Below are 139,042 nucleotides of genomic sequence, written 5' to 3' on the forward strand. Positions count from 1 at the left end.
TTTTTTTCCCCATAAACTATATGGACACAGAGCGTCCAGCAACAGGAAATTCAAATCAACACATTGTTTTGGCCATGTCAAGAGCAGCTAACCGAGTAGCCATCACCGGGTGGCTCGGGGATATGAGTTGTCAAAACGGTGGCCCTGCGAACCGCTTCAACTAATCTAATCTTGCTGATCTCTCCCTGTATGTCTCCTAATGCACGTCTGACCTCATTCTGTTCGGAGGGATACGTCGGAGGGAGGAGAGGAAAAATCCGGGTAAACAAGTCTAATTCGCCGAGTCAATCCGAGAAGATGTGTGAGAAGCTGCCTTAACGGGTGGCGACGTGGTGGCAGCGTTTGCCACTTGCATGCCAGCCTTGTCCTGAGGGGGGAACAGTAGCTGTTACACATACAGAGAGGGCAAGGAAATACTGGCATCACAATAGAATGTGGGGCATTAAGTAATCATGTTTTGGGTGATATTTGCTTACATTGTTCTGTTAAATCTGATACCACTAAATCAGGGTTATACTACATTTAATTAAAGGGAAAATGACCTAGGTAGGATGATGTTGTAAATGTCTTTTTCAGGTATTCATGTCTGAGGTGGTACTGAATATCATCAAAGTCAGACCAAAAGAGGCCAGACATTCCTCCATTATAACAATGTGTTATTTGCTGTACTGTGATTTTAACTGTCTACCTTGAACCAAAATGGCAGTTACAGTATGTTGCCGCTGTTGTCTTTTTCAAAGTTTTGCTTGAGAAGTAGAGGGGGATGTCGCTCATACCTGCTTAACAGACCCTACTGTGCCTGTAATGGTTGGACAGTTGGCCAAAGACAGACTGCTGTGCCAGACAGGTAGACGTTGGTGATAAGGAGATTACAGAGCCACATATGACTGAGTGGCAAAGCAGTTTGGAGGATATCCAGCTGAGGACAGTTAATAACTGATGGAGAGAAGTGATAGAGATTGCCATCTTATATCTCTCCTCTGACTTACCTTCGGTCCCTCCCACCCCAAATTGATCCTAAATTCTATGTGAATGAAAAAACGGTTTGTGGCTCATAAGCTTTATACGCTGATCATACACAGCATGCCAATTCTACTCAGACGCTTATACTGTTTTTACACAAAGGTCATTGTATTTCTATAATTGACAAGTGAATAACTACCTGTTGTCAAACTGCAAGTAAGTCACGTTTTAGATAATACTGATGCCTATGACACAGTAACCATTCATTTTAAACTGCACACAGCTTCTCTCAATAGATTTCTACTCATAATAGTCCATTGGTGCAACAAGGTGAGTAGGACGGAGCCAGGCGCAGGAGGTGGGTTTATTTGGCCAATACAGCAGTCCGCTGCAATGCGTAAACCAAATACAGTGCGACTTGTATTTGTATTTATTAAGGATTCCCATTAGCTGCTGCCAAGGCAGCAGCTACTCTTCCTGGGGTCCTGCAACATTAAGCCAGTTATATACAATTTAAAAAATTACATTACATTATATTTCAAAACACTTTACCCAATACATTTAGTGTGTTCCTTCAGGCCACTACTCCACTATCACCTATTTACAATACAACATCCATGTGTACGTGTGTGTAGAGTGAGTGTCTATATGTATGTGTGTATGTACCTGTGTGTGTGTCTCTTCACAGTCCCCGCTGTTCCACAAGGTGTATTTTTACCTGTTTTTTAAATCTGATTACACTGCTTGCATCAGTTACCTGATGTGGAATAGAGTTCCATGTAGTCATGGCTCGATGTAGTACTGTGGCCTCCCATAGTCCGTACTGGACTTGGGGACTGTGAAGAGACCTCTGGTGGTATGTCTTGTGGGGTATGCATGGGTGTCCGAGCTATGTGCCAGTATTCCAAACAGACAGCTCGGTACATTCAGCTCGTCGACACCTCTTAAATGCGTACTGGGAAAACAAAACACACGGGTGAATATCCTGGCGATAAAAGTAACATAATGCTCAACACGAGCTAGCGACACCTCCACATGGAACAATAACACACAAAGACATGGAGGAGCAGAGGGAATAATTATACAGAGACTGATGAGGGGATATGTACCAGGTGTGTGTGAAAAACAAGACAAAACAAATGGAATGATGAAAAGAGGAGCGGCAGTGGCTAGAAGGCCGGTGACGACGAACACCGAAGCCTGCCCGAACAAGGAGATGAGGCAACTTTGTGGGGATGGTGTGTGTATCTCCTTGGAAACGTTCACCCTTTGGTCAAGGCCCCGCCCCCATCAGACCAGGTTCACAGTCCCTCTTGACAGCAGTGACACGCAAGCAGGTGGGCCAAGGATAGAGATGGTGAATGTGGGCACAGGAGTGTGCCCCATTATACCCCCAGAGTGCAGCCTCCTTGACCAAGTGATCGTAACATGGGGGTTATTCACTGTAGGGGGAGGACGTGTTCTCTTGGGTTGCCCGGGAAGGGTAAATAATGGCAGGGGTGGTGGACACAGGGTCACTCAAAGACTCAAATGATAGGAAATTAAGTTTGGCTTGATAGTGTGATGCTAGGCGAATAAAATAAATCACCCTGAAAACGTTTCAATTCACTATAAATCAAACAGTATACTGTAGTTGCCCTGATTTTGAGTGATCCTGTTTTAGTTTTTTTTTTTTACATTCCCTTCAGGTTTACAGAACTTATCTGGCACAGCAACATCTGAGAGGTCGTGCTTCTGAAACAACATGGATGTTACCTGGGTATCAGCAACAAGAACAGACACTTAAGTATGGAAAGTCATGATCATAGAAGGAACTGAGTAGGTATAGCAAGCCAAACAACCATTTTTGTCGAACAAACCCAATCTTTAGTTTTCTTGGCAACAATATGTCAATTTAATCTGGACAACTTTTTGGAGACCAAATGTGTGTAAAGTAAAAGACAGATCCACACCCACATACCCATCAATCTGCTCTGTCTCCCATAGTGACTTATTTTTCTCTCTACGGGGCTAGTAACAAAAGTGTCTTGTATTGTACTAAAACAGTCTCAGTTCTAGCAATTCCAACACCCGAGTAGTCAGAACAGGCTTTTCCTCCAGGGGGTAAAATGCCCAAGCCTCACATGCCGTCCTCCTGCATGCAAACATCTGCCAGGATACTCAAGGGACCTCCCTCCACAATGTTCCTTGTTAACAGATACTCACCACGCGCCGTACCACTATAATCACATGCACAGCAAGCGTGACAGTCAAGGGACATTGGGAAAAAAAAGCTGCAAATTGGATAGAAATAGCGTCACTGTAGTTTTCTTAAACACAGCATTGTTAAAATTATCTTTGTTTTCCATGTCTGTCTCAAAATCTCAATTTTGACTTATCGCCACATGGGTTATAGCCTAATACTATGTATATTCCTTTTACTAATCTTCTTGTCGTTATGACCAATGATCTTAAGGAGCTACATGCAGGTGAAAACAAAATGCAAGATGGCCAAGGTAACTATTGCATTACCTAATTAATTTTTTTATTTCATTGGTCACTAATGAAAGTTAACGAGGAACGGTCCACAATTGTTGAAAACCATTGGGACACTGCTGTTCTCTCTCGGTTCTCCCTCTTGGCTTTGTTCACAGAGCCGTTCCCCACAAATCCACTGTTCTTCAGTCTCAGTGAGTTTAAACACCTGCTTCTCCTCTCCTTTGATAATTACAAACGGAGCACTTCTTAATCCGCTCTAATAGTGTTCAAGCTGAGTTGGTTCGCAGCTACTAATTATACTCACCAGCATGGGGGGTTTTGGTCGTCTCTGGGTAGTACGAGTTTGATTCAATACCTTTCGGGAATAAACACAGTCCCTGAGCTGCAGTAGCAGAGTTGGGTTCTTTTCCCAACTCATGTTTCTTCGATTCTTTGCGTCCTCTCTCCTCACCTCCTTCAAACGCATTGGAGGAGAAGGTCCAAGGGGGCGGATCTTGGGTGTTCTCCTCCAATGCAGTTTGAGAAAGAGGGAAGGAGATGGGACCTGAGAATTGAGGAAAGACAACTTGAGAAAAAGCCAAGTTATGTAGATGGTCTAGGGTCCAGATTCAACTCCAGAATCGGCCATGTTGTTGAATATGACACTTAACATAGATGCTGTGGTACTGTACTGTGTTTCATAACTAGCTTAAGCTCAAAGGAAATGCAAAGGAAGATTGTTGTGATGAAAATATTCGCAAACACAATGAACTCTTAACAAGAATATCTTCAGACAGTTAGCAAAACACATTTCCGTTTTTGCTTTTTAAAACTAACCTTAAAATGCCTTATTTTAGGGAACACAAACCTAAATGTATTTTGACATGAAAGTTTAAGTGTATCCATTTTCCTGTGGAAGCCGTAGTGAACATATGTGTGTCATGCAATGTTTACGTAAGATATCTTGACGGCCATATGTGCACCCAATTACCGTCCCACCAAAGGAAGAAATTCTCTCAGACTCTGAAGAATGCACACAGGCAAGTCACTCCCAGAGACCACCATAGGGACTCATCATCTATAGCTTTCTTCCTGACGTCAGTTAGCGCAATCATATCATCATTACCGCTGGAGCTTCGTTTTCTTAGATCAAATTATGTTTTCCGACTTCCAGAGAAAAGTCTGCTAGTTTTACTGTAACTCCTGAGCTTTTGCCCGGGGCTTTATAAACATAGGGGGACTTCGATCTGTGCTCATCAAAAGCTCACTTACAGGGAAGAAAGATAAAACACAATTTAAATGGTGAGTAATCAAAATGTATTGCTGTTGGTTTGAAAACCAAAGACGTGCAGTCGTACATACTCGATGAGGTGAGAAGGATTCAGAAGTAGTTGTTTATTTAAATTGCACACACAATCGACACAGGGAGTGAAAGACAGAAGCCTGGGAAGAGGAGGATGAGAGGGTGAGGAGAGAGGGAAAGCTAGGAGCAGGTCGGGATGAAGCCCAAAAAAAGGTGGAAGGAGTGTGAGATATTCGGAACTGAAGGTGGTCTAAGACAAAGGGGGAGGAATGAGAAATGAGATGGGGTGATATAGGAGTAAAGAGAAGATGGGATCAGAGCAATGGAAAGAAAGAAACAATGTATTATGGAGATGAGGATGAAAGAGAATGCAGAATGTGTCTTCTGTCTAAGCGAAGCCAAAATAATGAATGCCTTCCTGTACTTGTGTGTTCAGCTGAAATAGAGAGTGGGAGACAACAGAATGTTCACTGGCCACTGTGTCCAGGCCACTGAGGTATGGAAGGTACTCAGCCTGTACCTTTCAGTTCAACTGAAACAGAGAGCATGGGGGAATATTCAGTGTACTTCAGGACCTGCCTGTGTGCTGATATAGGTTCAATCACCACAGAGCTATGTTAGGACATACAGTACAAGCTACATCAGACATCCAAGAAAAACTACAAGCTAGGCTACATCAAAAGGAGTGTTCAGGTTCAGGCCACTGCAGGCCAAGCCTCAAGCTTCAAGCCTCATGTCCTCACTGTGTCCTTCCCCACGCCCCTGAAGTCGCCCATCACTCACGCTGTGTCCGTGAACTCCAGATGCTCCCATCCGGGAGAATAGAGTCGGCTAACGCTCATCCCTCTTCATTCCTGCTAACAATTTGGTAATGAAATATAGATTTTTAGTTAGATTCATATTGATGCTATTAGCTTTGCATTGATAAATCACGCTGGCCGGGGGCTCGGCCGTGACTGCGGCTGGCTACAATAGAGTTGGGGGGAGATAACAATCAAGTCGTCAATGTGTTAATTTGATTGATACATCTTATTTCTCTTCTGTGTCTCTTAGCTGGCTCACTCTGTCTCTCTCTCCATCTCTCTTAGTCTCGGAACACAGTTTCATAACAATGGCTCAGTACAAATCGCATTTGTGCAGTATTTATTGCTGTCCATTACCTATCTCAACCCTCAGTCTCTCTCTCTTTCTCTCCCCCCCCCCTCCAACAAATTCAACACAATTGTTTCCTGGTACCAAGCGTTTTGCTCAATTACTATTATCAAGAGCATATCATAACATTGGCAATAATGGATATGCTTTTCACACTGCCCTACCATACAGTTGTTTATAATCTCAAGTTCAGCAGTTCAGCAGTCCCAAATCCCAGATCCATTATTTTTACCTGCTCTGTATCTGCATGATTTAGTTTAGCGCACGTATCATGAAAGTCCCAAGCCATTGCATGTATCCGGGTTATATTCATTAGGGCACGCAAAGGAAACATTTTACAGCATTTTGCAATGGAACACGTTTCTTATTGAACAAGTACAAGTAGTCCCTCTCTGTTTGAGCCTGTTTGCTTACTTTCACCATGTCATTGGATTTAGGCTAAAAGTTGGGTGAAACAAAATGAAATTCCCTTACGTTGATTACTTTTTTCAAATCCAATCAGTTTCCCACGTTGATTCAACGTCATCACATTGAATCTTTGGGTTGAAATGACTTGTAAAGAACGTTTATTCAACCAGTTTTTGCCCGTGGGATGCTTCTTCCTGCTTTTTATATGTTACAAACCCATAACAATACAGTCCGTGGAACAAACATGTACAGTAAATGTAAACATATAAACCAAACCACATACCTCGTGGGTTTGAAGTGAGTTCTTTCAAAGAGTTAAATGGTCTGCTGTTGTAGATGCAAACCTTAATGGTTCAATATTTAATGCAGTGCTGATATGAGTATGGCTTCAGTAATATGTTTAAGAGTGATGTATGTTGGTTGTTTAGCGACAAAACCGACACGTGTGCAACTATGAGGCAAAACAGACAGGGTTGGCTTAGATTGTTGATGTAAACTATATTTCGTCTCCAATGTTTATTGAAAACATAAATAAAGTTGCACAATGAGCACTTGTCTCTCAATAAATTGTTACAGTTGCTGGTTAGCTAGCTAGTTAGTAACTTTTAGCTATATTAGCATAGACGTGACATCAGTCAAAACACCTCAAAACAATACATGGTGTCAAGAACAAGATCCAACACATTGAAACAAGCCACTTACGATTCACCACATGGCAGTTTCTTGTCATTGTTGCTAGCTATCTGGCCATCAAGAAACGAAACAACACACAGCCTTCCCCCCTTTGAAGCGCACGTATTGGTTTCGTGATGTTGTCAGCTAACTCTTCTTCGTGTCAAAGTATATGATCTGAGTAGACTAAGAGTTACAGTAAGCAGACGTCACTAGGGAGGAGACAGGCTGAAAAGATGGAGTGTTCTCCTCACGCGGTGTGGTGATGGCCGACACTGGGATCTTTATCAGGAGAGTAATAGTGCTGCACTGCTAACCAGGAGACTCTACATCTGCATTGTTTGCTGTTTGGGGTTTTAGGCTGGGTTTCTGTACAGCACTTTGTGACATCTGCTGATGTAAAAAGGACTTTATAAATGCAATTTTATTGAATGATTTGATTGAGACCCAAAGCTGTTAGTTTTCCTCTAACAAGGTGAGTTTTTTCTTTTTCTTTCTCTTCTCTCTCCTTCCCTCTATTTCCTTCTCCTGGAAAAGTTGGAGAAGCTGACCAGTTACAAGGGGGTCAAAATTGATGCCACTGCTCTGGGGTAACACATCAATCAATCAATCAATCAATTTTATTTTATATAGCCCTTCTTACATCAGCTAATATCTCGAAGTGCTGTACAGAAACCCAGCCTAAAACCCCAAACAGCTAGTAATGCAGGTGTAGAAGCACGGTGGCTAGGAAAAACTCCCTAGAAAGGCGAAAGCCTAGGAAGAAACCTAGAGAGGAACCAGGCTATGAGGGGTGGCCAGTCCTCTTCTGGCTGTGCCGGGTGGAGATTATAACAGAACCATGCCAAGATGTTCAAAAATGTTCATAAGTGACAAGCATGGTCAAATAATAATCAGGAATAAATCTCAGTTGGCTTTTCATAGCCGATCATTAAGAGTTGAAAACAGCAGGTCTGGGACAGGTAGGGGTTCCATAACCGCAGGCAGAACAGTTGAAACTGGAATAGCAGCAAGGCCAGGCGGACTGGGGACAGCAAGGAGTCACCACGGACGGTAGTCCCGACGTATGGTCCTAGGGCTCAGGTCTCTCAGTTGGCTTTTCATAGCCGATCATTAAAGAGTTGAAAACAGCAGGTCTGGGACAGGTAGGGGTTTCGTAGCCGCAGGCAGAACAGTTGAAACTGGAATAGCAGCAAGGCCAGGCGGACTGGGGACAGCAAGGTGTCATCATGCCCGGTAGTCCTGACGTATGGTCCTAGGGCTCAGGTTCTCAGAGAGAAAGAGAGAACGAGAGAATTAGAGAGAGCATACTTAAATTCACACAGGACACTGGATAAGACAGGAGAAGTACTCCAGGTATAACCAACTAACCCCAGCCCCCCGACACATAAACTACTGCAGCATAAATACTGGAGGCTGAGACAGGAGCGGTCCGGAGACACTGTGGCCCCATCCGAAGAAACCCCCGGACAGGGCCAAACAGGAAGGATATAACCCCACCCACTCCGCCAAAGCACAGCCCCCGCACCACTAGAGGGATATCCCCAACCACCAACTTACAATCCTGAGACAAGGCCGAGTATAGCCCACAGAGGTCTCCACCACAGCACAAACCAAGGGGGGCGCCAACCCAGACAGGAAGATCACGTCAGTAACTCAACCCACTCAAGTGACGCACCCCCTCCCAGGGACGGCATGAAAGAGCACCAGCAAGCCAGTGACTCAGCCCCTGCAACAGGGTTAGAGGCAGAGAACCCCAGTGGAGAGGGGAACCGGCCCGGCAGAGACAGCAAGGGCTGTTCGTTGCTCCAGCCTTTCCGTTCACCTTCACACTCCTGGGCCAGACTACACTCAATCATATGACCTACTGAAGAGATAAGTCTTCAGTAAAGACTTAAAGGTTGAGACCGAGTCTGCGTCTCTCACATGGGTAGGCAGACTGTTCCATAAAAATGGAGATCTATAGGAGAAAGCCCTGCCTCCCGCTGTTTGCTTAGAAATTCTAGGGACAATTAGGAGGCCTGCGTCTTGTGACCGTAGCGTACGTATTGGTATGTACGGCAGGACCAACTCGGAAAGATAGGTAGGAGCAAGCCCATGTAACGCTTTATAGGTTAACAGTAAAACCTTGAAATCAGCCCTTGCCTTAACAGGAAGCCAGTGTAGGGAAGCTAGCACTGGAGTAATATGATCAAATTTCTTGGTTCTAGTCAGGATTCTAGCAGCCGTATTTAGCACTAACTGAAGTTTATTTAGTGCTTTATCCGGGTAGCCGGAAAATAGAGCATTGCAGTAGTCTAACCTAGAAGTAACAAATGCATGGATTAATTTTTCTGCATCATTTTTGGACAGAAAATTTCTGATTTTTGCAATGTTACGTAGATGGAAAAAAGCTGTCCTTGAAACAGTCTTGATATGTTCGTCAAAAGAGAGATCAGGGTCAAGAGTAACACCGAGGTCCTTCACAGTTTTATTTGAGACGACTTTACAACCATCTAGATGAATTGTCAGATTTAACAGAAGATCTCTTTGTTTCTTGGGACCTAGAACAAGCATCTCTGTTTTGTCCGAGTTTAAAAGTAAAAAGTTTTCAGCCATCCACTTCCTTATGTCTGAAACACAGGCTTCTAGCGAGGGCAATTTTGGGGCTTCACCATGTTTCATTGAAATGTACAGCTGTGTGTCATCCGCATAGCAGTGAAAGTTAACATTATGTTTTCGAATAACATCCCCAAGAGGTAAAATATATAGTGAAAACAATAGTGGTCCTAAATAGTGGTCCTAAAACATCACAGCATAGAACAGGGTCAGGCACACAATGAAAAATGTTTTTAAATGTTTGACAGTGTTTCTATCTTTTTGTCTCCCGTTTTGAGCCTAATGAACAGAGCCCAGTAGTTTTTTCTGAAGTGCCAACTATTTTGACGGGATTGATGGTTCGACTTCACACAGGTCATAGGAGCTGAAATGTCTTGAAACTAGATGAGGGAAAAACATTAGATCACTATGCTGTCAAACGTTTTCCATTGCATGCACTAATGAACATGACCCAGGTGTACATGTGATTCTACATAGACGTCTGTCACGTCCCTGAACCCACTTATCATAGGATGTCAAACAGCGGTCAGCGACAGTGAGGGAGGGGGAGGAAGAGTGCTCTAAAGAGGGGTCAGGAGGGTAAGAGGGCTTTCAGGGGTCCTCTAATCACCCTGTCCCCGTCAATCGGTTGCCAATACCAACTGCCGCCGATGGCCATCCTTCACCCCAGCTGGGCTATAGTAATGGCTCCCTCATTAGCAGTGCGATCACCGAGCGCTTGAGCCAGAGTGAGATCCATCACTCGGCCCAGAGGTAGCGCTGCAACTGCCGCGATTGTGCCTTGTAATGGCTGCCACTCCGATTGTCGCCCAGGTGTGACAAGGTCTCCCTGATAGAGAACAGAGAACAGGGCAATGCAGTCATCGGGGGTAGAGGGGATGGAAAGGGAGGAAGAAAGGGAGGAGAGGAGAATAGGATATAGGAGATACAAGAGATATCTCTATGAGAAAGAGAGGAGGAAAAGAAGGAAGGGTGATGATATAGGGAGGATGATTGAGAGAGGAGGGGTGAAGGTGTTGAAGAAGCGACGGGAGCAGCTCAAACATTTCAGGCACGACGCCCCGGTGCCACTGGGTAATGAGGCATCACAGCAGAATATACCCAGACTGCCGTTTGATAAAGGTGAGCTGACACCGGAGCGTGGATAGGTGCTTTTGTAATGCAGACACATGTCCATCTATCACTTCTCTTCACTCCTGAGGGGGAGGTGTGTGTGTGTGTGTGTGTGTGTGTGTGCGTGTCTGCTTGTGTGCATGTGTGCGTGTGTGAGAGAGCGAGAGAGAGAGAGAGAGAGCGAGAGAGATAGGGAGTGTCTAGGGACTGAAATGGTCTAGGAATGGCCACAAACAGCTTCTGGCGGACTGGACATTACAGGGAAAACAAATGTGATGCATTTTTTGAAAGGGGTTTCAAATGAGACATTACACCCAGGGCGGGCAAAGACATCAGCGGCAACACTTCACTTAAATGGTAAGTCATAAAGCCTTTACAACTGTGACATGAATCATTCATGACCGGTCTTCTCCATGAATGTAAAACAAGCCAAGATACAAAGTCCCCACAATTATTTTCCTTTTCACTGTCCATCTAACACAACTGCAGTGGTTACATTGCAAACTCTATTTTACATGCATGACATTTGCCAGAAGGATTCATACTCTTTGCATGATGCATATGTAATATCTGTATTGAGTTACTATGTTTCTACAAACAACTACACAGCATAATGATGGGACCCTTAGAGAGAACAAAAAATATATAAAGAAACAACCGAATGGAATCAAACTAGTCTAGAACACAATGATAAAGGTGAGGCCCTGCTGTACAGTGCTCTTCAATCCTGGCCCTAGAGACCCACGGGTATGCAGCCCCAAGACCTGGGTCATGTTCAGTAGGGCACACCGTAACAAAATGTATTATAACATGTTAAACAGAAAATAAAACAAACAAACCAATAGCTGGACGGTGCGGCCACAATCAGGGTTTGGTCCATTTCAGTTGGATTGGATTTGTTTCATGAATTAACAACCCTTATGGAAACCAAAGTGGCTCATTCTTAAATGTTTTTTTTTTTTTTTTTTTATCAAATCAAATCAAATTGTATTGGTCACATACACATATTTAGCAGATGTTATTGCGGGTGTAGCGAAATGCTTGTGTTCCTAGCTCCAACAGTGCAGTAGTCTCTAACAATTCACAACGCACAAATCTAAAAGTAAAATAATGGAATTATTAATATATAGATATTAGGACGAGCAATGTCGGAGAGGCATTGACTAGAATACAGTAGAGTACAGTATATACATATGAAATGAGTAAAACAGTATGAAAAAATAGGGCAGCAGCCTCTAAGGTTCAGGGTTGAGTAACTGGGTTGTAGCTGTCTAGTGATGGTGTTTAACAGTCTGATGGCCTTGAGATAGAAGCTGTTTATCAGTCTTTCGGTCCCAGCTTTGATGCACCTGTACTGACCTCGCCTTCTGGATGATAGCGGGGTGAACAGGTCGTGGCTCAGGTGGTTGATGTCCCTGATGATCTTTTTGGCCTTCCTTTGACTTCGGGTGCTGAAACGTCGAGTTGAGGTGGAACTGATCTCTGCCTTGCCTCAAGTTCAAATTCAGGGTGTATCTAATGCTCTCTAAAGCATGCATGGACTGACTAGTTCTCCTCTGAATAGAGGTACAGTATGTTAAGTCTTTGTTGAGGTAACTGGGGGTTCTTCTAGTGTGTCTGCACATTGTGTGTGAAATAGGCAAGAATTTGTTGTGAATTCTCCGGCTCTAAAATTAGCTAGCCACACACACACGCACACACACAATGAAGCGTAGCTTTCCAGAAAAATAGGAGGAGACTTTTACACCCCAAAATTGGATGCTATACTAACTGTACACATCCATAAAGCCAGAACACAATCCCCACCCCCAGCAGACACAAACAAAGGCCCACTTAGTTCCATTGTTCTCTACATATTGTTCCTCGCCTTCCACAGTTGTTTGTTGAACAATAGGTACGCAGTACTGTTCACACAAAGAAGACACATCATTCTGGAAATTATCTATTGACTTTAGCTTCCATTTATAACCCATTGCCACCTGTTTCTATTTCAAAAGGCGACCGATACATAACACGACATGGAATTGACTGAATTCATTTTCAATTAGATTTCTATCCAGAGTGACTTACAAAATGTGCATTCAACTTATGATGATGGTGAAACAACTGCATATCACTTTCATCGCGCGTAAAACCTTCAAGCGTCAATTTTCACCACTCTATTATAGAGTAGTCTTGTATTGCTGCTGCTGTTTTGTTCTTTGTCACGGGGGAATAAACTGCTTACACGCTCGATAACATGGGGGACCCTGCCTTGAATAGGAGCTTGATTTTCACACCGCTTGTTGTCTTACTTCCCACATAATCTCATCAATGTGTTGTTGGTTCAGCATCTGTTATTGTCAAGATGGCCACCTGTCTCCATTGCTCTCCTGAGATGAGAGACAGGACAGACAATTTACACATGCCAGAACATAACCAGTCATAATGTACAGTAAAGCTATACAGCTTCTATGTTTGAATTTTTATTTTACCCTTATTTTCAAGGTAAATTGACTGAGAACACATTCTCATTTACAGCAACGACCTGGGGAATAGTTACAGGGGAGAGGAGGGGGGATTAGTGAGCCAATTGGAAGCTGGGGATGATTAGGTGGCCATTTTTTAATTTTTTAATTTGTACCTTTTTTTAACTAGGCAAGTCAGTTAAGAACAAATTCTTAATTACAATGACGGCCTACACCGGCCAAACCCGGACGACGCTGGGCCAATTGTGCGCCGCCCTATGGGACTCCCAATCACGGCCGGTTGTGATACAGCCTGGAATCGAACCAGGGGGTCTGTAGTGACGCCTCAAGCACTGAGATGCAGTGCCTTAGACCGCTGCGCCACTCGGGAGCCCAATGATGGTATGAGGGCCAGATATGTCCATATTAGGCCAGCCTCAGACTGTGAGGCAGCCTGCCACTTTCTCTGAGTCTGTCCTAATACGGAAACTGCATTCTGCGACTACAGTACGTTATCCTGTTGCTGGTCACAAAACATGACATACTACAGGTCATTTTTCCCACTCAAATGTGGATTCATATTGGAACCGCCAATACCAATTCAAAAATTAAAAGGCCCTGGTTGAAAATTAAATGGCAATTTAATAGCAAAGATTTTATAAGGACCCTGCACGTTAGAGGCACAAGGCTATTGGTCGTTATCAGCTGGAATTTGAGTGGGAGCTGCTACTGGCAGACCCCTGTACGTCTGAGCAGCCGTTTTTAGGAAACACACTGCTAGAAAAGGTGACCTAAACATTGCCCACTCTAACTCTCCTGAATAGGCTACCGCACCTATCAGGACATTCCATTTCAGCGGTCGAAACCTAAATAAGAAGAAATATGTCCCCTTATGACTTGCAAAATGGAACATAAGGACTCTCTTGGACTTGAGCTATGGCGCCTACAGGCCCGAACGAAGAACTGCACTCATTGCAGCAGGTGAAGCGATATAACATCGACATCGCTGCTCTCAGTGAGACCAGACTCCTGGGTGAAGGGTCGCTCAGAGAGGAAGGAGAGTGCTATACCTTCTTCTGGAAGGGATACCAACCAGAAGGGCAACGTCTGCATGGTATGGGCATTGCCATGAAGAACTGCCTCCTGTCAAATCCCACAGAAATACCAACTGGCATTAGCGAAAGGCTAATGTCACTCCGCATTCCCCTCATTGAAAAGCAGCATGCCACTCTCTTCAGTGCTTATGCACCATCAGAAGATGATACAAAAGACCGCTTTTACGAAATGCTGGACAAGGCCCTCCACAGAGTACCCCAAAATGTACCCAACGCAAGAGTGGGGAGAGATTGTGAGATATGGAGTGGAGTGATAGGACAGCACGGCGTTGGTCATGCCAATACAAAACCTCCTGGATAAACCCACGATCAAAACACTGGCACCTCATAGAATACATGATGTCAGGCGCTCTGATTTCAGGGATGTCCTCATTACGCGAGCCATGAGAAGATCGGAGTGCTGGACAGATCATCGGATGATCTTAACCAAGCTCAGAATGAAGGTTAGCCTAGCCATCCGCCTCAAGAAGTCCACTAAAAAAGGCTGCACTGTGCTCGACTTCAAGAAACAGAGGCATGTAACAACCTACGTCGCTCTCTAGCAGAAAAAATAGAGAACATTGAGACTCTCCTGAATCCGGACTGTGCGATTGACGACAAATTGTCATCCCTAAGCACATCACTCTATGAGTCAGCAGCCCACTCCATCAGCTACACCAGCAAAAAACATCAGGACTGGTTTGACGAAAGCTAAACAACCCCACTTCTGAGGCCCTCAAAAAGCAATGGCAAGAGGAGTGAAAGGGGGCACAGAGTGCTCTACGACATCTACAAAATGAGTGGTGGATCTCCAAAGCATAAGAAATCCAATCTTGTGCGGACAGATATGACTTGCACAACTTTTATGATGCACTGAAATACCACCCAGGAAATTGCTCTCTCTGTCTCCTCAGCAGTGCAGATGGGTCCACTCTCATAAAAGACCAAACTATGATAGTCCAGAGGTGGGATTAACACTTTGAAGCCCTCTTTAACCAGCCGACCCAGTTGACTACTCAGTACTGGAAGAGCTCCCAACCCTGCCCAACATCCAGAGCCTTAATCTCCCACCCACTTTCTTTGAGGTCTGCGGTGCCATCAGGTCACTGAAGAACAACCAAACTCCTGGACCTGACTCCATCTCTGCTGGGATCCAAAGGAGTTCACCTGTTCATTTCTGAGATATGGAGACAAGAGAGCATCCCCCATCAATGGAGGGATGCAAACATTGTCACCATATACAATAACAAGTGAGGCAAATCCATCTGCGGCAACAGCAGTGGCATATCCCTCCATGCAGTTGCTGGCAAAGTCCTGGCAAAGGTCATGCTCTGCAGACTCATCAACACCATCACTGAAGACCTGCTACTGGAGTCCCAGTGCGGCTTAAGAAAGAACAGAAGCACGGTGGACATGATCTTCAGTGCACGACAACTGTTCATGGCCTTTGTGGACCTCTCCAAAGCCTTCGACACTGTACACCGTGAACTCCTTTGGAAGGTCTTCCTGCAGTATGGCTGCCCTGGGAAATTTGTGAACATCCTGTGTCAGTTTCATGAGGGGATGGTGGCCAGAGTAACAATTGGCGGTAAGGAGTTTGAACCCTTTGGAGTTGGCACTGGTGTGAGGCAAGGGTGTGTGCTTGGTCCAGGAAGGAGTCAGGTCCAGGAGTTTGATTGTGTATCTACACTCCTTTATGGATGTGAAACGGAGACAGTACAGGTGCATCAAAGCTGGGACCGAGAGACGGAAAAACAGTTTCTGTCTCCATGCCATCAGACTGTTAAATAGTCGCCATTAAGCATTTCGCTGCACCTGCGATAACATCTGCAAAATATGTGTACGTGACCCGATAAAATTTAATTTGAACATGGACAGTCCACAGCCGACACTTAAAATGCCTCCAACGCATTTTGAAAATGACCTGGCAGGACCATGTTCCGCACTCAGAGATCCTACAGAGAACCAACAGCAGGAGCATTGAGGCGTCCATCACACACCACCAGCTTAGATGGCTCGGCAACGCCATCCGGAAGCCAGAGGATCGCCTGTCACGAAACATGGTATACAGACAGCTACAACTGGGCCGTCGCTCTGCAGCTGGGCAGAGAAAGCGGCTAAAGGACCAACTGAAGACATCACTAAAGAAGTGTGGGATGAACCCTGCCTCCCTCGAGACTGTTGCTGAGGACTGCTCCACCTGGCGCGGCCTCTGCCTTCAAGGAGTGCAGTTTGTTCGTGGAAAAAAGGACTGAACGTCGCCAGGCGAAGCTACAGAGAAGACATATGACCATGCCTGCACCGGCCTCAACAGGACAGGCCTTTGTGTGCTCTGTCTGTGGCAGACAGTGTGCATCCCGCATCGGATTATACAATCATCAGCGAACCCACAAGCAGTAGTGGAAGTCATCATTGGATAAGATAGACTACCTTAATGGTGTGTGTGTGTGTGTGTGTGTGTGTGTGTGTGGCCTCCAGATTGCGGGCCTGACAAAATCTAGGGCAAAGCAATTGGCTAGGTACTGCTCTGTCGTAGGCAGCCTAGCTGTTTAGAGAAGGAGGTGCTTTCTGAACCCTTGAGTGCCATGCATACAGGGACCTTTGAAATGTTTGGATCCTTTATTTGTAAATTTGATTGGTGGATTCAAATAAAGTATTTAATATGTGTGTGTGTGTGTGTGTGTGTGAGAGAGAGATATTACCTCCCACAGTAGATGGTTCATCTCTGCAGTAATCGAGCAGTGTGCATATGACCCTAACACACACACACACACACACACACACACACACAGAGAGAGAGATCCACCTCACAAGGATCGACAGGACAGGAGAAGCCTGTCACTCCAATCAGCCACCAGTCCGTCTCTCCTCTTGCCTGCAAAGGGGTGAACTAAAGCGAGGCAGTTTCCTGTCAAAGAACATATGCCAACCCATCTCCTTCTCCCTCTCCCAGCCAGACTGGTGACATGATCTACTCTCGGGCCCTATGGCCAACATGACTCTCACTGGTCCTCTGCTCGTGGCTCTAGCCATGATCTGTGTATTTTAGGCCGATGACTGACACTGTCACCACGCCAAGAGATGTTGCGGTCCCATTGACAAACAGGATGTGATAGGTACACGCTGCTATGGCAGTGTGTGTGTGTGTGTGTGTATGTGTGTGTGTGTGTGTGTCTGTTCAAAGGGCATCGGACGAAGGAGTTCACAGAGTGGATGCAAGAGGAAGCGACGGAACAGAAAGGATGTAAGGATTCGAGGCATAGACGGAAACCGTTGATTTATGATGTTTTGTGCTCAGTAAACCAAAATTGTTTTACCTGATTATTCACACCTGAGTGTGGCTGGGGGGCCAGTTTACCTCAGCTTGAACCCAATCTCAATCATTTTGGATGAAAGAACAAAACTGATCAGTGCTTAGCTGCCCAATTTATGCCCATTGTTTAAACGGCTGGCTATACAGAGGGTTGTTGTTTATGTCTTTTGACAATACACACTTAACAATCTGTACTTTTATTAACATTGCTATGGCATTTATATTCCTTGTATTATGTATGTGGTGTGGTGACGTTATCTACATTTTGTCTATAAATGAGCCATGTGTCATTATTTATCCTAAATGGACAGTAATAGTATTTTATGTGTTTCATCCTTTGCAGCTGAACTCTTCTCCACCCAATTCTTGGTATTGTGCGCCATCTCCTGATAGAAATTGAACTTACACCATGTCAATAAGTTTTCAACCCCTTTGTTATGGCAAGCCTAAATAACTTCAGAGTAAACATTTGCTTAACAAGACAGCTAATAAGTTGCATGGACTAACTCTGTGTGCAGCAATGGTGTTTAACATGATTTTTGAATGACTACCCCATCTCTGTACCACACACATACAATTATCTGTAAGGTCCTCAGTCGAGCAGTGCATTTCAAGCACAGATTCAACGACAAAGGCCAGTGAGGTTTTCCAATGCCTCGCAAAGAAGGCCAGCTATTGGTAGTTATTATTATTATTTTTAAATCATTGAATATCCCTTTGAGCAATGAGAAGTCATTAATTCCACTTTGGATGGTCTATCAATACACCCGGTCACTACAAAGATACAGGCGTCCTTCCTAACTCAGTTGCCGGAGAGGAAGGAAAACGCTCAGGGATTTCACCATGAGGCCAATGGTGATTGTAAACCAGTTAAAGAGTGATGGGAGAAAACTGAGGATGGATCAACAACATTGTAGGTACAATATTAACCTAAATGACAGAGTGAAAAAAGGAAGCCTATACAGAATAAAAATATTCCAAAACATGCATCCTGTTTGCACTAAAGTAATACTGCAAAAAATGTGGCAAAGAAATTAACACAAAGCATTGTGTTTGGGGGAAATCCAACAAAACACATCACTGAGTAAGCACAGGCAAAGTCCTGGAGGAAAACCTGGTTCAGACTGCTTTCCAACAGACACTGGGAGACAAATCCACCATTCATCAGGACAATAACCTGAAACGCAAGGCCAAATATACACTGGAGTTACTTACCAAGACAACAGTGAATGTTCCTGAGTGGTCAAGCTACAGTTTTGACTTAAAAATCTATAGCAAGACTTGAAAATGGCTGTCTAGCAATGATCAAAAACCAACTTGACAGAGCTTGAATATCTTTTAAGAATAATGGGTAAATATGATACAATCCAGGTTTGCAAAGCACTTGGATAATTACCCAGAAAGACTCACAGCTGTAATCACTGCCAAAGATGATTGTAACATGTATTGACTCAGGGGGTTGAATACTTATCTAATCAAAAAAAAATTCAAGCTCAACAGTTTCCAATGTGTATCAAGAATGGTCCACCACCCAAAGGACATCTAGCCAACATGGGCCAGCATCCCTGTGGAACACTTTTGACACCTTGTAGAGTCCATGCCCTGACGAACTGAGGCTGTTCTGAGGGCAAAAGGAAGGTGTTCCTAATGTTTTGTACATCTGAATTTTCCTCTCAGAAAATGAATGTCAAATTCCTTCCATATTGCTTTGTAACACCTTTTCCTTTCTAATAAAACCGCTACATTAGCAATAATAGGTGTAAGGGCTTTACTAAGCACTGTTAAACAATTATGAGAGATAAATAAGCCTATTGCAACTACATGTAATTGTATTAACTTTTCATGTTACATAATCACAATCATGTGTGTTATTGTCATAAACATATCACTTCAAAGGCTGATGAAAGAGCCTCTGTGTCACGTTCGTTCAAGGACGGGTCAGACCAAGGCGCAGCGTGATATGCGTACGACCACATACTCTCCGCCTCCCTGTTGCGCCCCTGGTCTGGTCTGGTCCTCGGCGCGCTGCTTCCCCTCTCCTTCCTCCCACGAAGTACTAAGCCCTGTCTGGACCCTGGTGTGGGAGACCCCGAACCTGGAGAGTGGCTTACGTCTGGGTCTGGACTGGAGCCGCTGACCGGAGCTGGACTAGGCACCGGTGGAGCGGACTGCTCTGACTCCGGACTGGAGCAGCTGACCGGAGCTGGACTGGACCCCGGTGGAGCGGACTGCTCTGGCTCCGGAGTGGAGCAGCTGACCGGATCTGGATCAGGCACCGGTGGAGCGGACTGCTCTGGCTCCGGAGTGGAGCAGCTGACCGGAGCTGGATCAGGCACCGGTGGAGCGGACTGCTCTGGCTCCGGAGTGGAGCAGCTGACCGGTGCCGGACCAGGCACCGGTGGAACAGGCACAGGCCGTGCCGGACTGGACCCATGCACCCCTGGCTTGGTGCAAGGAGCAGGAACGGGCCGGGCCGGACTAGGAACACGCACCACTGGCTTGGTGCGAGGAGCAGGAACGGGCCGGGCCGGACTGGCGACGCGCACCACTGGCTTGGTGCGAGGAGCAGGAACAGGCCGGGCCGGGAACACGCACCACTAGCTTGGTGCGAGGAGCAGGAACGGGCCGGGCCGGACTGGGAACACGCACCACTGGCCTGGTTGCTCCTCTCCTGCCTGGGCTTCGCCCAGGGTCCTTTACCCGCAAATATCTCCTCCCATGACCAAATCTTCCCCACCTGTGTCCAGGGTGTTCGGTCCTCCTGGGCACACTGCTTGATCCGTGTTTGGTGGGATCTTCTGTCACGTTCGTTCAAGGACGGGTCAGACCAAGGCGCAGCGTGATATGCGTACATGTTTATTTAACTTATAAACACACGACAAAACAACAAACAAAACGTGAAGTCCAAAGGTAGAAACCACAACATACCTTACACGGAACAAGATCCCACAACTAAACAGTGCCAATAGGCTGCCTAAGTATGATCCCCAATCAGAAACAACGAGCGACAGCTGCCTCTGATTGGGAACCACACCGGCCAACATAGAACTACACATACTAGATATACACAACATAGAATAAACACACCCTGACTCAACATATAAGAGTCCCCTGAGTCAGGGCGTGACACTCTGGGATAACAAAATGACCAAAAGCATGCCCATGTAAATATATCAAATTTTATTTGTACTAACAGGTATTATGCAATATAAATACTTTGAAAATACAACCCCATCATCTAAAGTCCTAAAAGAATATCTGAGCACTTGCCATTAGCGAACATAGCTAGTCTTCATTAAGCATTCTGAGAAATACATGTCCCTCTAAGCCACAACCTTTTCTTATTACAAAAGTGTACCGTTTTATAATCTATATAATTCTGACTTAAATTAATAAAAACAAACTTTTTAGTGTTTTTTTTTTCACATACGACAATCGATCAAGGTGGATAACTATCATATACAATTCAATAAATAACCTAGTAATAACATCAGATTGGTACTGTTTAACATGGATGGCTTTCTTTCCTTGTGCGCAGCTAAAATAACTAGAAAAAACTGCAGAAGCCATTTGTAAGACAGAGATACCCAGTGATTCAGCAAAACACAAAAATAAAACACTGCAAAAAGGAACTAAAGAACATTGTTTCGAAACAGACAATTCAAGACCGACCCACAATCCTCCTCAATGAAGAGTAGTCATTTTCATAGAGTCAAACTGCACATCTACCTTCTAAAGGGACATTTTCTGTTCTCAAACCTCAAAAGTGGCCTTCTGTTCAAGTTCACATCGCCATTGGTTGTGTAGATCCAACTATATGCATGAAGCACTGCAAATCTGTAAGTTACATTGTGCTTTTCTTTTCCATTCATTTGTTTTGGATTCATTTTCAGTTCCATCTGGATCAGATGGCCTGGGAAGTGGAATTATCTCAACAGAAGACAACTTTCTGAGGTCTGAGAAACATCTCACAACTTTTGAAATGTTCCACATGGTCAGAGTGCTCCCTAGCGATGGAATCTCTTTCAGTTCAACACAGAGAAGCCAGTCTTTCAATGCTGCGATATCAACTTAAGTGGACATACAGACATAACGCAACAGCACAAAAATAGAACATACATACTCCATCTAGGTGCTATAGTCAGCAGCTGTGATGTAGTGGTAAAAAAAAGGTCGGTAAACTATAAACTCGTGGGCGATCAAGATAAGACGAACAACCATCTATATAAACTAAAACGTATGACATTTTTATAACTGTATTGTTTGCATTTTGATGACATTTTAATGTAGGCCTATAGGGAAGGTAGGACATGGGGAGATATTGAACAATATGTTTACGTTTTTACATTTGTTTAATAAGATTTGTACAGATTTTCTCAGGGGACCCCACATAGGGCCCCGACCCCAAGTTTGGGAAACACTGTACTAACCTCTCTCTCTGCTTGCTTCCTCTGTTAGTGGCCCAACAGTCTAACCTCGAGGCTACCAGCCGAGACTACCTGCCGACGGTTACGTGCATTTACCCTCCACTACATCCCTGGACAGCAGATTCTAGAATACTTGTTGTTCATGTAAACATGGCTGGAGATGGCTCGTAAGTCACAAACAGCTGCTTCATTATTGTTACTTAAAGATGGAATCCTCAGTGGGGGAAACCGCGCCACTGTCCGCCCCACAGCCGTTGTTATTGTTTTCGTTTTTTGGGACGAAGCAGAGCTGGGGAGCGTCGCGCATCAAGGTAAAAAAAAAAAGCACTACATATGCTGCTGTTCTGTCGCGCGTGCAATGATGTCTGAGGGAAAAAAGTGTTTGTTGTTTGCAATAACTTCTTTGTTGTTGTAATATCACAAACAGACATGGCTGTTTCACCATTAAGGATTCCAGCTTTAAAAGGTAGATGATAACTTTGCTTGTGTGAGCTGGCTGACCTGACCAATCCAAACCGTTTCCAAATAAGACAAGAAAGCGTCAAAAGCTAAAATAAACAGATGACTAAAAAACTAACACACATTCACAGTAAATACACAAACGAATCCGATTACTTCACCATTTTCTTTCAATTCTCTGGAGGGCTATAATATGAACATTTCAGTCTTTGCTTCAGTCTTTTTTCTCTGACATGGATTTAAAGGGTTTAAAGGTTACATAAAATATCCTGGGGGATCCTGGTTTCCTGCCCGTTAACAACTGATTTAGGATCAGTTATCTAACCCAATCTTACCTCAATCATCACAAACTAAACAGCACCATCTCTACATCAGTATACTTTCACCACAGAAACATCTAAGCCAGTGGAGGCTGCTGAGGGGAGGACGGCTCATAATAATGACTGGAACGGAGCGAACGGAATGGCATCAAACACATGGAAATCATGTGTTTGATACCATTCCACTGATTCTGCTCCAGCCATTACCACAAACCAGTCCTCCCCAATTAAGGTGCCACAAACCTCCTGTGATCTAAGCCCAGAGTGTGATGTAGCAGATGGTTAAGTGCATCGCTATTGCCTTCCTGAGAAGTTCTGTCGCTCTGGAGTCAGAAATGCCTTGGCCTTTCTGGGTCTGCGGTATTGACGGTGCTTGTTGAGTTACAGTGCAGAGGGTTGTGAGTTCACACCCCAGTTGGGGAAGAATTTCCACTCCGTCACGTCCACATGTAATGGTAACTTCTTTAGTCCGGGGGGTTTAGTTAGTTAGTGTCCCTTGATACAATTGGGCCCCTAAAGTGTAGAGCTCCTGTAGTCATGGCTTGGTTCCTGTGAGGGACTGCAGGCCTCTCGTCTTGCAACAGTGCATTTTGGGTTTTCAGTGCATGTGGCATGTGGAGTTTTCATGTCCCCTTCCTGAGAGAGGCTGTTGAAGCAGCGGAACGGCCGATCACCTGCAGAGGACAGGGACAAGGGGCAAAATGGAGTCAGATCACAGATCATACCAAGACACGTTAGTGTGTGTTTGTGTGTGTGCGTGCGTGTTGCTCAGTGTCAGTTGTCTTTCTAGGAGTGTATTTGTGTGTGTGCAAGTATACTTCCGACTGTGTGTTTCTGAATGTGCAAAAATGTCAGTTTGTGTGAGAGTGTGTGAGTTCATCTTTCGGTGTGTGTCAGTGTGTCCTCACGTCTCACGCATTACAAAGGCAACAGAAGAAGAAGAACATACAAAGAGAACAGACAGGCAGGTAGAGAGTGTCCAGGAGGGCCTGCGTGTGGTCATGATTGGCAGGATGTTGACATGCCATATGGAGACGCACGACTGTTTACCCCAAGGGGGACGTCAAAACGTTTTTATTTTTTGTTTTCCTGTCAGCTCATCGTACCAAGCAGAGAAAGAGCCGTCTGACACAGACGCCCAAGTATCACTGCCTCGCCTTTAGTGCTTCAAACACAGATTTATCTTTTGGATTCTCATAGCTGGGAGCAGAAAAGGGATTTTTCTTAAAGGTCTAGTATTTTGTTATTGACAGGTTAGGGGGGATGCAAAGAGGGAGATATACATTTAAAAGGTGCACAGACAGTCAAGATACTGATTCTATTTCTATGCATTTAATCTTATCCGATAGCCGAAATCCAGATCGATAAATTGGGCCAGGGGGCATATAGGGGGGCATTACCACACGACCAGACTCTGGCACAGGTGAGGAATTAAGGGGGAGAACTGTCACGGCAAAACAAAACCCAAACAACGAAAGTACCATACTTGTTTGGAGGCCTCTGTGGAGGAATGGACTTCATTTTCAAAATGTCCATTGTACTGCAGTATCCCTGTAGAAACAAGAGACAGAGCAACACTTTAGAATCCCAAGACTTTCACAACCAAGAGTTACAAGTAAAAAACAGAACCTAATAATATCACAGTAAGTTACGGTATCTGTTGTATTTTTAGGGCAATATTCAGATTGGATTTCAGGGTAATATTGCCTTGGAGTGACATGCAGGGAAGAAATCGATGGCATTTCTGCTTGTTCTAGTTTTTTGTCTTCCATTGAATTGTGGTCAAATTATAATATATATAATTATAATATGTATGCCATTTAGCAGACACGTTTATCCAAAGCGACTTACAGTCATGTGTGCATACATTTTAAGTATGGGTGCTCCCGGGAATCAAACCCACTAACCTGGCTTTGCAAGCACCATGCTCTACCAATTGAGCTACAGAGGACCAATGGTCACTGTGCTGGTGGCCAGGCATCTCATTAGCATGCACACACACACCAATTACATCCCCATAACTGACATCTGATTAATAATGTATAAAACATTTCACAGGTCAGTGTCACAAGCAAATGTGTTTGTTCAAAGTTGAAGGACTGCTATCCAAGGACAAAAGCATATACACAGGCAGACTGGCATGCACACACACAAAAAACACACTTCCTTTTTTGATGGTTTTTCATCATTAGCGTGTGTGTGTGTGTGTGTGTGTGTGTGTGTGTGTGTGTGTGTGTGTGTGTGTGTGTGTGTGTGTGTGTGTGTGTGTGTGTGTGTAAATCTGTGCTTGCATTTGGAATTTGGGGGAGTGAATGAGTATAGACCAAATCAGAATGTTTCTAAACAAAGCCGTCTGGTAGTTCAACACCACTCTCTTGCCTCTATGTTTCTAAGCTGGTAGCTAGCTAGATAATTTGCTTCATTTATGGAGGAAATGCTAGCTAGCTAGCTAGCTAGCTGACCTACATTGCAGCTGACCTACTTCAGTATGTTACAGTTAGTGAGCCAGCAAGCTCTAATTGCAGTGTTGGATAGGTAGCTAACCTGTTCCATTCATGAAAATTGCGACAATTATCTCACGCTATTTTAACTTATCCAATCTTTACCCACCGGCACTGTGCAGCAGGCATGTATTATGCAAAAACAGTAGCTAGCTCATTGGGTTTTTCTTCCAGGTTTGTATTGAACAGAATAAAGTCATAGTGTGATAGTGTGGAAAGAATAGGAGTCAGTGTCAAGGGGCTGTGGGTCAGATTTGAACCCACACAGACACAGGTATACACGTGTTAGAGGCGGCGACGCTAACCACTAGACCACCTAAGCCACAAAGTATGGGGCTCATTAGTATATCGTGCCATTAAGATGGGGGGGGGCTTCCTTCAGGGCAAGGCGACTTTCGTACCGAATCGTGGTGGCGTGCATCCGACAGCCCTGACACACCCCCTGGCTGCCTGGGAAGTAGCGCATAAATTACTGCATATTAAATTGCCGGGCCTCTGTGATGTGCCCTTGGCCAGCGCTCCCGTGTCACATGTCAGGTGTGCTCCTCTCACTCTTTTTCTCTCTCTATGTCTAAATATCCCTCTCACTAGGTCACTCTTTCTCTGCCTCTTGTTTCTCTCTCTCTTTCCCTGTACTTGCTCGCTGAGCTTTCCCCCGCTGTCACCCCGATTGTGTCAGGTCTCTCTGGTGTTCTGGCCGTGGAATTGACTGTGTGTGTGTGGACTCCATGCCACCTTCATCATTCTCCCTTTCTCTCTCTCAGACACAAACACACACACACCCTTATCCTTGTCACAGTACTGGGTGCCCACTGCCCATCTGTGTCACTGTGATCCATGCACGCACATACTGACACATACACACCACCACAGGACCTACACACAGGTCGACACTAGACTGAGACCTATTCCTTGACTGGTCCTATCACCGGCAGAAACATGTCCTTCGGTCGGCCTTGGTAAACATGTTTCCCCAAACTATTAGCATTCATGCCAAAACCCTCGTAGAAAAAGAGAAAAGGTGGAGGACAAATATATACAGTACCTGTCAAAAGTTTGGACACGCCTACTCATTCAAGGGTTTTTCTTTATTTTTACTATTTTTTACATTGTAGAATAATAGTGAAGACATCAAAACTATGAAATAATACATATGGAATCATGTAGTAACCAAAAAAGTGTGAAACAAATAAAAATATATTTGAGATTTGAGATTCTTCAAATAGCCACCCTTTGCCTTGATGACAGCTTTGCACACTCTTGGCATTCTCTCAACCAGCTTCATGAGATAGTCACCTGGAATGGTTTTCAATTAACAGGTGTGCCTTCCTAAAAGTTAATTTGTGGACTTTCTTTCCTTCTTAATGCGTTTGAGCCAATCAGTTGTGTTGTGACAAGGTAGGGGGGTATACAGAAGATAGCCCTATTTGGTAAAAGACCAAGTCCATATTATGGCAAGAACAGCTCAAATAAGCAAAGAGAAACAACAGTCCATCATTACTTTAAGACATGAAGGTCAGTCAATACGGAACATTTCAAGAACTTCAAAAGTTTCTTCAAGTGCAATCGCAAAAACCATCAAGCGCTATGATGAAACTGGCTCTCATGAGGACCGCCACAGGAATGGAAGACCCAGAGTTAGCCTCAGAAATTGCACCCCAAATAAATGCTTCACAGAGTTCAAGTCACAGACATATCTCAACATCAACTGTTCAGAGGGGACTGTGTGAATCAGGCCTTCATGATCGAATTGCTGCAAAGAAACCACTACTAAAGGACACCAATAAGAAAAAGAGACCTGCTTGGGCCAAGATACACGAGCAATGGACATTAGACCGGTGGAAATTTGTCCTTTGGTCTGGAGTCCAAATTTGAGATTTTTGGTTCCAACCGCCGTGTCTTTGTAAGACACAGTGTGGGTGAACGGATGATCTCCACATTTGTATTTCCCACTGTAAAGCATGGAGGAGGTGGTGTTATGATATGGGGGTGCTTTGCGGGTGACACGGTTTGTGATTTATTCAATTCAAGGCACACTTAACCAGCATGGCCACCACAGCATTCTGCAGCGATACGCCATCCCATCTGGTTTGGGCTTAGTGGGACTATAATTTGGTTTTCAACAGGACAATGACCCAACACACCTCCAGGCTGTGTAAGGGCTATTTTACCAAGAAGGAGAGTGATGGAGTGCTGTATCAGATGACCTGGCCTCCACAATCCCCCGACCTCAACCCAATTGAGATGGTTTGGGATGAGTCGGACCGCAGAGTGAAGGAAAAGCAGCCAACAAGTGCTCAGCATATGTGTGAACTCCTTCAAGACTGTTGGAAAAGCATTCCAGGTGAAGCTGGTTGAGAGAATGCCAAGAATGTGGAAAGCTGTCATCAAGGCAAAGGGTGGCCATTTGAAGAATGGTTACTACATGATTCCATATGTGTTATTTCATAGTTACAATGTAGAAAATATTACAAATATAGAAAAACCCTAGAATGAGTAGGTGTGTCCAAACTTTGGACTGGTACTGTATATATATATATATATTTTTAAAGGTCACGTTATTAAATGTGACTCAAAGGGCTAAAGAGGACGATGATGATATCTACGACGACAAGCTGCAGGTTTGACCTTAGTGTACATTGTACAGTACATGGTCAGTTTTGTGAATGTCTGTCTATCCTTCTCTCCCTCTCTGTGTACATGCTGAATTATGTAGGGCTGTGGTGAACATTATAAAACTATTTTCACTGCCAATTTCATTAATGGACTACATTACCCAACACTCAATCTCCCCCTTACCTTGTGGGTCAAGCCTGGGATCTACAAAGCCCCAGTGCTGGTAGAGAGCTGCCAGGTCGTGAGGGTTGTAGTTCTTCAACAGACCCAGGATGCCCATGTCCATCGGGGTGTCTCTGCTGTCTCCAGCAGTCGACTCCCTCTTCCCGTGGCCGAGGGTGGTGGTGGGTGCCAGGTACCCACTGCTGCCCTGCGCCCCAAACATGTTTGTGACTGACCAAAGGTATTGACCTTTCGGGGATGCAGGTGGATCCCGTGGATGGCTGTGGGGGTGTGGATGGGGCTGGGGGTGGAGGTGAGTTCTGTCTAGGGTAAGATGGGTCGCATGGTCGGCCCTGCCATGGTTCCTAGCGAGAATAAAGCCGAGGCCCTCTTGCGTAAGCAGGCTTCCCTCGGCAGCCGCCTGATAATGGCTTCCGGATTTGGGGCTGCTTGTCGATTGCTGGGAGAAGCCTTGAATGCTGGTTGAGGCGGTGGTGGTGGTGGCAGGAGCTTTGGGGTGGGCTTTCGTTTTAGATCGAACACTCTTATTTGCCACCTCCCCCATATGGGTTGGGCGGCTCGACTTCTTCTTTTGAGGTAGGAGTGACTTCCCACCACCAGGGGGCGACCTTGTGGAGGTACACGACCCTGTCACCATGGCCTGGCTGGTGTTGGACTGGGAAGTAGTAGTTGTAGTGCTTGTGTGGGTCTTTGGCCTCTTGGTGCCTCCATCTGATGGTTGTGTGGTGGTGGAACCTGGGGCTTGTGTGCGCTGGGCCTGGGGGACTGGGATCGCCGGGCAGTCTTTGCCCTCCAGGAAGGGTGGGGGCCCCGTGCGCCGTCCAGCAGCCTTGGGGCCCTTGAAGCCGGTGACATAGGGGGCCCACTTGGGGGCCAGGGAGCTGCCACTATCCACCCTGTGGGCCACACGCTGGTGGATCCACAGCACCTCCAGGTAATGGGTTGTGTGGGTGCAGAACGGACACTGGTGTCTGACCAACTTACCCTCAGACGCTGCTGCCATAAGGTTCACACCACCATCCTCCTCCTGGCCCTCGGGCAGGGCAGACAGGTTGAGGAGGCTGGCGTTGATGATGGCATCCTGAGAGGATTGCCCTTTGACCTTTAGGCTCCTTGACTTCTCCGACTGGCAGCTCGATGCCGCCCTCTCCTGGCCAGGAGGACAGACGTAGGGATTCGGGTAGGGCTGGCCGAGCAGTGTGCTCTTCAGCTGAAGATATTCCATATAACCTGAGACCTTGGGAGCGCCGTGGCTCGGGTCTTCCATAAAAGCTCCCAGTTTGTGATGATGTGCATCCCTGATGTCCTTGTGCTGCTTGTGCATGTGGGATGTGAAGGAAGAGGGGTCGCTGGTGTGGAAGTCACAGTTCTCACAGAAGTATGGCTTGGTATCTGTGGATTGCAGAGTACAGGTAGACTAAGCTCATATTGAAAAACTGACATTTTAAGAAAATGAGCTTCAGCAAGGTGTGAATATTTAATAAGCGGTAACATGATTGAACAAACATGTGGATAAGAAAGGAGGACATTGTCATGCTACTTTTCATTAGTAATGTTTCAGTCATTTATCCTAACAACTCAGCTATTTACCATTTAAGCTAAATTCAACTGTGTTCACGTCCAACATAACTTTTAAGGTTTAAGGAAGCCATCATGAACCCTTTATAAGGCATATAGAATATTCCAGAAAACATTAATAAACAAATGTCAAGATATATGAATGGTACAGAAAGGGTTATGCCTCATTTAGCAAAGTACCAGATGTAAAGGCCTTTCATATTGGCTTCCAGTATGAAAATGTATGCACTCACTAACTGTAAGTCGCTCTGGATAAGAGTGTCTGCTAAAAGACTAAAATGTAAATATTCCTTTATGTAGGATTAAGGGTGTAATTGGCAATCCATACCACACGATGGCGCCATAAAGCCATATCATTTGCAGTGGCAACTGCTGAACACACATTTTACCTATATGAGTACTGCTCCATGGCAACTGAACACCAGCTTTTAACTGGAAAACTGAACTAAGACACCCACTTCCATACTACTTCAAATGTGAGAAAAGTGCTACAGAATTCATAATTATATCTATCACTTTTGCATGTCAATGTCATGAGTGCAATTTCAAACATTAAAAGCCTATTACAAACTTGTGAGTTGCTAGTTATGGGCATATTTACCATGTAACCATGTCCTTATGGTTCTTGGTTAATACTGTTATCAAAAGGACTTGGAAGGGAACAATTTATTATCCTATCACAGAGTTTAACAGTCAAAGCAGCATCACTTTTCAGACTGTCTTGTCTACAATAATCAGTTGATGTACAAGAATACAGACAAGTAAACCATAACATAAGAACAGGTCCCTGTTTGACACACTAAGGCTCAATCTGCAGTCTACTATGCTAAGTATGCTACATACTTCAGCAGCTTGTGAGAGAGATGTGCCCACATACACTGAGGCGTTTAGTTATGCTAAGATGTGTAATTTGATCAACACATTAGGTCTCCCTTTACCATGGGAAGATATTAGATTGACCATAACTCAGGACTGAGTAGCAACAGAAACCAAACCAACCATGACTGAATCACTCTGAAAACTCTGATTTACTTCAGTTAATATGGTATGGGAGTGGAATTTTGTATGGTAATGTCTGAATTTTGGGGGGAATTATTTCATTATTATTACTGTAGTAGTAAGCAAAATGTGTGAATACGACAAGATGCCTTTTGTCATGTAATTTAAAGAAAATCTAATTATTGTAGCTAATCTAGGTGTGGTTTTGTCTTACCTTCATAGGTTGGGTCCCTGATACTATTCCTCTTTATGGAAGAGGCAGACAGAGAATCTTCTTGTCTTGGTGTGCTGGGCTGACTGGCAGAGTTTAATTTAGTGGCTTGCTTGCTGGACTGATGACCATCTTTCACCTTCTTTTTCTGCAATATCCCAAACGTCTCTGGGCTGAGCCCATTCAACAAGGTATGGCTATTTCTACTGTCACCCTTCTGGTGGGAGAGCCCACCGCTGCCACCATTAATGACAACATCCTGGGCCCCTTTCTTCTTCTTGCTTTGGGAGGAGTCCAGCTGCCTCTTCCGCTTCTCTTGTTTCAAAGGCACATACTCGCCCTTCTCCTGGGCAAACGCCACCTCGGCATCCGCCAGCCTCTCCTCCCAGCCTAGACTTTTATCTGTCACCTCTACCACACGCCCTCTGGTGACCAACTGCCAGGCCTGGTAACTGCATACTGGGTCCAGCTCAGGGATCCGTCTTCCAAGACTCCCCTCTCCAGCCCCGGTTGCCCTGAGGTTAAGGCATTCCAAGTAGCGCCTCTTGGCGGCGGGTGATGACGAGCCGTTGTCGGGGTCTTGCTGCGGCGGCTTGCTGGGGGTGTGGCTCTGCTTGTGGACCCTCTCGTGCAACCGGAGGGTCTTGCGGTCGTAGAAGAAGTTGCCGCAGCCGGCACACAGCTCGTAGAGACAGTTATCGTTCACCAGGGACGCCGGCTCCCGGGAGACCCCATTGAGGGTGGCCTGGGACTCGCTGCTGTCGCAACCCCCACACCGCAGCTGGCTTTTTGCCCGATGAATCCGCATGTGGCTCTGGAGGAACCAGGCCTGGCGGAAGCGCCGTCCGCAGATGCGGCAACCGTGGTCCAGGGAGCCGCGGTGCTTCTTCATGTGGGCCTTGAGGAGCAAGGCCTGGGGGAAGACCTGGCTGCAAGAGCCGCAGGGAAAGGAGCCCGCACTGGCTTCCTCTTCCCCGTTGTCCACCCAGTTGGTCCCTCCCGGAAGTGAGTTGTCCTCAGTCGTGGTTTGTGGCTCGTCCTCCTTGCCGTTATCCTGGACGACTGAGTCTTCGCCTTTCTTCTTGGAGCTTTTTTTTCCCGTCTTGCCGTTGACTTTGTGCTTCTTGGCCAAGGTGCCATTGGCGAGGTTGTCGGCGGGACTATTCAGTTGCTTAGGGTCCCCCTGTGTTTGTCCTTGCTCCCCAACCCCCTCCTCCCCTTCCTTCTTGCCCAGTCTCCGGCTGAGCAGGCCCAGCTTATGGCTGCGGATGTGGGCTTTCAGGCTGCCCTTCTGGGCCGCCCGGTGTTCACAGTAGGGACACTTGTAGGGCTTCTCCCCAGTGTGCCTGCGCATGTGCTGGGACAGCGAGCTCAGGAGAGGGAAGCTCCGTCCGCAGAGACCACAGGTGTGGCCAGAGGCCGTTGCATTTTCCTCCTCCTGGTCACTCTTGACAGCGTCGGCCTTGCTTTGGTCCGCCTGCTCCTGCTTCGACACCACCTCCATTTCCAGCCCCAGGGTTGTGGTAGCTCAAGTGTCTGTTGATCCCTGATGAAGAAAACTGACCCGTGTGTTCCAAAGTCATAAGGTTCTCATAGTGATCATGATGAGGGATACGTCTGTAGATGTTGCTTTACTCCTGTTGTTGGAGGGATCATTAAGACTGGAGAAAGTATCATTGAAAAACACCTGAAAACACAACAAGAAAAAACTATTAGACCATTTATAATCTAATAATAGGTTACATGATAACCACGCAACCAACGCAATAACTGACATCTGGTAGGCTATATTGTCAACCCAGAGACAGACAGAGACACAGAGACAGGGACAGAAAGAACACAGTTGGCACAGTCACCAGTCATTAGGAGGTCAAACAGAGGGGAAATGCTATCATGCTGCAGTCATCAACAACAAAGTGTGTGTGTGTGTGTGTGTGCGCGTGCGTGCGTGTGTCCTCTGTTCCCCATGCCTTAATTGAGTGTGTGTAGTGAAGCATGAAGAGGTGCATTCAGTCCTGACCAGTTAGGATGAGGCCTCAGGGCCAGTCCACTCCAAACCCCATCAATATGCCATTATCAACAAACTACATTTATTTCTCTCTATATTATACACACACACACACAGACACAGTCATACACATGCGCACACACACACACTCACATACACACACACACCCTCACACAATCAGAATGCTGACAGTGAATGCCAAGGTCACATTGAGAGTGGTAGTAATATAAAGGGAAATGACTAAATGTGCTGTCATTATCGAACGGTAGTTAACCTCACTCATACAAGAGACACACTGAGAGAAAAGCAAAGATACAAGATTATAAAAGGGGGCAGGTGGCATTAGTATAATCATGAGAAAATATGATAATCAACCTCCAGCACAATAGATACCCTAAAGTCAAATAAAACACCACGTGTTCCTATATCAAACATCTTCAGAATAAAATCAAAACATATATTCTTTGTTCATGTCTAAGATACATATTTCTCTTTTTGAAGGGACATCGGTTCCAAGTAGTTTTTTATGTTTGTGGATGATATACACACATCCATTACGGTCAAGTAATTAGTGGCAGGGGGTGGTTTCCAGACCACAGCAGAACATGTTAGTTTCCTCCTCGAAAACTACAACAGTGAGCAAATTGCCCAGGCTCTCTTATAGCCAACGCAGGGCAGTCAGCCGCGGGAAAGAAACACCATTGTGTCAGCTGCACCAGAACTGTCACATTTCCTCACGTCTCGCCCTCCACCTATCACCAGGGGTTCCTTGGAGTCTTACGGTGGCCATTGTTGGGCAATGGGGCCAGCGCCCTACACATGAGCGCCCTGCAAAAGATGTCTAGGGGTGGGAGGGCAGCGGAGGGGAGGGACGACGATGACAAAAGAGACCTATCTGTCCCATCTCAGGCTATTCTGAGCCGTGTGCGTGTGCGTGCGTGTATGTGTGTGTGCCCGTGTGCGTGCATGCGTTCATGTGTGTATGTGTGTCTCAGCATGTGTGTGTGTTTGCGCCGCTTTGGGCTTTTCACTGTGTGTGCTCTTCCGGCGAAATAGAGAAGAAACTGGCATGGGCTCCAGAATGGGAGTTGAGTTAGACGAGTGTGGTGGCAGGTGTTAAGAGGGCAGACGCTGACGGATTAGCGCACGGACCGAGTGGCACAGTGTCTCTGGGTAGGGGAGGGACAGGGAGGGGGGTGGCTAGTGGTAATTAAGGGGTTAAGGTGAAGGACGGGCGATGATGGGTTAACACAATAGGGGATGGTGGGGTGATGTCATAGGGAAAGGAGGGAACAGATGGTAGTGGAGGGCGCCGTCAGTCCTGTGTGTTGGTTCTTCTATCCTTGTTGGGACCTAAAATCCCTAAAAGTCCACACAGGTATAGTAAAACAAGACATTTCCCACGTTCCTATGAGGACAAGGGCTATTTTAAACTTAGTGGTTAGGTTTAGGGTTAGAGTAAGGGGTTAGTGGTTTGGTTTAGGGTCAGGGTTATGGGTTAAGGTTAGGTTTAGGGATAGGTGTTAGGGAAAATAGGATTTTGAATGGAAATACATTTTTGGTCCCCACAAGGATAGAAGAACATGTGTGTGTGTATGTACTATTTCCAACTAGGCACTTTGAGGGAATTGTTAGGTCTGGGGTCTTAAAAATCCATATAGCAACCTTAACTAGCCTAATTACTTAATTTTTTTTGAAACTCTAAAATTCAATTCGGCATAGTGCTCCCATCATTTTTGACCAATGAGAACAAGCTACAAAATGTAAGACAGACATCTAGACATACATAGAAACTAAACAACTCCACCAAACCTTCCTGAATAGAACACGCACACACACACAAAACGAAAAAAGGCTTTCTTTGGGGGGGTTTAAACACATGCTGTGTCATTTAGTGGAGTGAGAAGGCTTCTGACAGAGTGTGTTGTGTGTTCCGACCTCTCTGACCTCTGGCTGTTCCTTTATTAGTCACCATTAGTATAAATCTCTCCCAAACTAAACAGAAATGGGCCTAATAGAGAAGACCATGATATTGAATGATCATTGATTTGTGCAATAGACAACATGCCAATAGAAATGAAGGGCAAAGAAATGCTTTTAAAAAAGGTACAATCTGCAGTATTTACAATTCTAAATGAATTTAGGAGTGTGTCTTTAAAGATCTATTAGCTCTATGTTGAATCTTCCAAAGAGGTAGGCTCTATTGAAGATGTGAGGGGCAGTGTTCTCTCAATTGGTCTACATGAAGGAAGCCAATACAGGCTAGGGGTCTCCAAACCTGTTCCTGGAGAGCTACCGTCCTGTAGGTTTTCACTCCAACCCTAATCTACCGCACCTGATTCTAATAATTATCTGGTTGATAAGCTGAATCAGGTTAGTTACAACTGGGGTTGGAGCAAAAACCTACAGGGGGGTAGCTCTCCAGGAACAGGGTTGGAGAACCCTGATATAGGCTATAGCCTAGCTAGATAACACATTCAATGAAAACAGAGATGATATAACATTTTTTAAAAACATACTGGAAGTGTGATGCTTCAGACAAACACACACACACACACACACACACACACACACACACACACACACACAGGAACAAAAAACAGAGGATAAACCGATGGAGGATACACACACAGGCGCAGATGTGTTGCTCTGGGCTGACTTTGTTCTTTACAGACCCTCTCTCTCTCCCTCTTTTCTTTGACAGATGAATAGCCATGTCCAGTCAGCTGTCCTCACGTCCAAACCAGCTCAGCATAAACTCCCCATGGCCAGGGCTCTGGTGCTGAGCTAAGAGCCTGTGTGTGTGTGTATGTGGTGCGTGAGAAAAAGAGAGCGACTGTATGTGTGTTGCTGTGTGCACGCACCAGTGCACCCATGTCTGAGTATGTGATGATGAAGTCACCAACATATGCTCTCTCAACCAACCGCGAACTGTGCCAACATAGCCACTTGTGCTAGCATGCGACAGTTGTTATGCTAATGTTATGCTATACAATGTGCTTCTGTCAGTGTTCCAAATGAGTGTCTTGCCCAATCGCAAATCAACCTCTAGCCCCTACTCCAGGGTTTCCCAAATTCGGTCCTAGGAACCCCAAGGGGTGCACCTTTAGTTTTTTTGCCCTAGCACTACACAGCTGATTCAAATAATTAACTAATCATCAAGCTTTGATAATTTGAATCAGCTGTGTAGTGCTAGGGAAAAAACCTAAACCCCTTGGGGCCCTGAGGACAGAGTTTGGGAAATGCTGCCCTACTCCCTCCTAGATCTGTAAGGATTGGATAGGTGTACACAATAAGGTGACATTTCCTGTGAGTTTATCAAAAGGCAAGGTGCAGCTATTATGATATTGCTTACACCTATCCAATTACTTCATAGAGGGTAGGGGTCCATTTGTGATTGGGTGAATGTATCCCAGTGTTTCACATTGACTCTTTTGTAGGTGGAAGGTAAAAAAAATAGCAGACAAAACAGGAGACAAGACAACATAAAATACACCAGAGAGCAATAGTAAAGTAAGCAACAGAGATAGGCAGGGGGGATGCCTCCACTTTGATCACAACGTGTCCCTCCATTGTCCAGCTACAGAGAGACAGACAGAGGTGTGAGAGGCGACAAGGATGACAGCCGTCTGTTGCGGTGAGGTCACAGTGTAGAGGCCCTTTAAATGAGGCTTTGCTTACCGAGTCGTGCTGCAGCTCAAGCGTCCGCCACACTGACTAATCCACATACCAGAGGCCCACTGTGTGAAGACGTGTCAGAAACACTGTGTTATAGATGTATACAAAACACAGGCTCACTGTGTGTAGACGTGTAAGGAACACAGGCTCACTGTGTGTAGACTTTTTGAAAATATTGTGTGGAAACGTCTGAAAAACATGTGTACGAATCCCTGTATGTCTAGGTAAGATACACTGTGTATAGATGTGCTACATACACTCACTTTCTATAGATGTGTTACATACACTCACTTTGTATAGATGTGTTTTACATACACTCACTTTGTATAGATGTGTTACATACTGTGGTCCACACAATGTGAGTGATAGAAATACTGTTTATAGATGTCAATCAGCTGAACAGACTTATGGAGGAAGGATGTCTTGTCACCATTCCCATAGACTATAACCTAATTCTACAGTGAAACACCACTTCCCCAAATCCACAAAAAGATCTAGTCTATATCCAACAGAAAAGCAAAAAGGTGATAGTAATTGTTAAAATAAGAGTAAGACATAGAATGAAGTGTCATGTTCATGCTTTGTTTTAGCATTCCGTTTTAGCATTCCGTTATGGCATCAGAGGTGCAAAATGTGCACTCGTGCAAACACACAGCATGTCTGGCCCTTAAAGCATCCAGCAGTTGGTGTGGTTATGCTGCTGCCGCTGTGTGTGTGTGTGTGTGTGTGTGTGTGTGTGTGTGTGTGTGTGTGTGTGTGTGTGTGTGTGTGTGTGCCGTGTCTTGGAGGCAAAGGCTGCGCACACACACACACACACATACTCCCATTGCCCTCCTTGTTCAACTCTCCCTCCCTGTTACACAACAAATACACAGGGAATACCCTTGATAGCATGTGATGAGCTGTTCAACATTTCGTTCTGCTACATCACTGCAATGTGCTTGAGGTAAACCAGGGAGGGATCTTGAGCATGGAGGTTGAGGGAATGAAGAAAACGCATGCTAACGCACACACACATTTTTTAAATTGAACCTTTATTTAACCAGGCAAGTCAGTTAAGAACAAAATTCTTATTTACAATGACGGCCTACCAAAACGCAAATGGCCTCCTGTGGGGACGGGGGCTGGGATAAAAAAAATATATATATAGGACAAAACACACATCACGGCACCACAACACTCCATAAAGAGAGACCTAAGACAACAACATAGCATGGCAGCAACACATGACAACACAGCATGGTAGCAACACCACATGACAACAACATGGTAGCAACACAACATGGCAGCAGCACAACATGGTAGCAGCACAAAACATGGTACAAACATTATTGGGCACAGACAACAGCACAAAGGCAACAAGGTAGAGACAACAATATATCACGTGAAGCAGCCACAAATGTCAGTAAGAGTGTCCATGATTGAGTTTTTGAATGAAGAGTTGGAGATAAAACTGTCCAGTTTGAGTGTTTGCAGTTTGTTCCAGTCGCTAGCTGCAGCGAGCTGAAAAGAGGAGCAACCCAGGGATGTGTGTGCTTTGGGGACATTCAACAGAATGTGACTGGCAGAACGGGTGCTGTATATGGAGGATGAGGGCTGCAGTAGGTATCTCAGATAGGGGGGAGTGAGGCCTAAGAGGGTTTTATTAATAAGCATCAACCAGTGGGTCTTGCGATGGGTATACATACATGACCAGTTTACAGAGGAGTATAGAGGGCAGTGATGTGTCCTATAAGGAGCATTGGTGGAAAATCTGAAGGTCGAATGGTAAAGAACATCTAGCCGCTCGAGAGCACCCTTACCTGCCGATCTATAAATTACGTCTCCGTAATCTATCATGGGTAGGATGGTCATCTGAATCAGGGATAGTTTGGCAGCTGGGGTGAAAGAGGAGTGATTATGATAGAGGATCCCAAATCTAGATTTAACCTTAGCCTGCAGCTTTGATATGTGCTGAGAGAAGGACAGTGTACTGTCTAACCCAGGGCTGCCCAACCCTCTTCCTGGAGATCTACCGTCCTGTGGGTTTTCAGTGCAACCCTAATTTAACACACCTGATTCTACTTATTAGCTGCTCAACAAGACCTTAACTAGCTGAATCAGATATGCTAAATTAGGGTTGGACTGAAAACCTACAGGACAGTAGATCTCCAGGAAGAGGGTTGGGCAGCCCTGATCTAGCTATACTCGCAAGTACTTGTATGAGGTGACTACTTCAAGCTCTAAACCCTCAGCAGTAGTAATCACACCAGTGGGGAGAGAGGCATTCTTCTTACCAAACCAAATTACCTTTGTTTTGGAGGTGTTCAGAACAAGGTTAAGGGCAGAGAAAGCTTGTTGGACACTAAGAAAGCTTTGTTGTAGAGCGTTTAACACAAAATCCGGGGAGGGGCCAGCTGAGTATAAGACTATCATCTGCATATAAATGGATGAGAGAGCTTCCTACTGCCTGAGTTATGTTGTTGATGTAAATTGAAAAGAGCGTGGGGCCTAGGATCGAGCCTTGGGGTACTCCCTTGGTGACAGGCAGTGGGTGAGACAGCAGATGTTCTGACTTTATACACTGCACTCTTTGAGAGAGGTAGTTAGCAAACCAGGCCAAAGACCCTTAAGAGACACCAATACTCCTTAGCCGGCCCATAAGAATGGAATGGTCTACCGTATCAATAGCTTTTGCCAAGTCAATAAAAATAGCAGCACAACATCTCTTAGAATCAAGGGCAATGGTGACATCATTTAGGACCTTTAAGGTTGCAGTGACACATCCATAACCTGAGCGGAAACCAGATTGCATACCAGAGAGAATACTATAGACATCAAGAAAGCCAGTCAGTTGATTATTGACAAGTTTCTCCAACACTTTTGATAAACTGGGTAAAATAGAAATGGCCTATAACAGTTAGGATCAGCTTGATCTCCCCTTTAAATAAAGGACGCACCGTGGCTGCCTTCCAAGCAATGGGAACCTCCCCAGAGAGGAGAGACAGGTTAAAAAGGTCAGAGATGACGTGACACTTGGCATTCGTTTACATTACATTTTAGTCATTTAGCAGACGATCTTATCCAGAGCGACTTACAGTTAGTGAATGCATACATGTTTATATTTTTTTGTGTGTATTTTTTATTATACATTTTTTTTCATACTGGCCCCCATGGTAAACGAACCCACATCCCTGCCGGCCAAACCCTCCCCTACCTTGGACGACGCTGGACCAATTGTGCGCCGCCCATGGGTCTCCCGGTCGCGGCCGGCTGCGACAGAGCCTGGACTCGAACCAGGATCTCTAGTGGCCTTAGACCACTGCGCCACTCGCATTCAGGCCAAAGAGTTCAATTTTGGTTTCATTAGACCAAAGAATCTTGTTTCTCATGGTCTGAGAGTCTTTAGGTGCCTTTTGGCAAACTCCAAGCGGGCTGTCATGTGCCTTTTACTGAGGAGTGGCTTCCGTCTGGCCACTCTACCATAAAACGGCCTGATTGGTGGAGTGCTGCAGAGATGGTTGTCCTTCTGGAAGGTTCTCCCATCCCAACAGAGGAACTCTGGAGTTCTGTCAGAGTGACCATCGGGTTCTTGGTCATCTCCCTGACCAAGGCCTTTCTCCCCCGATTGCTCAGTTTGGCCGGATGGTCAGCTCTAGGAAGAGTGTTGGTGGTTCCAAACTTTTTCCATTTAAGAATGATGGAGGCCACTGTGTTCTTGGGGACCTTGAATGCTGCAGAAATGTTTTGGTACCCTTCCCCAGATCTGTGCCTCGACACAATCCTGTGTCGGAGTTCTACGGACAATTCCTTTGACCTCATGGCTTGGTTTTTGCTCTGACATGCACTGTCAACTGTGGGACCTTATATAGACAGGCGTGTGCCTTTCCAAATCATGTCCAATCAATTGCATTTACCACAGGTGGACTCCAATCAAGTTGTAGAAACATCTCAAGGATGATCAATGGAAACAGGATGCACCTGAGCTCAATTTTGAGTCTCATAGCAAAGGGTCTGAATACTTATGTAAATAAGGTATTTCTGTTTGTTATTTTTAATACATTTGCAAAAATTTCTAAAAACCTGTTTTCGCTTTGTTCTTATGGGGTATTGTGTGTAGATTAATAATTTAATCAATTTTAGAATAAGCCTGTAATGTAACAAAATGTGGAAAAAGTGAAGGGGTCTGAATACTTTTCCAAACGCACTGTATAGCTCCCCTATGTGAGTTTAAGGCACGATTTTGAGCAATTCCAGAATGTTGTGTATATGAGGTGGCGTTTATTCTATTTTCCTGGTGGGCCTGACAGCGGAGAACAGACCTCTCTCTCTATCTCTGCAGCCTGGATTGGTCGGTGTGGAGGACACTGGAGTATAATCTGGTGGCATTAACTTGCTCTCTAAAAAAAGCACTCTCGACAGGGATTAGATTATCATGGTAAGGTCAGCTCAGACTCTCTCTCTCTCTCTCTCCATCCAACCCTCTGTCTGTTTCTCTGTCAAACGCAGTGTATAAAATAATCTGGAATGATACAAGGGTTAAATACCAAAATGAGAATATCTAAAGAAATATAGCCAACATGGCCAATACATATGATCCATCTCATCCAAGTCCATCTAATTTCGCAGACAGCACATCTTTCACATTTAATTAGTGGCAGCCTGGCAGACTCATGTTTTGTAGATCAAACAATGATAGTGTCATTACACAGAGATTACAATAAGTATCAATTTGCTGATTGTATACTTTTAATATTATAAGTGTCAATTTGCTGATTGATGAAATTGGTGGAACTTGATGTTGAAATGGTGCTAAACATGGTGATAACCCTAGTATCGTATAGCCTGGCAATAAACACAACATTTCCAGATTCATCTCCGTCATAGAAAGAGTAAAGAGTAAGGAACGCTTACATAATTATGAAATGAAAGGCATGCAGTCTAAAGCCGGTAAAACGTATCGCCTAAGGCTGTGTAGGCTACATCTAAGCTATCACTCTTATGTAACTTTATCCAGGAAGTAACTACCCACATAGACAACAGATTAACATCCAATTTTGATTGGCATTGGATTGAGTTGTCAACAAATGTGAATTTAACTTGAAATAAACCAAACTATGAAATCCTATTGTTGATATGTAGGACAGGAGTCTTTCAAATAGGATAAAAGGCCATATCTGAAAGATTTTTACAGACAAATCCCCCATTAAAAACAATTATATCACCATCTTTCACAACAAACAGTAGTTAGTCAATAGTTAGACTGTTTTTAACAAGTAATTAGGCCTATCATTAAAACATTTGCAGTCTATCAGTCACTAAATAAAACCGATAGTTTGTAGAAAAAATAAGGAAGGGAAGCGCTGCTAGGGTACACAATAGTAGGCATTTTTGTAAATAGAAGGTGCTCTTTGGTCAGGGAGTACAACATACATCTGTGTACTCCCTGACGAAGGCCAAGCTGCCGAAGCACGTCAGAGTTTTTAAATCTTTGTTCCATTGAACATGCCATACAAATAAAGGCATTTGAATTATATGAAGAGTGCCTTGGTCCACCTTGCTTTAACAAAATAGATAGCTTGTTGACAGTTTGAGCATCTAGACATCATCTGTGAGGGACCATTCTAATGAAGTGCTATCCAATATGTCCTCATTTCCTGTGTGTATTTAATGACAGCTGGCAGAATTGAGATCAGGTTGCCTGAGGTGGTGCAGCATCTCAACACCACCTCATTGGGAGACTACAGTATAGGCTATAGGTAACCGGACACCCTGAGACCCATCCAATCTTGTCTTCTTCTCCCTGTCTCAGAGGGCTGAACAGAAGGGATCTGGGACTGCCTCGCCTCCTTATCTCCCATCTGGACAAATTAACAGTTTCCCCTACAGATGTGAGATCTTAATTTCAGCCAGTTTGCTACAGCAGGAAAATAATCCTGCAGCAAAAGGAAAAGTGAATTATTTTTGTGAATTACAATTAATGGAAATTTTTTCAAGTTTGAAATTTCAAAGTGGAAATTACAAACTTCAGAATAATTTTTAAACCTCAAATACACTACAAATTTAAAATGTCCTGCATTGCAGGAAAGTTATTCTGCAACAGGGTGATCAAATTAAGATCCTACATCTGTATATTAAAATGCCGACAAGGCGGGGTTCCACCCCACCTCAGAGAATTTGGCTTCAGTTGGTTTCAATTCTTTCCACTTATATTTTGTATGTTGGCTGTAATGGATGGTGATTCTGAAAATAAGAATCTAAGGGCATTGCGACGATTCCGCCTGCATCGATGTCTCGTATCTCGCAAAGAGTAATGGGCTAGATGAAAAGTAGTTTGTCTACAATGTGCTATCTAATCTATAGAGCCCGACCAATATATCGGTTTATCGGCCGATATTGGCCTTTTACCACTATATCAGTATCGGCCGATAATTCAACCGATAACCTATATTCAATGAATAAGATGAAAAAAGGGAATCTCATGCTTATCTGAACACTTGCAGCCATTCTCATGACGTGTCATTACTGTCAAAATGTATGAAATCAACATTTGAATCATAGTTATTGGACAACTGCTCTTTTGGATGGCAATTTATGATAATTCAGTGTGGAAAAATAGTTCCCCGCTGTAAAACTGTATATCGCGAAATATATCGGTATCAGTAAGTTTTGTCCCCCAAAAAAACATATAGATCAGGCTCTACTAATCTAACATTCAAAAATGTTACCTAGGTGACATCGTCTGCTGAACCCCATTTCTCCCTCAAAACCATCAGAATTAATCTAAGATAAAACAATATGTCAATAATGTTGATTTTTTGTTTTTTTGTTAGGAAGTTACACGATTTTACATCTAGCTAAGGATTATTGTGCTTCAATGATCAGTATTTCTGAAGTTTGACAATGGGTACAAAAGCTAGCATACATTTTTTCAACATTAGCTTGCTAGCTGAGCCAGTCAGTGAAACGATGCTGCTGACCAACCCGCTACTAACTTAGTGCTTCACACACATTGTTGAATGTTTCAACAAAAGCTAGCTAGCAAGATACTGTAGTAGTGCTAATTCTTTATTATGAGTTTTCCTGAAGTAGCTGTTCGGCCGCGAGTCACTGCAGTAGCCTCCCGAGTCAGCTGTTGTGTTCAGCCTACCCAACGATAAAAAGCAACGTTAGCGATCGCGGTGAAACATGCTGATCTACAGACTGATTTCTGATAACAGTCCCTCTTCAATTTGAGGCTGCATGTCTACAACTTTAGGGTAATTTAAAAAGGCTAAGAATTGTTTTATGTAGAGCAAGCTAGCTAGATAGCCAACTATGTCAGTAAGCTAGCTACAATAGTTAGCTAAGCAGCTGGTCAAGTAAGTCACTGCACTGGTGACCAACATCCTGGCACAGAATTGTTGCAGGAGTTAGCCACCGCTTTGTTTATATTTTCTCACAATTGCAAACTATTAAATCACTGTCACAAAGTTTGTAATAATTTAGCTAGTTATTATGCCTATTTCATGGAGAGTCATGCGAGAGTGCAGTGATATCACAAATTAGTAATTACAGTGGGGGAAAAAAGTATTTAGTCAGCCACCAATTGTGCAAGTTCTCCCACTTAAAAAGATGAGAGAGGCCTGTAATTTTCATCATAGGTACACGTCAACTATGACAGACAAAATTAAGGAAAAAAATCCAGAAAATCACATTGTAGAATTTTTAATGAATTTATTTGCAAATTATGGTGGAAAATAAGTATTTGGTCAATAACAAAAGTTTCTCAATACTTTGTTAAATACCCTTTGTTGGCAATGACACAGGTCAAACGTTTTCTGTAAGTCTTCACAAGGTTTTCACACACTGTTGCTGGTATTTTGGCCCATTCCTCCATGCAGATCTCCTCTAGAGCAGTGATGTTTTGGGGCTGTCGCTGGGCAACACGGACTTTCAACTCCCTCCAAAGATTTTCTATGGGGTTGAGATCTGGAGACTGGCTAGGCCACTCCAGGACCTTGAAATGCTTCTTACGAAGCCACTCCTTCGTTGCCCGGGCGGTGTGTTTGGGATCATTGTCATGCTGAAAGACCCAGCCACGTTTCATCTTCAATGCCCTTGCTGGTTTTCACTCAAAATCTCACGATACATGGCCCCATTCATTCTTTCCTTTACACGGATCAGTCGTCCTGGTCCCTTTGCAGAAAAACAGCCCCAAAGCATGATGTTTCCACCCCCCATGCTTCACAGTAGGTATGGTGTTCTTTGGATGCAACTCAGCATTCTTTGTCCTCCAAACACGACGAGTTGAGTTTTTACCAAAAAGTTCTATTTTGGTTTCATCTGACCATATGACATTCTCCCAATCCTCTTCTGGATCATCCAAATGCACTCTAGCAAACTTCAGACGGGCCTGGACATGTACTGGCTTAAGCAGGGGGACACGTCTGGCACTGCAGGATTTGAGTCCCTGGCGGCGTAGTGTGTTACTGATGGTAGGCTTTGTTACTTTGGTCCCAGCTCTCTGCAGGTCATTCACTAGGTCCCCCCGTGTGGTTCTGGGATTTTTGCTCACCGTTCTTGTGATCATTTTGACCCCACGGTGTGAGATCTTGCGTGGAGCCCCAGATCGAGGGAGATTATCAGTGGTCTTGTATGTCTTCCATTTCCTAATAATTGCTCCCACAGTTGATTTCTTCAAACCAAGCTGCTTACCTATTGCAGATTCAGTCTTCCCAGCCTGGTGCAGGTCTACAATTTTGTTTCTGGTGTCCTTTGACAGCTCTTTGGTCTTGGCCATAGTGGAGTTTGGAGTATGACTGTTTGAGGTTGTGGACAGGTGTCTTTTATACTGATAACAAGTTCAAACAGGTGCCATTAATACAGGTAACGAGTGGAGGACAGATGAGCCTCTTAAAGAAGAAGTTACAGGTCTGTGAGAGCCAGAAATCTTGCTTGTTTGTAAGTGACCAAATACTTATTTTCCACCATAATTTGCAAATAAATTCATTAAAAATCCTACAATGTGATTTTCTGGAAAGAAAATTCTCAATTTGTCTGTCATAGTTGACGTGTACCTATGATGAAAATTACAGGCCTCTCTCATCTTTTTAAGTGGGAGAACTTGCACAATTGGTGGCTGACTAAATATTATTTTTTCCCCACTGTATGTTTTCATTTTTAAATGGCGGATGCTCGGGAATACAAACATTTTAGGATGAGTTCGAGTGGTCGTGGAAAAATTGATACAGTTACATATCGGGATATTATTTTTGACGATATAACATCTTGTATCGTTTTGACAATATCACAATATTATTTGTTCGCTAGTTTGCTGTGCCTGCAATAAAACTCCAGTATTTTCTCCATCATAGCTTGTTCTCCATCTTCGTTTTAAATAGGGAGACAAGTGGTTTTCAGCACTTTTATTTCCAAGACTAATCATAACTAGTTTTCTCATGGCTCTCTCTTGTCCCTCTGCAGCAGACATATGGTGAGCGATATGTTTGGAACATCGAATCGCAATAAAATCCAAGTATCCAATCGCAGTACATATAGAATCGTGAGCATTGTGAGAATCGCAATACATATTGTATCGGCATTTAAGTATCGTGATAATATCATATCGTGAGGTCCCTGGCAATTCTGAGCCATAATGTGTTCCAAGTCCTACAAGACAGGTCGTTTGAGGGACTAGCGTCGCATAGGAGTGACGCCACCTGTCGGAAGACGATTAATCTAAGGGGTCACTACTACAGCCAGAGTGGGAGGAGAGAGGAGAACCATGGGACTATAAGTTTTCCCAGCAGATCAATCATTAAGGAAAACTCCACCCAAAAACTATATTTTGGTATTTATTTCATTAGTCAATTCTTGATATAGTCCCAAAATGTTTTGCATGTCAGCTATCAAGTTTTCAAGATACAGAAATACAGCCGGTATGATGCATTATATGACAGTCAGACAGACCAAGAGAACATGACGACACAAATTGAATACACTATAGATCGGAGCTGCACAACTCCAGGCCTTAATGAGTACTCTCACTGTCTTACTGCTTTTTTGACTTCCCTTGGTATTTGATTGGTCAATTAATGCCATCATTGTATGGACGCAAAGTCCACATACCTGGTAATGCAGCTATTCGAATGTCAACAATAAGGAAGGATAATCAGACACAGAAAATAATGAAGTTGTTTGGCCACCCCTGGTATTAGCAGTAGCACAAGGCAATTTACTGATTTAAAAAGTAACAATGCAACCACTTGCATGGAACCATATGAATGATGAATCGCTAAAAACTGAATGATATCTCCCAGTGTAGTTTTCTTAAATTAATAGGCCTAATTTGTGGAATAAACACAGGGAAGAACACGTTGGCACCTACATCCATTCCCTAATCAGGCAACATGTTTCCCATCTGTATAGAGTGGGAGACCTTAGTGAAAATGTTTTACTAAAGATGCCTAATATTGGCCCTTAAGTGCTGTTGTGTGCTGTTTATACATTTTGTTCAAACCCATCTGGTTATTTGTTTAGCCTGATTGATTGATCTGTAAAGGGACTTCATTTGAAGCATGGTTAGGCTCAAATTATCCCAAAATTAGAAAACCAAAAACAGGGACAGTAGGCATACTGTATGCTGGCAAGACAGTCACATGAACAGCCTCTATGGTTAGATAGTAGATCCTCCTGTGTCGCTCTGTTTAGTTCCAACATCCAAAGAGAAGATGCACCTTCAGCAAAATGTCTCTCTCATGCACACACACACACTAACTGGATACAAACAAATACACACACTAACGAATACACAAGCATACACACACACAAAAACAAACACATACACACCTTGCCAGAACAGAGTCCTCTGCCCACATTGCTCTCAGCTGTGGCATTGCCAACGGACCAGAGCCAAGCTCTTCACCAGACACCAGCATGTGTGTTCTAAACACAGCTGCCATAATTGAGCACTCTCCACACACACACTATTCTACCTAACACACCAAAACCTCTCTTATTTTCTCTACAGCCTTTACACACATTATCGCACAAAGAACTTTAAGCAAAAGCACACTCACAGTTTGAGTTTGAAGCATGTCAACAATATTATGCTCAACTGTCATTCTTGACTATGAATAGCGATTTTCAGTTAGTGGTCCAAAGTGGCACAGCAGCTGTGAAAACAGTGTATTTGCATACTACTGATGATGCCACAACTGTAACTTGCACCTAACAAGTGAGGGATGTCATTCAGAAAACTGTCCCTACAATAAAGTGCAGTACATTTCTACATCTTTTTCAAAACGTAGTAAAAATTTATATTGTAGATTGGATTCTACTTCTATTCAGCATAGTAACAATGCCTTAGATGGTGGTTAACCTTTCCTATTAGGCTATAGATTATGAGATATTTAGCAATGGTTGTCCTGTACCTTAGCAGGTTGTCCTGTACCATACATTGACCGCAGCACTAAGCGTCACGAATACCCAATGATTTCAAGATCCTACCTTCCTACATGATTTCAAAACAACTCTTTCAAGATAAACCCTTAATGAAAAATCTCAACACACAACCTCCCTCCGCCATGTCTCCGCCCAAACCCCCCCACCCCGTCTCTCCCACTTAATCTGTATGATTAAATCATTTTTCCTCTGCACTAATTTTGCCGGGGAAGACGATACTCTGCCTGCCTGATAGTTGCTGAGCATACTCCCCATTGATGGCCATGCTGAGAAGATTACCCTAATAGCAGCGGATTATCTCCCCACATGTTGGCCCCACGCAGGGGGATGGTGTGTGTGTTTATATGTAGGGGGGGTTATTCGAATAATGATCTACCCATCCATCTATCTCTCGCTAGCTATACATCTGTCTGCTTGTCTACCTACAATATCTATCTGTCTGTCTGTCTATAAATATCCGTCTGTCTTTGTCTATCCGTCTTTTTGTCTGTCAATTCAAATAAAATGTTATTGTTCGCATACACATTTTTGCAGATGTTATCGCAGGTGCAGCGAAATACTTATTTCTAGCTCCAACAGTGAAGTAATACCTAACAATACAAAACAATATATACACATCCAAAAAAGAAAGGAATTAAGAAATATCATAAGGAGCAATGTCAGAGTCCAGAATATAAATATATATGTATATGATGGTGTGTATAGACATTATGGACAGTATATGAATAGAAAAGCTGTGTACAGCAGTAGTTATTTAGGATGCGCCTTGACTAGAATAAAGTATATACATATGAATTTGGTAAAACAGTATGTAAACAGTATTAAAGTGACCAGTGTTCAATGACTATGTAAGTTGCATGGTACAGTACCGGGTGGCAGCCAGCTAGTAACAGTGACTAAGTTCAGGGCAGGGTACTGGGCAGAGGCTGGCTTGTGGTGACTATTTAACAGTCTGATGGCCTGGAGATAGTCTGTCTGTCTTATCAACCATCCAGATTCATCTACAGGTATCTCTCTCTCCATCTATATACACATCATTACTATTACAGACCTCTAATCATCAGATTACTATGCGTCAGATCCCATTCTGCCAAGCTTGATGTCGACTGCGTCAGGCCTACACTGTTATGCTTTCTTTCAAAGTGTAGGCCTATCCAGGAGGCAAGTCATTCAAGCCATTTTTATTTGGGTGACCAAAGATTTTGTAGATTTTCCGTAGTCACAAGATTTAGATTTGATAGTGGAGTTTTTGTGTCTCTGGCCCTGGCCGACCATTCTACAGCATGCTGTGTGGATACATACCTGCAATACAGAAATACAACTCAGGATGGAGATGGTCTAACTACAGTGGGGGAAAAAAGTATTTAGTCAGCCACCAATTGTGCAAGTTCTCCCACTTAAAAAGATGAGAGAGGCCTGTAATTTTCATCATAGGTACACGTCAACTATGACAGACAAAATGAGAAGAAAAAAAACCAGAAAATCACATTGTAGGATTTTTAATGAATTAATTTACAAATTATGGTGGAAAATAAGTATTTGGTCAATAACAAAAGTTTCTCAATACTTTGTTATATACCATTTGTTGGCAATGACACAGGTCAAACGTTTTCTGTAAGTCTTCACAAGGTTTTCACACACTGTTGCTGGTATTTTGGCCCATTCCTCCATGCAGATCTCCTCTAGAGCAGTGATGTTTTGGGGCTGTCGCTGGGCAACACAGACTTTCAACTCCCTCCAAAGATTTTCTATAGGGTTGAGATCTGGAGACTGGCTAGGCCACTCCAGGACCTTGAAATACTTCATACGAAGCCACTCCCTGTTTGGGATCATTGTCATGCTGAAAGACCCAACCACGTTTCATCTTCAATGCCCTTGCTGATGGAAGGAGGTTTTCACTCAAAATCTCACGATACATGGCCCCATTCATTCTTTCCTTTACACGGATCAGTCATCCTGGTCCCTTTGCAGAAAAACAGCCCCAAAGCATGATGCTTCCACCCCCATGCTTCACATTAGGTATGGTGTTCTTTGGATGCAACTCAGCATTCTTTGTCCTCCAAACATGACGAGTTGAGTTTTTACCAAAAAGTTCTATTTTGGTTTCATCTGACCATATGACATTCTCCCAATCCTCTTCTGGATCATCCAAATGCACTCTAGCAAACTTCAGACGGGCCTGGACATGTACTGGCTTAAGCAGGGGGACACGTCTGGCACTGCAGGATTTGAGTCCCTGGCGGCGTAGTGTGTTACCTGATGGTAGGCTTTGTTACTTTTGTCCCAGCTCTCTGCAGGTCATTCACTAGGTCCCCCCGTGTGGTTCTGGGATTTTTGCTCACCGTTCTTGTGATCATTTTGACCCCACGGGGTGAGATCTTGCGTGGAGCCCCAGATCGAGGGAGATTATCAGTGGTCTTGTATGTCTTCCATTTCCTAATAATTGCTCCCACAGTCGATTTCTTCAAACCAAGCTGCTTACCTATTGCAGATTCAGTCTTCCCAGCCTGGTGCAGGTCTACAATTTTGTTTCTGGTGTCCTTTGACAGCTCTTTGGTCTTGGCCATAGTGGAGTTTGGAGTGTGACTGTTTGAGGTTGTGGACAGGTGTATTTTATACTGATAACAAGTTCAAACAGGTGCCATTAATACAGGTAACGAGTGGAGGACAGAGGAGCCTCTTAAAGAAGAAGTTACAGGTCTGTGAGAGCCAGAAATCTTGCTTGTTTGTAGGTGACCAAATACTTATTTTCCACCATAATTTGCAAATAAATTCATAAAAAATCCTACAATGTGATTTTCTGGATATTTTTTTCTCAATTTGTCTGTCATAGTGGACGTGTACCTATGATGAAAATTACAGGCCTCTCTCATCTTTTTAAGTGGGAGAACTTGCACAATTGGTGGCTGACTAAATACTTTTTTCCCCCACTGTATCTATAGCCTAACTGTCCATATCTTCTTTATAGGTCTACAACATACTGTGGACAGAAGGTTAAACAGCCCCAACAGCTGAAGAATGACAAAGGCATAAAAATATTAAAGTTGCCACTGCCAGTGTGGGTTTTTAGGCAGTCCAGATGGAGTAGACTAAGAAGCCATTGAGTGAGTGGAGAGAAAAGGAATTCTAGTAATCTGCTGCTGATCCTGTACAATAGATGCCTTGTCTCTTTTGTTAGGGTCACTCACAAACACAAGTTTGTATACATGCACTGTCGATGATAGCCAATAGTCTGCCTTAGGAATGGAATGAGAAAGAAAGATACGTGTGAAAAGGATAAGGTAGGTCTACAGAAAAAAAACAATGGAAAGCAATTGTGTGCCAGCAAAGTAGGCCTGGCCTATGTTTTCGTTATCTTGAGAAGTCAAGTGTACAATTAATCAAGTCAAGTGTAGCCTACAATAGACATTATAGATCTAGATATTATAGAGTCTTCTAAACTGCCTGTTGAACATTAAGTTCGCACTGTAAATTAATTAACCATTGAAGGCCAGTTTATCCCCTCTCCTCTTCAGAACAATGCACTGTCCTCCTCAAACGTTTTGGGGATACCATGAAATGCAATCATTAACACAATGGCAAATATTTGCATATATAGCCTAATATCACTTGAGTCTATTTATATAGAAGTCGTTTTTTAAAAGGTCCCTTACCTCAAGAGCTAAAAGGACTTGTTCTGTCCTCCGGTAGTTTAAAAAAACAAAAACACGACAGTAGCATGCATCCGTAGAAAGTTGTCATATTATTTTAGCGGGAATAGTATTCCAATTACATGTTAATAGTTTACTGCTCCCCGATGAATTCCTGTCGTGATTTCTTACTGCGCTAAAAGTGCCCGGAGTGCAAAGTTTCAGTCAGGTCGTTTAATCATGGTCTCGTTGTCCCGTTTCGACTCGCTACCCTTGAAATAGAATCGGCTTAGTACTCGACAGACTACAAGCAATAGGCTTCCAGACAAAAATGCATCAAAACAAAAAAAGTACGACCTAAGCTCCGCCCTGTGCTTCCAGCAGACCGCAGTTTCTGTAGCCTAGATATAAAAACATGTAATGAAAAAAAATAGGCTATATTTAATCTGATTTCTTCAATAGTATGGTCTGTTAAAATAATCCCTCCACACGGACATCCACCGCCAATAAATAAACAAATAATTATATAAAATAACCCGCAAACACGACCCATCACCTTTTACAAAAACTCTTGTAAATGTAGGTTGCCTATAATCGTTCTCTTTCCTGTACGTTGTTGATGTTATTAAAAGCCCAAGGGCAGAGTAGATTGCTGTGCATCGATTGCATGCGTCAAAGTGAATATGTCTGCCTGATGCCACCTCCACCATGGCTGATAGTTACGTTATCTATGTTTTGGATGTGTAATAAAGTAGGCTAGCTACCCTGACTCACATAACATAATCACAGCTCACAGCAAGCCTATACTGTGCATTCGGAAAGTATTCTGACCCCTTGACTGGGTCCACATTTGGTTACATTACAGCCTTATTCTACAATTTATTAAATTGTTTTTTTCTCCTCATCAATCTACACACAATATCCCATAATGACAAAGCAAAAACAGGTTTAGATTTGTTTCCAAATGTATCAAAAATAAAAACGTAAATATGACATTTACATAACTATTCAGACCATTTACTCAGTACTTTGATGAAGCACCTTTGGCAGCGATTACAGCCTCCAGTCTTCTTGGGTATGACACTACAAGCTTGGGACACCTGTATTTGGTGAGCTTCTCCCATTCTTCTCTGCAGATCCTCTCAAGCTCTGTCAGGTTGGATGGGGAGCGTCGCTGCACAGCTATTTTCAGGTCTCTCCAGAGATGTTCAATCAGATTCAAGTCCGGGCTCTGGCTAGGCCTCTCAAGGACATTCAGAGACTTGTCCCGAAGCCACTCCTGCGTTGTCTTGGCTGTGTGCTTAGGGTCGTTGTCCTGTTGGAAGGTGAACCTTCGCCCCAGTCTGAGGTCTTGAGCGCTCTGGAGCAGGTTTTCATCAAAGATCTCTCTGTACTTTGCTCCGTTCATCTATCCCTTGATCCTGACTAGTCTCCCAGTCCCTGACGATAAAAAACATCCCCCACAGCATGATGCTGCCACCACCATGCTTCATAGTAGAGATGGTGCCAGGTTTCCTCCAGACGTGATGCTTGGCATTCAGGCCAAAGAGTTCAATCTTGGTTCCATCAGACCAGAGAATCTTGTTTCTCATGGTCTTTGAGTCATTTAGGTTCCTTTTGGCAAACTCCAAGCGGGCTGTCATGTGCCTTTTACTGAGGACTTGCTTCCGTCTGGCCACTCTACCATAAAGGCCTGATTGATGGAGTGCGGCAGAGATGGTTGTCCTTCTGGAAGGTTCTACCATCTCCACAGACGAACTCTGGAGCTCTGTCAGAGTGACCATTGGGTTCTTTGTCACCTCCCTGACCAAGGCCTTTCTCCCCCAATTGCTCAGTTTGACCGGTCGGCCAGCTCTAGGAAGAGTCTTGGTGGTTCCAAACTTCTTCCATTTAAGAATGATGGAGGCCACTGTGTTCTTGGGGACCTTCAAAGCTGCAGAATTTTTTTAGTACCCTTCCCCAGATCTGTGCCTCGACACAATCCTGTCTCTGAGCTCGACGGACAATTCCTTCAACCTCATGGCTTGGTTTTTGCTCTGACATGCACTGTCAGCCAGTGATGCCAATTTAGCAATTTTGTTGCTAGATTTAGGAACTTTTCAGACTACCATGGCAACTTTTTTTTCAAACAGCACCTAGCAACAAATGTAGCTACTTGTAAAAATGTATTTGGAACTTTTAGCAACTTTTGAAAGTGACTCAAATGCTAAAATGCACTCATTTTCCCTTTAAATGACACAAAAACGATTTTCTCTGTCACACACTCAGTCACAACACATGTGCCTGGCTGCAAAAGTGCATTGTGAGTGATGTCAGCAGCAGGCGCTCAGCTTGTGCACAGGCAGCAGCAGGCCAGCAGCAATTTCAGCAAATTGCAAATCATTGTTGGCTGACTGAAGCAGCAGTAGTATGCGTTCGACGAGACAAACCCAATGAATATAGTTGGTCACGAATGTTTGATCTTGAACAGAACTTACAACATCAATCAACATGTCTCAATCAAAATTGAACAGCCAGAAGTACAGATAAGAGTGGGAGTCTGTACCTGAATTTAAAGGGTGGCTGAAGCCAGTAATTGGGGATGATTGTCGGGCATACTGTGCATACTGCAAATCAGATATGCTTGCAAAAATGTATGACATCCAAAAACATTGTGCTACAGCAAAGCATATAAATAAATCAAAACTGTACAACCCCGCAACACAGTCTACATTGCCACAGTTGGTTAAGAAAGTGGATAACTGCAAAAGCGCAGAGGCTACTATGGCAATGGCCATTGCGGAGCATTGTTCGCTGCTAGCATGCAACCATTTAGGTATGGCTTGCAAAGCTGCCTTTTCAGATTCTGTGGCAGCAACAAACTTCCAAATGCACCACACCAAGTGCACAGAAATGATTAGGGGAGTACTGGCTACTTATTTTCTCAAAAGGGTAACGTCATATGTGGGGGATGAGAAGTTCAGTCTCCTTTTGGATGAGTCCACTGATGTCAGTGTCTCGAAATACCTCGGTATTTCAGTGCTAAAAAAAGAACCGTTGTGTCCACATTTCTCGGGCTGGTTGAATTGGAGGGGGGCAATGCCAGATCAATAGCAAAGGCTGTAGTTGAGTTTCTTGAGAAGTGTAACCTTAAAAAATTGAATCTTCAGGGTATTGGCAATGATAATGCGTCCGTGATGACTGGGGTGCACAACGGGGTGCACAAGATTTTAAAGAAAGAATGTGCATTGCCCAATTTGGTACTCATCCGCTGTGTGTGCCATTCTTTAAAATTGGCTGTCAGTGCAGCATTCAAAGAAACCATCCCTAGGAGTGTTGAGTACTTAATCAGGGAAACCTACAACTGGTTTACGATTTCCCCAAAACGGCACGAGGCATACAAAGCAGTGTATGCCCCCATTAATTGTGGCCAGAAACTCCTGCAGATCACCAAAGTGTGTGCCACATGTTGGCTATCGATTGAGCCTGCGGTAACTCGTATATTGAGCCAGTGGGAAGAACGGAAACTCCACTTTGAGATGACCAAGGCCAGTGAGCATTGCTACATGGCGGATGTACTCCACAACATGTACATGGACAAGACCAACTACAGTTGAAGTCGGAAGTTTAGATACACTTAGGTTGGGGTCATTAAAACTCGTTTTTCAACCACTCCACACATTTCTTGTTAACAAACTACAGTTTTGGCAAGTCGGTTGGGACATCTACTTTGTGCATGACACAAGTAATTTTCCAACAATTGTTTACAGACAGATTATTTCACATATAATTCACTGTATCACAATTCCAGTGGGTCAGAAGTTTACATACACTAAGTTGACTGTGCCTTTAAACAGCTTGGAAAATTCCAGAAAATTATGTCATGGCTTTCGAAGCTTCTGATAGGCTAATTGACATCATTTGAGTCAATTGGAGGTGTACCTGTGGATGGATTTTAAGGCCTACCTTCAAACTCAGTGCCTCTTTGCTTGACTTCATGGGAAAATCAAAAGAAATCAGCCAAGACCTCAGAAAAAAAATTGTAGACCTCCACAAGTCTTGTTCATCCTTGGGAGAAATTTCCAAATGCCTGAAGGTACCACGTTCATCTGTACAAACAATAGTACGCAAGTATAAACACCATGGGACCACGCAGCCGTCATACCGCTCAGGAAGGAGACGTGTTCTGTCTCCTAGAGATGAACGTACTTTGGTGCGAAAAGTGCAAATCAATCCCAGAACAACAGCAAATGAACCTTGTGAAGATGCTGGAGGAAACAGGTACAAAAGTATCTATATCCACAGAAAAACAAGTCCTATATCGACAGAACCTGAAAGGCTGCTCAGCAAGGAAGAAGCCACTGCTCCAAAACCGCCATAAAAAAAGCCAGACTACGATTTGCAACTGCACATGGGAACAAAGATCGTACTTTTTGGAGAAATGTCCTCTGGTCTGATGAAACAAAAATAGAACTGTTTGGCCATAATGACCATCGTTGTGTTTGGAGGAAAAAGGGGGGAGGGGCTTGCAAGCCGAAGAACACCATCCCAACCATGAAGCACGGGGGTGGCAGCATCATGCTGTGGGGGTGCTTTGCTGCAGGAGGGACTGGTGCACTTCACAAAATAGATGGCATCATGAGGAAGGAAAATTATGTGGATATATTGAAGCAACATCTCAAGACATCAGTCAGGAAGTTAAAAGCTTGGTCGCAAATGGGTCTTCCAAATGGACAATGACCCCAAGCATACTTCCAAAGTTGTGGCAAAATGGCTTCAGGACAACAAAGTCAAGGTATTGGAGTGGCCATCACAAAGCCCTGACCTCAATCCTATAGAAAATGTGTGGGCAGAACTGAAAAAGCGTGTGTGAGCAAGGAGGCCTACAAACCTGACTCAGTTACACCAGCTCTGTCAGGAGGAATGGGCCAAAATTCACCCAACTTATTGTGGGAAGCTTGTGGAAGGCTACCCGAAACGTTTGACCCAAGTTAAACAATTTAAAGGCAATGCTACCAAATACTAATTGAGTGTATGTAAACTTCTGACCCACTGGGAATGTGATGAAAGAAAGAAAAGCATTTCTCTCTACTATTATTCTGACATTTCACATTCTTAAAATAAAGTGGTGATCCTAACTGACCTAAGACAGGGAATTTTTACTAGGATTGAATGTCAGGAATTGTGAAAAACCATCACCATACCTTGGGTACCTTTTCGATAGCACGGTGTACCAACTCAGTCTTTCGCCAGAGGACGAAAAGGTCATTCGGAGACAGTGCATCAACTACATTGTTGCTTTAAGCAAGGAGCTGCAAGCAAGGCTTCCAGACAACCTATAAGCCTTGTTCAGTATTAAGGAAACCCTAAAGCACAATAAAGGCACCACTGAAATTATTAAAGTAGCTGAGCTACTGGGGTACCAGCCCCAAACAATTGATACAATTGTTTCCCAATGGAGAAACATCCATCTGTTTAGGTGGGACTTGACTGAAAATACAGTCGAGTTTTGGAGTGAAGTGAATATCTACACGGACTCTTCCGGGTCAAATCTATTTGAAGAACTGTGCAAAGCTGCACTCGCTGCCCTCTCCTTGCCACACTCATGCGGAGGTTGAACCGCTGTTCAGCCAAATGAGTGTGGTCAAGTCTAAGTTAAGAAATAGAATGTCACTGCACACTCTCAACTCCATACTCCTGGTGCGGACTGAAGCTGGCTGGTGATACCTGTTACCAGCATAAACTACCAAGTGAAGTTCTGCAGCAGTTTGGCACCACAGCAGCATACAGCTTTAAGGCCACTCCATCCTCTTCTGCTGGTTCCACCTCTGTGACAATGCAGTTGGACAGTGAAGATGAAGAGGATTTCCTTGCCAATCTATAATTCGTCATATTTACAGTACGTATGCAAGGAGTGGACTTTCTGGAACTGGCGGAGACACACAGCTGATGGTGGCAGTGTGCACTGCAGTGTGAGCGAGAACAGTGGCAATATCTGGAGGAAACCATTGAGCAGCTAGCCAGACAAGCAGCACAACAACCTGGAGAGAGCTGGAGAGAGATGCCTAGCGCACACATCATTATTTGAGTTAAGTTGCTTGTTCAATAAGATAGCATATATACCTTGTTATTAGCTTGTACCTATAATTGTTGATCAGTTAGGTAGCATGTTAACTAACTACCAATACACTGCTTAAAACTATAATTGTTCAGAATGTGTAGGTTTACTAGTTAAAAATAAAATAAATAAAATGTAATTGTTCAATAATGTGTAATGTGTAATTGTTCAATAATTCAATGTGTTGTGTTTAAAAATAAAAATATCTGATCATATAAAATGTGTTGTGTTTATATGACTTTTACAAATAAAAATATGTAATAATAAACAAACAAATCTAAACTAACAAATGTCAAATCATATTTTTCGCAGAGATGGCCAGTCAATTTGAGTAACGTTATTGTGTATTCTACGTAATGACACAGTTTTTATGTTATTACGTAATGACGTCATCACGCAATGACATCACAACATAATTTAGCAACAAATCGACATGCCTCTAGCAACTTACCCTGAAAATGAGTTGGCAACACTGCTGTCAACTGTGGGACCTTATATAGACAGGTGTGTGCCTTTCCAAATCATGTCCAATCAATTGCATTTACCACAGGTGGACTCCAATCATCTCAAGGATGATCAATGGAAACAGAATGCACCAGAGCTCAATTCCGAGTCTCATAGCAAAGGGTCAGACTTTTTAAGGTATTTAATAAGGTATAATAAGGTATTTCTGTTTTACATTTTTTATAAATGTGCAAACATTTCTAAAAACTTGTCTTCACTTTGTCATTATGGGGTATTGTGTGTAGATTGATGAGGGAAAAAATTAACGTAACAACATGTGGAAAAAGGGGTCTGAATACTTTTCAAATGCATTGTATGTGGGTTGAAATTGCACGGGTGAAAACGTGGGGGGTTCAATTGTTGGCTATACAAGCCAATTTTTTTTCAAACTAGTGTTTCAATATACATTTACATTTTAGTCATTTAGCAGACGCTCTTATCCAGAGCGACTTACAGTTAGTGAGTGCATACATTTTTTTTTCATACTGGCCTCCGTGGGAATCGAACCCACAACCCTGGCGTTGCAAACGCCATGCTCTACCAACTGAGCTACATCCCTGCCGGCCATTCCTTACCCCACCCTGGACGACGCAGGGCCAATTGTGCGCCGCCCCATGGGTCTCCCAGTCGCGGCCGGCTACGACAGAGCCTGGATTCCAGAACCAGGATCTCTAGTGGCACAGCTAGCACTGCGATGTGGTGCAGTGCCTTAGACCACTGCGCCACTCGGGAGACTAAATAGATGCCATTATTTAATAGACCGACATAACTTTCCCAATCATACCGCTCAATAAATTAATATGTAGGCTACCTGCTATTGCCACTAGCTGCTAAAATAAAACCTCCAAGTTATTTCCCATACTTAGAATTTTTCTATTATAGATCTTCTTGGAAGTCATTTAGGCCTAGTATATTTTTTTAAACGTGGGCCCTGAACATTAAATTGATGGTTCACTCTCTCTTGTGTTTCAACTAAACAAATGTAATAACAATGTAATTATGATAAATGTATTTGTAACTGAAATATAAGATGACTGTGATAGTCAAACTGTCCATTCAATTTCATGATTCAGACATGATCTCTTCACACATAATCCATGAGGGAATATAAAAATGCTCACCTATTGTCACAAGTGCAAACACTGATGCAACATTGAGTTCAATGTTTACAAAACAAATACAAAGCACAAGGTATAATTCAGTAATTTTTTTTAGATGAATAGGTAAAAGGAGGCAAACACTTGGCATGTAAGATCCAATACAAAATAGGACAATTTAAGAGGTGGAAATGGACAAGGAGAAGACAATAAGATTCACCAATCACCCATCTGGTCCCACATTACCTCTATTCATACACATGGACATATTTGGTTCCAATTGAGATTTACGAAACAATTAACCCAAATGATCTACAGTATGCCAGAATGACGCAATTATGTATGCAAAGTTGCAAACCAAGAATTAATGTAACACACCACAACAACTAGAATGTCCATAAAACCTTGTGAGGTTGTCAAGTTTGGAGTGTGCAAATGTGTGTCTAGCATCTCACCAATGTGGGAAACAGCTGTCACTTGAACAGGACAAAGCCTACTGCGCTGTCTCGCCCTACCATTAAGCAAATGCTCCAGTTTTGCTTGTGTGTCTGAAAAGACATGCAACACAATCCCCTAATCTCCAATTACCCCACAGAAACATAATCTCTCCCCACCAGCCACCCCCCAATCACTGAGCAACTAGCTGGGAGAGTTACACATGATCCCATGGAGAGGGTCAAACAAAACAAGAATCACACATTGGCCAAAATCAATAGTGGTTTGATTAATCTATATGTAGAGCATAGTTTTGCAGTTGTGTAACTGATACTGCACTGAGATTTACATGAGAGTCCATACTGTAACAACTATATTATCAGAAGTATGTAGATAATGTAGTTACTCTGTAATGTTATGTATACTGAACAACAATAAACCCAATATGCACTCAGTTACAGTTCATAGAAGGAAATCAGTCAATTTAAATACATTTATTAGGCCCTAATGGGAGGGCATAGGTCCACCCACTTGGGAGCCAGGTCTACCGGATGTGGAGGTCCTGGGCTGTGAGTTCGGTTGGTCGTACTGCCAAATTCTCTAAAACAACTTTGGAGGCAGCTTATGGCCGAGAAATGAACATAAATCTATCTGGCAACAGCTCTGTTGGACATTCCTGCAGTCAGCATGCCAATTGCACCCTCCCTCAAAACATGAGACATCTATGACATTGTGTTGTGTGACAAAACTGCACATTTTAGAGTGGCCTTTTATTGTCCCCAACACAAGGTGCACCTGTGTAATGATCATGCTGTTTAATCAGCTTCTTGATATGCCACACCTATCCGGTGGATGGATTATCTTGGCAAAGGAGAAAACTAACAGGGATGTAAACAAATTTGTGCACAAAATTAGAGAAATAAGCTTTTGGCATATGGAACATTTCTGGGATCTTTTATTTCAGCTCATAAAAGTGGGACCAACACTTTACATGTTGCATTTATATTTTTGTTCAGTATAGCATGTCATGAATGAACTGTATATCAGTTTAGGTGCATGTGTCCAAACAAGCATGATCCATTTTTTCAGTTTTATTTTCTAACTTTTCCCAACAGATCTGGATATCATTTCTACATTATCAGTAGTAATGTTGTTAATGTTTTTACTCTCCGAATGTTATGTAACATGTCAGTTTGTATATAGAGGACTTTCAGTTTGTATATAGAGGAGTTGGCTGTTTAAGCAACAAAACCGACACGCGCACAACTATGGGGCAAATCAGATGGTGTTGGTTTAGATTGTTGACAACATGTAAACTATATTTAGTTTCCAATATTTATTGAAAACATAACTACATTTGTACAATGAGCACTTGTTGTCTCTCAAATACATCACTACAGTTGTTGGTTAGCTAAATAGCCAATTTTAGCCGTATTGCATTGACGTGACATGAGTCAAAACACCTCAAAACAAGACATGGTATAAAGAATATGATAAAACTAGCTGAAACGAACCACCTACAATTCCCCATGTAATATATGGAGCTATACACTTTTAATGGTAGTCCAACAGCCAATCAGTATCACTCTTGAGGTTGAAGGTCAAGGGGGTATGTAAATGAGCGGTCTTGCAGTTTGAAGTGTGTCTGTGTGCACAGTGTTAATTCCTACCATGCTTCAGATATAGCTAAAAGTAATAGTACTTCAGTCTCCATTGTCAAGTTAATTCTACCGTCTACTAAAATGAGTGGCTAGTAAGCAGGCTAACACTAACGTGAGTTAAACAACATACTTTGATATTGTTAGCTATCAAGCTTGGGATTAGCAGTAATGCAGTCGTTTACACCACCTACTCTGTTGTTATTGACTGGAAACCTCCCAGAAAATTGGCGGAAATGGTAACAAAGACTGAACTTGTACTACTTAGCCAGTGGGCTGAATGAGAAACCAGAGGCTAGGAAAATAGCAGTTTTGCTACACTGCATCGGTGAAGACGTGCTGGAGATATACAACACAATGGAGATCACATACAGTGCATTCAGAAAGTATTCCGACCCCTTGACTTTTTTCACATTTTGTTACGTTACAGCGTTATTATCAAATGGATAAAAATATATATATATCCTCATCAATCTACACACAATACCCCATAATAACAAAACAGGCTTTTAGAAATGTTTGCAAAGTTATAAAAATAAAAAAAACGGAAATATGACATTTACATAAGTATTCAGACCCTGTACTTTGTTGAAGCACCTATGACAGTGATTACAGCTTTGAGTCTTCTTGACGCTACAAGCTTGGCACACCTGTATTTGGGGAGTTTCTCCCATTCTTCTCTGCAGATCCTCTCAAGCTCTGTCAGGTTGGATGGGGAACGTCGCTGCACAGCAATTCTCAGGTCTCTCCAGAGATGTTCGATCGGGTTCAATTCTGGGCTCTGGATGGGCCACTCAAGGACATTCAGAGATTTGTCCCGAAGCCACTCCTGCGTTGTCTTGGCTGTGTGCTTAGGGTGGTTGTTCTGTTGGAAGGTGAACCTTCGCCCCAGTCTGAGGTCCTAAGCACTCTGGAGCAGGTTTTCATCAAGGCTCTCTTTGCTCCGTTTATCTGTCCCTCGATACTGACTAGTCTCCCTGCCGCTGAAAAACATCCCCACAGCATGATGCTGCCACCACCATGCGTCACCGTAGAGATGGTGCCAGGTTTCCTCCAGATGTGACGCTTGGCATTCAGGCGAAAGAGTTGAATCTTGGTTTCATCGAGTTCTTGGTCACATCCCTGACCAAGGCCCTTCAACCTCGATTGCTCAGTTTGGCCGGGCGGCCAGCTCTAGGAAGAGTCTTGGTGGTTCCAAACCTTTTCCATTTAAGAATAATGGAGGACACATTGTTCTTGGGGATCTTCAATGCTTCAGAAATGTTTTGGTACCCTTCCCCAGATCTGTACCTCGACACAATCCTGTCTCGGAGCTCTACAGACAATTCCTTCGACCTCATGGCTTGGTTTATGCTATGACATGCACTGTCAACTGTGGGACCTTATATAGACAGGTGTGTGCCTTTCTAAATCATGTCCAATTAATTACATTTACCACAGGTGGACTCCAATCAAGTTGTAGAAACATCTCAAGGATGATAAAATGTATGTCATTTAGCAGACGCTCTTATCCAGAGCGACATACAAATTGGTGCATTCAACTTTTTTTATGGGGTGGTGGGGGGGGGGGGGGGGATTTCTGTCTGTAATAATGCCCTTTTGTGGGGAAAATCTCATTCTGATTGGCTGGGCCTGGCTCTAGAAGGATTACTTTTATACTATTCCAGGTATTCCTAAAAGAGGTAGGGTTTCAAGTGTCTCCGGAAGGTGGTCAGTGACTACGCTGTCCTGGCGTTGTGGGGGAGCTTGTTCCACCATTGGGGTGCCAGAGCAGCGAATAGCTTTGACTGGGCTGAGCGGGAACTGTGCTTCTGTAGAGGTAGGGGGGCTAGTAGGCCAGAGGTGGATGAACGTAGTGCCCTCGTTTGGATGTAGGGTCTGATCAGAGCCTGAAGGTAAGGAGGTGCCGTTCCCCTCACAGCTCCGTAGGCAAGCACCATGGTCTTGTAGTAGATGCAAGCTTCAACTGGAAGCCAGTGGAGTGTGCGGAGGAGCGGGGTGACATGAGAGAACTTGGGAAGGTTGAACACCAGACGGGCTGCAGCGTTCTGGATAAATTGTAGGGATTTAATGGCACAGTCAGGGAGCCCAGCAAACAGCGAGTACAGTAATCCAGACGGGAGATGACAAGTACCTGGATTAGGACCTGTGCCGCTTTCTGTGTAAGGTAGGGTCGTACTCTGCAAATGTTGTAGAGCATGAACCTGCAGGATCGGGTCACCGCTTTGATGTTGGCGGAGAACGACAGGGTGTTGTCCAGGGTCACGCCAAGGTTCTTTGCACTCTGTGAGGAGGACACAATGGAGTTGTCAACCGTGATGGCGAGATCATGGAGTGGGCAGTCCTTCCCCGGGAGGAAGAGCAGCTCCGTCTTGCTGAGGTTCAGCTTGAGGTGGTGATCCGACATCCACACTGATATGTCTGCCAGACATGCAGAGATGCGATTCACCACCTGGTTATCAGAAGGGGGAAAGGAGAAAATGAGTTGTGTGTCGTCTGCGTAGCAATGATAGGAGAGACCATGTGAGGATATGACAGAGCCAAGTGACTTGGTGTATAGAGAGAATAGGAGAGGGCCTAGAACTGAGCCCTGGGGAACACCAGTGGTGAGAGCACGTGGTGCGGAGACATATTCTCGCCACGCCACCTGGTAGGAGCGACCTGTCAGGTAGGACGCAATCCAAGAGTGAGCAGCGCCGGAGATGCCCAACTCGGAGAGGGTGGAGAGGAGGATCTGATGGTTCACAGTATCAAAGGCAGCAGATAGGTCTAGAAGGATAAGAGCAGAGGAGAGAGAGTTAGCTTTAGCAGTGCGGAGAGCCTCCGTGACACAGAGAAGAGCAGTCTCAGTTGAATGACCAGTCTTGAAACCTGACTGGTTTGGATCAAGAAGGTCATTCTGAGAGAGATAGCAGGAGAGTTGGCTAGAGACGGCACGCTCAAGAGTTTTGGAGAGAAAAGAAAGAAGGGATACTGGTCTGTAGTTGTTGACATCGGAAGGATCGAGTGTAGGTTTTTTGAGGAGGGGTGCAACTCTCGCTCCTCCATGATCAATGGAAACAGGATGCACCTGAGCTCAATTTCGATTCTCATAGCAAAGGGTCTGAATCCTTATGTAAATAAGGTATTTATATTAATCTTTTTGACTTTCATTATGGGATCTTGTGTGTAGATTGATTATGAGAAAAATGTATTTCTTCAATTTTAGAAAAAGGCTATAACGTAACAACATTTAGAAAAAGTAAAGGGGTCTGGATACTTTCCGAGTGCACTGTATGCCGACCAGGAAAACAAGAAACTGGCCGAGGTGATGAAAGCATTTGAAAACTACAGTGCACCACGCAGGAATACTGTGTTCGAGAGACATCAGTTTTGGGCACACAAGTTCAATGAACAGGCAGGTATTGACAAGTTTATAATCGAACTGAAACTGAGAGCACGCAGCTGTGAGTTCAAAGACACTGAGGATCTAATGCTAAGGAACAAAATTATGTTTAGCGTCACAGATAGTGGACTACGAGAGAAACTACTCTCCATTTAAGATTTAACCCTAGCTAATGCCGTGCAAAAGAAGTTACATCAGCTCAGGCTAAAGCTATGTCAGCTAGCAATAGCACAGAACAGTTTGTGCATGCTATGGAAAAAAGGGGCCGCAATGTTAAGCAATCACAAGCACAGTCAGAACAAAGTCAGGCTGCGTGCTCAACCAGCGAGCAGCAGACAAAGACTTGTGGCAAATGTGAAAAAAGACACAAACCAAAGTGGTGTCCTGCATTCAATGTTGAGTGTAAAAAATGTGGCAAGAGAAATCACTTTGCAGCTGTGTGTAGGTCAGGGACAGATGTTGCTCCTGTTGAAACAGAGGTCAAGGAAGTGGACATGTTGTTCATAGGTGCAGTGACACAAGCATGCCAAAAAATGCTGTCTGGCACACAAACTTGCATATAGGGGGACAGACGGTCAACTTTAAGTTAGACACAGGAGCTGAAGCTAATGTGCTCCCACAAGCAATAGCAGACAAATTGCCCAAGCAATTCTAAGTGAAAGAGACTGAGACTGTACTCATAGCCTATGGAGGCACCCGCATTAAACCAAAGGGCATCATGACATTGCAAGTGCACACGCGGCACAAACAGGCCCATCTACAGTTCTATGTTACAGATGCATCTGACACACCATTACTAGGCAGAGAGGCCTGTGTGCAGCTTAACCTCATCAGAAAAGTTGCAACAGTTGCATACCATGCTCCGCCATGCTCCAAGGAAGAGCTACTCAAGCGCATCTGTGTTTAAAGGACTTGTGAGTTTCCAGGCCAGCACCACATATACATTGATCCAAAAGTCCCTCCTGTTGTTCATGGATGTAGGAAAATCCCATATGCTGTGCTTGACAGGCTGAAAGAGACATTGGACAATCAAGAGCAGAGGTGTGTGGTCAGCAAAGTAACAAAACCAACAGCGTGGGTGAGCAGCCTACTGATAACAGAAAATAAAAGGACCTGAACAAGGCCATACAGCGCCAACACTTCTCCATTCCCACCTCAGAGGATGTGCAGTGCAAACTAGCAGGCAAGAAGATCTTCACTATCATAGATGAGAAATCAAGCTGGATGAGGAATCAGCTGATCTCTGCACATTCAATCAGCTGATCTCTGCACATTCAATACCCCATGAGGGAGGTACCGGTGTAACACACTCACTGCACCACTCAGAACGCTCCTCAAGAAGGACATAATAATAATAATATGCCACTTAGCAGACGCTTTTCTCCAAAGCGACTTACAGTCATGCATGCATACATTTTTGTGTATGGGTGGTCCCGGGGATCGAACCCACTACCCTGGCGTTACAAGCGCCGTGCTATACCAGCTGAGTTACAAAGGACCACACATGGCATGGCAGTAGCACCCAGAACAACAAGCAGCACTGGAGAGACTGAAAAAAGCCATCTCCACTGCGCCGCTGCTGAAACTCTTCAATCCACAGGAAGAGATTGAAATGCAAGCTGATGCATCCAAAGATAGACCTGGAGCTGTTCTGATGCAAGGTAAACCGCCTATAGCCTTTGCATCCAGAGCTCTGTCTGGGGCAGAACAAAATTATGCCCAGATAGAAAAAGAACTCCTGGCAATCGTGTCCGCACTGAAGAGATTTCACCAGTATGTCTATGGTGTCCAGGTCAGAGTTCAATCTGACCACAAACCATTTGAGGCTATAATCACCAAGCCTATTGGAAAGGCGCCTGCCCATCTTCAAAGGATGCTGCTTCAAATACAGAAATATGACATTCACATCGTCTACACCCCAGGTAAAGACAAGTTAATAGCAGACACGCTATCCAGGGCTGTACCCCAGACTGCCACACATGAAGAGTGTGACACGAGTGACGAGAAAGTCAATTATGCACACATCAGCCACTGGAGGGTGCTGTTATACAACAGCTGAGAGCAGTCGCTGATGCAGACAGTGAGATGCACCTGCTGAGGGACCTGCACAGAGATGGATGGCCAGACAAGAAGAAAGGTGCACCACTGAAAGCGTCAACTCTACTGGCACATCAGAGACTTTCTTTACATTGAAGATGGACTACTCATGGTAAACAAATGTATTATCATTCCCAAAGATTTTAGAGCTGAGGTACTTAAGAGGCTCCACATTGCACATCAGGGCATTCAACGCTCCTTAGCGCATGCCAGAGCTCTCATGTATTGGCCAGGCCTCACTGATGATGTACGAATGATGGTCAAATCGTGCAGTTCCTGTCAAGAAAAACTGCCCAGCAACCTTTTCTTTCGACCTCATGGCTTGGTTTTTGCTCTGACATGCACTGTCAACTGTGGGACCTTATATAGACAGGTGTGTGCCTTTCCAAATCCTGTCCAATCAATTGAATGTACCACAGGTGGACTCCAATTAAGTTGTAGAAACATCTCAAAGATGATCAATGGAAACAGGATGCACCTGAGCTCAATTTCGAGTCTCATAGCAAAGGGTTTCAATACTTACGTAAATAAGGTATTTCTGTTTTCGATTTGTCGTCTAAAAACCTGTTTTCGATTTGTCATTATAGGGTATTGTGTGTAGGTTGATGAGGACTATTATTTACTTGATCCATTTTAGAATAAGGCTGTAAGGTAACAACATATGGAAAAAGTTTATTTGTCACGTCCTCTGCATCCATTTTGCTGTCACATGTGTTACGTGTTCAATGTTTGTTATAACCAATTTATTGATGTGATTATGACATGCTATGGATGCAGAGAACGTGGATGCAGAGGACGTGACAAATAAACTCGAAACGGGAATATTTACAGGTTGTTCAGGAGGTAAAGGGAAAGTCAGATGTGTGGAATAAATGTGACTAGTTGGAGATCAAGTAAAATCAGGTAAGGAGCAAGCGCTGCATGCATATTGTGTGTGCCAAACAGGTGCTGTATACTGTAGATGACGATATAATTTTTCAGACCTTTTAGAACAAAATAAACAACACTAAATAAAAGTATACCAGAGAGTCTGTTGTAACGTTTTTTTGTTAAGCCTTTATTACAGCAAAGACTAAAAACAGTCGCATTTAGTTGTGAATGCAATTTCTGAAATGGTAGGGTTTATTTATTGTTTAAGTTAATTATTCAAGGCTCACTTTATTTTAAAACAAAAATGCTAGATTGCATTTCAAATCATGAATTAATTGTATGCTGTGTGATGACATGAATGAATGAATGATTGATTGATACAGTAGCCTATATAAGTATGGAAATATAGGCCTAAGTTACGGTATTAAGACTTAACAGGATGTGCTCTTAGGCCTACAGCTCAATGGTGGTTATACAAGGCTGCTATACTAAGCATACAAATTATAATGGAATTACTTATTATAATGATAATAATAATAGTAATAATAACAATAAGAAGGCGATCAAGAAAAAGGTGCGTTATTATTATAATAATTTTCCTTGCAATTTGGGTACAGTGTAAATACTAAATAAATTATAAATAATACCAGAGGCTGTTCTAACGGAAAAAAAACGTGTAAAGCCTTTATTACAGCAAAGCAAAGATTAAAAACAGCCGAATTTGTGAAATTGTTTAGTTGACATGTCGTTGCGTGAGGCTTGGTGCTCACGGAAACAGTAGGCTATTGAACAAACAATCAAACAGGCAAAAGAAGCAGGATCTGTCTTATTTCTGTAGAAATTATGACTTATAAAGCCAGGCACATTTAACAGCTAGGTTATTGTCAGGCTGTCAGTGTGATGCGGTAGGACGAAGTCAGGCGCAGGACACAGAGCTAATCGAAAACTTACTTTACTCGTAGTAAACGTAAAGAACATAACCTCCACGCAGGAAGGAACAAACCCGCTCACCAGACGACAACCATACAATAACAAACACGCACAAAACACAGTGGGAGCCAGAGGGTTAAATAGGGAAGAAATCTATACATAATGGGAAACAGGTGTGAACAATCAGACAAAACAAGTAGAACATAGAAACATGGATCGGTAGCAGCTAGTACTCCGGTGACGACGAACGCCGAAGCCTGCCCAAGCAAGGAGGAGGAGCAGCCTCGGCTGAATCCGTGACAGTTATTGATTATAGATTAATTAAGTGCGGGTTTCCTCTCTCCTCACTTTCCTTAGACAATAAGGCAAGGGCTGTTTTCTCATCTCCTCATTCTTCTGCTGCCTCCGCGGCATTATTCTTAACACCAATATGCTGGTTAACTTTGCTATTATGCACATAGCAACATGGTCTAGGATAAGGCGCCAATTCAACAGTGCACTGATGTGTTTCAGAACCGTGGGCAGCGACCGCTATCCAACGAGGGCGAAAGCGTGTTTGTTATAAAATAGTATTATTTTTATTAGCGTTGCACCATTGTTCTTGTGTAATATAACCATATACAATTTCAGTAGCACATGTCTTAGACTGATGGACTGTGCCATCCCAATGGCCTCCACAATGGATTAATCCACTCAGACAGCCGCGAATCAGACAGGTGTCTTGTACACCATGATATATAGATATACAGTACCAGTCAAAAGTTTGGACACATTGCAGAATAATAGTGAAGACATCAAAACTATGAAAAAACACATATGTTAACCAAAAAAGTGTTAAACAAATATTTTATATTTGAGATTCTTCAAATAGCCACCCTTTGCCTTGATCACAGCTTTGCACACTCTTGGCATTCTCTCAACCAGCTTCACCTGGAATGCTTTTCCAACAGTCTTGAAGGAGTTCCCACATATGCTGAGCACTTGTTGGCTGCTTTTCCTTCACTCTGCGGTCTGACTCATCCCAAACCATCTCAATTGGGTTGAGTTCGGGGGATTGTGGAGGCCAGGTCATCTAATGCAGCACTCCATCACTCTCCTTCTTGGTCAAATAGCCCTTACACAGCCTGGAGGTGTGTTGGGTCATTGTCCTGTTGAAAAACAAATGATAGTCCCACTAAGCTCAAACCAGATGGGATGGCGTATCGCTGTGGTAGCCATGCTGGTTAAGTGTCCCTTGAATTCTAAACATATCACAGACATTGTCACCAGCAAAGCACCCCCACACCATAACATCTCCTCCTCCATGCTTTACAGTGGGAACTACACATGCGGAGATCATCCGTTCACCCATACCGAGTCTCACAAAGACACGGCAGTTGGAACCAAAAATCTCCAATTTGGACTCCAGACCAAAGGACACATTTCCACCGGTCTAATGTCCATTGCTCATGTTTCTTGGCACCAAGCAAGTCTCTTCTTATTATTGGTGTCCTTTAGTAGTGATTTCTTTGCAGCAATTCGACCATGGAGGCCTGATTCACGCAGATGCTATAATGGCACAGATACCAAGATGAGTCCTCTATCTATCTCTATGGTACAACCAGAAATAGTTGTTGAGAAGCACGGTTGATGAGGCTCTGTCCAGTGTTTCCCAACCTTGGTCCTTGAGTACCCCCAACAGTACACAGTTTTGTTGTAGCCCTTGACAAACACACCTCATTCAACTAATTGAGGGCTTAATGATTAATTGACAAGTTGAATCAGGTATGCTTGTCCAGGGTTACATAAAAAATGTGTACTGTTGGGGTACTCGAGGACCTGGGTTGGGAAACACTGCTTTAGGCTGTAGCTAGGAGACCACTGTGACTGACAAGTGAATCCACCTGTCACAGCGAGCGTGGGGGTTACCACGTGAAATCTCAGGGACAGGATTTGATTCACTAGACAACAGTGTTGGGGGTAATGTTACATAATCAGATTTTATGAGTAGCGGAGTAAAGTAACGCGTTACCTTTTCAAATTGGGTAATATTATTATAGTTACTTTGTCAACTAAAGCGTGCTTTACTTTCAGAATCATATCTCTATGTGTGTTTGCATGATCCGATCTCCACTTCTTTCCTCATTTAGTTCTCCAGCGAGCGGAGAAAGGCTGGTTGAAGAAATGTTGACAACTGATCCCTTCTGTGATAGCATAGCTCATTGAGGGCTTTCCCGTCTACTGGCAAGTGTGTAGCCTATGTGCGGTCTTTAACCAGAACTGGCGGCTTGAGAGAAAGATTTTGAATGAAAAGATAGGATATCTATACAGATGTCTGGCTTACAGTATGGCTAATTAACCAGCCCATACTATAGTGCAGCACTTGTAGGGACAGAGGCAAACTGTGGTGACGTACTATCTCAACTTGTCCAATAAGAAATGCCTGTTTTCTTTTTCATTGCAAAACATTTTTATATGTATTTCTATGACGTGAACTAATACGTCTGGTAAACACGTTCAGTGCTGCTGCTTTGAAAGTGGTGTGGCGGCGCTACACCAGATTGAAAAGTACTAGGGGCAAATGCTGTCTCGCCACATGTTTTCTGGCGGCTCTGTCTCAAAGTGAATTTTAACAATTTTATGCATTTAGTTTTTAGTGGATGTAGGCAATTTTGCCATGTCCCCAGGTGCTATTTATCAATTTCCATGAGAAATATAAGCCATTAAATAGTAAAGTATTCAAAATCTTTCTTAATTATTTTATAATCCTACTTAAAATATCTCTCATCAATACAGGTGAATATATTGATAAAAGTCACCTTGTCCTAGAGAGATTTAAACGGTTACCAAACATCACACCAGGGTAAGCCTACACAAAACACAGCCCTTATTTTAAGTGTTTCTAAAATCCCCTATGGGAAAAAATTAATGGTGGAAAAGACGATTGAAACCATTTCCTTGTTTGAAGGCTAGGTTTTATGGGTATTATGACTCATACTGTGGTACTCTATAGGGAGCAGCTGTTGCTTCTCAAGGTATCTCTACCTGAACATATATGATCTAACTGATTGATAGTTGGTATTCAGCAGTCCTAAAAGTATGCCTTATTTACTCAGCACTAGTCCCTAACAGGTTGGAAATATGTCATGGTCCATTTGTGAACAATCCACCTATAATTATTAGGATTTAAGTGCCTGAGCTTGACCACCATGTTTTTCTGAAAGTCAAACATGTTCTTTTTCTGATAGAAAAAAAAATATATATATAAATGAGGTCCACGCATGATAGGTATCACCCAGCAGTCTTAATGCTGCTTTGTAACTGATCCCCCCTGCTGGTATATTATAGAACTCCAGCATATTGGACACATTCACATTCCCCAGTATGAAAACTGTTGTTGACTATGTTTATATATCTCCTCATTTTGCATAATATCATAATACTAGATTTTATTATGGGACCATATCAAATATATTAATATCAGTCCCAACTCGGGTACATCAAATCATCAAAATTAGCTACAATTTGATGTAGCAAAAAAGTTAATTCCTGGCAACTGAAACTTGTACGTCACATTTTTTGAATAAAGAGAGATTTTTGTGACTATAAATTCTTTATGTTTTTAAGACTTCAGAACTTTTATTTGCCCAGGAGAAACGTTTACAGAGATAGAGAGACACTTTACATTGGCAGCACATGCTTCAGTGCTCTGGGAGTGTTTATAGCCCCTTCAGTTTGATCACCATCTTCTTACACACAAGGTGAGAGGTGAGAGAACATGTTTTGTATACTATAAGCAACATGTAAACTTCTAATCTTGAAAATATCTTATCATCCTATATGTGATATCATCAACAGCACAGTCAGGCATCAGATTGCTATATCATATGATGTGGTCACCTGAAATGTTAGTTTCCGATTTCTGTCCCCTAGTTTAGATAGCTCAGTTGATAGGATAATTATTCGGGACAGGTAACACCAGGATTTTGATTCCCGTCTGAGCAATATGTACTGAATACAGTATGTGTTAACTGTAAAAGTACCAGCAAACATCCTTATACAGTTCTCAACTCACAAAAGGAATAAGAACAGGGAAATGAATTTGTTTGATAGCACTGGGGCATAAAGCAATTTACAGTTCATGTGACTGTGAATCAAGCCATAAAGTGGTTAAGACACAGTGGTGGACTTGGAGCTTGGAGTTGGAACTTGGAGACAAGCCATGACAATGAAGAACACAAACCCACACACACACACACAAACCTCAACCTGTATTGCTAGGGTGCAAAGTTCAGTGCAGGACTCAAGCAGAAGGATTTTACATTGACACTGATATTCTAAACTGCTAATCATACAGGCGTTGTGCGATGTGATTTCCTAAAAATGGCTTCCATAGTCTCTCTCCCAGAGGAGGATCTCTCCTGTTCTGTGTGCCGTGACATCTTCAGGGACCCGGTCATCCTGTCGTGTAGACACAGAATCTGTAAAGTCTGCTTGTTGGAACTGTGGAAACATAAGGACATGCTGGTATGCCCTCTCTGTAGAAGAAGATCATCGCTGGAGCTTCCATTTGATCTGAATCTGAAGAGGCAGTGTGAGGCTGTCTTACAGGAGAGGGGTCGGGAAGATACAACTGAGTCTGAGGTGCTCTGCAGTCTGCATAACGAGAAGCTAAAGCTCTTCTGTCTAGAGGATAAACAGCCACTGTGTTTAAAGTGTAAGGCCTTAAAAAAACACACCAACCACAGCTTTTGTCAGATAGATAAAGCTGCCGAGAATTATAAGGTATGAAAAAAATAACATTGTAATGATTATATTATTTTTTACTTGGATGGTTTAAGCTGGTCACTGGTGGTTAATTGTGTTGTTGGGGAAACTGCATTGATAGAAAAGTTTTTTTAAAGGTGTACGATTTTATATTTTCAAGTTTGTATTTGAGGTCAGAAAGTTCAAAGGTCCATTTCATGAAAATGAGTAAAACAAGTTGTCCGTGTTTCATGTGGGTATTTCAAAAATAGCTCACTACAACCACTACCAATTTTAGGAGAAACTCCAGACTGCACTAAAACCCTTACATGGAAACCTGAAGGCCTTTAACAAAGTTATACAATCCTGTGATCAAACAGCAGAGAATATTAAGGTAAGAATGCTGAGTAATGTAACAATGTTAAACTACAGTAACCTACCCCTTCACATAAACTCTGTGGTCTATCAAATATTCCTCTTACTGTCTCCAGAGCCAGGCTCAGCACACAGAGAAGCAGATTAAGAAGGAGTTTGAAAAGCTTCATTAGTTTCTAAGAGATGAAGAGGCAGAGAGTATAGCTGCACTGTGGGAGGAAGAGGAGCAGAAGAGTAAGATGGTGAAGGAGAAGATTGAAGAGATGTGCAGAGAGATATCATCACTTTCAGACACAATCAGAGCCATAGAAGAGGAGTTGAGAGCTGAAGACATCCCATTCTTGCAGGTAAGAACTAATATCCATGTATACATTATTTGTGATACTTGATTAACTAAATTGATCTCATTGATTTTAGTGATTACATTGATTGGTAATTTGCTATTTTGTTTTTTTTCTACAGAACTACAAGGCCACAGTGAAAAGGTAAGTTAGTTGTGTCCTGTCTCTATCTTCTCTGTGGTTCTGAACCCAACCCCACAGCATCAATGACTCCTAAATGTTTTCCAGAACCCAGTACACAGTGCCGGATCCAGAGAGGGTTTCAGGTCCACTGATCAATGTGGCAAAGCACCTGGGCAACCTGCAGTTCAAAGTCTGGGAGAAGATGCAGGAGATTGTTCAATATAGTAAGTAATTAAACAATAACATTTTGGCCCAATGAACACAACTTCTATAAGACTTTGGCCAGGATTCAAATCAAAGATAAAAACAGATAAACAAATCAAAGATAAAAACAGATAAACAAAGTATCTCTCTCTGTGAATCCTGATGCATTACTATATTCGAATGGGTCAACGTTTCCAAATTTTTACAAGCTAGAGGGCGCTGTGGTGTTATTTAAAATGTAAAAAAACATTGAAAGCAGAAACCCAGCCCTTGTCAATTTTAATCTGTAGTTGTAATCTAATCTCTATGTTCAGCTTCTGTGACTCTGGACCCTAATACTGCCCACCCACGTCTATGCCTGTCTGAAGATCTGACCAGTGTGAGAGACAGTGATCCTATACAGTCGCTTCCTGTCAACCCAGAGAGGTTTGATCACCTTCAGTTTGTCCTGGCCTCTGAGGGATTTAACTCAGGGACACACAGCTGGCTTGTTGAGGTTGGGGAGAGTGAAAACTGGACCATAGGTGTGATCACAGACACTGTCCAGAGGTCTGGATTGATAAAGAGTGGATACTGGAGTGTTGGATATTATGAAGGTAAATACTGGGCATTATTCCCACCTGATCCACCCACTGATATCACATTGATACAGAAACCTAAGAGGATCAGAGTGCATCTGGACTGGGACAGAGGAAAGCTGTCATTCTCTGACCCTGATAATAACACACGTCTACACACGTTCACACAACATTTTACAGAGAGAGTCTCTCCATTTATTGGTAATTACTGTGAACTCCACTCTCTAAAGATCTTACCACTGAAGGTCTCTGTAACAGTGGTTTAGCACAGTTAGTTGGTACTGCTTCCGTCTAAATCAGCGATCAAATTCACTACATGTAATCAATCTAATTACTATAGAGAAATAATGTTTTCAATGGAATGGACCATTCCTTTACATGGGCCTATTGAGAATCAATACTGATGTTTTTGGCCTATTTGCATATTTGCCACCTTTAATTTCTAATAAACTGACTGAATTCACTCTCATGTGTGCATTCTTTCAGCTACTGTTGTCAATGATTCAAGCAAACATTTTTAACAGCTTAGTCTGTCATAACATCATATATTTGATCAGGAGTTTAGGAGCTTCTCCAGACCTCTGATGGTACCAGGCCAGGTAATACTGTGAGCCAGAGTACTGACTAACTTTACTACTGGCGCTACAGTCAATAGAGACAGTTTGACCAGGCTGGACTGACTGAGCTGCAGACTGAGTCAATACATACTGACCCCAAGACCCTGCAGAGAGAGAAGGACTGATGCAAAGCTGCTCTCTATGGAGATATATCAACATAGTCCACATCAATTTTCATACTGTTGAAAGTTCAATGTCTGACATGTTCTGAAATGTTGTTGCATAGATCTAGAGAGTGTTTTTCCATTGTGCTCACTGTTCAAATACCTGTCAAGATTTTGACATACAATGAGGCAACTTCACAAGTATGACAAAATAGTCCAACACTTAATGGGAAGTTGGAGCGCCTCTGAACCAAATCAGAAGTACATGCACTGTAGGATAAATAAATAAAATATTTATAATAAAATATATTTATTTATGCATGGGAACGCTGACAGAAGAAATACAATTTAAGCTTTGACCAATGGAGGTCGACCTTGAAGGGAGCTAGATCACCAAAAGAACCAATCGAGGCTTACCTCTGGATACCTAGAAAGTACAGGCTATACAAACCCAGAGTCAGCAACCCAAAAGGTTGAGGTTTGTTGAGGACAAAAGAGCAGGGGTGATGGGACCCCTATTTGCCTGCTCTAAATAAATGATTTTGGGGATAACTGGTTGACATTACATTTCAGTCATTTAGCAGATGCTCTAATCCAGAGCGACTTTAAGATAGGGTTAGGGTTATGGGCAGTGGTGGAAAAAGTACCAAATTGTCATACTTGAGTAAAAGTAAAGATACCTAAATAGAAAATGACTCAAGTAAAAGTGAAAGTCACCCAGTGTGAGAGTGTAATTTGAAAGAATCAGGCGCAGGAGGGTAAATCACAGAATACAGAGTTTAATCCATAGGACACAGTTACGCTGGGTAGCGACAAAAAATACAGGCACACGGGGAACAATATACCCCGGAAATACGAGGTACGGGTAGCTCAACCGAGCTACACTCAACTCACATAAAACAATCACCCACAAGGACAAGGGGGCCAGAGGGAACACTTATACGTACTAATGAGGGGATATGAACCAGGTGTGTGTAATGACAAGACAAGACAAATGGAATGATGAGATATGGAGCGGCAATGGCTAGTATGCCGGTGACGACGAACGCCGAAGCCTGCCCGAACAAGGAGGGGAGGCAGCTTCGGAGGAAGTCGTGATACCCAGTAAAAAACTACTTGAGTAAAGGTCTAAAAGTATTTGGGTTTTAAATATACATAAGTATTAAAAGTACATGTAATTGCTCGAATATACTTAAGTATCAAAAGTAAAAAATAATTTCATATTCCTTATATTAAAGAAACCAGACAGCACGATTTTCTTGATTTATTATTTTATGGATAGCCAGGGGCACATTCCAACACTCCAACATAATTTACAAATGAAGCATTTGTGTTCAGTGAGTCCACCAGATCAGAGGCAAAATTCTGTGCTGCTAAGCGCATTCGAAATGTAATGAGTACCTTTAGGTGTCAGGCATACCCGCGGGAAGTAGGGGTGCTGAGGGTGCTGCTGCAACCCCTGAAAAATCGGAATAATGATAAATAAATAATAATAATAATAATGGAGAAAATTTATATACAATACCAGTCAAAAGTTTGGACACACCTACTCATTCTACATTGATTAATAATAGTGAAGACATCAAAACAATAAAGTAATACATATGGAATCATGTAGTAACCAAAAAAGTGTTACACAAATCAAAATATATTTGAGATTTGAGATTCCTCAAAGTAGCCACCCTTTGCCTTGATGACAGCTTTGCACACTCTTGGCATTCTCTCAACCAGCTTCATGAGGTAGTCACCTGGAATGCATTTCAATTAACAGGTGTGCCTTCTTAACAGTTAATTTGTGGAATTTCTTTCCTTCTTAATGCGTTTCCGACAATCAGTTGTGTTGTGACAAGTTGGGGGGGGGGGGTATACAGAAGGTAGCCCTATTTGGTAAAAGACCAAGTCCATAGTATGGCAAGAACAGCTCAAATAACCAGAGAAACAACAGTCCATCATTAGTTTAAGATGTAAAGGTCGGTCAATACAGAACATTTCAAAAACTTTTGAAGTTTCTTCAAGTGCAGTCCCAAAAACCATCAGGCGCTATGATGAAACTGGCTCTCATGAGGACCGCCACAGGAATGGAAGACCCAGAGTTACCTCTGCTGCAGAGGATAAGTTCATTAGACTTACCAGCCTCAAAAATTGCAGCCCAAATAAATGCTTCACGGAGTTCAAGTAACAGACACATCTCAACATCAACTGTTCAGAGGAAACTGTGTGAATCAGGCCTTCATGGTCGAATTGCTGCAAAGAAACCACTACTAAAGGACACCAATAAGAAGAAGAGACTTGCTTGGGCCAAGAAACACGAGCAATGGACATTAGACCGGTGGAAATGTTTCCTTTGGTCTGGAGTCCAAATTGGAGATTTTTGGTTACAACAGCCGTGGCTTTGTGAGACGTGGTGTGGGTGAACGGATGATCTCCGCATGTGTATTTCACACCGTAAAGCATGGAGGAGGAGGTGTTCTGGTGTGGGGGTGCTTTGCTGGTGACACTGTCTGTGATTTATTTAGAATTCAAGGCACACTTAACCAGCATGGCTACCACAGCATTCTGCATTGATACGCCCTCCCATCTGGTTTGGCCTTAGTGGGACTATCATTTGTTTTTCAACAGGACAATGACCCAACACACCTCCAGGCTGTGTAAGGGTTATTTTACCAAGAAGGAGAGTGATGGAGTGTTGCATCAGATGACCTGGCCTCCAGAATCCCCCGACCTCAACCCAATTGAGATGGTTTGGGACGAGTCGGACCGCAGAGTGAAGAAAAAAGCAGCCAACAAGTGCTCAGTATATGTGGGAACTCCTTCAACACTGTTGGAAAAGCATTCCAGGTGAAGCTGGTTGAGAGAATGCCAAGAGTGTGCAAAGCTGTCATCAAGGCAAAGGGTGGCTATTTGAAGATTCTCAAACGTAAAATCTATTATATTTTGTTTAACACATTTTTGGTTACTACATGATTCTATATGTGTTATTTCATAGTTTTGATGTCTTCACTATTTTCTACAATGTAGAAAATAGTAAAAATAAAGAAAAACCATGGAAAGAGTAGGTGTGTCCAAACTTTTGACTGGTACTGTAATTATTCAGACCTTTTACTCAGTACTTTGTTGAAGCACATTTGACAGCGATTACAGCCTTCGAGTCTTCTTGGGTATGACGCTACAAGCTTGTCACACCTGTATTTGAGGAGTTTCTCCCACTCTTTTCTGCAGATCCTCTCAAGCTCTGTCAGGTTGAATGGGGAGCGTCGCTGCACAGTTATTTTCAGTTCTCTCCAGAGATGTTCGAACGGGTTCAAGTCCAGGCTCTGGCTGGGCCACTCAAGGACATTCAGAGACTTGTGCCGAAGCCACTCCTGCGTTGTCTTGGCTGTGGGCTTAGGGTCGTTGTCCTGTTGGAAGGTGAACCTTCGCACCAGTCTGAGGTCCTGTTTGCTCTGGAGCAGGGTTTCATCAAGGATCTCTCTGTACTTTGCACCGTTTATCTTTCCCTCGATCCTGACTATTCTCCCAGTCCCTGCCTCTGAAAAGCATCCCCACAGTATGATGCTGCCACCACCATGCTTCACCATAGGGATGGTGCAAGGTTTCCTCCAGACGTGACGCTTGGCATTCAGGCCAAAGAGTTCAATCTTGGTTTCATCAGACCAGAGAATCTTGTTTCTCATGGTCTGAGAGTCCTTTAGGTGCCTTTTGGCAAACACCAAGCACGCTGTCATGTGCTTTTTACCAAGGACTGGCTTCCGTCGGCCACTCTACCATAAAGGCCTGATTGGTGGAGTGCTGCAGAGATGGTTCTCCTTCTGGAAGGTTCTCCCATCTCCACAGAGGAACTCTGGAGCTCTGTCAGAGTGACCATCGGGTTCTTGGTCACCTCCCTGACCAAGGCCCTTCTCCCCCGATTGCTCAGTTTGGCCGGGCGGCCAGCTCTAGGAAGAGACTTGGTGGTTCCAAACTTCGCCCATTTAAGAATGATGGAGGCCATTGTGTTCTTGGGGACCTTCAATGCTTCAGAAATGTTTTGGTACCCTTCCCCAGATTTGTGCCTTGACACGATCCTGTCTCGGAGCTCTACGGCTTGGTTTTTGCTCTCAGATGCTCTGTCAACTGTGAGACCTTACATAGACAGGCGTGTGCCTTTCCATATCATGTCCAATCAATTAAATTTACCACAAGTGTACTCCAATCAAGTTGTAGAAACATCTCAAGGATGATCAATGGAAACAGGATGCACCTGAGCTCAATTACGAGACTCATAGTGAAGGGTCTGAATACTTATGTAAATAAGTTATTTTTGTTTTTTATTTTGAATACATTTGCAAAAAAATCTAAAAACCTGTTTTTGCTTTGTCATTATGGGGTATGGTTCGTAGGTTGATGAGGGGGGAAAACAATTTAATCCATTTTACAATAAGGCTTTAATGTAACAAAATGTGGAAAAGGTCAAGGGGTCTGAATACTTTCCGAATGCACTGTACATGCTTCAATTCTGTCATCTAGTGGCAAGATAAGGGCGATAAGGGTAGAGAAACTACATTTCAAACATCCCACTTTTGGTTTATCCAGGGCTTTGGCAAGGTCGCAGCTCCCATCACATCTCTGTTGAAGGGTGGGCCGTCCGTCTCCGCTGGTCTGCTGAGGCCGACAGGGCCTTCAGTAACCCGAGGGTTCTGTTCACTTCAGCCCCGGTACTGGGGACCACAGTGGTGCTGTATAATACTGTAGTGGTGTAATATTTGATACAATACTCCTGTGGTCACAGTGTATAATGAATGGTAGGTTCCCACTGGGAACATACATCAGTTCAACGTCTAGTTTTGATTTACATTTGGTTGAGTTGTCAACTACCCGACTTTCGGCTGTCGCAGATGCCTTCCCAAACTTTACTCCTTTTGCTTGTTCGACATTGCCTGCGACAGTGCAGGTGACTGCCGACAGACTGATCTACAAATCACCTTCCATCATAAATAACTACTCATTATTATTTGTAGATCAGACAGTTATTCACAATTTACCCATGATACATTACCGTTTTGATCCACTCGAACACGGTCCTTGACTTCCGTCTACAGTTGGTTGCTTTCGCCTTACCACTCAAAGACTCTTGTGGTCAATCAATCATCGCTGTCAACCATTGGCGTCCTCTACAGAGGAGGAACGCATCATGCCGCTACTGTCATCGGCCCCTGGGAGAGGGAGCTGGGCGCCATGCGGCTGGGATCCAGGGCGCTTCCTCAAGAAAAGTGGGTAAGAGTGTCTCAGGTGTGACTAGGTGCCTCATTAACCCAAAGGAAGTGATGCAATCCAGATGTATGGTGGTTTCCGGTGGCATGTGGGAAATGGAGTCTTGTTAGTTTGAGGAAAACAAGATGGACGCCTGACTCCTGGACTGCACCACCTCCTGTGGCTTTTTGTTTCTTTGATTGTTTGTTAGTTCTATTTTAAATTGCAAGGTTTGTGAATGTTCCTGGTCCAGTGAGAAAGGCCACTACTGTAAAGGTTAAATTGTAAACCATGCCCAATTATTTATTAAATGTTGAAACTGGGGTATACTCTGCCTGCTCAACCCAGAACCAAAAGGACCTTTGACACACACATTTAGCTTTGGATAAAAGCGTCTGCTAAATGGCATATATATTTATATATACTGAAAAAATATATAAACGTAACATCTAAAGTGTTGGTCCCATGTTTCATGAGCTGAAATTAAAGATCTCAGACATTTTTCAATCGCACAAATAGCTTATTTCTCTCAAATTGTGTGTACAATTTTGTTTACATCCCTGTTAGTGAGCATTTCTGCTTTACCAAGATAATCCATCCACCTGACCGGTGTGGCATATCAAGAAGCTGATTAAACAGCATGATCATTACACAGGCGCACCTTGTGCTTGGGACAATAAAAGGCCACTCTAAAATGTGCAGTTTTGTCACACAACACAATGCCACAGATGTCTCAAGTTTTGAAGGAGCGTGCAATTGGCATGCTGACTGCAGGAATGTCCACCAGAGCTGTTGCCAGAGAATGTAATGTTAATTTCTCTACCATAAGCCGCCTCCAATGCCATTTTAAATCATTTGGCAGTACGTCTAACCGGCCTCACAACCGCAGACCACGTGTATCCACGCCAGGCCAGGAACTCCGGCTTCTTCACCTGCGGGATAGCTGATGAAACTGTGGGTTTGCACAACCAAATAATTTCTGCACAAACTGTCAGAAACCGTCTCAGGGAAGCTCATCTGCATGCTCGTCATCCTTACCAGGGTCTTGACCTGACTGCAGTTCGGCGTCATAACTGACTTCAGTGGGTAAATGCTCACCTTCGATGGCCACTGACACGCTGGAGAAGTGTGCTTTTCATGGATGAATCCCGGTTTCAACTGTACGGGCAGATGGCAGACAGCAGTGTTTGGCGTTGTGTGGGTGAGCGGTTTGCTGATGTCAACATTGTGAACAGAGTGCCCCATGGTGGGGGTAGGGTTATGTTATAGGCAGGCATAAGCTACGGACAATGAACACAATTGCATTTTATCGATGGCAATTTGAATGCACAGAGATACTGTGATGAGATCCTGAGGCCCATTGTTGTGCCATTCATCCGCCTCCATCACCTCATGTTTCAGCATGATAATGCATGGCCCCTTGTCACACGGTTCTGTACACAATTCCTGGAAGCTGAAAATGTCCCAGTTCTTCCATGGCCTGCATACTCACCAGACATTTATATTTTACATTTTAGTCATTTAGCAGACGCTCTTATCCAGAGTGACTTACAGTTAGTTTTTTTTTCATACTGGCCCCCCGTGGGAAACGAACCCACAACCCTGGCGTTGCAAGCGCCATGCTCTACCATCAGAGCTGCACAGGGCCCATCAAGCACATTTGGGATGCTCTGGATCAATGTGAATGGCAGCGTGTTCCAGTTCCCGCCAATATCCAGCAACTTCGCACAGCCATTGAAGAGGAGTGGGACAACATTCCACAGCCCACAATCAACAGCCTGATAAACTCTATGTGAAGGAGATGTGTCATGCTGTATGAGGCAAATGGTGGTCACACCAGATACTGACTAGTTTTCTAATCCACGCCCCTCCCTTTTTTTTTTAAAGGTATCTGTGACCAACAGATGCATGTCTGTATTCCCAGTCATGTGAAATCCATAGATTAGGGCCTAATGAATTATTTAAATTGACTGATTTCCTTATTTGAACTGTAACTCAGTAAAATCTTTGAAATTGTTGTTTATATTTTTGTTCAGTGTATTTTACCGTTCCAGTAGCAGCTGGGGGTGAGCAGCACAGACTAAAGGGAGATATGTTATTGCTAGTGTTTCCCAGCATCACCAGAGCAGGCCTTCCTCCACAGAGGAACACTATTGGCTCCATGACCATCACCACCAAGAGATGATGTCATTCTCTATGGGCTTAACATCATATCTGACTCTACAGTCTCAGGTTCATTATTTGAATGAGAGAGAACATTTATAGTGCATCTAAATGTTAGTTCTATTTGGTGGAAGGGGTTTCTTGCAGGTTTGCTTCAGATCTATAGATATCATGTAACGGCCCATAGTGTTTAAATGACTGAGTGTGAGGAGGCTTGTGTTTATTATGGGAGCACTGGTTGCACTGTCTGTCTATAGTCTTTTCACTGTATATTTACTGTACAAGATGGAGACCACAGTGGTGCTGTACCATACTGTAGTGGGGTAATATTTGATACAATACTCCTGTGGTCACAGCGTATAATGAATGGTAGGTTCCCAATGGGCACAGACATCAGTTCAACGTCTAGTTTTCAATTACATTTGGTTGAGTTGCCAACTAACTGTGAATTCAATGTGAAATCAACAACAAATGTTACCATGTCATTGTTTTTAGGTTAAAAGTTGGGTGAAAAAAAGACTAAATGCCCTTACGCTGATGACTTTTTGCAAATCCAATCAGATTTCCACGTTGATTCAACTTCATCACATAGATTTGTTTGGTTTAAATGACGTGGAAACATTGATTCAACCAGTTTTTCCCAGTGGGTTGAGTGTTTGTACAGCAGTACTCACTGACGCATGTCATTGTCTTCGCCCTGAGCACCTGCAGTAGGTCCCAGCTGCAGCAGTGCACTCTGACTGAGGGAGGTTTTTGTGCGGCTCTAAATCACTGTGTGAACACAGGACCACTGTGGTGACTCTGACAGTAGTAAACTCCTGTATCCTCAGCCTGGACTTCACTGATGGTCAGAGTGAAGTCAACACCATTTCCTCTCCCACTGCCACTGAACCTGGTGGAAACTCCAGTATGCTTTTCTGATGTGCGATAGATCAGGAGTTTAGGAGCTTCTCCAGACCTCTGATGGTACCAGGCCAGGTAATACTGTGAGCCAGAGTACTGACTAACTTTACTACTGGCGCTACAGTCAATAGAGACAGTTTGACCAGGCTGGACTGACTGAGCTGCAGACTGAGTCAATACATACTGACCCCAAGACCCTGCAGAGAAAAATAAGGAACATTTGACATATAGGATGGTAAAATATTTGGAAGATTATAACCCTAATTCATCATTTACAACATGATGCTTGCATTCTGAAAATGTTCAAAATGTCTCTCACCTTGTGTGTAACAGATCAGAGTCCAGATGAAGATGGTGATCAAAGTCATGGTTGCCATGGGTTCTGTTTAAATGAAATACAGATCTCACATGAAGTGTTCAACATACAGGGCTATAAACACTCCCAGAGCACTGAAGCATGTGATGCCAATGCAAAGTCGCTCTCTATGTAAATGTTCCTCCTGGGCAAATAATTGCACTGTCATTAAGAAAAGTTCTGAAATCCACCTCCATGTGTTGTCTGAAACTCATTACAAAAATGTATTTCTACTGACATGTTCCTTCATTGTTGTATCAAGCTATTTTTATGGTTAGTTGATACAATATGATTAGATGTATAAACATAGTACAAATCAGTTTTCATACTGTTGAAAGTTCAGTGGGGAACGGGGAACATGAATGTGTCCAATCAACTTGAGTTCCAGAGTGTACCAGTAGGGTGTATCAGTTCGAAATGATACAACGAGTGGTTCTAATCCTGAATGGTTGGAGAGCCCTACTCTTACGCTATACTTGATTGTTTTGTCACATAAACTGAAGTTAGGTGAACTATTAGAATTTTAGCAACCAGGAAATGGTGGCATGATTTCTGCGTAGTGCATCTTTAAATGTAATATTATTGTTAGATTGTTACAGTCAACTGGAATATATTTCCTCAGCATAGATTTATTTTAAACAGATCATTTAAGAATTGGTCATACATTCTGTGGAATTTTCTTTAAAATAATAATAATGAATAATGAAATGCAGTTGGATTCCTAGGATTTTATCCCATTACAAAAAGGGAGAAGTATGTGGAAATATTTTTCATTTTAAATAGTACAACTTTTGAAGACAGTTGAATGAATTTTCAGTCATATCATGTAGTTATAATATGCTTCAGTAGCTACTCAAAGGGAAGTGAAATTGTGACAGAAAGACAGAAGCTGTGTGTTAATTTACAGCTAAGATGTAAAACTGCTGCGTCATTATTACCGTATCAGTCTGGTGATTGATTGATAGCTCCCCTTTCTCTAATTTCCCACCTGTCAAGGGCTTCCCCTCAGACTGGAAGCTGAGCTGGAAGGTGGATAGGAGCAGTAGCAGCACCTGGGAGGTGACCGGGAGCCCTGGGGTCCTGGAGAAGGACGGCCACTACAGCTGGAGCAGCACCCTGAGCCTTCCTGTCGACCAGTGGAGGAAGGTCAGCTCTGTGACCTGTGAGGCCACCCAGGGCTCCCAGTCTCCACTCTCTGAGACACTGAGGAGAGACCAGTGTTCTGACGAATGAGCTCCTTCTCTGACTCCACAGTTTTACTCTGTTCTGCACTCAGCGCCTCTTCGTCTTACTGATCCAGCACTACTAGTACCACAGGAGGTTGGTGGCACCTTCATTGGGGAGGACGGCTCATAGTTATGGCTGGAACGCAATAAATTGAATATTATCAAACTCAAACACATGGTTTCCATGTGTTTCATACCATTCCATTCACTCCATTCCAGACGTTATTATGAGCCGTCCTCCCCTCAGCAGCTTCCTATGACTAGCACACTTGTGCTGGGCTAGACCCTGTGTGGGAATCCTTACTCTAGAACAGGGCTTCCCAACCTTCTTCCTGGTGATCTACTGTGCTGTGGGTTTTCAGTCCAACTCTAATTTAACACACCTGATTCTACTTATTAGCTGCTCGACAAGACCTTAACTAGCTGAATCAGATATGCTAAATTAGGGTTGGACTGAACCTACAGGACAGTAGATCTCCAGGAAGGAGGGTTGGGGAGCCCTGCTCTAGAATATCTCTCTGATTCTGATGTCATAGATCTTCTTGGCTTTCATATCACATGTGATGCGCCTTATTGCTGTAATGCTGTTGGTTCTGACATGTTGAAATTATGAAGACATTCAATCTTTAAAATGGTTTGCCTGGATATCATTATTTAATACGTTTTACCATTGATATCTTTACAATTTGTTTAGTTTTCATAAGGAATGAAGAGCTCTGCCATGGAAAATGATTTTACTAATACATTTCAGTTAATTGACCTCGCTCAGTGAATGCTTGGCTGATTGGGACAAATATGGTACCAGTCAAAAGGATATCTACAGCACAGGAGGTTGGTGGAGACATGTGGCTCCCGAGTGGCGCAGCGGTCTAAGGCACTACATCTCAGAGGTGTCACTACAGACCCTGGTTTGATTCTAGGCTGTATCGCAATCCAGGCAGGATTGGGTGTCCCGTAGGGTGGCACACAATTGGCCCAGCGTCGTCTGGGGTAGGCCGTCATTTGTTCTTAACTGACTTGCCTTGTTAAATATACATACAAAAATGCTCTAAACCCACTGGTCTTCATGATGTTACCAATACTGAAGTCATGTGCTATAAACTCACTGGTCTTCATAATGTTACTAATTCTGAAGCCATGTGCTCTAAACCCATTGGTCTTCATGATGTTACTAATACTGAAGCCATGTGCTGTGAACTCTCTGGGGACAGGTGAACATCTGGCCCTGGTGCTGTTCTATTCTGGGAGCGTGGCAGTTCCCTGCCCATGCAAATCTGAGTTTCAACCCCACCACAGCTTACAATCTCACAGCCTCAAATCCTCTGGGACTGGGGCAGCTGTGTGTTTCACTAGAGAACTGAACATGGGCTGGGGAAGCAGATATTACACTGGACTTTGCATCATGTTCAAATGGGGACTTCACTCTAAGGTCTTTTTATGGTTTTGTATACAGCATGTAAACAACATTTGTTTGTGACAGATATGTATAATCATGATATCAAAGTAGTACTTCTTGAATTGAATCAATATGACTGTATTCACTCCTTCAGGGTTGGAGAGGTATAGAAGTTGAGTAAGTGATGAATAGTTGGGAAGTTGGGTTTGGACAGGGTCAACATTAATGATATTGTGTACTGAAATGGGTGCTTCTTACAATATGAAGATAAATCAAAACGCTTTAAAAAAAATCTAAAGCTATTCTGAATTTTGTTCAACAAATCCTTCAAAATAAAGCATTTTCTACAGCTCTGTATCCTTAGTGGTCCCAGTGTGTTTACAGAGATTTCCTTTTTTGCAGAATACATTGAGAGATATGTACAGCATCACAGTCCATAGTCAAGTCTAACGAATTCCATTATTGTATTGTAGTGTCATATTTTGATGAAATGGTGTTTAGAATACTTTAGAATACAGGAGACTGTAGCTCTGCAGCTGTTGAGTCAGGGCAGTTCCTCTTTAGCTGAGGGAGGTTTTTGTACGACGCTCTTTAACACTGTGAAACCCGCTGTAACTCTGCTGACAGTAGTAATATCCAGCATCTTCAGCCTGGACTCCACTGATGGTCAGAGTGTAATGAGAACCAGATCCACTCCCACTGAAACGACCTGGAATCCCAGTCTGACGAGTTGAAGCAGAATAAACCAGGAGTTTAGGCGCTTCTCCAGATTTCTGCAGGTACCAGTGGAGATAATTACTAATGCCTGAACTGGCTGTACAGCTGATGGAGACAGTCTCTCCTTGGCGAACAGACTGAGATTTAGCAGAATGGGTCAGAATTATGTCCGCTGATGATTCTGAAAGATAAACAAAAGTGAAGAAAGGCTGATTAGGAAGGTTATCACAACAAGCATATTGTAAAGCATAGCCTACCCAGTAAAATCATTTTTTTACATTATATTTTATTCTCTGTCATGTTAAACTAACGAATGAAGTGTAACTCTGAAGCCAAACCCATAATGATTCAAAGTTGGTCAAAGTGTCTCTCACCCTGAACAAGGAGCCCCAGTGTCCCCAGCAGTAGAATCAGTGACATCATCATTGTGCTGCGTGTCATTGGCTCTGAAAGGACTGATCAGTCAATGATCAACACTGGGGTTTTAAAAGTATGTGGAGTTATGAGGCAGGACAGCTATGCAAATGTCCCATCTTTTACGCAAATACGCGCACGCACACACACACACACACACACACACACACACACACACACACACACACACACACACATGCTAACAAGGAGATAATAGAAAGTCAGCAGTTTCCAAAGGTAAAATCATAGACAAACCACACATTGTAACAACTATATCTTAAATGGGGCCTAGTTTGACTCGTCCACACACCAGTTGATGTCTCTCAACAGTGGTTTTCAGTCCCATGAGAAGGTAAATTCAACTCGAGTAGAATTACTGCTTCTATATCCTTCAAATCTTCTCATGGTGGACAGTAGTGGAGCTCTGTCACTCTCCTCTGACCACGGTGTGTAATGTCAGTTTCGGTGATAAAGTGGGTGTTTTTCTTTACAGTGTTTTTCAATCAAGTATTTGGTACATCTTCACAACTCTGAGCACAGGAAGGGGAAGGGGTCCAGGCAGCTGTTCACAAACGTGAAGCTCCGGACGACACGCACTGCCACACTTCTGTGGCGCAGCAGCACTGCCAACGCCTCTGGCCGGGAAGCACGCAGCACCATGCCGGCGATGTCCACCACGTTGACAATGTGCACAGGGACCCAGAGGATGAAGAAGGCGACCACCACACTGGTGACCAGCCACGTCAACTTGGCACTGCTGAACAACACCATCTGGTTCACCCGCCGTTGGAGGCAGCAGTAGGACGTGACCAGCACAGAGAACGGGACAACGAACCCTAAAAGGGTCTCCAAGACGAGGACAGCAACTCTTTCAGCCTCGGAGCCTGTGTGTCGCCGGTACTTGAGCTCGCCATCGCCCATATCGTGAGTGGCAACGGCGGGGGCAGTCAGGGCACAGGCGAGCCCCCACAGGGCCAGGAGCAACGCCGCCTCCCCCTTGCGCCGCAGCCTGTTCCACATCTGCGGGTAGAGCACCTGGAGGTAGCGCTGGACCCCGAGTAGAGTGACCATTAGCACGTTAGCATACAGGCTGAGGTAGAGCAGGAAGGTGGCTAGCTTGCAGGCGGCACGGTCCAGAGTCCATCTGTGCAGGAGAGTATAGATCCACATGGGCACCGTGGCCAGGCACAGTATGTCGGAGGACGCCAAGTTCAGCATGAGATACAGGGTGAAGTTGGAGCGTTGGGGCGAGCGCCGCATGATGACCAACAGGACAGCTATGTTACCAGGGAGGCCCAGCAGACAGCACAGCCCTAGGAGGATGCTCGAAATCAGGCGGCCCGAATCCGGGGAGGTGGAGTCCAAGCTAGAGGAGTTGGAAGAGTTGAGGTTCTCCATGGTCGGTGAAAGAATAAGAGATCTAAGAGCTATCTGGAAGACAGTAGACTTTTGACATCTAATTCTTTGTTTCTCATTCTTGAAATCCTCACAAGTTTGTTATCTTCTCTTCACCTCTTGTCATAGAGTGATAATAAGTAAACTGATGTGGGTTAACTGCCTCTGGTCAGCTTCCTCTTAATGAGCTGTGTGTGTGTGTGTGTGTGTGTATGTGTGTGTGTGTGAGAGAGAGAGAGAGAGAGAGAGAGAGAGAGAGAGAGAGAGAGAGAGAGAGAGAGAGAGAGAGAGAGAGAGAGAGAGAGAGAGAGAGAGAGAGAGAGAGAGAGAGAGAGAGAGAGAGGATGGTGTTTGGGGTTAAGATACTTCAGATTTTGTCAATAAGGCTACAGCCAACCCGATTCTTACAAATAGACACACGATACCGAGGAGATAATTAGTTTGAAGCAATAGGCAAAGCATGTACTGTATTTGTATTTATTATGGATCCCCATTAGCTTCTGCCAAGGCAGCAGCTACTCTTCCTGGGGTCCAGCAAAATTAAAGCTGTTATACAATTTTTAAAACATTACAATACGTTCACAACATATTTCACAACACATTAAGTGTGTGCCCTCAGGCTCCTACTCTACTACCACATATATACTACACAAAATCCATGTAAATGTGTGTGTATAGTGCGTATGTTATCGTGTGTGTGTATGCATGTGTCTGTGCTTATGTTTGTGTTGCTTCACAGTCCCCGCTCTCCCATTAGGTGCATTTTATTCTGTTTTTTAAATCTAATATTACTGCTTGCATGAGTTACTTGATGTGGAATAGAGTTCCATGTAGTCATGGCTCTGTGTAGTACTGTGTGCCTCCCATAGTCTGTTCTGGAGTTGGGGACTGTGAAGAGACCTCTGGTGGCATGTCTTGTGGTGTATGCATGGGTGTCCAATCTGTGTGCCAGTATTTCAAACAGACAGCTTGGTGCATTCAACATGTCAATACCTCTCACAAATACAAGTAGTGATGTAGTCAATCTCTCCTCCTTTGAGCCAGGAGAGATTGACATGCACATTATTAACGTAAGCTCTCTGTGTACATCCAAGGGCCAGCCGTGCTGCCCTTATCTGAGCCAATTGCAATATTCCTAAGTCCCTCTTTGTGGCACCTGACCACACGACTGAACAATAGTCCAGTGCGACAAAACTAGGGCCTGCAGGACCTGCCTTGTTGATGGTGCTGTTAAGAAGGCAGAGCAGCACTTTATTATGGAGAGACTTCTTCCCATCTTAGCTACTGTTGTATCAATATGTTTTGACCATGACAGTTTACATTCCAGGGTTACTCCCAGCAGTTTAGTCACCTCAACTTGCTCAATTTCCACATGATTAATTACAAAATGTAGTTGAGGTTTAGGGTTTAGTGAATGATTTGTCCCAAATACAATATTTGTAGTTTCGAAATATTTAGCACTAACTTATTCCTTGCCACCCATTCTGAAACTAACTGCAGCTCTTTGTTAAGTGTTGCAGTCATTTCAGTCGCTGTAGTAGCTTATGTGTATAGTGTTGAGTCATCCGCATACATACCTAGACAGCTGTTGTGGTGTGTGTGTGTGTGTGTGTGTGTGTGTGTGTGTGTGTGTGTGTGTGTGTGTGTGTGAGAGAGAGAGAGAGAGAGAGAGAGAGAGAGAGAGAGAGAGAGAGAGAGAGAGAGAGAGAGAGAGAGAGAGAGAGAGAGAGAGAGAGAGAGAGAGAGAGAGAGAGAGAGAGATTTGTGTTTGATCAGTTGAGATACTTCCGATGTTGTCATTGAGGCTACAGCCAACCTGATTCTCACAAATGGACACGACACTGAGAAGATAGTTTTAAGATATAGGCAAAACATCTAAAGTAGATTGTACAGTGGAAGTCAGAAGTTTACATACACTTAGGTTGGAGTCATTAAAACTTGTTTTTCAACCACTCCACAAATTTCTTGTTAACAAGTCGGTTAGGACATCTACCTTGTGCATGACACAAGTAATTTTTACAACAATTGTTTACAGATAGATTATTTCACTTATAATTCACTGTATCACAATTCCAGTGGGTCAGAAGTTTACATACACTAAGTTGACGGTGCCTTCAAACAGCTTGGAAAATTCCAGAAAATTATGTCATGGCTTTAGAAGCTTCTGATAGGCTAATTGACATCATTTGAGTCAATTGGAGGTGTACCTGTGGATGTATTTCAAGGCCTACCTTCAAACTCAGTGCCTCTTTGCTTGACTTCATGGGAAAATCAAAAGAAATCAGCCAGTCTGGTTCATCCTTGGGAGCAATTTCCAAACGCCTGAAGGTACCAAGTTCATCTGTACAAACAATAGTACGCAAGTATAAACACCATGGGACCACATGTGGATATATTGAAGCAACATCTCAAGACATCAGTCAGGAAGTTAAAGCTTGGTCGCAAATGGGTCTTCCAAATAGATCGATATATACTTGCATTCTTGTGTTTCTTTAACTCACATCGTAGTTCTTGTGTTTTTAATCTATTTTCTATATGTTATGATGAGTTTCTGGTATTGAGAAGTTCAGGATGCAAGAGAATATGGTACACAGATGGAGATTTGATTCAGTCATTATTTAATGGTTACAATATTGGATTCAATGACAGGAGGTACGGACATAGCCTCCTGCCATCTGAATAACTTCCGTACAAAATCTCTCAGTTTATATACTGCCCTTCCAATCTACTTTTGTCTTACACAGTTGCTAACCATCATTGATTGTCACTCATCTACCACCATATCATCCACCTCCTTGGTATCATGTGGCACCCTAGCCAGGCCATTCCATCACGCACCCCTCCTAAGATTAGCAACAGTGTCCCCCAATCTATCTTGGCACACTGACCTTCTGTTACTCACTGGTGACACCAATAACACATGGTGTGTCCTTGTCCTGTGTCCCTCATCTAGCTTAGGAGTTTACACACATTAATGAATCCTTTATCAAAACTCGTTATAACACTATATTATCATCATCAATACTGCATTGTTGTCAAAGAGCTCTCAAGGTAAGAATTTCAGTGTATTATTATTATTATTTATTTTATTTTTAAATATATTTCCCTTTATTACTTTCCAACCCCACCACCCCTTCCCTAATTGGAGTAAACTAGTGAGCAACAACGCCTAGGCCTCTACTTCTAGCTTATACATACTATATAAATTTTATGGACACAGTCAATTTTACAATAATTATATTTTGTTTGTTTTTACTCCTGAACTTCCTCTACCCTCAACCTCTCCGATCATTTTCATGATGTCCATCCGGTTTGCTTCTATATGCCATATCTCTCCAACTGTGCTCCTTCACAAAAGCTCTCAACCTGTAACCTATATACTTATTATGGACACAGCATGCCCTACATTAGTTATTTTGTTGTTGTTAGTTGTTGTTAGTTGTTCTTAGTCCCATCCTTCAGCTCCATTCAACACCTCCCATCTATCTCTTAACACCATCCATATTGGATTTCTATTTGCCACATATTTTTCAAATGTACTGTGATGTTTCACAAAAGTTCTCAACCCTTCTATTCTCATTGTTTCTACAGATTGTAAATTGAAAATAAACATTTTTGCTAAAAATATTATTATATTATTGGTCGATTGACTATGACTTTTCAGATCACCCAGTAGTGCTATCTGCAGGGTTAGCTCCAGGTAAATATTGCAATCCTTCAGCCATTCCTGGACCTGTGACCAAAAACAAGCCACAAATGGACAGTACCAAAACAAATGATCTAATGATTCTGTCTCTTTGCAGCAAAATCTGCAGAGCTGGGAAGATTGTATCCCCCATATAAATAACATTCTATTGGTAGCAAGAATTTTGTATAATAATTTAAATTGAAAAATTGTACGCTTTGAATCCGACGTCATTTTGCGTACCATTTCATAAACACTATGCCATGGAATTGGTACGTCAAAAATCTCTTCCCAACTATTTTGAAATCTATATGGGACGGCTGTCAATCCTTTGGTCCTTAAATGAAACTGGTATACTTTTTTATTCTTCACAATTTTCTTTAACCAATTATGTTCTTTAATGCAGGGCCGAAAGACAAGTTCCTTACTTTTTCCCCCTTCCACTTTCCTCTTCCATTTTTGCGGTAATGCTGCAATTATTTGGTTGTAATTTTGGGTAGAGCAGACATTTCCATATGCTTTTGCTAGCTGCATGTGCGACATAACTCCACCAGTCCTACCTATGATATAATTTATGACTTTTAATTTTTATAAAGAAATACTGGCTTTTTATCAATTAGTATATTTGAGTTTAACCACAATATTTGTTGCATTATTTGTTCTGTCGTTTCTGGAGGATTAAATTGAAATTGCAACCAACTTTCTAAGGCTTGTTTTAGAAATAGTGATATTTGCGAGATTATTTCCTTTTCAAATAACTGAAAGTGAGAGGTTGTATTCTGAATAAAGGGAAAAAGGCCATTCTTGAACATGGAGTGTGTCACGACTTCCGTCGAGGCTGCCTCCCCTCCTTGTTCGGGCAGGCTTCGGCGTTTGTCGTCACCGGCTTACTAACCATTTCCACCCAAATTATCATCATCACATTTGTCTTGTCTTGTCAATCACACACACCTGGTTCTAATCCCCTCATTAGTCTGTGTATAAGTGTTCCCTCTGCCCCCTTGTCCTTGTGGGTGATTGTTTGAATGTGAGAGTAGTGTAGCTCGGTGGAGCTACTCGTACCATTTTGTTGCCAGGGTAGATAATCCCCCTATGCCTATGTATTGTATGGAGATACCGTTACAGTGTATTGCTGGGGTAGATAATTTCCCCTGTGCCTGTTTCGTTTGTCGCTACTCTAAGCGTATTTTGTGTAACAAAGGAATAACCTCTGTATTCGGTGATTACCCCCCTGCGCCTGACTCCTTCCATCACACGCATCACAGGGTGAGACAATCTTACTAATTTGCTAGAGAACCAGTTCGGATTTAAGTATAACTTTTGTATGACTGAAGCTTTTAGTGATAGGTCTAATGCTTTAATATTTAATCATTTCTGTCCTCCGAATTCATATTCATTATATAAATAGGCCCGTTTAATTTAGTCTGGCTTGCCTTTCCAAATAAAATTTAATATTTTTTTTTCTCATATAATTTTAAAAACTGTTCACTAGGCGAAGGCAAGACCATAAGCAAATAGGTAAACTGGGATAATACTAAAGAGTTAATCAGGGTGATTTTTCCACAAATAGACAGGTATTTACCTTTCCATGGTAGCAAGAGCTTATCTATTTTTGCTAACTTTCTATAAAAATTTACTGGAGTGAGATCATTTATTTAATTTGGGATATGAATTCCGAGTATATCCACATCACCATCAGACCATTTTATTGGTAAACTACATGGTAATGTACAAATTGTATTTTTTAGTGATCCAATATGTAATATAGTACATTTATCATAATTTGGTTGTAATCCAGAGATGTTAGAAAATGTATCTTGATCCTCTATGAGGCTGTGGAGGGATTCAAGTTGTGGATTTAAAAGAAAACATGAATCATCAGCGTAAAATGACACCTTTGTTTTTAAGCCCTGGATTTCTAATCCCTTGATATTATTGTTGGATCTGATTTTAATAGTTAACATTTCGATGGCCATAATAAATAGATATGCCAATAGTGGACAACCTTGTTTTACTCCTCTTGACAGTTTAAAACTTTAGCCATTATTTACTATTTTACACCTAGGGTTACTATACATGATTTTAACCCATTTTATAAGAGATTCTCCAAAATTGAAATGCTCCAGGCATTTATATATAAACTCCAGTCGTACTTTATCAAATGGCTTTTCAAAGTCTGCTATGAATAGCAGGCCTTGTTTCCCAGATTTTTCATAGTGTTCTATTGTTTCCTGTACTTGCCTTATATTATCTCCAATGTATCGTCCATGTAAAAAACCTGCCTGATTAGAATGAATAATGTCCGACAATACCTTTTTAATTCTATGCGCTACACATTTTGCTAGAATGTTTGCATCACAACACTGAAGTGTAAGGGGCCTACAATTTTTAAAATGGACTGGATCTTTATATTTCTCACTTGTATCCTGTTTCAGTATTAATGAAATCAGACCTTCTTCTTGAGTGTCTGATAATCTACCATTTACATAGGAGTGGTTAAAACATGCTAATAACGGTCCTCTGAGTATATCAAAAAAATTATGGTATACCTCGACTGGTATGCCATCCAACCCTGGCGTTTTCCCGGACTTAAAGTCTTTAATTGCATCCAGAAGTTCCTCCTCTGTAATTTCACCTTCACATGAGTCTTTCTGTATGGCTGTTAATTTTACATTATCAATAGAAAAAAAATCCCTACAATTAGTTTCAGTTAGAGGAGATGGAGGCGACTGAAATGAAAACCTATGCTTAAAGTACTTTGCTTCCTCCTTTAAAATATCATTTGGTGAATCATGGGTGACTCCATCATTTGTAAACAGTTTCAGTAAATTCTTTTTGGTAGCATTTCTATGTTGAAGATTAAAAAATAATTTGGTGCATTCTTCCCAATATTCCATCCAGTTTGTTTTATTTTTATAACATATTACACTTGATCTTTCTTGAATAAGTTTCTCCATTTCTTTTTGTTTTTCCTCTAATTTATTCTGAGCCTCTATGTTACAGTTTTTATTGCTATCTATCTGTTCTGTTTGACCTTCTATTTCCTTTGTTAGTATGGACTGTACTGTTTTACACATGGTGTATCCTGTGCACGTGGCGAATTAACTTTAAAACTTGGAGGAAGCGACCATCACTAGTCATATACAGTGCCTTCGGAAAGAATTCAGACCCCTTGACTTTTTCCAGATTTTGTTACATTACAGCCTTATTCTAAAATTGATTAAATTGCTTTTTTTCTCTCCTCAATCTACACACAATACCCCATAATGACAAAGCAAAAACAGGTTTTTAGAAATGTTTGCAAATGTATTACAAATTAAAAAATGTAATATCACATTTATATAAGTATTCAGATCCTTTACTCAGTACTTTGTTGAAGTACCTTTGTCAGTGATTACAGCCTCGAGTCTACAGGTTCTCCCATCTCTACAGAGGAACTCTAGAGCTCTGTCACAATGACCATCGGGTTCTTGGTCACCTCCCTGACCAAGGCCCTTCTCCCCCGATTGCTCAGTTTGACCGGGCGGCCAGCTCTAGGAAGAGTCTTGGTGGTTCCCAACTTCTTCCATTTAAAAATTATGGAGGCCACTGTGTTCTTGGGGACCTTCAATGCTGCAGAAATGTTTTGGTACCCTTCCCCAGATCTGTGCCTTGACACAATTCTGTTTCGGAGCTCTACGGACAATTCCCTCGACCTCATGGCTTGGTTTTTGCTCTGACATGCACTGTCAACTGTGGGACCTTACATAGACGGATGTGTGCCTTTCCAAATCATGTCCAATCAATTGAGTTTACCACAGGTGGAATCCAATCAAGTTGTAGAAACATCTCTAGGATGATCAATGGAAACAGGATGCACCTGAGCTCAATTTTGAGTCTCATAGCAAAGTGTCTTAATACTTATGTAAATAAGGTTTTTTTATTTTTTATTTTTTATAAATTTGCACAAAAAAAACAACAACTGTTTTTGCTTTGTCATTATGGGGTATTGTGTGTAGATTGATGAGGATTTTGTTTTATTTCATCCATTTTAGAATAAGGCTGTAACATAACAAAATGTGGAAAAAGTCAAGGGGTCTGAATACTTTCCGAAGGCACTGTATAGCCCACCGACATTCTCCCTTCATCTCTTCATTGACCGTTCCTTTATTATTTCTCACCTTTATTTCATGACTGAGTTAATTTCATTGTCCAACTATTATCTTTTGTCAGTTAAAACCTCAACCTTTTACCGTAACCTTTCTCTGTCACCATCTCAAACAGCCAGTCCATTCTTTCCAACCAGAATTCAAAATCCTTATCAAGTCTCACGGAGTCTGAAAGCAATCAGATCCACAGATGCCTATACAATGTGGACTAAGTGGGTCTGTCAATACCAGTCGAGGTCAATCGAGACCCATCTATTCAGATGGTATGGAGTGCAAAGAATCATTCTGGGCTAAAAAATGCAGAAGACAGAAAATAAAATGACTCTTGCGGTTCAGCAGTTGTCAGTCAATCAATCAATCATCACTGTCAAACATCGTTGTCCTCTTCCGAGGAGGAGCGCATCATCCCACCGCTGTCATCACTGTAACAGTGGCAGAGGAGGCGGAGTTGCTCCAAGGACTCCTGGAAGTCGGTCAGCTCAGGCTCCTGGGAGAGGAAGCTGGGGGCGATGCGGTGGGGGTCCAGCGCGCTGGCACCGCGCTGCAGCTCTGACAGCCACGAGCCCAGGGCCAGAGACGACTGCAGGGAGATTAGCACGGGGACGGAGAGGACTGCACTGTGGAAGAGAGGATAGGGAGATAAGGTTATAGGGATGGACCTGACAATGATGAGAGAGACTGTTGGATACAAGCATAGTGAGACATATCTATAGAGCAGAGTATAGTAGTATAGTTATAGAATATTATAGTAGCCTACACATGGAGGTTGAGAGTGACAGTTAAATACAGACATAAGCATGTATGTGAAAGAGAAAATTGAATAGATGTATTTATTTACGGATAGATATCATCCTCTTCCGTGGAGGAGCACATCATGCCGGCCCTGTCGTCGCGGTAACAGCGGGCCATGAGGCGGAGTTGCACCAGCGACTCCTGAAAGTCAGCCAGCTCAGAACCCTGGGAGAGGAAGCTGGGGACTCCGTGGTGAAAGGTGGGTGAGTGTCACAGGTGTGACTAGTTGCCTCATTAATCCAGCGAGAGCTCCCATTGGATAATAATCTCATGTGATTTGAGATGTGCGCATTTAAACCCTCCTGTTTTTCTGTTCCAAACGGCCGCCCAAGGGAGGTGATGCAGTCCAGAGGTATGGAGGTTTCCTGGGGCATGTGGGAAATGGAATCTTGTGAGGCAACATCCCTCCCGGGATATTTTTGAATAGATCGTTATCAGACAAGCTCAGGAAATTAATTCAGATCCCTCCCATGTCCTTTACTCAGAGTATCAGCTCCTCCCCTCAGGCAGATGCTATAGGGTCCCTACTCCCCTCAGGCAGATGCTATAAGGTCCCTCCTCCCCTCAGGCAGACACTATAGAGTCCCTCCTCCCCTCAGGCAGACGCTATAGGGTCCCTCATCCCCACAGGCAGACGCTATAGGGTCCCTCCTCCCCTCAGGCAGACGCTATAGGGTCCCTCCTCCCCTCAGGCAGACGCTATAGGTCCCTCCTCCCCTCAGGCAGACGCTATAGGGTCCCTCCTCCCCTCAGGGAGACGCTATAGGGTCCCTCCTCCCCTCAGGCAGACTCTATAGGGTCCCTCATCCCCACAGGCAGGCGCTATAGGGTCCCTCCTCCCCTCAGGCAGATGCTATAGGGTCCCTCCTCCCCTCAGGCAGACTCTATAGGGTCCCTCCTCCCCTCAGGCAGACGCTATAAGGTCCCTCCTCAACTCAGGCAGACGCTATAAGGTCACTCCTCAACTCAGGCAGGCGCTATAAGGTCCCTCCTCCCCTCAGGCAGACGCTATAAAGTCCCTCTTCGCCTCAGCCAGGCGCTATAGGGTCCCTCCTCCCCTCAGGCAGATGCTATAGGGTCCCTCCTCCCCTCAGGCAGACGCTATAAAGTCCCTCCTTGCTTCCGCCAGGCGCTATAGGGTCCCTCCTCCCTTCAGGCAGACGCTATAGGGTCCCTCCTCCCCTCAGGCAGACGCTATAGGGTCCCTCCTCCCCTCAGGCAGACACTATAGGGTCCCTCCTTCCCTCAGGCAGACGCTATAGAGTCCCTCCTCCCCTCAGGTAGACGCTATAGGGTCCCTCCTTCCCTCAGGCAGACGCTATAGGGTCCCTCTTAGGCAGACACTATAGGGTCCCTCCTCCCCTCAGGCAGACACTATAGGGTCCCTCCTTCCCTCAGGCAGACGCTATAGAGTCCCTCCTCCCCTCAGGCAGACGCTATAGGGTCCCTCCTCAACTCAGACAGACGCTATAGGGTCCCTCTTCCCCTCAGGCTGACACTATAAGGTCCCTCCTCCCCTCAGGCAGACGCTATAGGGTCCCTCCTCCCCTCAAGCAGGTCCATCCTATAGGGTTTGTGTTTGGTCTCTACCTTACTCTGCCTGCTCAACCCAGATCCAAAAGGACCTTTGACACACACATGACTGTAAGTCGCTTTGCATAGAAGCGTCTGCTAAATGGCATATATTATTATATATATATTACTGTTCCAGTAGCAGCTGGAGGAGAGCAGCAGCAGCACAGACTGAAGAGAGACAAGTTATTGACGTGTTATTGCTAGTGTTTCCCAGCATCACCAGAGCAGGCCTTCCTTCACAGAGGAACACTATTGGCTCCATGACCATCACCACCAAGAGATGATGTCATTCTCTATGGGCTTAACATCATCTCTGACTCTACAGTCTCAGGTTCATCATTTGAATGAGAGATAACATTTATATTGCAGCTAAATGTTAGTTCTATTTGGTGGAAGGGGTTTCTTGCAGGTTTGCTTCAGATCTATAGATATAATGTAATACTGACTGCCAGTGGCGGCTCCTGAAAAAATTCTCAGGAGGGGCAATTTTTCTGATGATTTAGGTGACCTACACACATTTTAAAAAAGATATGTCCAGCAACAACATGAAGACAGGGGCAGCATATAAGTCAATACCAGAAGCATTTATTGACTGATCTGGGGAGATGGATTCCAGTTTCTGTGACAGATTATAAATCATCTCTGATGCCTTTGTTATATTAGCTTTTGGTTGAATGTACTGTCGTAGTAAATATATAATGTTATAGCTTGGTCTGACTAAAATCTTGTGCATGACCCATTTTGTGTTGGGCGTTTGTTTTCAATCAATGCTGTTCCTATCCTATAACAATGGACAAAAGAGTCCTATCTTGTCAGCCTTGTCAGCAGGTGGCCAAGGACAACACCCACGCCATAGGTCTCTCAGTTCTTCCAACTCACGAGTTCTTGCTCTGAGGACACACACACACACACACACACACACACATCATCACTGATAACACACACACACACACACGTCATCACTGTTAAACACACACACACACACACACAAAAATCCCCTCTCTTTAGGCTGAACATTTGAAGACAGAGAACCCGACTCAGAGCCAATGCAACAGTGGAGGGGACCTCGCCCAACTCATCAGGACCAATCAGAAGATCAGAACTACTAGATTCAACCTACATCATTTATTGTATAAAATGTCTGCACACAATGTTTTCGGGGCTCTCTTCTCCCTAAGAGTTTGACGAACGAGTCCGTGCACGCGATTCTAGATATCTTTACCTCTGAATAAACTGCCTTTATTATACCATATCCACCCTGTCCAAAGTCTCTACTTGGTCTCAGTTCTCCAGTAAACTTGTGATTATCAACAGTACACAACGGTAACAAACAATTGGGGGAACTCACGGGGCAGATAGTAAGGTCGCAATGACACAGAAAGCAGTTCAATGTCGGGGTACAGAGTCGCTCTCTTACCAGGATCGCGGTCTGCTCTGACCAGGGTGAAGCCGGCCGGCTCCACTTCTCTGTCCGGGACTCTGTCATCCAGCCAAGTCTCCCAGCTGTATTGGATTCCGCTGCCAGCAGCGTTTTCATTATTTAGTCCGTTCGTAGCGGGTATGTACACGATCAACAAGATCAGTCCAATACCCACCACTGGAAATCCATGGTTGGCAGAATGTTTGTAAACTAAGTCTACAAATTAAAAACATAAAATAACGCCACACTGCAGGTCGCAACAGAGACGCTGCTAGCCGCTATTGTCTTAGTTACGTTCATGGTTACGTCACGTATGACGAAAGCGCGTAAGTGCAAGCCCACAGACACCCATAGAGAATGTATTGAAAGCTTTGAAATTTGAAAAAAATAGATTTTACATGACAGGCTATGAGAGACTTCTGGGCGATTTTCAACCTGACTGAAATCGCCCCAAAAACGGGCGGGGCCATTTGAAGCACGACTTTAGCCTGATTTGACATTTAGTGGCTGGCAGATCAGACGTGAACACTGATAACTACTGTTGCCGTGATATAATTGATTAGAAAAAAAATCCCTTCCTTTTCCCGTTTTGCAGTGCGTCGCCCATATCGCCCTATTGAACAGGCCGTCCCTGCTGACTGCTAACGGCCAATAGTGTTTAGATGACTGAGTGTGAGGAGGCTTGTGTTTATTATGGGAGCACTGGTTGCACTGTCTGTCTTTTCACTGTATATTTACTGTACAAGATGGAGACCACAGTGGTGCTGTACCATACTGTAGTGGGGTAATATTTGATACAATACTCCTGTGGTCACAGCGTATAATGAATGGTAGGTTCCCAATGGGCACAGACATCAGTTCAACGTCTAGTTTTCAATTACATTTGGTTGAGTTGCTTCAACTTCATCACATAGATTTGTTTGGTTTAAATGACGTGGAAACATTGATTCAACCAGTTTTTCCCAGTGGGTTGAGTGTTTGTACAGTAGTACTCACTGACGCATGTCATTGTCTTCGCCCTCAGCACCTGCAGTAGGTCCCAGCTGCAGCAGTGCACTCTGACTGAGGGAGGTTTTTGTGCGGCTCTAAATCACTGTGTGAACACACCACTGTGGTAACTCTGACAGTAGTAAACTCCTGTATCCTCAGCCTGGACTTCACTGATGGTCAGAGTGAAGTCAACACCATTTCCTCTCCCACTGCCACTGAACCTGGTGGAAACTCCAGTATCCCTTTCTGATGTGACATAGATCAGGAGTTTAGGAGCTTCTCCAGACCTCTGATGGTACCAGGCCAGGTAATACTGTGAGCCAGAGTACTGACTAACTTTACTACTGGCGCTACAGTCAATAGAGACAGTTTGACCAGGCTGGACTGACTGAGCTGCAGACTGAGTCAATACATACTGACCCCAAGACCCTGCAGAGAAAAATAAGGAACATTTGACATATAGGATGGTAAAATATTTGGAAGATTATAACCCTAATTCATCATTTACAACATGATGCTTGCATTCTGAAAATGTTCAAAATGTCTCTCACCTTGTGTGTAACAGATCAGAGTCCAGATGAAGATGGTGATCAAAGTCATGGTTGCCATGGGTTCTGTTTAAATGAAATACAGATCTCACATGAAGTGTTCAACATACAGGGCTATAAACACTCCCAGAGCACTGAAGCATGTGATGCCAATGCAAAGTGGCTCTCTATGGAAATGTTCCTCCTGGGCAAATCACTGCACTGTCATTAAGAAAAGTTCTGAAATCCAATTCTGTTGTCTGGAACTCATTACAAAAAATGTATTTATACTGACACGTTCCTTCGTTGCTGTATCAAGCTTTTTTTGATGATTAGTTAATGATAGATATATCAACATAGTACACAGCAGTTTTCATACTGTTGAAAGTTCAATGGGGAACGGGGACCGTGAATGTCCAATCTCCTGGAGTTCCAGAGTGTACCAGTAGGGGGCCTCAGTTCCAAACAACATTCAGTGATCAGTTTCATGTCTCTGTTAACATTACCCTCTGTGTCTGTGTGGAGGTTTTTGTACAGCGAGTCAATCAGACTCTATCACTGTGGTGGACTTTTGGTGGAGGGACCAAACTGAGTGTTGGTAGTAAGTATTCAATTCTCGATCTTGACCTCTGTTATCAAAATCCCAATTCATTTTCTTGACACTATTACACAACTCCCTTAAATAGAAAGTAGAAAAGTGTATTTATTTTTGGAGAATTTGTGTTGCATTTATTTACCTTAGAAGTAAATTGAGTTAAATTAAAATGCCTATCCAAGATTTAATATATCAAACAATGTGCTTATACAGTGTATTAATTTCAAACAATAGGGTTATTGTTGAAATCTGAGAGTGGTTTGGTAGTTCAGGGACAGCCGTGTCTATAGTTTCAAAGGTTTTTGTATGGCCGTTGCATGTGTTCGTATCACTGTGGTACACTTTTGGTGGAGGCACTAGACTGGATGTTGGAAGTAAGTTTTTTTTTATGCTTAGTTTTGCTATCTATTTGCTATATTGCTTTCTTATTTTGAATGTTATTAAATATTTGCTATATTTTGCTAAGTGTTGCTATCTTACGAAGTCCTGCTGTTCATATGAATACACTTTTGGTTTCAACTTATTATAGAATATCTCATAAATTACAGTATAACTTTATTCATTTTCTTTTAAATTAAAGCTGCAATAGGCTATGTAACTTATTCTGAGACCCGACCAAATTCACATAGAAATACAGTTAAAATCTTTTGTTGTCATTGAAAACAAGTCTATAAAGCGGTAGATTGTTCTATGTGTGCTATTTCTATGCTTCCCATTCTTAAGTTTAATTTTTTGTTTTACTTTAGGTTTTGCACACCAGATCAAACAGCTAAAAATACAATATTTTTGGTTATGGAAAATATATTTCACAGCGGTTTAGATGGTACAATGATTCTCTACTACACCAGGGCTCACCAACCCTGTTCCTGGAGAGCTACCCTCCTGTAGGTTTTCACTCCAACCCCAGTTGTAATTAACCTGATTCAGTTTATCAACCAGCTAATTATCAGAATCAGGTGCGCTAGATTAGGGTTGGAGTGAAAACCTACAGGACAGTAGCTCTCCAGGAACAAGGTTGGAGAGCCCTACTCTTACATTATCCTTTCTTGTTTTGTCACATAAACTGAAGTTAGGTGAACTATTAGAATTTTAGCAACCAGTAAATGGCGTAGTGATTTCTGCATAGTGCATCTTTAAATGTAATATTATTGTTAGATGGTTACAGTCAACTGGAATTTACTTCCTCAGCACTTATTTTAAACAGATCATTTAAGAATTGGTCATACATTCTGTGGAATTTTCTTTAAAATAATAATAATGAATAATGAAATGCAGTTTGATTCCTAGGATTTTATCACATTACAAAAAGGGAGAAGTATGTGGAAATATGTCATTTTAAAAATATATTTTTTTGAAGATAGTTGAATGTATTTTCAGTCATCTCATGTAGTTATAATATGCTTCAGTAGCTACTCAAAGGGAAGTGAAATAGTGACAGAAAGACTGAGAAACTGTGTTTTTGAGGGACAGAAACCTACTGAAAAAACAACTTAATTTACAGCTAAGATGTAAAACTGCTGCGTCACTATTGTTGCATCAGTCTGGTGATTGATTGATAGCTCCCCTCTCTCTAATTTCCCACCTGTCTCCTAGGTGATGTTCCTCCCACCCTGACGGTCCTGCCCCCCTCCAGTGTGGAGCTACGACAGGGGAAGGCCACTCTCATGTGCCTGGCCAACAAGGGCTTCCCCTCAGACTGGAAGCTGAGCTGGAAGGTGGATAGGAGCAGTAGCAGCACCTGGGAGGTGACCGGGAGCCCTGGGGTCCTGGAGAAGGACGGCCACTACAGCTGGAGCAGCACCCTGACCCTTCCTGTCGACCAATGGAGGAAGGTCGGCTCTGTGACCTGTGAGGCCACCCAGGGCTCCCAGTCTCCACTCTCTGAGACACTGAGGAGAGACCAGTGTTCTGACGAATGAGCTCCTTCTCTGACTCCACAGTTTTACTCTGTTCTGCACTCAGCGCCTCTTCGTCTTACTGATCCAGCACTACTAGTACCACAGGAGGTTGGTGGCACCTTCATTGGGGAGGACGGCTCATAGTTATGGCCGGAACGGAACAAATTGAATGGTATCAAACTCAAACACATGGTTTCCATGTGTTTCATACCATTCCATTCACGCCATTCCAGACATTATTATGAGCCGTCTTCCCCTCAGCAGCCTCCTATGACTAGCACACTTTTGCTGGGCTAGACCCTGTGTGGGAATCCTTACTCTAGAATATCTCTCTGATTCTGATGTCATAGATCTTCTTGGCTTTCATATCACCTGTGATGTGCTTTAGTGCTGTAATGCTGTTGGTTCTGACATGTTGAAATAATAAAGATGTTTAATCTTAAAAATTGTTTGCCTGGATATCATTATTTAATACGTTTTACCATTAGACATTGAGATCTTTACTATTTGTTTAGTTTTCATAAGGAATGAAGAGCTCTGGCATGGAAAATGATTTCTAATACATTTCAGTGAATTAACCTCGCTCAGTGAATGCTTGGCTGATTGGGACACATTTGGTACCAGTCAAAAGGATATCTACAGCACAGGAGGTTGGTGGCACCTTAATCGGGGAGGACTGGCTCATAGTAATGACTGGAACGGAATCAATGGAATGGTATTGAACTCAAACACATGGTTTCTATGTGTTTGATACCATTCCATTCACTCCATTCTTGCGATTATTATGAGCCGTCTTCCCCTCAGCAGCCTCATGTGATCTACAGTGATACTAATACTGAAGCCATGTGCTATAAACCCACTGGTCTTCATGATGTTACTAATACTGAAGCCATGTGCTATAAACCCGCTGGTCTTCATGATGTTACTAATACTGAAGCCATGTGCTATAAACTCACTGGTCTTCATGATGTTACTAATACTGAAGCCATGTTCTATAAACCCACTGGTCTTCATGATGTTACTAATACTGAAGCCATGTGCTGTGAACTCTCTGGGGACAGGTGAACATCTGGCCACGTTGCTGTTCTATTCTGGGAGCTTGGCAGTTCCCTGCCCATGCAAATCTGAGTTTCAACCCCACCACAGCTTACAATCTCACAGCCTCTAATCCTCTGGGACTGGGGCAGCTGTGTGTTTCACTAGAGAACTGAACATGGGCTGGGGAAGCAGATATTACACTGGACTTTGCATCATGTTCAAATGGGGGACTTCACTCTATTTTTATGGCCTTGTATACAGCATGTAAACTAAATGTATTCGTGACAGATATGTACAGTGGCTTGCGAAAGTATTCACCCCCATTGGCATTTTCCCTATTTTGTTGCCTTACAACCTGGAAATAAAATAGATTTTTGGAGGGTTTGTATCATTTGATTTACACAACATGCCTACCACTTTGAAGATGCAAAATATTTTTTTTTGTGAAACAAACAAGAAATAAGACAAAAAAAACATAACTTGAGCGTGCATAACTATTCACCCCCCCCAAAGTCAATACCCCAAAGTCAATACCCCAAAGACATACCCCAAAGACATACCCCCAGAGACATACCCCAAAGTCAATACTTTGTAGAGCCACCTTTTGCAGCAATTACAGTTGCAAGTCTCTTGGGGTATGTCTCTATAATCTTGGCACATCTAGCCACTGGGATTTTTGCCCATTCTTCAAGGCAAAACTGCTCCAGGTCCTTCATGTGGGATGGGTTCCGCTGGTGTACATCAATCTTTAAGTCATACCACAGATTTTCAATTGGATTGAGGTCTGGGCTTTGACTAGGCCATTCCAAGACATTTAAATGTTTCCCCTTAAACCACTCAAGTGTTTCTTTAGCAGTATGCTTACGGTCATTGTCCTGCTGGAAGGTGAACCTCTGTCCCAGTCTCAAATCTCTGGAAGACTGAAACAGGTTTCCCTCAAGAATATCCCTGTATTTAGCGCCATCCATCATTCCTTCAATTCTGACCAGTTTCCCAGTCCCTGCCAATGAAAAACATCCCCACAGCATGATGCTGCCACCACAATGCTTCACTGTGGGGATGGTGTTCTCGGGTGATGAGAGGTGTTGGGTTTGCACCAGACATAGCGTTTTCCTTGATGGCCAAAAAGCTCAATTTTAGTCTCATCTGACCAGAGTACCTTCTTCCATATGTTTGGGGAGTCTCCCACGTGCCTTTTGGCGAACACCAAACGTGTTAGCTTATTTTCTTCTTTAAGCAATGGCTTTTTTCTGGCCACTCTGCCGTAAAACCCAGCTCTGTGGAGTGTAAGGCTTAAAGTGGTCCAATGGACGGATACTCCAATCTTAACTGTGGAGCTTTGCAGCGCCTTCAGATTAATGTTGCCTCTCAGATTAATGCCCTCCTTGCCTGGCCCGTGAGTTTTGGTGGGCGGTCCTTTCTTGGCAGGTTTGTTGTGGTGCCATTTTCTTTCAATTTTTTCATAATGGATTTAATGGTGCTCTGTGGGATGTTCAAAGTTTTGGATATTTCTTTATAGCCCAACCCTGATCTGTACTTCTCCACAACTTTGTCCCTGACCTGTTTGGAGAGGTCCTTGGTCTTCATGGTGCCGCTTGCTTGGTGTTGCCCCTTGCTTAGTGGTGTTGCAGACTCTGTGGCCTTTCAGAACAGGTGTATATATACTGAGATCATGTGACAGATCATGTGACACTTAGATTGCACACAGTGGGACTTTATTTAACTAATTATGAGACATCTGAAGGTAATTGGTTGCACCAGATCTTATTTAGGGGCTTCATAGCAAAGGGGGTGAATACATATGCACGCACCACTTTTCCATTATACATTTTTTAGAATTTTTTGAAACAAGTTATTATTTTAATTTCACTTCACCAATTTGGACTATTTTGTGTATGTCCATTACATGAAACCCAAATAAAAATCCATTTAAAATTACAGGTTGTAATGCAACAAAATAGGGAAAACACCAAGGGGGGTGATTACTTTTGCAAGGCACTGATGATATCAAAGTAGTATTTCTTGAATGGAATCAATATGACTGTATTCAGTCTTTTGTGGTTGGAGGGGTATATAAGTTGAGTAGGTGATGAATAGTTGGGAAGTTGGGTTTGGACAGGGTCATTATTCATGCTATTGTGTACTGGAATGGGTGCTTCTTACAATATGAAGATAAATCAAAACGTTGAAAAAATTCGAAACCTATTCTGAATTTTGTTCAACAAATCCTTCAAAATAAAGCATTTTCTACAGCTCTGTACCCTTAGTGGTCCCAGTGTGTTTACAAATATTTCAATTTTTGCAGAATACATTGAGAGATACGTACAGTATCTTAGTCCTTGGAAAAGTCTAACCAATTCCATTATTGTATTGTAGTGTCATATTTTGATGAAATGGTGTTTAGAATACTTTAGAATACAGGAGACTCTGTAGCTCTGCAGCTGTTGAGTCAGGGCAGTTCCTCTTTAGCTGAGGGAGGTTTTTGTACGACGCTTTAACACTGTGAAACCCGCTGTAACTCTGCTGGCAGTAGTAATATCCAGCATCTTCAGCCTGGACTCCACTGATGGTCAGAGTGTAATGAGAACCAGATCCACTCCCACTGAAACGACCTGGAATCCCAGTCTGACGAGTTGAAGCAGAATAAACCAGGAGTTTAGGCGCTTCTCCGGGTTTCTGCAGGTACCAGTGGAGATAATTCCTAATGCCTGAACTGACTGTACAGCTGATGGAGACAGTCTCTCCTTGGCGAACAGACTGAGATTTAGCAGAATGGGTCAGAATTATGTCCGCTGATGATTCTGAAAGATAAACAAAAGTGAAGAAAGGCTGATTAGGAAGGTTATCACAACAAACATATTGTAAAGCATAGCCTACCCAGTAAAATCATTTTTTTACATTATATTTTATTCTCTGTCATGTTAAACTAACGAATGAAGTGTAACTCTGAAGCCAAACCCATAGTGAATCAAAGTTGGTCAAAGTGTCTCTCACCCTGAACAAGGAGCCCAAGTGTCCCCAGCAGTAGAATCAGTGACATCATCATTGTGCAGCGTGTCAGTGGCTCTGAAAGGGTTTGAACAGTCACTGATCAACACTGGGGTTTTAAAAGTATGTGGAGTAATGAGGCAGGACAGCTATGCAAATGTCCCATCTTTTACGCAAATACACGCACGCACACACACACACACACACACACACACACACACACACACACACACACACACACACACACACACATGCTAACAAGGAGATAATAGAACGTCAGCAGTTTCCAAAGGTAAAATCATAGACAAACCACACATTGTAACAACTATATCTTAAATGGGGCCTAGTTTGACTCGTCCACACACCAGTTGATGTCTCTCAACAGTGGTTTTCAGTCCCATGAGAAGGTAAATTCAACTCGAGTAGAATTACTGCTTCTATATCCTTCAAATCTTCTCATGGTGGACAGTAGTGGAGCTCTGTCACTCTCCTCTGACCACGGTGTGTAATGTCAGTTTCGGTGATAAAGTGGGTGTTTTTCTTTACAGTGTTTTTCAATCAAGTATTTGGTACATCTTCACAACTCTGAGCACAGGAAGGGGAAGGGGTCCAGGCAGCTGTTCACAAACGTGAAGCTCCGGACGACACGCACTGCCACACTTCTGTGGCGCAGCAGCACTGCCAACGCCTCTGGCCAGGAAGCCCGCAGCACCATGCCAGCGATGTCCACCACGTTGACAATGTGCACAAGGATCCAGAGGATGAAGAAGGCGACCACCACACTGGTGACCAGCCACGTCAACTTGGCACTGCTGAACAGCACCATCTGGTTCACCCGCCGGTGGAGGCAGCAGTAGGACTTGACCAGCACAGAGAACGGGACAATGAACCCTAAAAGGGTCTCCAAGACGAGGACAGCAACTCTTTCAGCCTCGGAGCCTGTGTGTCGCCGGTACTTGAGCTCGCCATCGCCCATATCGTGAGTGGCAACGGCGGGGGCAGTCAGGGCACAGGCGAGCCCCCACAGGGCCAGGAGCAGCGCCGCCTCCCCCTTGCGCCGCAGCCTGTTCCACATCTGCGGGTAGAGCACCTGGAGGTAGCGCTGGACCCCGAGTAGAGTGACCGTTAGCACGTTAGCATACAGGCTGAGGTAGAGCAGGAAGGTGGCTAGCTTGCAGGCGGCACGGTCCAGAGTCCATCTGTGCAGGAGAGTATAGATCCACACGGGCACCGTGGCCAGGCACAGGATGTCGGAGGACGCCAAGTTCAGCATGAGATACAGGGTGAAGTTGGAGCGTTGGGGCGAGCGCCGCATGATGACCAACAGGACAGCTATGTTACCAGGGAGGCCCAGCGGACAGCACAGCCCTAGGAGGATGCTCGAAATCAGGCGGCCCGAATCCGGGGAGGTGGAGTCCAAGCTAGAGGAGTTGGAAGAGTTGAGGTTCTCCATGGTCGGTGAAAGAATAAGAGATCTAAGAGCTATCTGGAAGACAGTAGACTTTTGACATCTAATTCTTTGTTTCTCATTCTTGAAATCCTCACAAGTTTGTTATCTTCTCTTCACCTCTTGTCATAGAGTGATAATAAGTAAACTGATGTGGGTTAACTGCCTCTGGTCAGCTTCCTCTCAATGAGCTGTGTGTGTGTGTGTGTGTGTGTGTGTGTGTGTATGTGTGTGTGTGTGTGTGAGAGAGAGAGAGAGAGAGAGAGAGAGAGAGAGAGAGAGAGAGAGAGAGAGAGAGAGAGAGAGAGAGAGAGAGAGAGAGAGAGAGGATGGTGTTTGGGGTTAAGATACTTCAGATTTTGTCAATAAGGCTACAGCCAACCCGATTCTTACAAATAGACACACGATACCGAGGAGATAATTAGTTTGAAGCAATAGGCAAAGCATGTACTGTATTTGTATTTATTATGGATCCCCATTAGCTTCTGCCAAGGCAGCAGCTACTCTTCCTGGGGTCCAGCAAAATTAAAGCTGTTATACAATTTTTAAAACATTACAATACGTTCACAACATATTTCACAACACATTAAGTGTGTGCCCTCAGGCTCCTACTCTACTACCACATATATACTACACAAAATCCATGTGTATGTGTGTGTATAGTGCGTATGTTATCGTGTGTGTGTATGCATGTGTCTGTGCTTATGTTTGTGTTGCTTCACAGTCCCCGCTCTCCCATTAGGTGCATTTTATTCTGTTTTTTAAATCTAATATTACTGCTTGCATGAGTTACTTGATGTGGAATAGAGTTCCATGTAGTCATGGCTCTATGTAGTACTGTGTGCCTCCCATAGTCTGTTCTGGAGTTGGGGACTGTGAAGAGACCTCTGGTGGCATGTCTTGTGGTGTATGCATGGGTGTCCAATCTGTGTGCCAGTATTTCAAACAGACAGCTTGGTGCATTCAACATGTCAATACCTCTCACAAATACAAGTAGTGATGTAGTCAATCTCTCCTCCTTTGAGCCAGGAGAGATTGACATGCACATTATTAACGTAAGCTCTCTGTGTACATCCAAGGGCCAGCCGTGCTGCCCTTATCTGAGCCAATTGCAATATTCCTAAGTCCCTCTTTGTGGCACCTGACCACACGACTGAACAATAGTCCAGGTGCGACAAAACTAGGGCCTGTAGGACCTGCCTTGTTGATGGTGCTGTTAAGAAGGCAGAGCAGCACTTTATGGAGAGACTTCTTCCCATCTTAGCTACTGTTGTATCAATATGTTTTGACCATGACAGTTTACATTCCAGGGTTACTCCCAGCAGTTAGTCACCTCAACTTGCTCAATTTCCACATGATTAATTACAAAATGTAGTTGAGGTTTAGGGTTTAGTGAATGATTTGTCCCAAATACAATATTTTTAGTTTCGAAATATTTAGCACTAACCTATTCCTTGCCACCCATTCTGAAACTAACTGCAGCTCTTTGTTAAGTGTTGCAGTCATTTCAGTTGCTGTAGTAGCTTATGTGTATAGTGTTGAGTCATCCGCATACATACCTAGACAGCTGTTGTGGTGTGTGTGTGTGTGTGTGTGTGTGTGTGTGTGTGTGTGTGTGTGTGTGTGTGTGTGTGTGTGTGTGTGTGTGTGTGTGTGTGTGTGTGTGTGTGTGTGTGTGTGTGTGTGTGTGTGTGTGTGTGTGTGTGGACATGTTTAACTATTCTTGTGAGGACCAGAAGTCCCCACAAGAATAGTAAATGAACAAGAATTTGACCAACTGGGGACATTTTGTTAGTCCCCACAAGGTCAAATGCTATTTCTAGCGGGTTTAGGGTTAAGGTTAGAATTAGTGTTAGGGTTAGAATTACGTTAAGGGTTAAGGTTAGGAGCTAGGGTTAGTTTTTGGGTTAGGGTTAGGAACTAGGGTTAGGTTTAGATTCAGTGTTAGGGTTAAGGTTAGGTCTTTGGGTTAAGGTTAGGGTAAGAGTAAAGGTTAGAGTTAGGTTTAGGTTTAGGTTTAGGTTTAGGTTTAGGTTTAGGTTTAGGGTTAGGGTTAGGGGTTAGGGAAAATATGATTTTGAATGGGACTGAATTGTGTGTCCCCACAAGGTTAGCTGTACAAGACTGTGTGTGTGTGTGTGTGTGTGTGCGAGAGAGAGAGAGAGAGAGAGAGAGAGAGAGAGAGAGAGAGAGAGAGAGAGAGAGAGAGAGAGAGAGAGAGAGAGAGAGAGAGAGAGAGAGAGAGAGAGAGAGAGAGAGAGAGAGAGATTTGTGTTTGAACAGTTGAAATACTTCCGATGTTGTCATTGAGGCTACAGCCAACCTGATTCTCACAAATGGACACGACACTGAGAAGATAGTTTTAAGATATAGGCAAAACATCTCAAATATATTGTACAGTTGAAGTCAGAAGTTTACATACACTTAGGTTGGAGTCATTAAAACTTGTTTTTCAACCACTCCACAAATTTCTTGTTAACAAGTCGGTTAGGACATCTACCTTGTGCATGACACAAGTAATTTTTACAACAATTGTTTACAGATAGATTATTTCACTTATAATTCACTGTATCACAATTCCAGTGGGTCAGAAGTTTACATACACTAAGTTGACGGTGCCTTCAAACAGCTTGGAAAATTCCAGAAAATTATGTCATGGCTTTAGAAGCTTCTGATAGGCTAATTGACATCATTTGAGTCAATTGGAGGTGTACCTGTGGATGTATTTCAAGGCCTACCTTCAAACTCAGTGCCTCTTTGCTTGACTTCATGGGAAAATCAAAAGAAATCAGCCAGTCTGGTTCATCCTTGGGAGCAATTTCCAAACGCCTGAAGGTACCAAGTTCATCTGTACAAACAATAGTACGCAAGTATAAACACCATGGGACCACACAGCCGTCATACCGCTCAGGAAGGAGACGTTTTCTGTCTCCTAGAGATGAACGTACTTTGTTGTGAAAAGTGCAAATCAATCCCAGAACAACAGCAAAGGACCTTGTGAAGATGCTGGAGGAAACAGGTACAAAAGTATCTATATCCACAGTAAAATGAGTCCTATATCGACATAACCTGAAAGGCCGCTCAGCAAGGAAGAAGCCACTGCTCCAAAACCGCCATAAAAAAGACAGACTACGGTTTGCAACTGCACATGGGGACAAAGATCGTACTTTTTGGAGAAATGTCCTCTGGTCTGACGAAACAAAAATAGAACTGTTTGCCCATAATGACCATCGTTATGTTTGGAGGAAAAAGGGGGTGGCTTGCAAGCCGAAGAACACCATCCCAACCATGAAGCACAGGGGTGGCAGCATCATGCTGTGTGGGTGCTTTGCTGCAGGAGGGACTGGTGTACTTTACAAAATAGATGGCATCATGAGGAAGGAAATTTATGTGGATATATTGAAGCAACACCTCAAGACATCAGTCAGGAAGTTAAAGCTTGGTCGCAAATGGGTCTTCCAAATAGATCGATATATACTTGCATTCTTGTGTTTCTTTAACTCACATCGTAGTTCTTGTGTTTTTAATCTATTTTCTATTTCTATATGTTATGATGAGTTTCTGGTATTGAGAAGTTCAGGATGCAAGAGAATATGGTACACAGATGGAGATTTGATTCAGTCATTATTTAATGGTTACAATATTGGATTCAATGACAGGAGGTACGGACATAGCCTCCTGCCATCTGAATGACTTCCGTACAAAATCTCTCCGTTTATATACTGCCCTTCCAATCTACTTTTGTCTTACACAGTTGCTAACCATCATTGATTGTCACTCATCTACCACCATATCATCCACCTCCTTGGTATCATATGGCACCCTAGCCAGGCCATTCCATCACGCACCCCTCCTAAGATTAGCAACAGTGTCCCCCAATCTATCTTGGCACACTGACCTTCTGTTACTCACTGGTGACACCAATAACACATGGTGTGTCCTTGTCCTGTGTCCCTCATCTAGCTTAGGAGTTTACACACATTAATGAATCCTTTATCAAAACTCGTTATAACACTATATTATCATCATCATCAATACTGCATTGTTGTCAAAGAGCTCTCAAGGTAAGAATTTCAATGTATTATTATTATTAATTTTATTTTTAAATATATTTCCCTTTATTACTTTCCAACCCCACCACCCCTTCCCTAATTGGAGTAAACTAGTGAACAACAACGCCTAGGCCTCTACTTCTAGCTTATACATACTACATACATTTTATGGACACAGTCAATTTTACAATAATTATATTTTGTTTGTTTTTACTCCTGAACTTCCTCTACCCTCAACCTCTCCGATCATTTTCATGATGTCCATCCGGTTTGCTTCTATATGCCTGTCACGAATTCTGCCGAGACTGCTCCTCCTCCTTGCTCGGGCAGGCTTCGGCATTCGTCGTCCCCGGAGTACTAGCTGCCACCGTTGAATGTTTCGATGTTCGTTTGGTTGGGTCTGTCTGTTACACCTGTGTCCGTTTGGGTCTGATTATGTGCCCTATAAGTTTCCTAGGTTGTTTTCGTTAGTTTGTGTGTTATTTTCCGCCTGTCCGTTGGTGTCACCTGTGCAGTACTCTGGACTTTGTTTATTGTGACGCACTGTGGTGCGTTGTCGCTCGCCTCCTTGTTTTGAGGTCGTTTATTTTGTATTGTTTATACAGTTAGTAAAGTCTTGTTTGAATCAGCCTATGCGTCCTGCGTCTGACTCCTCAACCGCCTCCACATCAACACTGACAATGCCATATCTCTCCAACTGTGCTCCTTCACAAAAGCTCTCAACCTATAACCTATATACTTATTATGGACACAGCATGCCCTACATTAGTTATCTTGTTGTTGTTAGTTGTTGTTAGTTGTTCTTAGTCCCATCCTTCAGCTCCATTCAACACCTCCCATCTATCTCTTAACACCATCCATATTGGATTTCTATTTGCCACATATTTTTCAAATGTACTGTGATGTTTCACAAAAGTTCTCAACCCTTCTATTCTCATTGTTTCTACAGATTGCATATTGAAAATAAACATTTTTGCTAAAAGTATTATTATATTATTGGTCGATTGACTATGACTTTTCAGATCACCCAGTAGTGCTGTCTGCGGGGTTAGCTCCAGGTAAATATTGCAATCCTTCAGCCATTCCTGGACCTGTGACCAAAAACAAGCAACAAATGGACAGTACCAAAACAAATGATCTAATGATTCTGTCTCTTTGCAGCAAAATCTGCAGAGCTGGGAAGATTGTATCCCCCATATAAATAACATTCTATTGGTAGCAAGAATTTTGTATAATAATTTAAATTGAAAAATTGTACGCTTTGAATCCGACGTCGTTTTGCGTACCATTTCATAAACACTATGCCATGGAATTGGTACGTCAAAAATCTCTTCCCAATATTTTGAAATCTATATGGGACGGCTGTCAATCCTTTGGTCCTTAAATGAAACTGGTATACTTTTTTATTCATCACAATTTTCTTTAACCAATTATGTTCTTTAATGCAGGGCCGAAAGACAAGTTCCTTACTTTTTCCCCCTTCCACTTTCCTCTTCCATTTTTGCGGTAATGCTGCAATTATTTGGTTGTAATTTTGGGTAGAGCAGACATTTCCATATGTTTTTGTTAGCTGCATGTGCGACATAACTCCACCAGTCCTACCCATGATATAATTTATGAAGATTATACAATTTTTATAAAGAAATACTGGCTTTTTATCAATTAGTATATTTGAGTTTAACCACAATATTTGTTGCATTATTTGTTCTGTCGTTTCTGGAGGATTAAATTGAAATTGCAACCAACTTTCTAAGGCTTGTTTTAGAAATAGTGATATTTGGGAGATAATTTCCTTTTCAAATAACTGAAAGTGAGAGGTTGTATTCTGAATAAAGGGAAAAAGGCCATTCTTGAACATGGAGTGTGTCACGACTTCCGTCGAGGCTGCCTCCCCTCCTTGTTCGGGCAGGCTTCAGCGTTTGTCGTCACCGGCTTACTAACCACTGCCACCCAAATTATCATCATCACATTTGTCTTGTCTTGTCAATCACACACACCTGGTTCTGATCCCCTCATTAGTCTGTGTATAAGTGTTCCCTCTGCCCCCTTGTCCTTGTGGGTGATTGTTTGAATGTGAGAGTAGTGTAGCTCGGTGGAGCTACTCGTACCATTTTGTTGCCAGGGTAGATAATTCCCCTGTGCCTATGTATTGTATGGAGATACCGTTACAGTGTATTGCTGGGGTAGATAATTTCCCCTGTGCCTGTTTCGTTTGTCGCTACTCTAAGCGTATTTTGTGTAACAAAGGAATAAACTCTGTATTCAGTGATTACCCCCCTGCGCCTGACTCCTTCCATCACACGCATCACAGGGTGAGACAATCTTACTAATTTGCTAGAGAACCAGTTCGGATTTAAGTATAACTTTTGTATGACTGAAGCTTTTGGTGATAGGTCTAATGCTTTAATATTTAATCATTTCTGTCCTCCGAATTCATATTCATTATATAAATAGGCCCGTTTAATTTAGTCTGGCTTGCCTTTCCAAATAAAATTGAATATATATTTTTCTCATATAATTTTAAAAACTGTTCACTAGGCGAAGGCAAGACCATAAGCAAATAGGTAAACTGGGATAATACTAAAGAGTTAATCAGGGTGATTTTTCCACAAATAGACAGGTATTTACCTTTCCATGGTAGCAAGAGCTTATCTATTTTTGCTAACTTTCTATAAAAATTTACTGGAGTGAGATCATTTATTTAATTTGGGATATGAATTCCGAGTATATCCACATCACCATCAGACCATTTTATTGGTAAACTACATGGTAATGTACAAATTGTATTTTTTAGTGATCCAATATGTAATATAGTACATTTATCATAATTTGGTTGTAATCTAGAGATGTTAGAAAATGTATCTTGATCCTCTATGAGGCTGTGGAGGGATTCAATATTTAAAAGAAAACATGAATCATCAGTGTAAAATGACACCTTTGTTTTTAAGCCCTGGATTTCTAATCCCTTGATATCATTGTTGGATCTGATTTTAATAGTTAACATTTCGATGGCCATAATAAATATATATGCCAATAGTGGACAACCTTGTTTTACTCCTCTTGACAGTTTAAAACTTTCTGAGAAATAGCCATTATTTACTATTTTACACCTAGGGTTACTATACATTATTTTAATCCATTTTATAAGAGATTCTCCAAAATTGAAATGCTCCAGGCATTTATATATAAACTCCAGTCGTATTTTATCAAATGGCTTTTCAAAGTCTGCTATGAATAGCAGGCCTTGTTTCCCAGATTTTTCATAGTGTTCTATTGTTTCCTGTACTTGCCTTATATTATCTCCAATGTATCGTCCATGTAAAAAACCTGCCTGATTAGAATGAATAATGTCCGACAATACCTTTTTAATTCTATGCGCTACACATTTTGCTAGAATGTTTGCATCACAACACTGAAGTGTAAGGGGCCTACAATTTTTTAAATGGACTGGATCTTTATATTTCCCACTTGTATCCTGTTTCAGTAATAATGAAATCAGACCTTCTTCTTGAGTGTCTGATAATCTACCATTTACATAGGAGTGGTTAAAACATGCTAATAACGGTCCTCTGAGTATATCAAAAAAATTATGGTATACCTCGACTGGTATGCCATCCAACCCTGGCGTTTTCCCGGACTTAAAGTCTTTAATTGCATCCAGAAGTTCCTCCTCTGTAATTTCACCTTCACGTGAGTCTTTCTGTATGGCTGTTAATTTTACATTATCAATAGAAAAAAAATCGCTACAATTAGTTTCAGTTAGAGGAGATGGAGGCGACTGAAATGAAAACCTATGCTTAAAGTACTTTGCTTCCTCCTTTAAAATATAATTTGGTGAATCATGGGTGACTCCATCATTTGTAACCAGTTTCAGTAAATTATTTTTGGTAGCATTTCTATGTTGAAGATAAAAAAATAATTTGGTGCATTCTTCCCAATATTCCATCCAGTTTGTTTTATTTTTATAAAATATTACACTTGATCTTTCTTGAATAAGTTTCTCCATTTCTTTTAGTTTTTCCTCTAATTTATTCTGAGCCTCTATGTTACAGTTTTTATTGCTATCTATCTGTTCTGTTAGACCTTCTATTTCCTTTGTTAGTATGGACTGTACTGTTTTACACATGGTGTATCCTGTGCACGTGGCGAATTAACTTTAAAACTTGGAGGAAGCGACCATCACTAGTCATATACAGTGCCTTCGGAAAGAATTCAGACCCCTTGACTTTTTCCAGATTTTGTTACATTACAGCCTTATTCTAAAATTGATTAAATTGCTTTTTTTCTCTCCTCAATCAACACACAATACCCCTAATGACAAAGCAAAAACAGGTTATTAGAAATGTTTGCAAATGTATTACAAATTTAAAATGTAATATAACAGTTATATAAGTATTCAGATCCTTTACTCTGTTGAAGTACCTTTGTCAGTGATTACAGCCTCAAGTCTACAGGTTCTCCCATCTCTACAGAGGAACTCTAGAGCTCTGTCACAATGACCATCGGGTTCTTGGTCACCTCCCTGACCAAGGCCCTTCTCCCCCGATTGCTCAGTTTGTCCGTGCGGCCAGCTCTAGGAAGAGTCTTGGTGGTTCCCAACTTCTTCCATTTAAAAATGATGGAGGCCACTGTGTTCTTGGGGACCTTCAATGCTGCAGAAATGTTTTGGTACCCTTCCCCAGATCTGTGCCTTGACACAATTCTGTTTCGGAGCTCTACGGACAATTCCCTCGACCTCATGGCTTGGTTTTTGCTCTGACATGCACTGTCAACTGTGGGACCTTACATAGACAGATGTGTGCCTTTCCAAATCATGTCCAATCAATTGAGTTTACCACAGGTGGAATCCAATCAAGTTGTAGAAACATCTCAAGGATGACAATGGAAACAGGATGCACCTGAGCTCAATTTTGAGTCTCATAGCAAAGTGTCTTAATACTTATGTAAATAAGGTATTTTTATTTTTTATTTTTTATAAATTTGCACACAAAAAAAAAAAACTGTTTTTACTTTGTCATTATGGGGTATTGTGTGTAGATTGATGAGGATTTTGTTTTATTTCATCCATTTTAGAATAAGGCTGTAACATAACAAAATGTGGAAAAAGTCAAGGGGTCTGAATACTTTCCGAAGGCACTGCATAGCCCACCGACATCCTCCCTTCATCTCTTCATTGACCTTTCCTTTATTATTTCTCACCTTTATTTCATGATTGAGTTAGTTTCATTGTCCAACTATTATCTTTTGTCAGTTAAAACCTCAACCTTTTACCGTAACCTTTCTCTGTCACCATCTCAAACAGCCAGTCCATTCTTTCCAACCAGAATTCAAAATCCTTATCAAGTCTCACGGAGTCTGAAAGCAATCAGATCCACAGATGCCTATACAATGTGGACTAAGTGGGTCTGTCAATACCAGTCGAGGTCAATCGAGACCCATCTATTCAGATGGTATGGAGTGCAAAGAATCATTCTGGGCTAAAAAATGCAGAAGACAGAAAATAAAATGACTCTTGCGGTTCAGCAGTTGTCAGTCAATCAATCAATCATCACTGTCAAACATCGTTGTCCTCTTCCGAGGAGGAGCGCATCATCCCGCCGCTGTCATCACTGTAACAGTGGCAGAGGAGGCGGAGTTGCTCCAAGGACTCCTGGAAGTCGGTCAGCTCAGGTCCCTGGGAGAGGAAGCTGGGGGCGATGCGGTGGGGGTCCAGGGCGCTGGCACCGCGCTGCAGCTCTGACAGCCACGGGCCCAGGGCCAGAGACGACTGCAGGGAGATTAGCACGGGGACGGAGAGGACTGCACTGTGGAAGAGAGGATAGGGAGATAAGGTTATAGGGATGGACCTGACAATGATGAGAGAGACTGTTGGATACAAGCATAGTGAGACATATCTATAGAGCAGAGTATAGTAGTATAGTTATAGAATATTATAGTAGCCTACACATGGAGGTTGAGAGTGACAGTTAAATACAGACATAAGCATGTATGTGAAAGAGAAAATTGAATAGATGTATTTATTTACGGATAGATATCATCCTCTTCCGAGGAGGAGCACATCATGCCGGCCCTGTCGTCGCGGTAACAGCGGGCCATGAGGCGGAGTTGCACCAGCGACTCCTGAAAGTCAGCCAGCTCAGAACCCTGGGAGAGGAAGCTGGGGACTCCGTGGTGAAAGGTGGGTGAGTGTCACAGGTGTGACTAGTTGCCTCATTAATCCAGCGAGAGCTCCCATTGGATAATAATCTCATGTGATTTGAGATGTGCGCATTTAAACCCTCCTGTTTTTCTGTTCCAAACGGCCGCCCAAGGGAGGTGATGCAGTCCAGAGGTATGGAGGTTTCCTGGGGCATGTGGGAAATGGAGTCTTGTGAGGCAACATCCCTCCCGGGATATTTTTGAATAGATCGTTATCAGACAAGCTCAGGAAATTAATTCAGATCCCTCCCATGTCCTTTACTCAGAGTATCAGCTCCTCCCCTCAGGCAGATGCTATAGGGTCCCTACTCCCCTCAGGCAGACGCTATAAGGTCCCTCCTCCCCTCAGGCAGACACTATAGAGTCCCTCCCCCCCTCAGGCAGACGCTATAGGGTCCCTCATCCCCACAGGCAGACGCTATAGGGTCCCTCCTCCCCTCAGGCAGACGCTATAGGGTCCCTCCTCCCCTCAGGCAGACGCTATAAGGTCCCTCCTCAACTCAGGCAGACGCTATAAGGTCCCTCCTCAACTCAGGCAGACGCTATAAGGTCCCTCCTCCCCTCAGCCAGGCGCTATAGGGTCCCTCCTCCCTTCAGGCAGACGCTATAGGGTCCCTCCTCCCCTCAGGCAGACGCTATAGGGCCCCTCCTCCCCTCAGGCAGACGCTATAGGGCCCCTCCTCGCCTCCGCCAGGCGCTATAGGGTCCCTCCTCCCTTCAGGCAGACGCTATTGGGTCCCTCCTCAACTCAGGCAGACGCTATAAGGTCCCTCCTCAACTCAGGCAGACGCTATAAGGTCCCTCCTCAACTCAGCCAGGCGCTATAGGGTCTCTCCTCCCCTCAGGCAGACGCTATAGGGTCCCTCCTCCCCTCAGGCAGACGCTATAGGGTCCCTCCTCCCCTCAGGAAGACACTATAGAGTCCCTCTTCCCCTGAGGCAGACGCTATAGGGTCCCTCTTAGGCAGACGCTATAGGGTCCCTCCTCAACTCAGGCAGACGTTATAGAGTCCCTCCTCCCCTCAGGCAGACGCTATAGGGTCCCTCCACAACTCAGGCAGACGCTATAGGGTCCCTCCTCCCCTCAGGCAGACGCTATAGAGTCCCTCCTCCCCTCAGGCAGACGCTATAGAGTCCCTCCTCCCCTCAGGCAGACGCTATAGGGTCCCTCCTCAACTCAGGCAGACGCTATAGGGTCCCTCCTCCCCTCAGGCAGACGCTATAGAGTCCCTCCTCCCCTCAGGCAGACGCTATAGGGTCCCTCCTCAACTCAGACAGACGCTATAGAGTCCCTCCTCCCCTCAGGCAGACGCTATAGGGTCCCTCCTCAACTCAGACAGACGCTATAGGGTCCCTCCTCCCCTCAGGCTGACACTATAAGGTCCCTCCTCCCCTCAGGCAGACGCTATAGGGTCCCTCCTCCCCTCAGGCAGACGCTATAGGGTCCCTCCTCCCCTCAGGCAGACGCTAATGGGTCCCTCCTCCCCTCAGGCAGACGCTATAGGGTCCCTCCTCCCCTCAGGCAGACGCTAATGGGTCCCTCCTCCCCTCAGGCAGATGCTATAGGGTCCCTCCTCCCCTTAGGCAGACTCTATAAGGTCCCTCCTCCCCTCAGGCAGACGCTATAGGGTCACTCCTCCCCTCAGGCAGACGCTATAGAGTCCCTCCTCCCCTCAGGCAGACGCTATAGGGTCCCTCCTCCCCTAAGGCAGACGCTATAGGGTCCCTCCTCCCCTCAAGCAGGTCCATCCTATAGGGTTTGTGTTTGGTCTCTACCTTACTCTGCCTGCTCAACCCAGATCCAAAAGGACCTCTGACACACACATGACTGTAAGTCGCTTTGCATAGAAGCGTCTGCTAAATGGCATATATTATTATATATATATATATTACTGTTCCAGTAGCAGCTGGAGGAGAGCAGCAGCAGCACAGACTGAAGAGAGACAAGTTATTGACGTGTTCTTGCTAGTGTTTCCCAGCATCACCAGAGCAGGCCTTCCTCCACAGAGGAACACTATTGGCTCCATGACCATCACCACCAAGAGATGATGTCATTCTCTATGGGCTTAACATCATCTCTGACTCTACAGTCTCAGGTTCATCATTTGAATGAGAGAGAACATTTATAGTGCAGCTAAATGTTAGTTCTATTTGGTGGAAGGGGTTTCTTGCAGGTTTGCTTCAGATCTATAGATATCATGTAACGGCCCATAGTGTTTAAATGACTGAGTGTGAGGAGGCTTGTGTTTATTATGGGAGCACTGGTTGCACTGTCTGTCTATATTCTTTTCACTGTATATTTACTGTACAAGATGGAGACCACAGTAGTGGGGTAATATTTGATACAATACTCCTGTGGTCACAGCGTATAATGAATGGTAGGTTCCCAATGGGCACAGACATCAGTTCAACGTCTAGTTTTCAATTACATTTGGTTGAGTTGCTTCAACTTCATCACATAGATTTGTTTGGTTTAAATGACGTGGAAACATTGATTCAACCAGTTTTTCCCAGTGGGTTGAGTGTTTGTACAGTAGTACTCACTGACGCATGTCATTGTCTTCGCCCTCAGCACCTGCAGTAGGTCCCAGCTGCAGCAGTGCACTGTGACTGAGGGAGGTTTTTGTAAGGCTCTAAATCACTGTGTGAACACAGGACCACTGTGGTGACTCTGACAGTAGTAAACTCCTGTATCCTCAGCCTGGACTTCACTGATGGTCAGAGTGAAGTCAACACCATTTCCTCTCCCACTGCCACTGAACCTGGTGGAAACTCCTGTATGCCTTGCTGATGTGCGATAGATCAGGAGTTTAGGAGCTTCTCCAGACCTCTGATGGTACCAGGCCAGGTAATACTGTGAGCCAGAGTACTGACTAACTTTACTACTGGCGCTACAGTCAATAGAGACAGTTTGACCAGGCTGGACTGACTGAGCTGCAGACTGAGTCAATACATACTGACCCCAAGACCCTGCAGAGAAAAATAAGGAACATTTGACATATAGGATGGTAAAATATTTGGAAGATTATAACCCTAATTCATCATTTACAACATGATGCTTGCATACGGAAAATGTTCAAAATGTCTCTCACCTTGTGTGTAACAGATCAGAGTCCAGATGAAGATGGTGATCAAAGTCATGGTTGCCATGGGTTCTGTTTAAATGAAATACAGATCTCACATGAAGTGTTCAACATACAGGGCTATAAACACTCCCAGAGCACTGAAGCATGTGATGCCAATGCAAAGTGGCTCTCTATGGAAATGTTCCTCCTGGGCAAATCACTGCACTGTCATTAAGAAAAGTTCTGAAATCCAATGCTGTTGTCTGGAACTCATTACAAAAAATGTATTTATACTGACACGTTCCTTCGTTGCTGTATCAAGCTTTTTTTGATGATTAGTTAATACAATATGATTAGATATATCAACATAGTACACAGCAGTTTTCATACTGTTGAAAGTTCAATGGGGAACGGGGACCGTGAATGTCCAATCTCCTGGAGTTCCAGAGTGTACCAGTAGGGGGCCTCAGTTCCAAACAACATTCAGTGATCAGTTTCATGTCTCTGTTAACATTACCCTCTGTGTCTGTGTGGAGGTTTTTGTACAGCGAGTCAATCAGACTCTATCACTGTGGTGGACTTTTGGTGGAGGGACCAAACTGAGTGTTGGTAGTAAGTATTCAATTCTCGATCTTGACCTCTGTTATCAAAATCCCAATTCATTTTCTTAACACTATTACAACTCCCTTAAATAGAAAGTAGAAAAGTGTATTTATTTTTGGAGAATTTGTGTTGCATTTATTTACCTTAGAAGTAAATTGAGTTAAATTAAAATGCCTATCCAAGATTTAATATATCAAACAATGTGCTTATACAGTGTATTAATTTCGAACAATAGGGTTATTGTTGAAATCTGAGAGTGGTTTGGTAGTTCAGGGAGAGCTGTGTCTATAGTTTCAAAGGTTTTTGTATGGCCGTTGCATGTGTTCGTATCACTGTGGTACACTTTTGGTGGAGGCACTAGACTGGATGTTGGAAGTAAGTTTTTTTTTATGCTTAGTTTTGCTATCTATTTGCTATATTGCTTTCTAATTTTGAATGTTATTAAATATTTGCTATATTTTGCTAAGTGTTGCTATCTTACGAAGTCCTGCTGTTCATATGAATACACTTTTGGTTTCAACTTATTATAGAATATCTCATAAATTACAGTATAACTTTATTCATTTTCTTTTAAATTAAAGCTGCAATAGGCTATGTAACTTATTCTGAGACCCGACCAAATTCACATAGAAATACAGTTAAAATCTTTTGTTGTCATTGAAAACAAGTCTATAAAGCGGTAGATTGTTCTATGTGTGCTATTTCTATGCTTCCCATTCTTAAGTTTAATTTTTTGTTTTACTTTAGGTTTTGCACACCAGATCAAACAGCTAAAAATACAATATTTTTTGGTTATGGAAAATATATTTCACAGCGGTTTAGATGGTACAATGATTCTCTACTACACCAGGGCTCACCAACCCTGTTCCTGGAGAGCTACCCTCCTGTAGGTTTTCACTCCAACCCCAGTTGTAATTAACCTGATTCAGTTTATCAACCAGCTAATTATCAGAATCAGGTGCGCTAGATTAGGGTTGGAGTGAAAACCTACAGGACAGTAGCTCTCCAGGAACAAGGTTGAGAGCCCCTACTCTTACATTATCCTTTCTTGTTTTGTCACATAAACTGAAGTTAGGTGAACTATTAGAATTTTAGCAACCAGTAAATGGCGTAGTGATTTCTGCATAGTGCATCTTTAAATGTAATATTATTGTTAGATGGTTACAGTCAACTGGAATTTACTTCCTCAGCACTTATTTTAAACAGATCATTTAAGAATTGGTCATACATTCTGTGGAATTTTCTTTAAAATAATAATAATGAATAATGAAATGCAGTTTGATTCCTAGGATTTTATCACATTACAAAAAGGGAGAAGTATGTGGAAATATTTGTCATTTTAAAAATATTTTTTTTTGAAGATAGTTGAATGTATTTTCAGTCATCTCATGTAGTTATAATATGCTTCAGTAGCTACTCATAGGGAAGTGAAATAGTGACACAAAGACTGAGAAACTGTGTTTTTGAGGGACAGAAACCTACTGAAAAAACAACTTAATTTACAGCTAAGATGTAAAACTGCTGCGTCACTATTGTTGCATCAGTCTGGTGATTGATTGATAGCTCCCCTCTCTCTAATTTCCCACCTGTCTCCTAGGTGATGTTCCTCCCACCCTGACGGTCCTGCCCCCCTCCAGTGTGGAGCTACGACAGGGGAAGGCCACTCTCATGTGCCTGGCCAACAAGGGCTTCCCCTCAGACTGGAAGCTGAGCTGGAAGGTGGATAGGAGCAGTAGCAGCACCTGGGAGGTGACCGGGAGCCCTGGGGTCCTGGAGAAGGACGGCCACTACAGCTGGAGCAGCACCCTGACCCTTCCTGTCGACCAATGGAGGAAGGTCGGCTCTGTGACCTGTGAGGCCACCCAGGGCTCCCAGTCTCCACTCTCTGAGACACTGAGGAGAGACCAGTGTTCTGACGAATGAGCTCCTTCTCTGACTCCACAGTTTTACTCTGTTCTGCACTCAGCGCCTCTTCGTCTTACTGATCCAGCACTACTAGTACCACAGGAGGTTGGTGGCACCTTCATTGGGGAGGACGGCTCATAGTTATGGCTGGAACGGAACAAATTGAATGGTATCAAACTCAAACACATGGTTTCCATGTGTTTCATACCATTCCATTCACTCCATTCCAGACATTATTATGAGCCGTCTTCCCCTCAGCAGCCTCCTATGACTAGCACACTTTTGCTGGGCTAGACCCTGTGTGGGAATCCTTACTCTAGAATATCTCTCTGATTCTGATGTCATAGATCTTCTTGGCTTTCATATTACCTGTGATGTGCTTTAGTGCTGTAATGCTGTTGGTTCTGACATGTTGAAATAATAAAGATGTTTAATCTTTAAAATTGTTTGCCTGGATATCATTATTTAATAAGTTTTACCATTAGACATTGAGATCTTTACTATTCGTTTAGTTTTCATAAGGAATGAAGAGCTCTGGCATGGAAAATGATTTCTAATACATTTCAGTGAATTAACCTCGCTCAGTGAATGCTTGGCTGATTGGGACACATTTGGTACCAGTCAAAAGGATATCTACAGCACAGGAGGTTGGTGGCACCTTAATCGGGGAGGACTGGCTCATAGTAATGACTGGAACGGAATCAATGGAATGGTATTGAACTCAAACACATGGTTTCTATGTGTTTGATACCATTCCATTCACTCCATTCTTGCGATTATTATGAGCCGTCTTCCCCTCAGCAGCCTCATGTGATCTACAGTGATACTAATACTGAAGTCATGTGCTATAAACTCACTGGTCTTCATGATGTTACTAATACTGAAGCCATGTGCTATAAACTCACTGGTCTTCATGATGTTACCAATACTGAAGCCATGTGCTATAAACCCACTGGTCTTCATGATGTTACTAATACTGAAGTCATGTGCTATAAACCTGCTGGCCTTCATGATGTTACTAATACTGAAGCCATGTTCTATAAACTCACTGGTCTTCATGATGTTACTAATCCTGAAGCCATGTGCTCTAAACTCACTGGTCTTCATGATGTTACTAATACTGAAGTCATGTGCTATAAACCCGCTGGTCTTCATGATGTTACTAATACTGAAGCCATGTGCTCTAAACTCACTGGAACTCTCTGGGGACAGGTGAACATCTGGCCCTGGTGCTGTTCTATTCTGGGAGCGTGGCAGTTCCCTGCCCATGCAAATCTGAGTTTCAACCCCACCACAGCTTACAATCTCACAGCCTCAAATCCTCTGGGACTGGGGCAGCTGTGTGTTTCACTAGAGAACTGAACATGGGCTGGGGAAGCAGATATTACACTGGACTTTGCATCATGTTCAAATGGGAGACTTCACTCTATTTTTATGGCCTTGTATACAGCATGTAAACTAAATGTATTCGTGACAGATATGTACAGTGGCTTGCGAAAGTATTCACCCCCATTGGCATTTTCCCTATTTTGTTGCCTTACAACCTGGAAATAAAATAGATTTTTGGAGGGTTTGTATCATTTGATTTACACAACATGCCTACCACTTTGAAGATGCAAAATATTTTTTTTTGTGAAACAAACAAGAAATAAGACAAAAAAAACATAACTTGAGCGTGCATAACTATTCACCCCCCCTTTTGCAGCAATTACAGTTGCAAGTCTCTTGGGGTATGTCTCTATAATCTTGGCACATCTAGCCACTGGGATTTTTGCCCATTCTTCAAGGCAAAACTGCTCCAGGTCCTTCATGTGGGATGGGTTCCGCTGGTGTACATCAATCTTTAAGTCATACCAAAGATTTTCAATTGGATTGAGGTCTGAGCTTTGACTAGGCCATTCCAAGACATTTAAATGTTTCCCCTTAAACCACTCAAGTGTTTCTTTAGCAGTATGCTTAGGGTCATTGTCCTGCTGGAAGGTGAACCTCTGTCCCAGTCTCAAATCTCTGGAAGACTGAAACAGGTTTCCCTCAAGAATATCCCTGTATTTAGCGCCATCCATCATTCCTTCAATTCTGACCAGTTTCCCAGTCCCTGCCAATGAAAAACATCCCCACAGCATGATGCTGCCACCACAATGCTTCACTGGTGTTCTCGGGTGATGAGAGGTGTTGGGTTTGCACCAGACATAGCGTTTTCCTTGATGGCCAAAAAGCTCAATTTTAGTCTCATCTGACCAGAATACCTTCTTCCATATGTTTGGGGAGTCTCCCACATGCCTTTTGGCGAACACCAAACGTGTTAGCTTATTTTCTTCTTTAAGCAATGGCTTTTTTCTGGCCACTCTGCCGTAAAACCCAGCTCTGTGGAGTGTTTGAAGATAAATCAAAACGTTGAAAAAATTCGAAACCTATTCTGAATTTTGTTCAACAAATCCTTCAAAATAAAGCATTTTCTACAGCTCTGTACCCTTAGTGGTCCCAGTGTGTTTACAAATATTTCAATTTTTGCAGAATACATTGAGAGATACGTACAGTATCTTAGTCCTTGGAAAAGTCTAACCAATTCCATTATTGTATTGTAGTGTCATATTTTGATGAAATGGTGTTTAGAATACTTTAGAATACAGGAGACTCTGTAGCTCTGCAGCTGTTGAGTCAGGGCAGTTCCTCTTTAGCTGAGGGAGGTTTTTGTACGACGCTCTTTAACACTGTGAAACCCGCTGTAACTCTGCTGGCAGTAGTAATATCCAGCATCTTCAGCCTGGACTCCACTGATGGTCAGAGTGTAATGAGAACCAGATCCACTCCCACTGAAACGACCTGGAATCCCAGTCTGACGAGTTGAAGCAGAATAAACCAGGAGTTTAGGCGCCTCTCCGGGTTTCTGCAGGTACCAGTGGAGATAATTACTAATGCCTGAACTGGCTGTACAGCTGATGGAGACGGTCTCTCCTTGGCGAACAGACTGAGATTTAGCAGAATGGGTCAGAATTATGCCCGCTGATGATTCTGAAAGATAAACAAAAGTGAAGAAAGGCTGATTAGGAAGGTTATCACAACAAGCATATTGTAAAACATGTTTTTCTCTCTGTCATGTTAAATTAACAAATGAAGTGTAACTCTGAAGCCAAACCCATAGTGAATCAAAGTTGGTCAAAGTGTCTCTCACCCTGAACAAGGAGCCCAAGTGTCCCCAGCAGTAGAATCAGTGACATCATCATTGTGCAGCGTGTCAGTGGCTCCGAAAGGGTTTAAACAGTCACTGATCAACACTGGGGTTTTAAAAGTATGTGGAGTAATGAGGCAGGACAGCTATGCAAATGTCCCATATTTTACGCTAATACACGCATGCACACACACACACACACACACACTAACAAACAGATAAAAGTCAGCAGTTTCCAAAGGTAAAATCATAGACAAACCACACATTGTAACAACTATATCTTAAATGGGGCCTAGTTTGACTTGCCCACACACCGATTGATGTCCCTCAACAGTGGTTGTCAGTCCCAGGCAAAGGTAAATGAAGCTCAACAGTAGAATTGCTGCTTCTATATCCTTCAAACCATCTCATGGTGGACAGTAGTGGAGCTCTGTCGCCCTCTTCTGATCATAGTGTGTAATGTCAGTTTAGGTGATAAAGTGGGTATTTTACTTTAGTGTTTTTCAATCAAGTATTTGGTACATTTTCACAACTGTTAAGCACAAAAATCGTGCTCATGTTTCAAAACTGTCAGCACATTTTCAATTGACTGAGTACAACAAACAAAGTCACAAATCACTATTTCAATTTGGATGTGTAACAAAGTGAAAATGTAGTTTCCATCAACCTTGCGCGCAATGTAGACATCAAAGAACGCTGTAGTTCGCGGTAGAGTAGTGGGTGAAACCATTCACTTCAAGAAAAGGGGTGATATAAATAAAGTTTCCTTTAATTTTGTGTTACTGAATTCATAAAAATATTTGCTGCCATTGTAGTAAGGTTGGTAATACGAGAGGTCTTCGGACTCAACATTTTTTGTACTATTTTCTTTTGAAAGAAAAACTAGTGGGTTTTGAGTGCTTCTCCCCTATTTGGGAAGTTGGTAGCCTGCTCCTCAGTCTGAGAGAGATATTCTGAGAGCAGGTTTATGTCTCCTTCCTCTGTATATAAAAAACGGTTTTAAACTGTATAACATAAGTGTTTTTGGAAAACTGGTTCATACATCCTAAAGTCAATAGCAAATGTGGCTATGTATATATTTATTTTGCCGTTAATGTATTGAAGACCTATTTCAGCAAGTTAACCAAGTTTTTGCTGGCTTAGCTAGCCATGTTAATGATGAGCTAACTAGCACCGTTGGTCACTGCACTACAACGTCACGCTACGCTAGCTATTGCCAGCAGGTGATTTGCTAGCAGGTGCCTTATTGAAATTAAGTGAATGTTTATTTTCTTACTATCTTAAAAGGTTTATACTTGTGCTCTGTATTTATGGATTAATATTACTTCACATTGAGGGTATGTATCACTACTGTAGCTCCTATCTAAAATATATATTATGTCCTACCTAACCAGTGAACGTGTGGCTGTGACCGTCCTGTCAATGCCTGTCATCACTGTTTGATATCTTTTACTGCAGATAAAAACAGAGTCAACCTGAAGTGTGGGTGTCCGTGTGCCTTTCTTCTGGGGGGATATTTGAAGTTGGTTACAACATTGGTGCCGTGACCCGGATCTACAAGATCAGCCATCGCCGATCACCGAGGGAATACAGCAGTGCTCCAGAGAAGAGGACTACATCTGCCGTCTACTTCAAGAGACAGTTAATTTGAATATTCGTCTTGAATAACATGTCCACACCAACAAAAAATCTAGGTACTCTGGTCAAGCCCAATGGTGATCCACCACTTTTACTGGTGAGTGAGGACTTACAACCTAGGGGAGTTAACTGTGACATTGTAACCCCCAGTATTGGTAGGGGGGCTCAGATATCTAGAATGGTAGAGCATAGCTTTACCGGGAGTGCTGGTGTAAGGTCAGTAAATGAACAAGAGGATGTTATTGATCAAACAACAGGTCAGAGTGATGGAGATGATAATCACTCCAATGATGATGAATACCATACGCAGCAGAGTGTTATGCTTGATTTAGTCAAACAGATGGGTCAAGAGATTGGTAACAGTATTGTTTCAAGTCTGTCAGCAAGTAATATCACTCCATCCAAGGTAGCCACGACACTGTCCCAGTGTGCATGCCAGACTGGTCCAAGGTAAACTTTGTCATGAAATCTGACATGCGTGAGCCACCCACTTTCAGAGGTGATGGAACAGATAAATGTACTGTGTATGAGTGGCAGGAAATGATGAAGACTTACTTGGTAAAGAAAGGTTACAAAACGCCAGAGCAAGGTAATGAAATCATGGAAAGGTTAATGGGGAGGGCCAAGGATTTAGTCAAGATAGGAATCCGCAGCAACCCCCTTGTAAACATCAGCAGAGACCCTGAGGTTATTTTCAGTATTTTGAAACAGCACCATAGACAGCTACCAAAATGACAGATGTGCTACAAGGAGGAAACACAACATATTGACACTACAGGAAGACAAAAAAAACAGGTGAGCTCAGAGCGTCCCGTCCTTACCTCAGCGGTTCAAGGAGTTCAGAGTGGCAATGATCAGGTGACAATGACAAAACTTGTATCACTGCTAGAACAGTTTATTATTAACCAAAACGCTGCTCGCCCCGCCACAAGAGGGCCCTGCAGAACTGCACAGCTGTCTCCCTCCTTCCCATGTGCTATATGTAAAGATGAGGCTCACTCCACTCGGTCTCACTGCCTTAATGACCGCCTGTGCTTCAAATGTCACAATCCTGGCTATCAAACCATAGACTGCCCACAAAAGCAGGAGGTTAGAAAAGAGACACCAGTCGAGCAACGGCCACAAAACCAAGGTCCAGCTTTAAACTAATACAGTGAGGGAAAAAAGTATTTGATCCCCTGCTGATTTTGTAAGTTTGCCCACTGACAAAGACATGATCAGTCTATAATTTTAATGGTAGGTTTATTTGAACAGTGAGAGACAGAATAACAACAAAAATATCCAGAAAAACGCATGTCAAAAATGTTATAAATTTATTTGCATTTTAATGAGGGAAATAAATATTTGACCCCTCTGCAAAACATGATTTAGTACTTGGTGGCAAAACCCTTGTTGGCAATCACAGAGGTCAGACGTTTCTTGTAGTTGGCCACCAGGTTTGCACACATCTCAGGAGGGATTTTGTCCCACTCCTCTTTGTAGATCTTCTCCAAGTCATTAAGGTTTCGAGGCTGACGTTTGGCAACTCGAACCTTCAGCTCGCTCCACAGATTTTCTATGGGATTAAGGTCTGGAGACTGGCTAGGCCACTCCAGGACCGTAATGTGCTTCTTCTTGAGCCACTCCTTTGTTGCCTTGGCCGTGTGTTTTGGGTCATTGTCATGCTGGAATACCCATCCACGACCCATTTTCAATGCCCTGGCTGAGGGAAGGAGGTTCTCACCCAAGATTTGACGGTACATGGGCCCGTCCATCGTATCTTTGATGCGGTGAAGTTGTCCTGTCCCCTTAGCAGAAAAACACCCCCAAAGCATAATGTTTCCACCTCCATGTTTGACGGTGGGGATGGTGTTCTTGGGGTCATAGGCAGCATTCCTCCTCCTCCAAATACGGCGAGTTGAGTTGATGCCAAAGAGCTCCATTTTGGTCTCATCTGACCACAACACTTTCACCCAGTTCTCCTCTGAATCATTCAGATGTTCATTGGCAAACTTCAGACGGGCCTGTATATGTGCTTTCTTGAGCAGGGGGACCTTGCGGGCGCTGCAGGATTTCAGTCCTTCACGGCGTAGTGTGTTACCAATTGTTTTCTTGGTGACTATGGTCCCAGCTGCCTTGAGATCATTGACAAGATCCTCCTGTGTAGTTCTGGGCTGATTCCTCACCTTTCTCATGATCATTGCAACTCCACGAGGTGAGATCTTGCATGGAGCCCCAGGCCGAGGGAGATTGACAGTTATTTTTTGTTTCTTCCATTTGCGAATAATCGCACCAACTGTTGTCACCTTCTCACCAAGCTGCTTGGCGATGGTCTTGTAGCCCATTCCAGCCTTGTGTAGGTCTACAATCTTGTCCCTGACATCCTCGGAGAGCTCTTTGGTCTTGGCCATGGTGGAGAGTTTTGAATATGATTGATTGATTGCTTCTGTGGATTTTTTTTGTTGTTATTCTGTCTCTCACTGTTCAAATAAACCTACCATTAAAATTATAGACTGATCATTTCTTTGTCAGTGGGCAAACATACAAAATCAGCAGGGGATCAAATACTTTTTTCCCTCACTGTAGGTCTGCACCTTGAGGGGAAAGGTACAGCAAAAAACTCAGCCCCTATAAATGAAACTGATCCTGAAATAGAACTGTCTTCATACAAAGAGAAAAATCAAGGCGACACAAATGTGATATATCAATGTACTCAGAGAATAACTGGCAATGAAAGTCTGTTCTATGCACCAGTGACCGTGCAAGGTTCTGTAGAACTAAGAGGACTCATTGATAGTGGTTCAATGGCCTGTACGTTAAGTGAATCTGCTGAGCATACATTGTTTCGAAAACATGTCTTAACTGAAAGCTCGAAAATGTCCACTCCTGTAGTACTCGTTGGATGTGGGGGGCAAGAGGTCAATCCCAAATGTGAATATGAGCTCCATATCGAATTAATGAACTGCAAGAAGCTGGTGCCAGTCTTAGTTGTGCCAGGGCAAACTGATGACGTGATCATTGGAACAAATGTATTGAAACATGTCCTCCATCAATTAAAAAGTACAGAGGGATATTGGAAAGCAATATCACAACCAGCCAATGGCCTTTATGATGAATCAGATGCACTTCTAAGCATACTGGCAAATGTTGACCATTGGCAAGGAAGTAAAATGCCTGAAAAAAAGTTGCCACTGTTGTTCTCAGCCAGTGTGTAACTCTATCCCCAAAACATTAACACTTAGTCTGGGGTAGGCTGAAAGGAAAAGGGCCCTTTTCCATTGGCAGTACTGTTATTGTAGAGCCCACAACGTCCCGAGCAGCACAGAGGAGTGTGTTAGTGGGTCGTACTGTATGCCCGCTGTGGGGTGACAAATGGATCCCCATGAAGGTGGTTAATCACCAAGATCGCCCGGTTACACTGAAGCGTAATGCAAAACTGGCAGATGTATACCCCTGTATAGCGTTGGAAGACCTGGAGTTAAACAGCAGCTGCTGTGGTCAATGTGATGACAAACAAGATGTTGCACAGAATGTCATTGGAACCACGACTGAACAGGCAGAAAAACGCTCATATGCTGATGTGTTGAAAGACATGGGTCTGACTGATGTTGCCATTGCCTCCTGTGAAGTATCAGATGAATGGAAAAACAAGATGGCAGACCTGGTTGTGAAATATGACAGCATATTTTCCAGAGGGAAATTGGACTGTGGCGAAGCAAGAGACTTTGCATAGAATAAGACTGAAAGATGAGAGGCCTTTCAGACTTCCTTACCGCAGAGTGCCACCATGTGACTTCCAAAAACTGAAACAAACTTTTGAGGAAATGGAAGAACGTGACATTTTCAGGAAATCAAATAGTGAGTGGGCATCCCCCCTCGTTCTTGTCTGGAAACCAAATGGTGAACTCAGAATCTGTACAGATTTCCGATGGCTCAACACAAGAACTGAGAAGGATGCTTATACCCTACCAAATCAAGCCGATGCCCTGGCGTCATTGGGCGGAAACTGCCTTTTCAGCACAATGGATCTGACATCGGGATTTTACAATATTCCCATACACGAAGAAGATCATAAATACACAGACGTTACCACACCAGTTGGCCTTTTCGAATATAACAGAATGGCTCAGGGCCTCTGCAACAGCCCAGCTACGCTTGCCAGGATGATGATGTCAATCTTTGGGGATCAGAACAATCTCTCCCTTTTGTGCTATCTAGATGACTTATTGGTCTTTGGTAAAAGTGAACAAGAAGCACTTGAACGGTTGGAGTTGGTTTTCAGTAGACTCTCAAACAACAACTTGAAGCTTGCCCCCAAAAAGTGCCACTTCCTTAGGCGTTCTGTGAAATTCTTGGGCCATGTGATATCTCAAGAAGGGATCCAGACTGACAAGGGAAAAGTGACGGCAATCAGTGAGATGACATCCACTGATCTCATGGAGATGGATGGGAAAACCCCTGGACTGAAGAGGGTCCAGTCATTTCTCGGAATGATGAACTATTACTCCCATTTTATCAACAGGTTTTCAGAAATCGCCAAGCCACTGTACTGTTTAACAGCGGGTCAGAAAACCAAACGAAAAGATCAAAATGGCAAGACTCAGAGTAGGCCGTCCCGGAGGCTGATACCTGAAGACTGGACGAGTGAGTGTCAACATGCCTTTGATGAGTTAAAAGCAGCTGTGATAAATGCTGTAGTTTTAGCGCACCCAGACTTTAGTAAACCCTTCATACTTTCGACTGATTCTTCAATTGACGGCCTAGGCGCTGTTCTGAGCCAGATCCCAGAGGGCGAGAGTAAAAGTAGACCCATTGCGTTTCTAGTAAATCCCTCAACAAATCCCAAGCAAGGTATCCAGCCCATCGTCTAGAGTTTATTGCATTGAAATGGGCCGTATGTGAAAAATTCTGTCACTGGCTAAAAGGTGCCAGATTTACTGTCCTGACAGATAATAACCCACTCACTCACATATTGACAAAGCCTAAACTTGATGCCTGTGAGCAGAGGTAGGTGGGTGGCGAAGCTAGCCCCGTATGACTTTGATCTGAAATACATACCTGGGCCACAGAACATACCCGCCGACTTACTCAGCCGTGTACCGTTCGTCAGGGATGGTACCACACAACATGTCACAGCAGAGAACGTACAAGAGACGCTCCGGCTGTCTGTGAATTGCCAAGCCCCGCCAAACAGTGGCATAACAGGGTCCAATCATGGTACAAAGGCTGCTGAGGTCTCTAGTGATGAAGTGAAGGCACTCCTAGACAACAGCTTGTACCAAAGGGGATCATATCTATGTGCACTGTCCCTCTGAAGCAGCTATCCCAACATCTGCAGGGAGGTTACCCAGCACTCCCCGCTTTTTCACTAGGAGATCTCAAAGAGAAGCAGCAAGCAGATGAGACATTGGCTCGTGCTACCTATTATGTGGAGAGGAAATGGAGACCATCACATCGTGAAAGAGAACATGAAACAGTGGACGTGCAGAAACTTTTGAAACATTGGGAGAAGTTGGAATACAAGGATGGAATACTGTACAGGAAGGACAAAACCGGAAATAAGAGATATCAGTTCATTGTACATTTGTCCCTGAAGGCGGATGTGTTGAAGGGAACACATGATGATGCTGCACACCAAGGTCAAGCAAGAACCTTACACCTCATCAGACAGAGGTTATTTTGGGTTGGTATGGATGAACAGGTGAAAAACTATGTTGTGAGATGTAGACGCTGTGTTGTGAGCAAGTCAAGAAGACTTGAGGCAAGAGCTCCTCTTCAATCGATTAAGACAAGTGCGCCACTAGAGTTGGTCTGTATCGATTTCTGGGCGGCTGAAGGAAAGGATGGAGAGAGTGTTGACGTACTAGTAGTAACAGACCATTTTACCAAAGTAGCTCACGCCTTCCCTTGTACAAATCAGACAGCAAAACAAGTTGCCAAGAAACTGTGGAACAACTTTTTCTGTATTTACGGTTTTCCTCAGCATCTTTTAAGTGATCAAGGGGCCAACTTTGAGAGCAAGGTGATATCAGAGCTAATGGAACTGGCAGGAGTGAAGAAATCTCACACAACTCCATATCACCCAATGTGCAATGGGCAAACTGAAAGATTCAATCGTATTTTGGGGAATATGATCCGAGCCTTGCCTCCACGGACGAAAGAGAAATGGCCTCAGATGTTACAAACTCTCACGTTTGCATATAACTGTACCGTACATGAGACGACGGGGTTCGCCCCTTTTTTACTTAATGTTTGGGCGGACCCCACAGCTACCGGTCGACGCCATGTTTGGAAGTGTTCTGAGAGATGAGACCGTTTTGGGTTACAACAAATTTGTAGACTCCTTTCAAAGAGATCTTCAGGAGGCCGTGCGTATCGCACAGAAGAACACATCAAAGGCACAGAAAAAGCAGGCAAGAGAATATGACAAGAAGGTGAAAGGATGTACCCTGGAGGTCGGTGACAAAGTTCTCTTAGCCAACAAGAAAGAACGGGGCAAACGGAAATTGGCAGATGTGTGGGAATCTACCGTCTATGTCATCAGCTGGAGCAACGCAGATCTGCACATCTACAGAGTAGTCAACCCTTCCACAGACGAGCAAGGTTGTACACCGCAACTTCTTACTTCCTGTGAACTTTCTTCCGATTGGAGAGGCTGATGATACAACCGTTCCCTCCATCCTTTCAGATGAGAGTTTTGCAGATGCCAGAGCTATGAAACCTAACCCACTACCAGATGTGGATGGGGGCAGTGATGACCAGAGAACTGCAATCTGGATCCTCCGTAGTCTTAAGTCCAAAAGTAGTTGATGAGGCTATGGATGCCTCCGAGTCCTCGTTGATGGGACAAGAGTGTAATGGAGAAACCGAGTCAATGGGAGATTCTGAAAGCGATCAGGAATCTAGAACTAGTAACTCTGGTCACATGCAGCATTCCGAATTTCAAAGCAATAGTGACAGAGACCCAGAAGGAGACCCTTACCACTCTGAGGATGATAGCATGCAACCCTTGGCTGATGAAATAGAAACGTCCTCCAAAAGCAGTATAAGGGTCAGTGACTTTGCCCCAAGTGATCAAATTCAAACAAGCAAATCGGCCACCCGGAATAGTATCAGGGTCAGTGAAGTTGGCCCAAGTGAGCAGGCCCGACGCAGCAGACTATCTCCCCTAAAATACATATTTAAGGACAAGTCCCACGATACAGTCAATTCACAAAGCTCTAGGAATGATTTAGAGGAGGGTAGTGTGACACGTACAAGGTACGGAAGGGTTGTTAGACCAGTAAAGAGACTTATTGAAGCCATGACAATGCTTGTCAGAGAACCTGACATGTCAGAGACCATAACAATACTCCTAAATGTCCTGTTGAAAGTCTTGGATATCAGTGATGCAGAGTATTAAGTAGGCTATATGTATTCAGTGTTGAGTGCAAGTGACAGTTTAGGTTACGGGACAGAAAGGGTGAAGGTGATGTGTAAAAGACACGTTATTACTTTGTAAAATGTTTTGTACAGTCCTATGGACAGCCCATGGCTAAGGTTTACCCTTCAGGGATTTCTTAAACAGGTTTAAAGTGCCCACCCTAGTAATGTGTCTAAGGTCTGTATGGGTTGATGGAATTCTGCAGGGGTGAGTGTAACAAAGTGAAAATGTAGAGTTTCCATCAACCTCACGCGCAATGTAGACATCAAAGAATGCCGCAGTTCACGGTAGAGTAGTGGGTGAAACCATTCACTTCAAGAAAAGGGGTGATATAAATAAAGTTTCTTTTAATTTTGTGTTACTGAATTCATAAAAATATTTGCTGCCAATGTAGTAAGGTTGGTAATACGAGAGGTC

At 43.2% G+C, this 139,042-nt stretch overlaps 5 protein-coding genes, 1 pseudogene and 7 gene segments (V, D, J or C); 4 read left to right on the forward strand and 9 right to left on the reverse strand.

Annotated features, from left to right (window-relative positions):
- Positions 1–22,896: 22,896 nt before the first annotated feature.
- On the reverse strand, positions 22,897–51,948 carry LOC123491380 (zinc finger protein 516-like). Its single transcript, XM_045221942.1, has 5 exons — positions 51,578–51,948; positions 30,818–32,501; positions 28,027–29,418; positions 24,213–24,277; positions 22,897–23,400 (listed from the first exon to the last, which is right to left on the reverse strand). Exons 2-5 carry the CDS (start codon positions 32,316–32,318, stop codon positions 23,350–23,352), a joined length of 3,009 nt encoding a protein of 1,002 aa, XP_045077877.1. The 5' UTR covers positions 32,319–32,501; positions 51,578–51,948; the 3' UTR covers positions 22,897–23,349.
- A 20,959-nt stretch (positions 51,949–72,907) lies between these two features.
- LOC123491383 lies at positions 72,908–75,435 on the forward strand (annotated as a pseudogene).
- Positions 75,436–83,746: 8,311 nt separating this feature from the next.
- On the reverse strand, positions 83,747–84,389 carry LOC123491385. The segment is given in 2 exon segments: positions 83,747–84,185; positions 84,308–84,389. Coding segments are annotated over 2 exon segments (390 nt in total).
- Positions 84,390–84,701: 312 nt separating this feature from the next.
- LOC123491453 lies at positions 84,702–85,712 on the forward strand. The segment is given in 2 exon segments: positions 84,702–84,740; positions 85,340–85,712. Coding segments are annotated over 2 exon segments (276 nt in total).
- Positions 85,713–88,618: 2,906 nt separating this feature from the next.
- On the reverse strand, positions 88,619–89,494 carry LOC123491454 (leukotriene B4 receptor 1-like). Its single transcript, XM_045222242.1, has one exon. The coding sequence runs from the start codon at positions 89,492–89,494 to the stop codon at positions 88,619–88,621; it is 876 nt and encodes a 291-aa protein (XP_045078177.1).
- A 7,881-nt stretch (positions 89,495–97,375) lies between these two features.
- Positions 97,376–102,183, reverse strand: LOC123491390 (protein misato homolog 1-like). The gene is made up of 2 exons (XM_045221957.1): positions 102,108–102,183; positions 97,376–97,941 (listed from the first exon to the last, which is right to left on the reverse strand). The coding sequence occupies exons 1-2, from the start codon at positions 102,113–102,115 to the stop codon at positions 97,692–97,694; spliced, it is 258 nt and encodes an 85-aa protein (XP_045077892.1). The 5' UTR covers positions 102,116–102,183; the 3' UTR covers positions 97,376–97,691.
- Positions 102,184–102,186: 3 nt separating this feature from the next.
- Positions 102,187–102,734, reverse strand: LOC123491388. The segment is given in 2 exon segments: positions 102,187–102,530; positions 102,653–102,734. Coding segments are annotated over 2 exon segments (387 nt in total).
- A 286-nt stretch (positions 102,735–103,020) lies between these two features.
- LOC123491455 lies at positions 103,021–105,562 on the forward strand. The segment is given in 3 exon segments: positions 103,021–103,036; positions 103,496–103,597; positions 104,817–105,562. Coding segments are annotated over 3 exon segments (444 nt in total).
- Positions 105,563–109,724: 4,162 nt separating this feature from the next.
- LOC123491456 (leukotriene B4 receptor 1-like) lies at positions 109,725–110,600 on the reverse strand. The gene has a single exon (XM_045222243.1). It carries the CDS (start codon positions 110,598–110,600, stop codon positions 109,725–109,727), a length of 876 nt encoding a protein of 291 aa, XP_045078178.1.
- Positions 110,601–119,732: 9,132 nt separating this feature from the next.
- LOC123491389 (protein misato homolog 1-like) lies at positions 119,733–121,912 on the reverse strand. The gene is made up of 2 exons (XM_045221956.1): positions 120,672–121,912; positions 119,733–120,450 (listed from the first exon to the last, which is right to left on the reverse strand). Exons 1-2 carry the CDS (start codon positions 120,740–120,742, stop codon positions 120,201–120,203), a joined length of 321 nt encoding a protein of 106 aa, XP_045077891.1. The 5' UTR covers positions 120,743–121,912; the 3' UTR covers positions 119,733–120,200.
- Positions 121,913–123,456: 1,544 nt separating this feature from the next.
- Positions 123,457–124,017, reverse strand: LOC123491386. The segment is given in 2 exon segments: positions 123,457–123,813; positions 123,936–124,017. Coding segments are annotated over 2 exon segments (390 nt in total).
- A 314-nt stretch (positions 124,018–124,331) lies between these two features.
- Positions 124,332–126,585, forward strand: LOC123491457. The segment is given in 3 exon segments: positions 124,332–124,364; positions 124,769–124,886; positions 126,109–126,585. Coding segments are annotated over 3 exon segments (477 nt in total).
- A 2,141-nt stretch (positions 126,586–128,726) lies between these two features.
- On the reverse strand, positions 128,727–129,666 carry LOC123491387. The segment is given in 2 exon segments: positions 128,727–129,428; positions 129,589–129,666. Coding segments are annotated over 2 exon segments (390 nt in total).
- Between the last annotated feature and the right edge of the window lie 9,376 nt (positions 129,667–139,042).

The sequence above is a fragment of the Coregonus clupeaformis genome, chromosome 8, assembly GCF_020615455.1.
Source record: "Coregonus clupeaformis isolate EN_2021a chromosome 8, ASM2061545v1, whole genome shotgun sequence".
Taxonomy (NCBI): domain Eukaryota; kingdom Metazoa; phylum Chordata; class Actinopteri; order Salmoniformes; family Salmonidae; genus Coregonus; species Coregonus clupeaformis.

Coding starts and splice junctions, on each gene's coding strand:
- LOC123491380 (XM_045221942.1), bottom strand. CDS start 32,318: ATGGAGGTGGTGTCGAAGCAGGAGCAGGCGGACCAAAGCAAGGCCGAC. Junction 29,419..30,817: donor CAGGGACCCAACCTATGAAG/GTAAGACAAAAC, acceptor TGCAATCCACAG/ATACCAAGCCATACTTCTGT. Junction 24,278..28,026: donor TCCCAGGCTTGACCCACAAG/GTAAGGGGGAGA, acceptor TTGTTTCTACAG/GGATACTGCAGTACAATGGA.
- LOC123491454 (XM_045222242.1), bottom strand. CDS start 89,494: ATGGAGAACCTCAACTCTTCCAACTCCTCTAGCTTGGACTCCACCTCC.
- LOC123491456 (XM_045222243.1), bottom strand. CDS start 110,600: ATGGAGAACCTCAACTCTTCCAACTCCTCTAGCTTGGACTCCACCTCC.
- LOC123491389 (XM_045221956.1), bottom strand. CDS start 120,742: ATGGCCCGCTGTTACCGCGACGACAGGGCCGGCATGATGTGCTCCTCC. Junction 120,451..120,671: donor GAAGAGGATGATATCTATCC/GTAAATAAATAC, acceptor TCTCTTCCACAG/TGCAGTCCTCTCCGTCCCCG.